Raw genomic sequence first — 104,489 nt, 5'->3', positions numbered from 1 at the left:
TATACTTTTAACAATGGCCACAAGCCAGCTTTAGAGAAATACAGTGAAGAAAATAAGTATTTGAACACCCTGCTATTTTGCAAGTTCTTCCACTTAGAAATCATGGAGGGGTCTGAAATTGTCATCGTAGGTGCATGTCCACTGTGAGAGACATAATCTAAAAAAAAAATCCAGAAATCACAATATATGATTTTTAAACTATTTATTTGTATGATACAGCTGCAAATAAGTATTTGAACACCTGTCTATCAGCTAGAATTTTGACCCTCAAAGACCTGTTAGTCTGCCTTTAAAATGTCCACCTCCACTACATTTATTATCCTAAATCAGATGCACCTGTTTGAGGTCGTTAGCTGCATAAAGACACCTGTCCACCCCATACAATCAGTAAGAATCCAACTACTAACATGGCCAAGACCAAAGAGCTGTCGAAAGACACTAGAGACAAAATTGTACACTTCCACAAGGCTGGAAAGGGCTACAGGGAAATTGCCAAGCAGCTTGGTGAAAAAAGGTCCACTGTTGGAGCAATCATTAGAAAATAGAAAAAGCTAAACATGACTGTCAATCTCCCTCGGACTGGGGCTCCATGCAAGATCTCACCTCGTGGGGTCTCAATGATCCTAAGGAAGGTGAGAAATCAGCCCAGAACTACCCGGAAGGAGCTGGTCAATGACCTGAAAAGGGCTGGGACCACTGTTTCCAAGGTTACTGTTGGTAATACACTAAGACGTCATGGTTTGAAATCATGCATGGCACGGAAGGTTCCCCTGCTTAAACCAGCACATGTCCAGGCACGTCTTAAGTTTGCCAATGACCATTTGGATGATCCAGAGGAGTCATGGGAGAAAGTCATATGGTCAGATGAGACCAAAATAGAACTTTTGGGTCATAATTCCACTAAACGTGTTTGGAGGAAGAAGAATGATGAGTACCATCCCAAGAACACCATCCCTACTGTGAAGCATGGGGGTGGTAGCATCATTCTGTGGGGGTATTTTTCTGCACATGGGACAGGGCGACTGCACTGTATTAAGGAGAGGATGACCGGGGCCATGTATTGCGAGATTTTGGGGAACAACCTCCTTCCCTCAGTTAGACCATTGAAGATGGGTCGAGGCTGGGTCTTCCAACATGACAATGACCCAAAGCACACAGCCAGGATAACCAAGGAGTGGCTCTGTAAGAAGCATATCAAGGTTCTGGTGTGGCCTAGCCAGTCTCCAGACCTAAACCCAATAGAGAATCTTTGGAGGGAGCTCAAACTCCGTGTTTCTCAGCGACAGGCCAGAAACCTGACTGATCTAGAGAAGATCTGTGTGGAGGAGTGGGCCAAAATCCCTCCTGCAGTGTGTGCAAACCTGGTGAAAAACTACTGGAAATGTTTGACCTCTGTAATTGCAAACAAAGGCTACTGTACCAAATATTAACATTGACTTTCTCAGGTGTTCAAATACTTATTTGCAGCTGTATCATACAAATAAATAGTTTCAAAAATCATACAGTGTGATTTCTGGATTTTTTTTTTAGATTATGTCTCTCACAGTGGACATGCACCTACGATGACAATTTCAGACCCCTCCATGATTTCTAAGTGGGAGAACTTGCAAAATAGCAGGGTGTTCAAATACTTATTTTCCTCACTGTATATACATCCAGGATATGAATTTATATGAAATCATATAAACATGTATTCAAATGTGCTTGCGAACATTTAAATGTATAACTTTTCAGATTGTATTTTGTATTTAATCCAGATTAAGTACCTTTCAATTCAATTTAATACATTGTCTCAAAGCAGCTTTACACAGATAATGCGGTAAGAAAGAATGAATGACATTGTTCTTTTGTAAGTTATCTCTTAAGTTTGTCCCTAATGAGCAAGCGGGTGGCGACTGTGGCAAGGAAAAAGTCCCTGATATGGCATAAGGAAGAAACCTTGAGAGGAACCAGACTCAAGAGGGAGCCCATTCTCATCTGGGTGACACCGAATGTCCATTTACTGTATTACAGCTAAACGATGTTGAAGTGTGTAGTGATGGTGATCAAATGCAAACTGTAGTCCTGAGTCAGTGTAGCAGACGGCTTTCATTAAGTACAGTCCAAATCCATCCCTAAAGCTCCTGTGCTACTCCGTAATTTCATGGATCCCTAGGCTGTTAATGTGAAACCATCCCCAGCTGCACAGAGTAACCTACAATCGAAGAGAACCCCATCCAGAGGCAGACTGGGATGAAGCAGGCAGATTTTAGGAGAGGAAAGGGAAAGGAACACTGGTCACTGGTACCTCAGGAGCATGTTTAACTCAACCAAGATAGAGAAGAGGAGTGACAGGGAGAGAAAGATATAGAGTATTAATTACCATAATTTCCGGACTATAAAGTGCACCCATATATAAGCCGCACCCACTGAATTTTACAAATATTTTTATTTTTAACATAAATAAGCCGTACCTGTCTATAAGCCGCAAGTGTCTACACTAATGTATTTTACACAGGCTTTAACGAAAGACACGTTACACACGGTGTAACGGGTTAAATATGTTGCGCTTCCTTTAGGAGCATAGCGGTACTCTGTTAACAAGAAAGTACTTTACTTATCTATGTTTACACACTATCACCTTCAAAACAGTCCGATGCCACAGCACTCCCAGTGTTCTGGAATGTGACCGGCACAGCATTTTTCCGGTATTACTGTATGTGTGCAAGACCGAGGAATATGTCCTTATTATTTTCTGATGCTCATTTCTAAGTTTCTTTGACTAACCCATAACGCTGTTGCCAAGAAAATTAAAAAAGCACGAGTTTTGGAAACCTGTCTGTGCTTATATGATTTCTGTTGCAACTGGAGTTACAACTCGAGCTATCCCTTAACCCAGACTAAACGCGCTACAACGGCTTGTATCTAAACAGTAGCCTACCAAGAAAGTCATTGTTCACTGTCTTCCTCCTTCCTTTCACAACTATTTCTCTCGAGAGTTTATCTTTTGGCATCGTGGTGCATTAAAAAAAATAAATCTCCCGATGCCGTGCAGCTCAGAACACAGGTGAGGTGCGTTTTTTTGTTTCCGTTCGGAAATTTCATTGGTCTAATGTTATGGGGTTCAGTTTTTTGGCTTGAAGTTTGGGAGTCCGAAAAATACGGTATCTTTATTGTTTTATAAAAGTTAAGGACACTGTGCAGTTGGGGACTCCGGCAAGATTCGCTATGGCAGCATAACTAAAAAGGAGAGCCAGAAGGTAACACCGACATGAGGGAACTCTGGGAAAAGAGACGCCACACGATAATCCACAATCCTGAGTAAACACGTGAGTGTGAGGGGACAACAGCATACAAATATCCCAGTTTGCCAAACACTCTATATCCATGATCCCTCCAGATCTGCTTCTTTGCCTAAAAAACCTACCAATAAAAGGGATTGGCTAAATAAATATGTTTTCAGCCTTAACTTGGAGCTTTGTAAGAGAAAGATCTGCCCCCTTTGCTGTAGTCTTTATTATTTGAGGTACCAACAAATAGCCTGCACCTTTTGATCTAGGCAGACATGGAGGATTATACTGGTACAGAATTTCACTCAGATACTTCAGCGTGAGACTGTTAAGTGCTTTATACGTCAGTAGTAGTATTTTATAATCAGTGCTAGATTTGATTGGGAGCAGTGTAGACTGATTAAAACAGGGGTGATGTGGTCATATTTTATAGATCTAGTAAGGATTCTTACTGCTGCATTCTGGACTTACTAAAGCATATATATGCACTTACTCAAACATTTAGATAGTAAAGCATTACAGTAGTCTAATCTAGATGTAACAAAAGCATTAACTACTTTTTTGCATCCTGTAACGACATCATATTTCTTATTTTAGCAGTATTTCTAAGGTGAAACAAGGCTACCCTGTTATAATGTTATTCACACAAGCCTCACAGTACAGACTAAGACAGATCCTTGCGGAGCACCAAACTTTACCTCCAAAAGTGTGGAGAACTCACCATTTAAATCAACAAACTGATAGCGATCAGTCAAATAAGACCTAAGCCAGGAGACAGACGTTTTCTTTATAACAACAACATTTTCTAGTCTAGAAAGGAGGATATTATGATCAATGGTGTCAAAAGCTGCACTAAAGTCAAACAAAACAGGTAAGGGGACACAACCCTGATCAGAGGCCAATAGCAGGCTATTTACCACTTTAACCAGCACTGTCTCTGTGCTATGATGAGGCCTAAATCTTGACTGATACATTTAAAACATGCTAATCCTAAGTAGGTGTGAGCATAACTGCTGAGCTACAACCTTTTCTAGAACCTTGGAGATAAAGGAGAGGTTTGATATTGACCCATAGTTGGACAGCTGATAAAAGTGATTTCTTAATTAGAGGGTTGATAATAAAATAGAATAGAATAGCTTTTATTTTTTCACATATACATTACAGCACAGTGAAATTCGTTCTTCGCATATCCCAAATTGCTCAGAAGCTGGGGTCAGCCATAATACTTTGTGGCCTTGCCTGCTGCGATTTCTACCCCAGCCCAGTTCAGAGGAAAAGAAATCACAAGGTCAGCAAGAGATTTGAACAAACATGTTCCAGAACTCTGTATGCTCAACAGTCCGTTAGCATAACTACATAAAAAAAAACAAAAACAAAAAAAAACAGTTGGTGTGGAATCTTTTTGAAGATAAAAATCTATCAAGGGTGTGCAAATAGATTTCAGGCATTCTCTCCAGCATTCATATTTTTCTTAATCACGTACAGTGAGTTACAGTTTAAGGTTTATAAACAAGGGAGTATGCTTACGGTCAACTGTTCATTCCACCTTTTTGTCATAGATTGATAACCCACAGCTGGATGAAAACAAATCCTAAAAGAGCAATTATTCATCTCCACAAGGTGCCACCTTGCCCTCATGTTTTTGACATATCGTGACTAAAGGAGACTGGTGATGATTGCTTTATGGCCGGGCTCCAAAACTCTGCCCTCATGTGAAACCCTTGTAATTTAGATCTATCTGTATCACTTCAACAAGTGTCTGTGGAACAAAGAACCAACGATGAAAGCTTGCTGTACTCAAGAAGCTCTTGATATACAGGTAGGTAAAAGGTTGAAGAACATGGTTGAGAAATCTTTTGCTTTTTTCCCTCTTGCTTTGAGGTTTGTGCTTCGTAAATTTACTTTGAAATATGAAAAGAAGTTTTAATCATGCAGTAGTCACTGGGTCATGACCTTTATGCTTAATGCATTACCATTTCTTAGTGGACTGGGTTATTTACTTACCGTTCTTGCGATGAGGCATAAGCCATGACTCCTACTATTTGTAAAGCACACCACAATAACCATAGAAAAACTTGGATTATAGTGCCACATTTTTGACTGCTTTCACAAGTTTCAAGGTCAATAACCCACAAATAAATGGTCTGCCTGACCATAAATCGGGTGAAATTGCAGAGAAGTTTACCTAAGTAGATGAATGAAGGCAGGCCAAGCATGCATTTGGCATCTGCACTATACTGAAAGGCAAGGACTGAGGATCTGGTGAAATTCTTGGGAGGTTAGGTGCAGTCTGGAGGTTGTGCAAGTGCTGGATTATATCTTATTACTGATGAAACCTGGCATGTGCCATTGCAATGCATCTAGGAAAAGCGTTCTCATTTTGTTTAGCATTTACTGACAAGTGGGTTTGGTTCAGCGTGTATGGCATACGGTTGTGATAATGTAGTAGGTTAGGAAAAAAACTGATAATACAGCAATTCAGGAATTCAGAACAGTTTGCCTTGATTTATTATTTTTTATTTTTATTTATTTTTTATTCTTCATTGCACCACACATACACCCTCAGTGTAATCATAATGCACATTCTTGTTATTACTGCAAGCTAGTTATCTACCTCAGATATGTGCTGTGGCATGAATTACAATTAACGTAAGCTTATGATTGTTAAAAGATTTGCATTGTAATATATGAGGGGGAGATACAATATAACATAGGTTAGAGAAAGAACATATGTGAGTGGAGAGAGAGAGAGAGAGAGAGAGAGAGAGAGAGAGAGAGAGAGAGGACTACTAATAATCCCCCTTTCATGCAGTCAGATAAAAAGTTTCCTTTCCCAAATCTATATAAAGAAAAAACCTCTATGCATTGTTTAACATTTAACTTGAAATGAATAAAAAAAAACCCAGACGTTTGCATGTGTTGTGGTCTGTAAAAAGAACAACCCTCTGACTGACACTCGTGCATGCCGCAAATCCTTTCCTTTATGTTCCGAAAAGGACACTAATGCGGTATCTGTGTCCACTTTTGAAGCACTGATTGCATTACTTAGAGCTTCTGTTTGAGCACCTATTGAATTACAGCACAGCTCCTATGTGATGTGCCTTTTTTCCTGAAGACCAGATCTGTTTCCATGCAAGCCAGAAGAGGTAGAGTCTTCACATTTGTTAGGAGTGATTGCATGCATGCTTTTGTCTTTGCTTTCTTTCCTCTGAGAAACTGATGAGCCAGGAGTCCTATATTTTAACAGCACACATGTGGCTTGCATTGCTAAAGCATAGCATCACAAGTAATTTGATTTCCCAGAACGTTGATGGGAACAGAGTGCTTTCCATCAGTACCAAGCAGAGAAATGTTAAAAAAGTAGGAATAAGTGGAAACCATGGACCAGGACATTCTGGTCATTATGCTTTTATGACTGCAGAGGTGGAAAATGCAGTAATGAATATGACAATCATTTGAGTCATATTTAGCATCCTTTATGCATGCTACATGTGTATCATAAGGTTTAAAGGAACAGGTATTCCATGAAAAACACTCTTGACAATAGCATGCATAATCTACATTTTAATGAAAGCCTACATATTATTTATTTATCCGCTGTAACAAATCACATCTACCTACCTACCTAGCTAGCTAGCAATATATCTGACATTAAATAGTATTAAATAAAACATATAAAATCATGATTTAAAAAGAATGTCTCGGTTTAAATACGTGTTTTTAAATAGTACAACATCTAAATAAAATAAAATGGGCTAGTTACTTAATTAAATTTAATCCAGTTTTGATTGTTTAGCACTTTTAACAATGAACATTGATCCCAACCAGCTTTACAGATATAAATAGATTATAAAAAATTTATATGTTAGGGCATATACTGTAAGTTGAGTGGCTATACATTTATCCCTTATAAGTTTATCCATAACGAGCAAACCAGTGGTGACAGTGACAAGGAAAAACTGGTAAGAGAGAGAAACCCTCAGAGGAACCAGACTCAAAATGGATCCCATTCTCATTTGGGTGGTGCTCATCCTCATCTTTTGCTGTTCCATTAGACTATATAAGTATCAGTATTATTTTATTCAATGCGGTGATACAGAACTATTCTGTTTTCAGTTGATAACAATATTACTATTCATTCTTTAAAACTTCTGTTTAGAGCAATTACTGATTGTACACACGAGTTTGTTTGGGTAAGATGATAGTATAGTATAGTATGAGGTTTTTTTTTTTAGGAAGAGTTGCATATTTTTAACATCATCTCACCTATTTAATGTATAATGCACATTCTGCATATTACTGCAAGCTACAGAATTGTGATTTACTTCAGATCTGTGTCATGGCGTGAATTACAATTAATGTGAGCTCATGTTTGTGAGATGCAAACTTTAAAAGTGCAACTTAAATGATAACTTTTCTAGAAGCATTCAGACACCTGTTGTTGAAGGAAAGCAAAAGTATAGAATATAGATATAATTTTTAAGTTTTTATTTGGTTCACCCTAGAGAGAGAGAGAGAGATAGAGAGAGAGAGAGAGAGAGAGAGAGAGAGAGAGAGAGAGAGAGAGAGAGAGAGAGAGAGAGAGAACACACTACTAAAACGTAATCTCTTACAAAAAGCTATCTTTTACAAGAGGATATGAAGGTGGAGATTGTAGAAAGAACATTACTTATAATCTTACACTCCAGTGCTCATGTTAGTTCTCACTCTCCAGTGTTCTGTGTTGTTATAAAGACTATAATCACACTCTTGATGTCACCCAAATGAGGATGGATTCCCCTTTTGAGGCTGGTTCCTCTTAAGGTTTCTTCCTCATAACATCTAAGGGAGTTTTTCCTTGCCACAGTCGCCATGGCTGCTCATCAGGGATAAATGCACACCATTCACCTTAACTCTTAAACTTTGTCAAGTTGCTTTGAGACAATGTCTGTTGTGAAAAGCGGTATAGAAATAAACTTCACTCGACTTGACTTGACTTGGAGATTCCTATATATAACTCTTACAACCACAATATTTCCATTAGTTCCTAAAGGCTTTTGTTCTCTGATTCTACTAACAGTTCATATGAGTTTTGGAATCCTTGTTTTTTTGTGAAGCGTTAACTTTTTGTTGTAGTTTCTGTTTTTTATTTGCGAATGTCTTTGCGCAAATGTGAGAGTGTGTGCGCTGCTCCTACACGTGTTACGGTAGCGCATATTTGCACACTGCCCCCCCTTCTAGCAAAGTTTCAGGCAATTAGTTGAGGGAGAAGCAGTTTACGGTCAAGCGGTGCGACTCGTTTCAATGCGCGAGTCCGCAGCCAAGCGCTGATCCCGTGGCGCTTTTTTCATAACTTTTTTTTTTTTTTTTTTTTTTTTCTTTTTTCTCCTTGCATTTAAAACCAAATCATGGGCTTCGAGTTGGAGCGGTTCAGCGGCGCCGTGGACCCGGATCTGAAGTGCAACCTCTGCCACAAAGTGCTGGAGGAGCCGCTGACAACGCCGTGCGGCCACGTCTTCTGCGCGGCGTGCGTGCTGCCTTGGGTGGCGCAGCAGCGCAGCTGTCCGGCGCAGTGCCGGCGGCGCGTGTCCGCCCAGGAGCTGCACCACGTGCCGCCGCTCAAGAGCCTCGTGCTCAAGCTGGACATCCGCTGCGAGCATCACGCGCGCGGCTGCCGCCAGGTCGTCAAGCTCCAGCATCTCGCCGAGCACGTTGAGACGTGCGAGTTCGCACCGGCGCGCTGCCGCAACGACGGCTGCATCCAGGTGCTCAACTTCAAGGACGTGCACTTGCACATGCGCGACGCCTGCGAGTACCGGCCGGCGGGCGTGTGCGAGCAGGGCTGCGGGCTCGGCATCACGCACCGCGAGCGTTTTCTGGACGGCCACTGCTGCGTGCGCGCGCTCAAGGCGCACAACGGCGCGCTGCAAGCCAAACTCGCCAACCTGGAGAAGGAGTGTCGGAAGCAAGCGATGCGCGCGAGCAAGCGCGAGAAGTCACTGTTCGCGCAGCTCTCCTCCGTGCACAGCGAGCTGCAATTGACGGCGATCCGCTACCAAAAGAAATTCACCGAGTACAGCGCGCGCATCGACGCGCTCAAGAGCTTTGCGCCCACAGCAAAGGTTGATTTTGTTTTTTTACATGCAATTTTAAAATATGTTTTGGTAAACTTCGTCAGCATTGGCTTTTACTTTTTTTTGGTTTTTATCTTTGTTGCCCGAACAGGCATACATTCCAAAGCGTCAACTCAGTGGCCATGGATGGGATAAATAAATTGTAAATCCATGCAAAACAGTTTAATGATGAATGAGAATATTTACATAGTTTTCTAAAATGTTTTTTTGCTCAATAAATAAACAGTATATAATACATTTGTGCTTAGGCTGATAGTCCAGTAAGCAGTTTTGGATAGACCGTTTAACCCAATTGGTTGATCAGTGATCATGTTATTCCTTTCTAAACCACTAGGGGTATGTACATTGTGAAGCTGATTTGCTGCTTGAACTGAACCTGTTTATTCGGGACTACGTGTGTATCTGCTTACATTTGGGTGTGTTCAATCACAGCTTGAGCAGTGCTTATGCAAAACACCTAGCGGTGGAAAACAACGTCATAGTGTAGTCTAGCTCTCTGAGGAGCGTATGAAGGGTGGTGTTAAATCATAGGGATAGACTGCTTCTTTACTGAATTTGCTCTGAAAGTTGTTTCTGTTAAATATAATAATAGAAGTTTGGGGGTATGGTCAGATCCCATCGAATGCTGACTGAGCCATGGTTTAAAAAAAAAAAAAAAAAACAATTGTAATATTTATGTGGCAAATGTTGGTATGTAAGTCATAGAGGGGGAAACTTGGTGCACTGATGCAACCTGTGCATGGCATTTAAGCCATGTACATTCTGGCTATAGGCACATTTTCAGTGAGTAGGATTGTGCGCCCATTTGTTTTTATAAAAACAAAATTTCCCTGGCAACTTTTTTTCCAGTACATCATTAATGCCTGACATGAATAGCCTGACTGCTTCATGTTTGCAAATGGAAAATTATTAAAAAGTGAAATATCACACAAATCCTTTCAGTTCCGTGAATGTCCAAATGAGTGGCAAAGCGTTTGGGATAATGCCATTACTTACTTAAAATGACAAAATACCAAAAAAACAAAAAAAATGAAATTGTCCTATACCCTGTTTTTGGTTAATTGTGGGCTAATATTTTAAACCTCTCAAATATAATCAAGAGTCTGTACCAGGAATGCGCACCCACATGTGTGCATGGAGCTCTGAGATGAACTGTGCACTATTGAGGGGGTATTCTCACCTCTCTCACAGCGTTCTCAGGATCCACTATGACCCTGACAGGAATAAAGATGTTAGGTTCAATTAAAACATGCAGTACGTTCAGAAAATATTAAGGCACCTTTGGTTAGTTAGAGTGCACTACATTGTATTGCGGATCTAATTTAAAATGGACTTCATTGACTTAGGTGTTTTTTTTTTTTTTTATTTATCAAGTTTTACACGGTGTAAGTTTTTTAGGAACTTATAACTTGATGGAGTCCAACTGTGACAAATTCCCAGACAAATTCAGTGGAATGGACATGATTTAGAAAGACACAAGATTGTGTATATAGCATGAGTCACTATGCAAGGTAGACCAAAAACCATGACCAAGTTCTGTTCTTCTGTGTATACCTCTGTGACTTTCTAAACGTTCTAAAGCTGTGAATGTTTTTAGAACCACAGTGAAGTTTGTGAAAAGGAAAAAATATGTAACAAACTGGGACTTTTCCCCACAGCTGGCTGTACAGCAAAACTCTGTAAACAGTGTAAAAGGGCTGAGGTCATTGAGGTGACCAAAAACCCAATAGCCATTATAACAGAGCCCCAGAGTATCTTCACAGAGGAGAAGGCGAACAATCTTAGAAGAAAAAACTCCACTGTTGATTTTGTGGTGTGTGAGTAAACTGATGATACTTTTGGAATAAATTAATTTGGCACTTAAAGGACTTCGAGTACTTCTTGAGAATCAAACACTGCTCATCCCTATGATGAAGCATAGTAGTGGTAGCATTATGCCTTTGTGGTACTTCTCCGAGTTTCATATACATTCAGAACCCAGCATTAACAGCTATGTAAATGTATTATCAAGGCTAATTAACAAGGAAGGGATATGTGAGTTTTTTTCATTAATAACATTGGAAAAATGGCCAAGCTCAAGCCATGATCTTGGATTTGGTTGAAAGATTTAGAACGAACAGATCGTAAAATAAATATTTAATTGCAGGTTTACTTTCACGTAAGCAAATAAACTAAATTTACAGGATGTACTTGACAAAAAAGATGTAAGCTTAGTATGATGCTCCCTTGAGCTTGAGCCTGAACCTGTCCCACTGCAGGACTAGGGTCAGGGTTGAAATGCTTTGGAACATTCCTAAGACCGAGCTCCAGTGTCTGTGTGGGGCTCAGGCTCACCCTAAATACCTATAAATGAACATTTTTCGGTGTCTAAAACCATTTTTTCGGTCGCAGATAAAAACAAAATACTCATCATGTCTTTTGTTTTATAATCTTTAGTTCATCCACAAATCCAGAATGATTTTTTGAATAGTCATCCAACATGTATCTAGTGGTCAGATATTTCCATTGCTAGATTGTAGTTGTGTAAATGTGCTAAATCTTAAATAACTGTCTCAGATGAATGATTAGCCAGGATGTGCAGTGTTGAACATGAGTTGGAAAACTTTGTGTGCAGTTGGCTTGTACTTATTTAACAATTGTTTTAATGATAGAGCATTGAAACATACAATATACAAGTTTAATTATATTGTGTTTATCAATTAGTTCACTGTCCTTCTTTTGGTTTGCTTAGAAGTCAACCACATTAGCCACCGGCTTGCTCATCAGGGACAAACTTACTCATAAAGAACATATTCATTTTTAATCACCGCATTATCTGTGTAAAGCTGCTTTGAGACAATGTTCATTGTTAAAAGCGCTATACAAATAAAAATGAATTGAATTGAATTATCAGAGTTAAATCAGTTGTTCCAAGCAACTAAGCTGACCTTGAACAGGGAACTTGTGTCTCTCACGTGTTTGACATTTAACCACTGAGCTGACCGTGATCAATTGATTACTTATTTAACTAGGCCAATTTAGGACATCTGTAGTATTATTTACATTTCTCAATACAGTTTCCTAACATTGTCCTATCTTCCTGATATTGTATGGAAATGCATCATTGTCAATGTGGACCGTTTCATTCTGCTGCCCATAATCTAGTCATAATAATGAGAGTATCTGCTCTAGGAAGAATGGCGGTTAGATTTGATCTAAATCTGTGTTCCGCTGTTTTATAACCCCTCTGGGGGTCTCATCTATCTGTTGTGTGTGACCGTTGTGTGTGTAATTCAGGCCATATATTATTGGCAAACTACTAAACAACCAGCACATTTCTACTTTTTGTGAATGCATTGAAATATCAAAAGTGAAAGGACTGATCTTTATTTAATAAATTCAGTGTTCCATTCTGCACTTCATAGGCGAGAGTAAGCTTAGTCCATGCAACCTCCCACGAGAACCGCGGGGTTACAGTTGTGGTCTTACGACAGGTTATCATTTAGCCCATTTTACGTGTTCACCTCAAAGTAGCAAGGAACGGCATGTTCTTTTCTGAAATGTTGTGAAGAGAAAAAGTTAGACTTTAAAAGGTATTCCAAAATGAAGATACTAATATACTTTCTGAAGTACAGAAAGTAAGAAATATATATACACGAGTACAGTAACAATGTAAAAATGAAAAACTGGTTATAAATGCAATACATTAATTTAGTTAATACATTCTAGTAACAACACCAACAATAATGGTGATGATTTCATTTAGTTTTACTCAACTGTTTAAGATTTTGCCTTTGGTGCGCTCATTTACCTGTCCTGCTTCTTTCACCACATACTTCTTTGGTTACAGATTTTAGGCAGTATTTCAAAACTCTTTCAACTCTGACAAAGTAGTGTCATTGGGCTGAGGAGGGGTCTCTTCCCCTTGTCTAGGTGTGAGTCATGCTCGCCAGCTACATTTCTTAGCCTGCTGAAAGAGAGAAGGGGAATGTTTATGAATCTGCCGTTTTTACAAGCAGCCACGTTAGCTCCTTTGCTTAGCTTCGGGTGTATGGATTGTCTCTAAAGAAGCATGATAAATAGAGAGCAAGCAAGGGACTACGGGATAAGAGACTACATGGGGGGTCTATTTTTAAATACAGTAGCGTTTTTATGAGGCAAAATGTTTTCAGACATGGTAAATTAGCTGTGTTTTTTACATTTTATAGAAAATATCTATAGAATGCAGGATTGCTGAATATGGGGAAACCTGTATTCAGGCTAGGCTGTGTAGACGAATACAGAATTCCTATCCTTATCATTAGCAAAATTGCCTCAGTATTAAGCCTCGGTCAAAGTAGCATCAATTAAGCATTGTTATTTGAGTTTGATTAATGCAGCTCTGTACACAATGAAGTTCTCTTGAGCTACTTCTGTTCTTTTCATGATTTTACTGATGAAACAAACACTGCATCAGCACACAATATGTTTTAGGACAAATTTGCCCACTTTCCCTGGATATTAAGAAGTATGATTTGAAGGCAAAGAAACAATTGGGCAGTTGTTGTTGAGTACTGTGTTGTTTTTATTTTCACTGAATTCTCTCTCAGTCAAGAGAATGTCAGTCATGACAACATCCAGCTGGAAAAAGTAATTTGATGATTGGCTTTCATCACTGTGATTAAATCCACCTATTTAAAGTTTTCGAGTGCTACACATTGTTGGTATATGACTATTCTTGACCTTGTTTATTAGATAGCCATTGATTTGTATGTATTCCATTTGAAGTCAGTGAGTCTGAACCCACCAAAAATATTTTATTATAATAGTGACATTACTATGCACCCTCTACTCATTTTAGCACACTCATTGTTTCCCATGGAATTCCGGGATTTCGGCATCTGTTTTGGCTTGTTGCATTCCAACTCCAGACCCTTGCACTGCCTGCAGACAGCTATAAACGGCTGACACTGAACATACCATTAAAATATGTGTTGTATTTAGACACACTATTTTATGGTGTATAGTACGGACAGCTGACTTCCCACTACCGCCACCTTAACAGACAGGAGGATTAGACACACGTCTGGTTTCCAAATCCCTCTTGTCATCCCCATTTTGGAAGCAGCTATAGGTTTATTAATAAGCTTAACATATCAGGAAATACCAAAAGCTTTTAACCCTAAAAGCTAATGGTCACTTGACAGCTTTTTGTCCAAAAATTAATCTCTAAATAACTACGTTTACGTTCCATTGTTTGAGGCTGAGTACATGTATTGAAAGTATATGTGTGGGGTTTTTTCCTCATTTGTATGATTTGCTTCTTTTTCAGGGTGGCGAGAGCAAAAGTGTCTCACTTGTGCTCCACAGAGAATCTGGATCTTTGGGCTTTAATATTGTTGGAGGCCGACCATGTGTGGTAAGTCTCAATCAGGTTAACATATGAGTGTCATTTAATACCTGTAAATACTTAATTGAACTAGTGACCATACAAAATATCCAGCTGACCAATCCAATTCCATTAATGCTGATCTTAGGGATTTTTTTCCAGGCTCCTAGCAAGCACTGGCAAAGTATTTTTTATTTATTTATTTGTCAGGGTGGGTGAAAGCTTGCAACTAACCCTGTCCAGAGCTCTGCAGTGGCATTGCGGTTCTTTACGAACTAGTACTTGTGGTATCCGTATCAACAAGAATAGGTGCCGAAGCTTTAATGAGTTGGTGTGAGGCATGTCCAGAATAGAAGTCTGACGTAGTGTTCTTAACTGAACCGTTATATCGAGATTTTTTTTTTTCTACAGGAAACTGTAAAACATTCAGAACTTAAACAAAATTTATTTGAACTTGGTTCTGCTGGGTTGGTCTGCAGAGTTAGAATAGGTACCTGGATTAGTTTTTATAAAAACTAATTTTAAAGATTTAGAAGAAAAGACTTTTAAAGGCTCATTTCGCAGAGATCCTCTCTCTGGACTTGTAGCCTTTTCATCATTCCAGTTATTGGTTGTCAGATTCCAAACCATTTATGTTGAATCAGGAATGAAAAAGAATGATCATATCTGCTGGTGCTCCAGGGTTGCCCTTGTTTTTGATGAGGCGCAGAAGTGTTGAGAACTTAATTTTCTGTAGGAGTACAGTACTGTAGCTCTGGCTGCAGTAATTATACTGTTGCATTTTTTGGGTTCTTTAGTGTCAGTCAGTATTAGTTAATGTGAGCATGACTATAAATTGGTAAAAAAAAAAACACAATACATGCCATTACTGGAAAACATCATCAAACCACTCTTTTATTGATGATTTTCTATACACAATACACCCACTTGTGGTTATATATGCTGATCACTAAAGCAGAAAATCATAAACTTATTAGAAAAAAAAAACATTTTGTCTTTAGTCAGCTTGTTGTATGAGCATTCTTATGTAAAAACGTTTTTTTTTTTTTTTGTTGTTCCGAAGAGAAGGGGGAAAAAAGAGAGGAAGTAATCTTAACAGTAATTAGCTACAGCATTCACAGCTTGATTTCCTGTGGTTTTCTAAGTATTCTATTAAAAATTACTCAACAGTGTTGTCCGACTTGGCATGAAGCAGGCAAAGGTTTGATGTGGTTGTATGGGGGGGGAAAAACTAAAAATGTTTAAAGCCCCAAGCTCATACTTTCAGTTTATGGCTCTGTGCTAGATATTTATTCTTTTTCATCCATACTGCCTAACATAGCATGATCTCTGAAGATCATGATACTACTTGAGGTTTGGGAAGTATTTCAAGTGCTATTTTTTTTTTTTCTTCAGTTTGATAGGTTAGCAAACTACAACTTTGCAGTTGGCTTTGAGCACCTACAATTAATTGCATGTCATTCTGTGCTTAGATCCTGGCTACATCTTGCCTGTATACAAACGAGTTTGTTATCATACATTCAAATATTGAAGCAATTTTTACAAAATTGCATTTGATAAGTGTTAAAATCCCTGCTGTATTTGAAGGAAAACGGCATCTTATCCAAATACTTGCGACAATATATTTAGCAGATACAGTCGCTTTATGTAGTTCAAATCTTTGAAGACTTGAGTCAGTTTTTCCAGTGTGAAGAGCCTCTGGCTGGATAACTTTCTCTTTAAAATCTCTCAATCCAACACTTTCTGGAGTCAGTCAAATAGGTTAGGGCTGGGTGATTGGACAACTTGTTCTGTGTTCCATAATGTGCCTGCTTCCTCTGTAAATTATCTCTAATGCATCTATGAGGTGTGTTTGGTCTTAAAGTCAGAATAGACTCAATAAAGGCAAGGTATCTCCAAATTTTTTATTTTTGATAAGCAGTATATTTATTGTTCAATGACTTATTTTACTATTCTTACATTTATATTTGTTGCATTTGGGAGACGTCTTTATTCACAGCAACCCACAATTTTCCCATTTATACAAACGAACAGCAGCTTCATTGTGCTGGGATTTGAACTCACGAACTTCCGTTCAAAAAGCCAACGTTTTAACCACTAGTCTCAATAACGTCCAACACTTTTGAGTTGAGAAATGTTCCACAGATTTAATGGTCTGAATAAAAGTCAGCAAAGCCAAGTTGCATTCAATTACAAAATGATTGGCTTCCTTTCTATATACGGTTTCTCCAAGCAGAACTTGGAGATGTTTCAGTTGTTCCAAAGAAAAACTTCTGTTTGTTCCTCCCACAAATGCTTGTTTTGCAATAGCGTTGAAGCTTGGCAACTTTACTTCTCATCATTCTGCTCACTTCGCAGACGACAACATGTTCATGTGCCTTTCTTCTGGCAAATTTTCAACTGTGCCAGAAAAGTTATTAATTATAGTCATTAGTGTAATTAATGAAATCTGTAACTTTTTATTTATCTTTTATTTAATAATTTATTTACTAACTTGTTCAAGTTAACATCCATCTGTCTGTATTTGCTCCCAGGAAATAGTCAAAAGGGTGTACTCTGTACTGAGAGCCATTAAAATATTTCATATTTCAGCAGTTTCAGTATGTTGTTACTAGTGTGTGAATAAGACATTCTGTTGTATTACCAGTTTTAATCAAGAACTTCACATCACATTATATTTTCAGGATAATGAAGATGGGACTTCAAATGAAGGTATCTTTGTATCAAAGATTGTGGAACATGGACCAGTGGATAAAGAAGGAGGGCTTCAGATTTATGACAGAATAATGGAGGTATGTGTGGTTGCATTACTGAACCATTATGTTAAATCTTGATATGACAGAATGTCAAACTTTATTGTTTCACATCGACAGTGAATTTGTAAATGTGCACAGATTGGAATTAAAAATTATGCTTAAAAGAAGCATAGTGAATGTTGTGTTTGTCCAGAAACCTCCCTCTTACTTTTGAAACAAGAGGTTCTTTGAACTAGAGGTCTCTTTGTAAGGCCTATAGAAATTCAAGTGTACAAATTTTGTTTTGATAGTGGCATGTAGTGCAACTCTGGATCCTCTGAATTCAGTCATCTAAATGTGTTATTCAGGGTGCAGATTGATGACTAGACATCTATGATTGTAACTAGGCCAATGTAAATATTTTTACTATATGCAGACATTCCATTGGCCCAACTGTTTAAATATCTGTAACGTAAACATTTTAGCTGCAACATTTTTTGGCATATTTAGCTGCTTTTTTTGTTGTTAATTTGTGAACCTTGGGTTTATGAGCTAGCTAAACAAATTAGGTGGAGCTGTAAAAACAAAAAATAGGGGGTGGGGGTGGGGTGTAAAACAATTTAACTAACTGTTGTTACCTCCAAAATCACACTAGAACTTGCATGTTATTGATTTGTGTACATGACAGTATCATGTGACTGTTTTGTTTACATGCTACATTTAGCTGGAGGTCAGAGGAAGACATTGAATTGTGCTTTTTTCCCCCAATGAGTTTTTGGACATGTGCTCTTTTTTCTTTTCTTTTTTTTTCTGTTTTTTTTTTTTTTTTTTTTTTTTCAAGCAGCCATATTAACCTGGTTAAATCCAATCAAATAAATACAAACATTTTAGTCACTTTAACCAATGTTTGTATAACAGGACTTATTCTGTCAGCATTGAGTTAACCACATCCAGTGACACATGATGGAAGTTTTTTCTTTTTTCAATAGTGAAACAATGATGGCATAAAGGTTAAGGCTGTGGGTTACTGATCAGCAGGTTAAGGATTCAAGCCTCAGCACCACCAATTGACCACTATTGGGCATTTGAGCAAGTCTCTTAACCCTCTCTACTCCATGAGTGACTTATAATAGCTGACCCTGCACTCTGACCCCAAATTTCCAACTAGTGATTTATGAGGAAAAGGATTTCATTGTGTTGTAATTTATCTATATGTGATAAATTACGGCGTTTAATACAGAGGGATGAGTTCTGATTTTAACCAAAGAGAGCAATTTAATTATGAATACCAGATAGCTGCTATTAGGAAAAAGTTGGTGTAAGTAAGTGTAAATGTTTTGTGTGAAGTAAGTGTAAGATTACCCTGTAACAAAGTTGGTCACTTTGGAGGTTAATAATTGAATTGCAGATTCATAGCAGTTTCATTGGTATCATCATGTAGTGCTTGTCAGAATTTTGGAAACACCTAGCCTTTTAATATTTTTGAGACAAAAACGCATTCCTTTTTTTTAAATATGCGACAAACTAGCTAAAAGGCAAAAGCACACAAGAATCGGTCAGCAAATATTTTTGGTTCTAACAGAGGAACTTATGTAAGACAGAGAACAGGAGAGATTGTTAGCAGACCCCCTCACACCCCCTGTCAAACATGGTTTGGTTTGGAGCAGGGAATGTTGAAGACTTGCCCAGTCACTGGACCTCAATCCTATTGAACTGCACTGAAATAAACTAGATCGCAAGGTCAGAAAGAGATATCCAACCAGTGAATAACAACTGTGGCAAATTTTAAAAGAGGCATGGCAAAATATTAATTGCCTGGATTCCAAGTGTGTGTAAAGCTGTAAATCCTGAAAAGGGAGGATTTTTCTATAAAAAAAATTAAAAAAAAGTTAAACACGTACATTTTATACATTTGTTTGGTCAAAGTAAGTCTTCATAAATCTTCATAATTAGTTTGTTGCATGTAAACAAAGGAAACATGCATGTATCTTCTAAAACAATAAAAGACTAAATGTTTCCAAACTTCTGACGAAGAAGAGCTTCACCTATTAAGAGATTAGAAGTTCTCAGGAGGCATTAATGATATATGATGGTCATGTTTTTTTCTCCTTTAAAATGACAGTAGATGAAAGAACATACATTTATTTCTTTATTGCGTTAATATGCTGAAGTCACAAGGTTTAAAAAGTGAAGAGATAGTATCAGGTCATCTTTCTTAAATGTTAAATGGGGGTCGAGCATAGTGCTGTAATGTGGTTTGATTATAAAAAAAAATACATTTAGATTATGAGCTTCAGGAAATCGACAGGCCATTTAGAAAAGAGAATATAAAACTCGTAGCTTTGAGCTTTAGTAATAGCTCCCCTCTCTCTCTCTCTCTCTCTCTTTCTCTCTCTCTCTCTCTCTCTCTTTTTTTGTAAAGGCACAGTTATACCCTTTGTCAGCTAAGGTGTGTCTATGCACTGAATTAGTGAATTATATGGCTTGTGGTCTTCTGTTCGCAGGTACTATAAGCAATCTCGCATTACCGTGCTTTGAGTAATGAATCTTGCTGGAAATGTAATCAAGAGAGAACCGAAAACTTTATACGAATTAGCTGTAACCTGTAGCACCAGAATCTTCCAGGCCATGCCACTTTTTCTTCTCACTCCATCTATCAATGGCTAACAAGTTCTCCAACAGGGTCAGGAGGCTCATTAATTCGGATTGAAATGTTTTATAGTATGACATACATTGAGTCAAATCTGAATGCTCAAGTTGAGTATAAAGAAGTTTCAGGTGTGTTATTTAGCTTTCAGTATTTTCAAAACTGGTTTCAGTCATTCATTTCTCCACTGTATAAAAGGGGGATTTGGTATCAAATGAACAGCTAATGAGGTGATTTATACAATCCCCCTATCATAAATACATCTTCCAGCTATATTGTTTCTGACGTTGGTTGCAGATGTAAATTGCTTATTTGTTTTTCTGACCGTCTTAGGTGACCACAAGCATCTAAATTCTGCTTAGTTCTTGGATGTAGGGCTGTGAATTACCTTTAGAGCAGTTCCTTGTTGTTCTGGGAAAATGCATTTCATGCCTGGATTCAATTTGATTGCTATCACACGTTGATAGACTTCTGATGGTCACGCTGATGAATTTGGCGTAATGCCAGTCGTTGATGGAGTATCATTGCAGGTGTGCCGCATTTCCCTAGGACAACATATAGTAACCTTACAAATGCCCTTTATACATTTCATGTATTTCCATTGCTTATGTTCTTGACAAGAAAAAAAAAGTACCCCTAAAGTTCCTTCATAAACAAAAGCAGACCACAACAAAATGCCATCAATGCATCATCACTAAACAACTTGCTGGAGGGATCACCTGGTCCTTACAACCGAGCTCAAATTAACCCCAGCTGTCTTTGTTCATACCACACAAAAACAGCCTCCTAATTGCTAACATGTATCTATGAGAAATCAAAACTATCTCCAAGAGAGCCCTAGAATCCCACATTTGTAGTGGCGTTGTGGAGCTAAAGCAAAGCAGACTCGAATTATTTTGTCAGATGAATGGAGCCTTGTTTGGTTCTCATCATTTAAATTTTCTCATAAAAATTGCTTACTCTTGAGAATGAAAATCTTCTTTGTGTAGCCTTATTTGCCTTGTGATTTTTTTTATTGCCGCTATATTTAATCTAAGCATTCACACTTAAAAAAACAACTGCATCTGACCTTATAATAAAAGCCAAGTCTTTTATTTCTGCCGAACAAGGCAGAATCGTTGAAACCATGAATTATTTTTGGAATTTTTGTAGATTTAGCTTGACATGAAAACCAACACTATGTAAAAATCTGGTTTATTTAGTTTAGCAGTCTGGGGACCATTTAAGACATAAGTTCTGCTTATTGTGTAGCTTCATAATTATTATTTTAAAATAAATTTTTAAAAAATAATATTTGAAATGTAACCAGCTATGTTTTTTGGTATACATTACAGTAGGCCATTGTAGCACCACCTAAGCTTTTAACACAAGTGTAAAAAATTTTTGTCTTGTAGTAGGGACATCAGTGCTGTTATATGTCAACTTGTTAAAGCCTGCAAACACCCATTGGGTCAAAGGTTAAACGGCAACCATCTTTTAAAAGAACCTCCACTGAGGCCAGTTTCAGCTATTTGCATGAGAAACCAGGCGAGGCACTTTACTTCTATTAAAATATTTTCATGTAGGCAGCAAATAAACATCTGCCTGTTTTTTTTATTTATTTATTTTTTTTTTTATCATTATTATTTTTTACATTCAGTGAACAAAGTCATTTCTGTTGTAAGCCTTGATTCGAGCAGGATGAGTATTTATCTCTCTTTGGGGTCTGCAAGTGAGAGTGAGATTAACCGTAGAGTGGCACTTAACGCCCCACACATACTCGAGGTTTTTTGTTTTTTTTTTAGGCTGAGTGGGTGCTAAATAGCGTTAGAAAATCCTTTTACTGAATAGGTTGTATCAGAATTGGGAAGTGAGTGTTGAGAGGAAGGGACCTATTGCTGGCATGTCAATGAGCCTTTTTTTGATAAGAGGGTGTTGGAATTCTTTTTATTTGGTTACTGGATTAATGTGCGCTTGTGGTGTGGGTAGAGATGAAGACAGTCTCTACTGCGGTGAAATCCAGATCTATTGACAACCTTCCTGGAAATATATTTTCAATAAGTAACATGCAGCGCGTAGTATTTAAGCAGAAACATATGGGTTAATCATATGCCTCGTGGTATAGTGAAAATCCAGCAAGGAATCAGTTTTCACAAAAGCTTTTGAATCACTTGGTGGCCAAACAGGAACATTTCGGGCTTTAAACGTGTGCGCCGCTTGTATAGCAGTATAGATTTACAGTCCCCTTAAAAATAACTCAACATGCAGCCATTATTGTTAAAATAGCTAGCAACAAATGTGAGTACACCCTAAGTGATAACAGCTGTTTTTGGCTTAACCACGCCCTGCCACATTTCCTATTTATCATGTTTTTGTCTGCTTGACAGGACCATACAAAATTTGTGTATCTTGTATTAGAGCAGTTCAAATTTGGTGCTTTGAGTACAATTCTCTCATACTGACCACTAGATCTTCAACATGATGCCTAATGGCAAAGAACTCCCTGAAGATTTGACAAATAGTATTTTTGCTTTCCACAAAGATGGCAGAGGCTATAAGAAGATCAGTAACACTCTGAAACTGAGTTACAGTACAGTAGCTAGGGTCATGCAGAGGTTTTCTAAGACGGGTTCCACTAGGAACAGGCCTCGCAAGGGTCAATCAAAGTATTTGAGTCCTCCTGCTGTGCAGGTTCTGTGGTCTGATGAGACTAAGATGAATTTGTTTAGCACAGATCGCATGGTGTCGCATGGTGACGCGCTGGTGAGGAGAACCAAGAAAATTGTCTTGCTTATGGTCAAGCATGGTGGTGGTAGCATCATGGTCTGGGGCTGTGGTTCATCAAGGGAAACATGGATTCCAACATGTACTGTGACGTTCTGAAACAAAACACGATGCCCTCCCTACAGAAACTGGGCCGAACGTCAGTTTTTCAATATAAAAAGACCCCAAACATACAACTGCCTTGCTGAGGAAGCTGATTGAGTGGCCAAATATGTCTCCAGACCTAAACCTTAAGCACCTGTTGGGAATCCTCAAGCGGAAGGTGGGAAAACGCCATGAGTATAACATCCAGCAGTGTGGTGATGTCATTATGGAGGAGTGGAAGAGGACCCCAGCAACAATCTGTGCAGCTCTGGTAAATTCCATGCCCAGAAGGATTAGGGCAGTGCTTTATACCAATGGTGCTCACACAAAATACTGACACTTTGGGCACAGTTTTGGCATGTTCACTTATTGCCAGCTATTTTAACCATAATGTCTGTATGTTGAGTTATTTTTAGAGGACATTGACTCTATACTGCTCTAAATTTTTATAGTATTGTCCCTTGAGAACATTTAATCAAATGGTTGCTGAAATGTGAGGGGTGTACTCACTTTTGTGAGATACTGTATATGTATATTGTTTTCATTTGTCTTACTTTACATGTATAACGATCAAGAGCAGCGCACATTTCTGGAGACAGATACATTTTATTAACAAATTCCAGAATGATTGTTATAGGGGCTAACCTTTTTTTTTTTTCCCCAGTGTGGCATTTATTTTAATATAAGGAATCCCATTTTCTTTAGGTTGCCTCTCATTCTGGAGTTGGCTTGTATAAATATGCTTATGTTCTGAGGCCCCTAAGTTGAATGCATGCTCTAATGTGTTTTTTCTTTTTTAGTTCATATTTAGAAATCTGGTATGTTCTGGATCTAACCCAAGTTAACCATTTATTAAAGGGGCCTCCTGAAATGTTTTTGAAGTTGCAAAGCTGTTTTGTCCTTTCTGGGAAAAGTATTAAAGTCTATTCGATTTTGTATAACTCCTTTAGCTACAGGTCAGTGGGGGTAAATGACAAAACTTCAATTCACCTTTTTTTTTTACCTGTTATAATTAACCCTAATCTATTCGTACAAACATTTATGGCCAGCATTAGCATAATTGACATATTTAGATGTGGGGTGCCATTTTTAGTTTCCACAGGGACCATAAGTCAGGTCAAACCAGCAAGAGGTTGAGGCCCTTAACCTTGTCCTATTCTCTTAGCAGTGCCACTAATAAATTGTTAGAGCATGAGATGTTTTTAGCTAGACATGTGTCACAAAGTCCTGTGTTCATTTCTATCCGGAGATGAGGGTTAAATCACGAGGGGAAGATCACGTTATCTGTTGGTGTCTCATAACAAGAAGTGAGCCTTTGTGAATATCTTTATTGGATTTGGCACGAGCAGAATGTGTCCTACCAAGGCAAGGCATGCAGGGCAGTTTAATCTCGATGGAAGTAGCATGTCTCAGTCCCAGCTGAGAGGGGCATTCTAGTCATGTCTGGCTCACCTAACTCCAGATATTAGATCCAGTAGAAATGAAGGGGCCTTACTTTGTGATGGCTGCTGATTAGAAAGAAGTGGCATGCTGAGGCTGAAAAGGATAGCAGAATGTAGCTGTAGCTAGGAAGAGTAAAGGCTTATAAGAAAAATGTGAACAATGAGGACAAGGCAGCAAAAAGCCACACTGATAGCATGATTTATGTTTTTAACTTTGAGTGATCGGAAAAATGCATGCATTTGTTTTGTATAAATAATCTTTAATCAGTTCCAGAGAAAATGCATGGTCCATCTTTTTTTAAAGATAAAATTATTAATTTAATGATTCAAGATTTTAATACATATCACTACACTTCTCTCTAAACCCTACCCTCTCCCCTAATCAACTAACATCAGTTAATTTCTAATATACTGCTTAGCAGGGCTTTAGTCAGGGTCATAATAGCTTGATTTCTCTCAGTAATGCTTTATATGTCTATGGCCTGGTAGTATAATATATAAGTAATGCAAAAACGAATCTAACAGGAAAATATTGCTGCCAAATATTTGGTAAGGTGTGTGTGTGTGTGTGTGTGTGTGTGTATATATATATGTATATATATATAAGCCCAGTTCTGCTCATTGTTCTAGATGGTGTGTTGGGAAGAGTGACTGTTAGAAGGGGTATTTTTTTTTTTTTTTTTGTGGTCCTGGTTGTGCTATAATATTTGCCTAAAAGAAATATTTGAAAAGATCGTTCCTTGAGTGTAGTGGGTTGATGATTATTTTTACAGCTCACTTCATTTTGTCATGTAGCTCTTGAACTTAAAACTGCTACTGGTCATTCATCCTTTCTGCTGTATACACATACCAATTTTTTTTTTTACAGTTCCAATCAGTTCTCATGTTTTTTTAACAGTCATACACATTCTATATCTATTAAAATATATATCTATATCCGGGTCATCTAGTACTGTACTATTACTTTTATTTGTGATTTGGGCATAATTTTCAAATATGGCATGGCGTAAAAGACCCATTTACAACCCTGTTCATTTTATCCTCAGACCTGAAGATACCATTCCTATTTTAAAACTTGGATCCCAGTTTTACGTACCCCCCCCCTCCCTTCTCTAAGTCGTGCCTGAGTTACTGCTGGACTTGTAAATGTTCGTCTTGAAATGACCATACTGTAATTTAAGTAGCGTTTGTGCTGTATTTAAACGGTTCTTTCACGATCCAATATTAAAGTCGCTCTGCATGCAAGCAGCAGTATTGCAGCATCATTTCCTCTCATAAATCACTTGCATACGAATCTAAGCATTTATTTTTCTTTTCCCTAACATGGAAAACTGTACTGTATAAGGCTCTGCATCTACAGTCACAGGCCTGCTCTGATGAAAGCACTTGGATTCTTTTTCACTTTTTTACATTCATATCTTAGGTTACAGTAGGTTTAAGAGGTCTTCAGGAGGGGGGGGGTTACGACAACTCTTGGAAGATTAGGTACCTTGAGTTTGAACACTTGAGCCTTTCTGGATTTATTTCTCAATAATAGTTTTTTTTATTGCTCCCCCCATTTTTCTCCTTTTACAGTGGTCAGATGTTCACACTAAAATGCTTAAAATGCTCAAATCCAGCTAAAACTTCAGTTTATACACAGCAGCTGCTATGTGCCATTCTCATCCAGATTTGAGAAAATAGAAAACGATGTTCTTAAACAAGCTGACTCCCTCCATGTTTTGTCCCTAAACTCCAAAGAGAGAAATAGTACTTGTCATTCACCTTCTCTATTTGATTGAGGGCTTCCTGTTTAAACAGGAAAATATGGTCTGATGCAGGCGATAAGATGAATGAGCCTGGTTGCATCTTGGATTTGGCACATTCTTGCGAGTATACCATTAATAGAACAGAATCTCAGCAGGAGGCATTACCGAAACATTAATCATCAGCAACAACAACAACAAAAAAATTCTACAATCTAGTCTCTCCATTTTTTTCTGTCTCAAAGAAAGCACAGTAGAAGAACCCAGCATCTCCCAGGCCTTCTAGAAAGCAACCACTAAAGGCACAATGCCACAGTCAGTGCCATGGTGTCAAACAAATAAAGATGTTTGCTTGCAGTTATTATTATTATTTTTTAGCATTCATTGGCTGCATTTTTTTTTCCAGGGAAAAGATTCCCCCTGGGCTATTTGGATGGTTTTTCTAAGGGGATTTTACTTCTACACAGAACCTTGAACGTTATAGGGTTTTAATAAATCCTTTTATTTGTTGTTTCATAGGAAAATACCCACTACAAGCTGCTTTGTCCTTGTTATGTGGTATATCTTATAAATGATTAGAGCTAGCCAGACAATAATCTTAGACAAAAATTTATAAACCCTTTCTTGGGTGCCACTCTGAAGAATTCCTGGTTGAGTCTGGTTCTGGGTTTTTTTGTAAAGCTGCTTTGTGACGGCGTCTAGTCTCATACATATTTTATTTTGTAGATTTGTAAAAGAACGTTGAAATGAGATGTTGTTTAAATCACATCTAAGTTAACTCAGTGCGGTACATAGTGTTAACTGGTTTGTTTGACCATTTGTTCGCTAACTTGGCATCACTTGTGAAAGATTCCAGATGTAACCACTAACATACATAACAGGAAACTGGCAGCTGAGTGTTGTACCCGTGCTTAAGGAGGAGATGTTTTAAGTGTTCATTGCTCAGGCATACCTGCCTTGATTCACACTGGGACCCGAAGACAACCGCCCATTGTGGAGCTTGCCTTCATGTGGCGCTTCATTCAAAGACACTCAGCTTAATCCGTGGAGAGGTGCCGGAAATACAAGCCTGGAGATGAAGCAGATCAGACCAGTGGAGATGGACATTTATCTCGGTGGGGTGTGTGTGTGTTAAAGGGGTCGGGTACAGCAGGGGTGGCTTTAGTGCAAGTTCTGTCAGACAAGGTAGGTGATGTTAAATAAACCACAGCACATCTGCAGCCTGGCATCAAGTTTCGGACTGTACTGGCAGACTGACAAGTGTTTCTTTGTGTGCTACAGGAGACACTGCTTTCTCTCTTTCTCTCTCTCTCTCTCTCTCTCTCTCTCTCTCTCTCTCTCTCTCTCTCTCTCTCTCTCTCTCTCTCTCGGCAGGTATCCTCCTCTTCTTGATTTGCAACGGGTTACATTCAATGCATGATTTAGATTTATAGGGGATCACTGTTTCTTTTTTTTTGTGATGTGTCTTCATCTAGCCTTGTTCTGTCCAGGCAAGTTATCTTGGGAGAAGTGAAAGTAATTTGTGAGTGAAGGAATTTTACATAGCAGATGCCTAAGAAATGTTTTAAGAAAAAATAATCACAAGAAACTAAGGATTAGCATGTCCCATTGTCCTCTGTTCATTTCAAGAAGAGATTATATTGCTCCACAGAGTTTAGATACACTTCAACATCAAGTGTATCTAAACTCTGTGAAGCAATAAAATCTCTTCTTGAAATGAACAGAGGACAATGGGACATGCTAATCCTTAGTTTCTTGTAATTTTATTTTTTTTTCCCAGTGAGACTTGCATAATAGTTTGTTGTGCTAATATTAAACAGGTTGTCGAGTAATAAACAGCGGGCTTTTTCTCTTTGGGTTGGTTTGCGTGAGAAGGGAGCTAGAGAGCGAGAGAGCACATAAAATTGCTGAACACAACTGTCCACTCAACTCCACTGCTATATCAGGGTCACAGCTGCTGTTTTCTGTGGTGAGGCATGCTAGCTGCCTAAATGTTTTCCAGACAGAGCTGCTCTTGTGTATTTGAGAATTTTTTTTTTTAGTAGGTTTGCAGTCCTTTTACAATATTACCACAACCTTTAGTTTCATCTACTTAGTTAATCACGATTGATACGAGAGTGGTCTGGATTACCTTCAGCTTGATTGTGTTTGTTTAGTTTAGCACATTAGGGAGATTGAAGGATATACACAGTTGGATTTCTTAAATAGTTGTAGGAGTGAGTAGAAGCATGCATGGTGTGTAATGTAGAGCGTGTTTACATCGTCCATACATGCTTAATAAATTCTTGAACACTAGTAATAAATTTGGTTAAGGATACTGTAAATACCTCAGTACCACATACTAAGTGATTCTCTAATTCTGAGAGCAGTAATTTAGCATGCGGCAAGATAAGTGTTGAGACAATCCAGACTCACTACGACTTTGTCAAGTGTATTGAAGCAAGAGCATATTTACACCTTTAAATAAAGATCTTTAAATAGTATATCATACATTCCATATATAAAATGGGCTATAATAATTGTGAAACTCTCAAAAGTCAGTCTTTGCAAATTTATAGATTCTTATTTGTGGGACCGTGCTGTTACTGAAAGCAAACTTTCGTTAAAGCATGTAAAAAGATGTTATTTAGACCCAGGTGATTGATAAGGTCACATGCTTGCTGTAGTTCAGTACAACGAGCCTGTTTGATGTAGATATGCAGAAGTAGATATGTGTGGCCTCATTCTGTCCATCTTTATTCTTGTTTATGTCAGTTTATATTATATTGATAATATTTTTAAGTATTATCACTTGTGTTTTGCTCTGAAGAAGGTAAAAAGCAGGAGATGAAGAAATACTGGTTGAAGCTTTTTATATCTCCAGGTGGCAGATGGTCTAGAAAAACCAAGGCAGTGTGTTTAGCCTTTCAGTAAGGCATTATTAGGGGGAAACTATTTAATTTTGTGTTATTTACAAGCTTTCAGCTGCATTCGATAGCACAGTCGAAACAAATTCTAAATTGTTTTGTCGACACAAAAAACATCTTTTTTACTGCGATCTTGCTAAGCAAACAAAAATCGTGTTTTGCTGAAGTGCACGAAAATGGAACTCCATGCTTCTTGATGTCATGCTAACACTGCCAAACAAGGTCATGTTTCAGATTTAGTTTTCCATAACTACTGTGTTATTGTAGGCGTGTAATTTTTGGAGACAACTTCCTTGTCATATTTTTTAATAAGTGTAAATCAAACCTCTTATTTCTTTTCATTTTAGTGTAGTATGTATTGTTCAGATTAAATTGTTCTGTTCTAATTCACACCTTGGAGAAATGGTTTTTTTTCTTACAACTTTGCGTATCTTAAGTCATTTTTGTTTAATACAGGGAGGTCAGATATGCAGCATTTGTTCTAGCCCCTTATCTTTCATGTCCACCTTCTACATTTTCTCCAGACAGTGCACAGGGATAAGATGACTTTTCACCATAAATTCAGATATTCTCCTGCAAAGGCCATACACAAACATGTCGATAGTATATGAGGAGTTACTGCTAGGTGCTTGAAGAATATTTATGGCCATGTCTTTTAAAGAACAGCACTGCATTTTCCAACTGTCACGATTTTTTTTTCCATGTGTGTGTGAATGGCCGGGAGCTTAATATGGATCAGTCAAAAGCGCTTATTAGCATTGTCATGACTCATCTTTTCAGAAGACCATAACACTATCATGTTAAGTTGACTGAGCCTGAGTGTTATAAATGCTCTCAGGCTATCATTTTATGTATTGTGTATGAGCCACTTGGAAATCCTGATAAACTAATGACGTTTTTATCATTTATAATAATAATGAAAAAGTATACATTTTAGTTCAGCTTTTTTTTTTCACCTATTTAACAGTGAAGCTATAAAAATGACAACAGTTTGTATTTATATGGATTTATTTTCATCAGACATTTGTAATATATTTCACATCCATTTGTGTCTCACTAATACACACATGCTCAAATGAACCCTCAAGGCAGAGGCATATGGCTAATAAGGCACAATAATCCCTATCTCTATCAATCTGTCCAAGATAAAGGCTGTGGATTTGGGTGCTCATCTTTGGTCTTGATTGAGTCTTTTATTTGGGCTAAGTGAAGTCAGAAACTATTCTGAAGTCTGTCATCTTCTATAGAGGAGTAAACTGAAATGCTTCTAGTTGGCCCTCAAATTAACGTCAGGATTAAGCTTGGAACTTGTTTTTTTTCCCCCTAAAGATCCCACAAATCCATAACTTTGACTCAATTTTCTGTTGAACATATAATCCACATGCTCATATATTTTCACAGAATTAAACCACTAAATCTCTGAGATACCAATGTGACTTCAAGTAAATCCAAACTGTACTTCAATTACTGGAAACTTTTCTTCTTTTTGGCCAAGCGAGCTCATTCATCAGAGAACAAATTGGATAGAAAGCCACAGGCTGGCATTGGGAGTAGCTCTGCTTGTACGGGATCGAGGGTGGCGAGGCTTCATTTATGGCTCAAAACGTGCACTCTGTGATTTAGATGACATGATTTATGACCTTCAGCGATCCAGACTTTTTTGAGTCCAGCTTTGACCCAGACTTGGGCCCAACCAGCTAGGGGCTGAGCATCTTCATTATAGCTTCTTATTTGAAAAAGACATGTCTGTTTTTCCCTTATGTTTCACCAAGTTCTTCAGTTTTTGTCCATTCTCTCTTAGGTCCATCTCTCTCCCTCACTAACGCTAAGATTAATGAGCTATGACTTCCAAAGGAAAAAATGTATTCTGGTCTGGTGTATACCTCATCTTAGCCTCAAGTCTTAAGGAAAGTTGCCTGCACTAAATATTATGTCTGAAGAGATCATTTAAAATGAGCAATATATCTCATTTTTAGGGAATTGTGTTTGTTTGAAGCACATGTCTGTCCAACATAACCATTTGTTTAATTTAAAATGGAATTTACAACCTCAATTACAAGGGAATTAGGGGAAAATGAACATTAAAACAGAATGCGGTGATTTGCAAATCTATATATGTATAAAGGAATCTATAAATCTATATAAGTGAAAAAGAAAATATGACCTGTACCACTGTCTACAAATCGTGGAACAATTTCAAAATAGTGTTCCTCAACATCAAACTGCAAAGACATTGAATGGCTCCTCGATCACATCTAATATCATGAAAAGATTAAGAGAAATTCAACATTCCTCTCCCAAAACTCCAGCAACTGGTCTCCTCAGTTCCCAGACTTTACAGACTGTTGTTAAAAGAAGAGGAGCTGTTACACTCTGGTCAACTTGGCCCTTTCCCAACATTTTTGGGTGTGTTGCAGCCATCAAATCCCAAATTACTTTTAATTTCTTTTTCCTTAAAATGCTAAATTTTTTAAATATGTTTATGAGGTTTTCAGATCATTACATTCTGTTTTTATTTACATTTTTTCCCCCAACTGTTTCAGACTTGGGTAATTGCAGCAAGTGAAAATATCTGGGATGTATAGTCACATTTATATATTTTTTATTATAAAATTACAACTGAATATTTTGTACATTTCTGACCAAATTGGTGTATATCTGGTTTATTTAGAACTTTAGAATAGTAATACAATTGTTGTCACACGCCTTATAAAATTTGCCGTAGATGTTCATTAGTTTTTTTTCCAAACATTGAACTGAAATACTTTGCTATGTCTCATGTAAAACTTGACAAGTGTTTTTCACTAGTTGGATGTTTCTCTCTGACCTTGTTATCCAATTCGTCCTAGAGCAGTTCAATAGGTCTGGAGACTGGGCCAGCCATTCATTGATAGATAACCCTCCAGCCAACTGTTCGCTCTCTAAATAACACTTACAGTGCTAGGACATGTGCTTCGGGTAATTGTCTTGTTGTATGGTGAAGTTGGTTCCAATTAGCCGCAGTCCAGGTGGAATTGCATAGCGTTGAAGTATTAAATGGTAGCCATGTTGATTCAATATACTTTTCACATGGAATTAGTCTGCAACCTTCCCTGCTCCAAAACACCCCCAAACTGTTAGAGTTCCATTTCCATGTTTGACTGTTTATGTGGTACAGTCTCATAATAACATCTCTTCTGTTCTTCATTTTTTCTCTTTTTTGCCTTTTACCTAGTTTGTTGCATATAAACAAAATGAAAATGTATTTCAAACCAGTTAAGACTAGGTGTTTCCACAGTTTTGTCAGGCACTGCACCTTATATACTGTATATTTTTACTTCAGTTGGTTATCATGAGAAGGTGTACCAGGGCTTCCCCCAAACAACATAACATTTTTGTTGTATATAACAAGTTCAATTTGTTTCAAGGTAGTTTTAGAATAATGTAGATTCTGCAGCAGTTGCATGCAGCTAAACACAATAACTATATTTGTTATAACCACTGACCATAGGGAACATACACACTTTGAAGTGTGGATGGTGTGAAGAGACAACATTGGACAGCTGAGTCAATTTAAAAATTGCCTGCAGTGTGGTAAAAGGGAATATGTTGTCCCAAACAGGCTTTCAGTATTTTTTATATATTGCAAACTTCCAGTTATACTTAACATTTTGTCCTTGTGTAGCCTATGAGTGGCTCTAGTGTCCATTTAATGTAACCTGTGAAATATTGATGGTTTTCTTTAAACTCTGGGTGGGCACAATGCAAAATTATCCACTTAATCGTATTTCTTTTTTACCTTAAATGTCATCTATTTTATAGGAATTTCACAATGCAAATTGATAAACAATACATTTACTTAAAAATAGTTTGGGTACTGTGCTCTTGGGCATTACTGTAACAATTGAATAAATACATTATTTTATACAATATTGGTGAAAGAATCTTTAGTAAGAATTAACATGAAAAGTAATCTTTCAAGAATTGTTCAGACCTCAGTCCTGGCCTAACAGTTTAGCTGCAACAATAGACACGTGTTCAGTCGCGAGCTTTGTTAGCTTATATTTTATCTATGAGCTCTACATAAGCCGAATGCCCATATGAGTTTGAGTTTAAGTAGTTGACATTAATGTCTCTCAGACTTTAGGTGACATTGGCCCTATTTCTTTCCTTCTCTTTCCCCAACCACACACACTGTGATCTACTGTTCCTGTGAAAATAAAGTTCCATTTGACATTCAAGGCTGACTGGTTATCCTCTGACCAAGCTGCACAGACCTATACAAACATACACATGGAGGTCACCTTGTCAATGTATTCTGCTTGTAATGAACTAAATGTACTGTCATATACTGTATGTATTTCTCATTATTAAGTCATGTGCACACTAACTTTTAATCAGCTTGTTGCTATGTTCTTTTCCAACTGTGCTTCACTGTTGCTTTTTATAGTCTTCTTAAATTTACTTCTCCCTCTTGGCTCCATTCATTCTACAGACTTATCACTAATTGATTACCAAGACTGTCTGAAAGAGGCAACTCTGCCAGAGAGAAACAGGGAGGACGACAGGCGAAAGGGGAAAACGAGGGAAAATGAGAACGAGTTAGCGGCACCCTGGCATGCTTTTGTCACAAAGGCTGCAATGAAGCAGCTAAGAAATTATAACAGCAGGCGTCATTGGGGAGTTTATTAATGAAAGATGGTTGCAACAGATTGCAAATAGACACACACACATTTACTCATATGGTTATCAGTGGGTCTTTCTGAGGCATAGACTCGTGACTAATGAGAAAAAAATATTGCAGTCTCTGACTGTAAATGAACCAAGCTGCTTAAAATCTGTAAAATATAGCTTATGCTTTGCAAAGTATATTAAACATGATTAGGTTTATGCCTCTGAACGAAGTCTTTTCTCTTAAACCTTGGGTTGTACAATTGTGTTGGGATATCTGGTATATTGGGATAGCTGATTAGGTGTTAAAATATGGTTTAAGCAAACAATCAAGCAAAAAGAAAACATTTTGTAGATTTTTTTTATTTTTGGTCAAAGGAATAAAACAGTTTATTTAGCAACATATATCATAATATGTACTAAAGGAGCAAATATTATCATGATATTGTCATTTTTATCATGGCCATTGCAGTATGGTTTGTAAAAACTTAACTAAACAAATTAGAAAAATATTATATTTAAAATTCATTTGTCACATTAACTAGGCAATGATGTAAAAAAAAAAAATGCAATTTACCATAGAATAAAATAGAACATACAGAATTGTAATTACTAATATTTAATGATCAGTTGATAGTTCACACTACAAGAGTAACTTGATCTCAAGAGTTTAAAATGAGCAGCTTTTAGGCATAATCAGGTTCCACTGTTTTATCCTGTATGGTAAAAACTTGTCTACACTTTAGATGGGTGTTCAAATAAACAAATGCCTGGAGGTCATGTAAAGTGGAAGAGTTGTTGGAAATGAAGAAAGACAGAGTAGATCACATGGATTTTTTTTCTTCTTCAAACATCAATCTCAGAGAGGAAAAATGCAAGCAAGAGGCAAGCTGTTAAATATTAAAGGTGTGTTCATGTCAGAGTTTTTTGTTCATTTTTAAGTCAATGCTTTATCATGGTTAGAGACACACTGTTTACAAAGTCTATACCACAAACATTGGATTTTTCACAAGACACTTATTGAGGCCGTTTGCTTTATGTAAGCCCCCTACTGACAGGATTTTGTTTAATCCGCACTGACATTGGGGACCCTGGATCCACAAGGCAGCACAAGCAGTTTGCAAATGACCGCTGCTGACGTTTTAATCACATCCTGTAAATGTACTGCCAGAACCTGAAAATCCATGACAAGTTAGTAAATGTTTGCCAGAATGCAACCATAATAAGGGTTTTACTTTGCCGGACATATATATGTCAATGAAGATGTCCCTATATAATGTGTGAATTGTATTCTATTCTCTAGACTCGGTTACTTTCTTTAGTTAAGTTTTTTTTCCCCCAAGTGGTTATGGGTTTTCCTGTTACTGGCCAGCCTCCGTCTGCTGAGCTAATCTAAGTGTATCAGGTTCAGGTCTGAACCGCCTGCTCAACGCCAAGCTCTGCTGCATTCAGCAGGTTGTGTGGTCTGGTGTTACCTCAATGACAGACGCTAGTCAGCAGCACAATGGACCACCTACCGCCAAGAGAGATGACTGATCTGTGCCAACTAACGTCAGCCAACTAGCTTATGGTGGAGTGCAAGCCACGATTTTGCAGAGTCTCATTTCAGGGTTATAAGTCTAAAGAGACCGTTTAACTATTTTTATTTGCCCAAATAAATTCAAATTTATTTTTAGACATACCCAGGCTTAAACTTTCTTTTAAACTTATGTTCCTTGAATCCAATTTAAAAAGGCACGTTATGTGGATAATAAGCTTTTCATTTATTTTTTTTAATCCTTGAAAAAACCAAAATGGAGACGGTGCTGCCTTTGTGGCTGCCTTTTACCATCTTGGCACTTGAGCAAAATTAACAGCTCACTAACAGTGATGGAGTATAATTTAAAAGTTTTTGCTCTAAAGCTAATTGACTTGCGGAACTAATTGACGTAACTACCCTACTTTTGCTTATTTTTGCTAGTAAAAGCTGCGTGCGATGTTGGATTGCAGGGACATACGTTCACCATGATGCAAGACCACTTGGCCAACTTAATGGTGGTGTCTGCTTTGGATTTTAATGCATTCCACTCTAATTTCCCACATTTTTTTATTTTTTTTTTTCTGCTCGTATTAATGACCAGGACAAAGTGCTAATGTTGAGGCACACATTCCCTAAATAACTATGGTATTATACCCAAAGAATTTAAGAACTGATGTTCATGATTTCTTCTTTAGAGGGTGTGCTAAATTACATGTTTGACCTGTCACTACAGATAAGACCAACTTGTTTTAATTCACAGATAGCCTCTCTGTCCAAAGCTTAGGTTAGGGTCATTCTGTGCATTCTTCTATGGAGACGCTGTTCTTCAAGTTTGACCCTCTTGCTATCTGTCTATCAGTGAAGATTTCAGAAGCATAGAAAGAACAGGGCTTGTTCAGAGAGAAAGATGCCATTGACAACTTGCTCTATCTCGTACAAGGTTGGAACTAGATCTAAAAAAAAAATAAGTTAATAATAAACTTAATACATAAAGTTAAATAATATTATGAATTAATACTAATATAACTTAATATAAATTAAGCTAAGTATTAAATTAATGATATAAAATTTAGTTTTATTTTGTTTCCATTAAAATTCAGATGTTCTTATGCCATATAAAATGCGTGGAAATGGACTTAACAGGTTACCATTTTCGGAGCATTTCACGGTATGTAACTTTGTTTAGTCTGATCCCAATGGACTGGGATGGTGTTCTCCAACTGTTATCCAAAGAGGAAATGATTTAAAAGGAAGAGCAGGTCAACTGGGACTGGGCCTACTTTAGAGCTAAGTGGATGCCCAGTGGGAGGCAGCTGTGCTGTTTGATGTGCAACATAAAAGATGGTTCACATGATCTTAGCTACCAGTGCACAAGCTCACAGCCGGCTATAGTGCTCTATAATCCATTGATTTTGTCAAAAGTCAGGGTTCAGTCTAAATGTAACATGAAGATTGTTAAATCATTAGAAGTGCATTTAACAAAATTTAACAAAAGAATGTCATCCAGGGGAAAAGAAACAAGGCGAGTTTGAGGAAAATGGAGTTGTAATTGACTTCATTTGACCTTATCACAATGGGAGTTGTGAACACACTTTATTATGATTGCTTATCTCCCATGAAGTATGAATTATGCAAAAGAACTCAAATCCCAGTCCATTTTTTTCAGTGGGGGTTTATAATCAAAGCTGGAGAACAGGGTGGGACAGTATCCTCTGAGTCTGTCTGTGATTTGTGACAATAAATGTTACAGTAATGTTGGGGTGGGAGATTAAGCCAATATTGCATAACACAATAAGATTTAGGGTGGTCGTAGGCACTGGAACCTTTTTTAAGGTGTGACTGTTAATTTTGTATATAAATAGTAATATAAACTGTAATGTAAAAAAAAAAAAAAAAAACAACCCAAAAGAAAACCTCTTGTTTCAAAGTCAGTATCAAAGTCCCTATAGATGATCCCAAACCAATTATTCCCTGATAAGCTCGTTTTATCACCGCAAAGTCGCAAACATTATTAGTTGTTGCAAACTTGATTTGTCTATGTTAACAACACAGTTAATTAAATGTAAGTATTACAAACCCCGCTTTGTGTTTTACGGCTAAATTTACGTAACGTAATTTCAGAGTTCTCGGATAAACTAAATGGTTATTCGTTCTTTATTTTAATATGTAACATTACAACACAATTGCAAATGTAGGGAACGCATCCACTGCTCCTTTATTTCTCTTTAGTCCTAGTGCTAGGTGTTTCTGGAGGTCTTGTAAATCCTCATCTGGTAACATGCCACAGCTAATTGGGGGGACATGTCCCCTTGTACACAGCCACAGCTGAGGTCCAGAGATGTCATGCCCACACTAATCAACATCATCTGCCTGCAAATTGGCAACACATGCTGCCTGCTTACTGCAGAAGGTGGGACTTGGTGTGAATTGGCTGTAAATCTCAGTGTGTTGTTCCTTTTGCACTGTCCTGGTAATGGAAAACGTTTCATTGCCATAAGTTGTTGGCCAGAAACAGTTTTAATCTGTCTAATCGGTCTCTTTTAAGACTGACTGTTGTCTATATGAAGCACATACCTGTAGATTTATTATACTTTTGATCACTCTGTTAATTTCTCTTTATTTCTTCCAATCCCCCAGTGACCTTGTGTGGTGAACTTCCACACAGACTGCATTAATACAAAAGTGAGATTAGTTTTGGGTAAGCTCACGAATCACAGCTCATGTCTAAGCTTGTGACTGCTTAATTACCAAAATGGATGGGGCAGTAAGCAAATACTCGTGCTCACAGATGATCCTTCCTAATTTCATTACCAGATTATATAATATTATTAATTATTAAAATTATATTATAACCCATGCTTCCTTTCGTGTTCATATTCCATAGCTTATAAAGCAAACATGAGTGCATTTCTTAAAGGAAAGACACTTACTGCACTGCACTTTCTTGATTTATGTAAGCTGAATTTTCCTGCACTGCACTTTCAAGTTTTTTTTTTTTTTACCTTAATAGAGGAAGCAGATGTTGTCTTTGACATAACTGTTTGTACATCAGAAACTACTTATTTCACATTGGTTTCTTTTTAGCGATTCACCATCCTGATTAAAGCAGACACAGAGGAGATTCATGAGGTTTCTCACTCATGCTGGGGATTGGAAGTAGTAACCAAGTCATTTTTAAAAAATGTTAGTAAAATGTTTTCCATGCAAATAGAAAAAGAAAATTATCCAAGGATGCTGTTTTATCATACCTAAGCACAAAGACTGTGTACAGGTAGATGTTACATTTTCTCCACCACATGATTTAGATTCATGTATATTCTCAACCTACAGTATCTCACAAAAGTAAGTACACCCATCACATTTCAGCAAACGTTCTACTATAAACTTCTCAAGGGACAATAATATATATCCAAGTTTCATTTCTATAGTTAGTGTAGTCAACGTATAGCTTGTATAGCAGTATGGACTTTTCTGTCCTCTGAAACTAACTCAACATACAGACATTATTGTCAAAATAGCTTGCAACAAAAGTGACTACACCCTAAGTGATAACAGCTGTATGTCATGTAACTATGCAAAGCCACACGTCCTAGTTATCATGTTCATGTTTTTGTTATTTTGACAGGACCATACAAATTTGTGTATCTTGTATTAAAGCAGTTAATATTTAGTGCTTTGAGTACAATTCTCTCATACTGACCACTGGATGTTCAACATGGCACCTCAAGGCATGGCAAGAACTCTCTGAGGATTTAAGAATTATAATTGTTGCTCTACACAAAGATCTTCTTTTAGCTGCTTTCATTAGGGGTCGCCACAGCGGATCATACTTCTCCCCATACTACCATGTCCTGTACATCTGCCTTTTTTAAATTAACCACTTGCATGTCTTTCCTCACCACATGCATAAAGCTCTTCCTTGGCCTTCCTCTTTTCCTCCTTCCTGGCAGCTCCATCCTCAGCATTCTTTTACCGATATAGTCCATGTCCCTCCTCTGCACATGTCCAAACCATCTCAATCGTGCCTCCCTCACCTTGTCTCCAAAACGTCGCACATGCGCTGTCCCTCTAATAAACTAGTTTCTAATCTTGTCCATCGTCGTCACTCCTAATGAAAATCTCAGTATCCTCAACTCTGCTACCTCCACTCCACCTACTGTCTTTTAGTCAATGCCACTGTCTCTAAACCTTACAACATAGCATTTCTCAACACAGTCCTATAAACTTTTTTTTCACTCTTGCAGATACTCTTCTATCACAAATCACTCCTGCCACTCTTCTCCACCCACTCCACCCTGCCTGCACTCTTTTCATCACTTCTCTAACACACTCTCCATTACTTTGCACTTTTGGCACCATGTGCCTGAACTCCTCCACCTTCTCCACCTCTTTTCCCTACAACCACACCACTCCACTGCCCTCCCTCTCATTCACACACATGTACTCTGTCTTACTCCTATGCTCTTTCATTCCCCTTCTGTCCAGCGCATACCTCCACCTCTCCAGGCTCTTCTTAACCTGCTTCCTACTCTCACAACAAATCACAATATCATACCGAAAACATTATAGTCATGAAGACTCCTGTGTAACCTTGTCCGTCACCACTGGAAACAGGAAAGGGCTCAGAGCCGATCCTTGATGCAGTCCCACCTCCACCTTGAACCAGTCTGTCATTTCTACTGCACGCTGCTGTCACATTTTCCTCATACATGTCCTGCACCACCCTTACTTGTTTGGCTCTCCACAAAAATGGCCCAGGCTATAAGATGATCGGTAACACCCTGAAACTGAGTTACAGTATACTGGTCAGGGTCATACAGAGGTTTTCCAAGACAGGTTTCACTTGGAACAGGTTGAGTTCTTGTGCTGTGCATCAGGTGCAGGATCTGGCTTCAAATAATGCACGAGTGCTGCCAGAATTGCTTTAGAGGTTGCAGACGCAAAAGGTCCACTTGTCAGTGCATAGACCATACACCGCACACTGCAACAATTAGGTTTTCATGGCCATCTTCCCAGAAGGAAGACTCTTCTGAAACTGGCTCACAAGAAAGCCAGCAAACAGATTGCTAAAGAACCTGTACAAAAGCATGAGTTACTGGAACCATGTACTGTGGTCTGATGAAACTAAGATAAACTTGTTTGGCTCAGATGGTGTCCAGCATGTGTGGAAAATTGTGTCTTGTCTTCAGTCAAGCATGGTGGTGGTAGCATCATGGTCTGGGGCTGCATAAGTGCTGCTGGTACTGGGGAGCTGCAATTCATTGAGGGGAAACATGCTGTGTCATGGCAGATTTTGGTGCTTTATTTGAGACATGGCGCATCAGTAAAACAAATGTTCAGTGATTTAAAAATTATATTTATTGTATATGTATTGTAAATTTGTATCTTGTGTTTTGCAATTAAAACATTTATAACTTTAATGAATTGCCAAAATATCACTGTATGTGTTTAAATTCCTATTTAAAAATGTAAATAGTTGGATTATCTTTTATATTAACTTCTCTTTTAAAGTTAAGAAGGTCCTTAACTTCGTAAAACGTGTGTATCTAAATGTTAAAAAGCATTAGGGCAACCTCAATGTGCTGCACTCTTGTAATGTTTACTATCATCATGTTCTTGGGATGTTAAAATAGTTAGAAGTTCTACAGGGTCTTCTGGTAACACTTGAACTAGGATTACACGGTTGAATCATATGCCACTGCTTTTACTAGTGAGGGATATTTTTCTGTGGTTGTCCTGTTCAAACTGTTATGGTGTATGCTGTAATGAATAAGACTGAGCATGACTGTTGATAAACTGCACAAACTCTTATTTGTCAAAACACCACATGGCTCCATTTTGTCAAAGCAATCTTAGTCAAGTCATTGGATTTTCAAACATCTAAATGAAAGGTGTTAGCAAGTAGACCTTTGCTTTTATATCTGTGCTTACTATGTTTGAGATTTGCACCCTCATTATCATATCAAGGTTTTGAGGTGTGTAATATTGTATGTCACGACCGAATTCTGAATGAAAACAAGTCTGCCAAGTCGGCTGAGCTTGAAGTCCAGGCTGCAGTCATGAACACACTGAAACCAACTGTGGCATGTTGGCATGCAATGTAATTTTATCCATATGCATGTCTTTCTCAGAAGATTTATGCTGATAAGCACCAATGATACGCTGATGTCTTGGCAAACACTAAGCTCACGTACATACGAGGAGCGTGATTACTGATCATTGACAAATTGTATTATTAATCTGTCGCTGTTATTGGCGTGCCATGTGTATTTTTGCACTAATAAGATTCTTTCCCCAACTTTTACGGCGCTATTTGGGTAACAGCCCAATCAGAGACTGAATAGCAGTCTTGTTTAGCCTTTTCAAGGCCCCTTCCTGTCCTAAATCCATTAATACTGTATCAGAATGTGGCTTAAGAGGCGCACACTCAAACACGCACTCAAACACGCACTCAAACACGCACTCAGCACCAGCCATTTTCTATGAGTTTAGGAAAGTGGTATCATCAATTCTAATGGGAAGAGCAGAAACTAAATTTGTGATTTGTGATATCCCAACATTATGCGCTTAGAATACTGCTAGCTTAAAAACTGAATACTTGTATAGTATTTTTGACTTGGATTTGTTTGTTTATAGCATGTGATCCTCACCAGTGGCAATGCTGCGGCAACCCCCCCGTGTGCTGAAACATGGGGTTTTAATTAAGACCCAGTCCATACACAGGAGGATTTTTAAAATGCCCACATTCATGCTTGCCTGGAGCCTAGCGAAGCCTAACTTCTCTCAGAGACCCCAAACAGAGACGCTCTTGTGAGGCCCGGGGTGGAACGGCGTCAGCTCTCACGGGAAAAAAAAAAAAAGAAGAAGTGAGAAATGCATAACACAACCTGTTAAGTATGTTGAGTGTGTGAATGCTTTCTAGCATCAGGAGAGTCTTTCTGACAACGTAAAATTACAAATCACCTTCAGTCTGTAACTAAACTTGGATCGCAGCTTTAAAAAATGTGGATGAGAGCAGTGAGGTGGGTCGTTGTTCTGCCTGGGTTTAATCGGATGCCTTTTCACCTCATCACCATCGTCCAGAGACTCTACGTAGACATCCTGCTTTTAAATCACACCATGTATCATCGCCAAGGAGTAGGAGTTAATCCTCCCCCTCTCTAGTTCCCTAATGCTATTTCCATTGGCTCTGGCAACGCTATCTGCAACTTAACACTAAATCCTCACGCCGATCGAATGCATAAGTCACTCTAATGGCTGTATTTTGCTTTTTTTAAATCTTAAATTTTCACCAGCGAGAGCATACAAGCAGACTTGCGGTGGCTGAAAGAAAAGGACTCTAGGTAAAAGGAAGAAAGAGGCATGGTCCAGCTGTATTCGCAGCTGCAACTTGGGCTCACAGCAGACCTGGCCCTTTTATAGACTTGATTGGTCACATCTGGCATCATTAATCCCATATGTAGGCCACAAAATAGAGGGCCAGGACCTCTTTTTTACTACAAAACGCTCCACCATCCGGCAACCTCCAGCCAGGATACAAGCTGTAACGTGTGAGAATCTACCACTGGTAGAGCAGATATTGATCAGCGTATCTTAACCCTTGGGCTCCTGTTCAAAAGCAGTAGTTATATGATTTAGATAGAGATAGTGGCCTCTTTATTTATTTTTTTTTTGCTATTGCCATTACGCTGAACCAGTGTGACCTTCTGATGACACAAAGGTCCTACCTCTGATTGGCCTTCATTCACTGGCAGGGCGACACCAACCCAAGTGCGAAATGTGATATGTCACGGACAAAGCTTTTGGCCATAATCCTGGTTCCACAGAAGAGCAGAGAATGGAATGAGGCATGCTAGTGGACCGTACTGCTGACCCAGGTTTTTTGTAACTGAGAAGGAGAGAGGGAAAAAAAAAGAAAGGTGGGCTTTAAAAATGTTTTTTAAGAGAGCTTTTGGAGAACGGACGTTTGGGTGAATTCCATGGCTATGAATCCCCCCCTCCCCCTCTCCCCCCTCTCCTAGAGGACCAGTGTTTCCTGCTTTGCTTCTCTGCTGAAATCAGATTCCAGACCTTGCTTGAGCCTTGCTTTTTTGGCATCAGCTATGCGCAGACACTTACAGAGCATTTTAGCTCCCACATGCTTCTTTCCCTTTTGCTCTTTTCTGTCTTTTTGATCACCTACTCATTTTTCTTATCGCTTTAAGAGGAAAATTATGTTCACAGCTTGATCCTCTGCCTGGTGCGAAAAACCCATAGTGTGAAATGATAAGAAGTGTTGAGGTGTGAGCTCTTAAATTGAGTTTAAGGAACACAAAGCATGGAGTCTCCAGGATGTGTTTGGCATTAAATTGATCTCCATTCACATAAATCATAAAAAAGCTATTTAACCAAAAGCAGTGGTGAACTAAAAAAAAAAAAAAAAATACATTTAGTTATAATCACCATCTAACTTTTTTCAGTCTGAACAAAGAAATGGAAGAAAAGAAAAAAAACTAAAATATATAAAATAACTTGGGATACTGGTGTTTTAATTTGTTTTAATTGTTTAGTTTAGCACATTTTGTATGAACCTACTTGAATACCTTCAAATTGATGCCTCTATTGATTCAGATAGCTTTTAGTTATATAGTGTATTAGGCAGATTTTATGTGTTTACCTTTTTTTTTGTGTGTGTGCTATCATCCTGTTTTTCTTTTTTACATTCTGCATTAGATATGTAAGGAAAAAACAACAACAACAACAACATGTTGGTGGGATGTGACCCAAGGTGAAAATGGCAATTTACCAAAAATTTCTATTTCCAATTGAAATATAAATAATAACATTGTACTAGTAATATGTTATAGTTAATTATATTAAATGCTGTGCAATGCCAAGGTTTTTTCTGGTGCCATTTAAAAATAAGCAACCTTAAACAGTCTCACCAGCATCTTTTTTTTCCCTTTTCTTTCTTTGTTTCTTTCTTCTTAAATAATTTATCGAATCGATTTATTATTACGTTTATGTGACCAAGTTAACCATCCGATTTTGTCAATTTTTTTACAAAGGTGTTTTACAAATTGCCACAGATCTTGTCAAGAGTCGTGGTTTAGCTTAAACCTCCTTTGTAATAAGTCTTTTTAGGCAAAATGTGGGACCTCCAGTGTTCCACTTCTCCAATCTCACTTTTCCAATCTCTCCGTTTTTTTCTGCCTGCATTATTCTATTAACGAGAAAAAAGAAAAGAAAAGAAAAGAAAAAAGCTAGCCTGGTTATTAGTGACTGAAATGCTGTAAGCTTTTAAAATGTACTTTATTACCTGATGAAAGAAAAATACAAATATTATGTTTTTGCTTGAATATATAAATGACACATATTACACCTGAAATCTAACTGTGAAAGTAGTCAGGGCTATAACTTAGAACAAGCGGCAGCTATGTTTATGTCCTGCTTGGTCTGTTTGTAGTTAGTATTGAAATACCTTTTTCTCCCGCCGCTTGGCTGAGTGGCGAAATGGCCGTGTTTACATTTGAAGAGTTGTAAAAGGTGCACTGTCCCATTTGGCCAGTTAGTGAATTGGACACTGAGTGTGTCTTATTTACACTGACTGAAATGATATGTGTGGTTTTCAAGGGGAGCGGAGATTGAACCTGACAGACTTGGCTCATCAGAAAAGACAAACAATAGCATTTTTTTTAAAGGAGGGTGGTGGTGGGGGGGGGGGGTGGTGTGTGTATGTGTATGTCTGTTTGGTTGTCAATTCAGTGTTTAAACATTTATAGAGCCCAGCACAACAGAAAACATTCAATCAAAAAAAAAAAATTAATAAATTGTAATCTGTGGATCTTTGCATTCCTTCTCCATCTCCTCGTATTACTCACGTACCTACAGCAGCGCTTAAATGAACTCCATATGACTATCTGTCACGGGTGCACGTTAGTGACTCGAAAAAAAAAAAAGAAACGCACCCTGGAGTTTGGCTTGTTCTTTCATACTACTCATGCAATGTTTTCCATTGTTTTGTTTCTCTCTCTTTCTCTCTCTGTCTCTCTCTCTCGTCCTTGCTTTAAGCCAAGGGAGGTCCTGGAGTGAGGGAGGGGATAAGCGGGTGGTCTGGGGGTCGAGCGTTTGCATCACATTATCTGTTTAGCCCTGCAGTTGAATTATCACACAATTGCAACTGTTTATAAATAGACAGGGCATGCAAAGCAGCTCGATTAGTGCACCACTTTCCCATACACAGAGCTGTCAGACAGCCCACTGCCTCAAGGGGAAAAGAGAGACGGAGACATCTTCAGACAAGTGGAAAAACAGGAATAAATCTTATCGTGGAGAACGCCCCGTTTCACAGCCTCTAATGTCTGGGGATGCGATCATTAATAACAGTGGTTGTTAGCGCTCATGCTTCATTCTATGCAACTCTGTCCTGACTGCTTATTTGGGGGCGAGGTCGATTGGTACAGGACGAATGTACAAACATGCAAACACTTAGGAAGAGCAGCGCTCGTCTCCGCAGCACTGACCAAATTGAAAGCCTTCGTCCTGACATTCACTAGCAATTAAAATCTCCCCTTTGTGGCTGTGCAGGAACAGCTGCATTGACTCCACGGAGTCTGTTACGGCCAGACTAGAGCCAAGGCTTCCTTTACGCTCCAAAACACACACGTAGAGACCCACAAAGACACTCACACTTGCTACATCACTCATACTGCATTTTTATCTGGCCTGTATAATAAAGGACAATTATAGCAGAGACTACAGTACACTGACAACAGATCAGGAAATGGATAATGGCTACTAACGAAACACTTTGATCTTTGATGTAAAAAGAGAGAGAGAGAGAGAGAGAGAGAGAGAGAGAGAGAGCGACAATTCCACAGCATGAGTGCAGGTTTTTTTTCTCTTTGTGTATTTTTCTCCAGACTTATCTAAAACTAGTTTGCATGTAACAGAGCATTTTTTTTTATCAAACTGCGGAAAAGATTATGTTTCCAGACAGAAGTTTGCCTGCAAATATGGCGAAAAAAGTATTCATTAAGGTCACGAGAGTACTTTTTCAGTTTTCCTTGGCTTCTGTAACTCAAAAGCTTCTTTGGAGTCCAGGCCACTTTGTTTTAACGTCTGGTTCAGCGTATGATGTTTTCCGGGTTGCTGGTTTGACTCTGCCGTGCTTTTGGCTCACTAGTATCTCTTGCGGCCTACCGGCTAAGGGATGATAATGTTTCTCTTGATGGTTGTGCACATCGCTTGCACTGATCAAGGCTAAATTTAAACCTGTGGACAGACGAGGCGTGCCAGAGAGCCATGTCCTCAGTCCACTTACCGTTCCCTCATGCAATGCATCGCAGCAGTATAAACTGAACTCTCGCCTGAACTCTGGCATTTTTCAGTATCCAGAACAAGTATACGAACAGGACTAACTTTTATTCACAAAAGAATGAAAGGGAGTAGCTATTGTGTCTGAAGGTGTTGGGTCTACATTGTGGATCCATGTGGATAAGATCTGGAGTTAGAAGAGAAAAGAAAGTGAACAAGGGACTAATGATATGAAACAATTAGCACGACCAAGGTTACAGGATACCAAACAGTGGGTACAAGCTTTGATTTATTGGTAAGCGAAGACCTTACTTTGAGAGATACTGAGAGGAAATGGAAGAATTTAAAGGCATTTAATATATATAATTACCCTCCTTTAAGTGCACTTTAAGACAGACTGAGTAACTTTTCAGCTTTCTAGGTACTGGAAGCTGGGTTAAATCAGTGGAAACAAGATTTCATTAAACCCGCAGAAAGTGGTAAAAGCTTCAAACAACGCTGCTGTGTTGAAGTGTACAGAATGCCTGATGGGATAAAAGCTGCAGTCCATAATATTCAGGAACAAGCAAGCAATCCTATATGCACACACACACACACATGCGTCTCTGTAGAGTGGCGAAACCAGCCTCTGTGAAAGCCTCATTCATTAAACACAACCAACCAGCTCACCAAATAAGGCCAGCGCTGCACCCTTACCACTCAATACAGGCTGGTGGACTGTAAAGTAGCAGCATGTCTGCAGCAATAGCCTGAGAAACCTGTCCTCAACATTGTAAAAAAACGCTTTACACCCAGTTAATAGGGTCCCAAAAAATGTCTGACAATCCATCCGATTGGAAAGCATTACACTAAACATTCACAGGTCATTACATTTAAAATGATTTAATTTGTTATATGATTTTGGTTTGTGTCCATGTATTTAATTTCTACCATATCCTTTTTTTTCCTGTGCTATTTTTGAGATATTATAGGAATGGGTGGATCTATGGATAGATATAGACATATATAGATATACACTATATTTCCGAAGGTTTTGGGTCACCTGGTTATATGACATTTTTGAACATTACATTCCACATTTAGTCTCAATTTACTCTTATAATTCTCTCCACTCTTCTGGGAAGCTGTTTCACTAGATTTTGGAGTGATCTTATGGATATTTGTGTTTATCAGCCACAAGGGTATTACGAAAGGCAGGTACTGATGTAGGTGAGGAGGTCTGGGGTGCAGTCAGCATTCCAATTCATCCCACATATAACAGGAAAGGTCCGGTAACCCAATACTTTTGGAAAAAATAGTGTATAGTAACAAAAATGGTAACAAAATAGTAAGAAATTATGTATAGTAAAAAATAATGTATGTAAAATAGTTTATAGTAACAAAAATGGTGAGGTTTTGACTCTCTCCTTTTGATGGTTCCTTTTCAAGGGGAATTTTACACGTACTGTACACTCCACAAAAATAGTAAATTACTTGTCATAAATGTATTATTAACTACTTTAAATGAACAATACAATAATAAAATATTTGTTATACATTTTTACGCAATTTCTTAGTATAAACTACCCGCAAGTAACTTTTAGTCCGGGTTCCAAATGAGAAGTCGCAAACTATCGAGGTCGCGAGTATCGAGGTTTCACTGTGTGTGTGTGTGTGTGTGTGTGTGTGTGTGTGTGTGTGTGTGTGTGTGTGTGTGTGTGTGTGTGTGTGTGTGTGTGTGTGTGTGTGTGTGTGTTGAGCTTTACTGTACAATCATGACGTTATTCTTTCTCTTTTCTTTTTACAGGTAAGATTTGAAACTCCTCATCCGTAGAGTACTTGATCTTCTGTGTAAGTAGCTTTAAGGTTTGTGTTGATAGCAACAATAATATTGTTTTGACATTGGCTTGTGCAATCTTCATCCAAAAAAATGTGTGTTTGTGTGTGCGGTTAACACAGAACACACACTCTCCACTCTACTGTAATCCTGCTGTCAGTCAAACAAAGCTGGTGATTGCAAGCATGAGTCGAATTTATCTCCTCTTTCTCGATCCACCTAACTGTCACAAAGATCTGTGATCAGCCCCCACCATCCCCTTCAGCTGCTGTGGATACTTAACCTTTATTGACTGTGCTGTTTGCATAGCTAAACCGTGACTATACTAGAGTGCCGGGAATTACTTCCTCAGTGAGAGCATCAAGGTGAGAACATCTGACAAACACTTAAATCTCATGATTATATAGTGTAGAGCATTTTTTATATATTTTTTTAGATTTAGATTAAACTCTGGTTACTGCTGCAGAGCTTACACTACCTATAGATGTGGATTTATAGAAGTGGCATGGTGGTTTTGTGGGTAGTATTGCTGCTTCACAGCTTCAGGGTCCTCGGTTTGATTCTGAACTCAGGTTACTTTGTGTAGTTTCACATGTTCTTCACATGCCCCCTCGCCTGTCACCAACATGCTAGTATGCTATGTATGTACTCCAGATTGCCCTTAGGTGTCGATGTTAGCACAGAGTGTCCTGATGAACTTCCCATGGGGTCCCATCAGGGACGAGGCTAAAGCCTGGATAGTATCCGGATCAAAAGTGACCCAGACTAAGCAGAGACTTAAAAACCTTTTGCATCTCCTTCGCTTTTGATTTTTCATTTCTTATTACATTCCCACATCAACGCACTCAACTTCAAGAGGATCCCCAAGCATTTAAGGCTATTGTGTGTCTTCATAAAAAAGAGTCTACAGTCTGACAATGTAGACAGGAGAAGATGCACACACCATCTATCACCCACTTAGCAGTGAATAGAACGAGTGTTAGGGTGTCGAGGCCTAGTGAAGGCAACATGTCAAGCTTGGCACGATAAAGCAGTAAGATGGCGTCATTGTATTTTGTGCTGCGTAGGCTGAAGGATCAAGGTAGTGGAAATAAAGTGTTGGCGGTGTCTGTTTGGTCACTCAGTGTGTTTTTGTTAAAAGGAGAGGCCATCCTCTGCCCTCCATTTGCTCAATCACACACACATGCTCACAATGCCAGGTTTGCATAATCTTTCCCAGACAGAACCTGGGAGGACATGCTTGGCTAGAAATGAGAGACAGAGAAAAGGGTCAGAGCAGGAGTAGGGAAAACAAAAACTCAAAACCCACACCCTGGAGAATAGGAGGGAGTAGGTGGAGCATATTAACTATTTCCAAATGCTTATCGGAATGCTATTCTGCAGTGCGCAAATCTTCCCTGCATGAGGAGGTGTCTTTCGTATCGTGGGTGTTCTACAAGCAGCCTATTGCTATCGTTTTGAGTTGGTTGTACAGTACATCACTGAGCAATAGCAATATTCACATCATTTGCTGAGAAACGACACCAGCCTTTAACTGCTCCGACGAGACCATAGCCTATTATATTCAGACTCTGGATTTAGAAGTGCCATTGGCATGTTTATTGGAGCTATAACACCACAGCCCATGTGTCCAGAAACACTGCGTAAAACCTCCCATTCCACTGTTTCATTTCCAAACCTCGGTGCACCTCGCCCAGACCACACAAATGGTCCTGGGACTGCTACTGCTGATTCTTTCTTTCCACTCTCCAATTCACTTCATATAGCAAGTTGTTTCTTACATCAGCGAAGCCAATTAGAACTATCAACCCAGATCTTTTTCAAAATGACATTTTGCACTATTTATAAAACGTTAGCAATTAGGAGCGCTCAACTAAACATTCGGAGATTAGCCCGCATTCTGCAGGTCAGCACTGTGACGCACACTAAGCGCAAGAAAAAACGGCATTCACCACGTTTCGCCCGATCTAATTGTGTTTATGGGAGTTGGGCCGACCTGTGGTGAAATGAATTCTGGGGAAAATGGAGGGAATAAAGAGCAAAGTGCTAGCAAACCAAAGAAGCTCTGGAGGCAATTTTACTAATGCAGGAACATCTGGGCTTGCTTGTTTTTAGGCCAGTGGATGATGGGCAATGCCATGGTTAGTGCTTACTTCAGGATCTAGCTCATTCTCCATGCCTGTTCAGTTGTCTTTATATGGTATTTGAATTTGGATGAGCAAAAGGTCTGCCAAGCTCTATTTGCCAATAAAGTGAGTATAGAAGGAAGGACTTATGCAGCACTGTGGAAAATAAGATGACAAATCAGAAAACAGTTGCTTGGAACTTAATGGCCTTAATACATGACAACCCAGAAAGGGCAATGTATATGTAAGCAAGCTGGAAGAGTTGTTTAATAATAGCAATCCAATAGGGGATAAATAATAAATAACTCCCTCTGGCATTTTCTGTCCAGGTGATTTAGCCTGAACTCACTCACTCTTTCACTCTGTCTCCCCTTTTCAAATCTCCCCTTTTTGCTTTCCTTCGCTGAGATTTTTTTTTATTTTTATTTTTTTACTTTTTCACTTATTTTCTCCTCCCTTTTTTTCTTTTTCAAACCAATTTGATGTTGGAAAGTTTCTAAAGATCAGTGTGGTCAAACGGTCAAGCCAAGCGTATTTCTTTCAGCCCGGCTATATTTTTAACCGCTTTTACACATATCTGGTCTTTTGCTTGCATCCTCATTTGGTTTCAGCCCTGACTGACAGTATGCAGAGGTTTCCTGGTTTTGTTGCTTTTATTTATTTATTTTTATTATTTTATTGGCTCTCTAGACAGACTAGCACTTTTGATTTCCACGAATCAGACGTCCAAAACCTCCATGAAGCTCTATTTTTGGGTTAAAGACAGTAATTTAGCGTGGAGTGATGAAGTATATGAACTGGTAGCTGACAGACTACATGGAAAATGCAGTAACCTCAAAGAAAGGGCAGCGAAATGGAACAAGACGACTGCTTTTGTTGCGGTTGTATTCTCTATTTCTGTGTGTGTGTGCGTGCATGCGCTTGGTGGGAGATTAGGGAGAAGTCATGGGTGAGAGACTGTGATATTGAGATACCATCAGGGGTTTGGTGTAATCACAGCAGTAGTGACTTTTGCATTTATATTGGGTTTTTTTTTTTTAATAATAATAAAATCTAAAATGCATAAGGAGTATAAAAAAAACACAGCTCGGTTTTGGATGATGATCTATACCCTTAATAAAGACCAGCAATGTCAGCAGCAGCCTCAATGGCCTGTTGTTAGTTCAGTGTTGGACGAATTGGTCAAAATCTTTCCCTACTATAGCCAAAACAAGCAGCAGAGAGCTAAAATTGCTGCGCACACCATGAGTCTGTTCAGTCTGTTGAGCAGGCCTGGTAGGGTGCTTGAGGCCATTTAGCTTAGCTGGGCAGTACAGCATTTACATTTCTAATCAAGTGGGCTCTGGTTATGGACTCGGGCTGCTTTGTTGAAAGGGGACTCAATGAGCCTCTGAGGCTTTCACGGCGTCTTTGATGTTGCAACCTTTAGCCTGTGCCAAGTCTGAGAAGTAAAGTCTTGGTCTCCCTTGCTGCCCATGGTAATGTGTATACATGCAATTTCACTGCACTACTGTCTTTTATTCAATGTCTTCATTCAATGTTTCTTTTTTCACTAAAACACACACATTCTGTGAAACGAGAATCTTGCACAAGTAAGAGGCAAGGACGACCCGTCTCTCTACACCACAATTTGCTGAAACTCAGCCAGTAAACAAATATGACATTTCATATTTGCCTTCATGAGTGCGCGAGACAGCAAAATTAAGCGTAAGGACTTGCTAAAGCCAGGCTTGACCCCTGATGCTAAGGCTGTAGCTCGGCCCCTGCGGACCTTGTGCTCTGGGGGATTTCTTTTTATTCCACCCTGCTGAGCCGTCTTCAAAGGCAATACAGGCTCCATTGCACACATCCCTTGTTTTCATTAGCCTAGAGATTAGCGTTAATCTGTACCAGCGCACCTCATGTTCAACTGCCCCCTCGTCTCTGAACCAAGTCTCTCCAGCCTCTTGAGCAGCTGTAGGCTGCAGTCCAGCAGTAAACCTGATCTGTTAATTTGTTAATTGGGCACAGACAGGCAGGGTAGGTGAAGTTGTGTTTTGCGCACTTATAACGCGTTAATCGGGACAGTTCTTCGACATAACATTAGCCTGTGGAGATTTGCTTGAACATAAAAATATGGGAACTCGGTGGCAAGTGCATATACGCTTTATAAGCATGTTTGCTCTTTTCCTGTAATGTTTGCTTAGACATCTTCACGCCTGTATTTACCAAAAGTAAATCTTTACACAGAGAACATCGGCGTAGGCATGTGCACTGTCAATTGCCTACTGGTGATTACAGATTGCTATTCTTTCCTCAAGCATTTTCTTATACAAGATGACTGTCAAATTATAGTAGTAACCTTTCATTCTGTTGCTGGAGCGGTCGCTTTTAAGCATGTGGAAGTTGAGTGTGAAGCATGCCATTTTAACCCTGCAGCCTGTTTCACAAGTGTCGTATATCATTAACTGCCACGGCTGTGTGAAATGGTTAACATCAGAGGCTTCACTGCTGCGCATAACTGTTATATAGTGTTAAATAATAACCTCAAGTCCAAAGCCAAGTTGAATAGTAGACTGCATTAGACAGAGTGTCTTAAACGACGTTGGTTTTGGATGTATAGTAGGCGCTCTACAGATTGTTTTCAGATCACATTGAACTGTCTGGGAAGAGCATGGTGGAACTAATGAAGTATGAGGGACTTTTATTGTATTGATTGTATTGTGTTGTCATTTAGTTTGGCTTAATCCAAACATATAGCATCTGAGGACACTTTTTGGCTAAACTTGTGTTTGAAATGCATGTTTATGAAAGTTGGTTTCGGATAAGCCGAATCAAGAGACCTTCAGTGAGAACACACACTTGCGTTGACACAAACATGCACATAACACAGAGCTCTGGGGTGGAAATCTTCATAGAGGCTGTCATTTGTGGCAGAAGGCCTCTTTGTGCAAGTGAATAAGAAGCTTGTTTACTTTTGGGTCACTAGCCTCTGTCTGCTGAGCCACAAACGCATCCTAGCATGGGCTCAGCCTTATGCCACACACACACATTATTGTGCCAGCACTGCTATGACAAACATTAAGAAACCTCAACAACAGCTCAAAAAGCGCTGAATCTTCTAGTGACACATGCCAAGTCTGCATTGTTAATTTTTTACAGGCCCACAGACACACTTGGTGGTCACTTTGGTAGGTACACATACACTGGAAGGGCTATCTGCCATGGTCTACCACAAAACCCCCATCACCACTGGAGTGATTTGGCGCATCATTTACCTCAATAGATTTCGTGTACCATCGTGTATCAATCTAGACAAGTGTCATGTCAGGGACTACTATTCAAACATTAGGGCAGTGGTTGTCTCTTTCTATTGATGGGTTGGGTTAAGGCAAAAAAACCACTGTATGTAGCCACAGATGGACTACAGTCAGCATAACATGCACCTACACAGGATAGGTTTACCTGATGAAATGGTTAATCGTTGTAGCTAGGAGGTAGGTGTGTTGAAAATGGTGGCCACCAAATGCATAAACACACTCAGATTCTCAGAGCTCCAGACAAAGCCGAGTGGTTGTTGTACTGCTGGAAGGGCAGAGTGTTTATGTAAACTGGGTGGCCGGGTGTTGAGCTGTATGTTGTGCTCAGCAGAGCCCAAGAGTTTCCGTTCTGTTTAGTAGACACAAGTGAACTTTTTTTAACCTTTACACGTTAATCCCGTCTCTTCCCATGTCTCTTCTCTCACAAACCCAAATTTTCTGTCCCTCTGTTACATTTCAACAGTGAACTCCTTGGCAACATATAGGTTAGAGTGTGGGTTTGAACGCTAAGCATTATTTGTTTATGGTTTGTCAGCAGTGGACCATATAATCTGTGACTGCGCAGTGCCTAAACTCAAGCTCAGTGTCATTCGACTCCCTGAACTTTTAATGGTACAATCCATTCATGCCTTTCCAATGCTTACTATATATATATATATATATATATATATATATATATATATATATATATATATATATATATATATATGTATGTTGTTTACATAAGTATTGCAGTGCTTTATATGGTAATGAATTACACACTCCTATGTAGTGTCCTCCTAAAATGTTAGAAGCTTATTGAATGTTCTTTTCCTTATTAAAGGTTGTTTTTTTTTTATGCCAAAAGAGAAGTGTTTCAGCATGGCCTCAGTTAGCTCTCGATTGGATCCTGTTTTAAGAGGCCCAGAAACGTTCAACCCCTTCCTTAAATTTTGCCAAGAGGCCAGCTGAGCTCAACTGATGAAGGATGGAAAAAGCGCACGAACAGAGGAGAGCAGTGTCCTCTAGTGGACCTGACGTAAACAAATCATTTTGATCAGATGTGTGTGTGAAACGAGACCTTTCTTCCCCGAGCTGTTTTAAATGCTTCGGTATTTCCCCTCCCAAGATAGCGTATGCTCTGTCCCCGGCTTCAGGAGATGTTTTGAGAAAGTAAAGTCTGTCGTCACGTCTGTCTCGAGCTGAATGCAGCAAGTCGCAACATGTTGGATAAACACCAGGTGTAGCGTCTGACAAAAAAAAAAAAAAACGGCTGTTGTGTTCTGTTTAGAAAACCTTAGCTTGTTTCGTCGCAAATGGCTTACTGTAGTATATCCCAGGCCGGTGTTATAATGGTGTCGTGAAAAACAATAGAGCACAATCATATCACTTCAGCTGCTGTGTGTGTTTAGCAAGACTACATTATATCTATATGGATCACAATGTTGCTAAATGTTAGACACCTGCTGCATTTGAGATTTCAGTCGAATGCAAATCTTTGCACATACATATCTAAAACGAGTGGGTATTTGACTAGTAAAACTGAAAAGCATTTTTTTTTTTCAACACTGCATTTCATAATTTAGCCTTGTATCCCTATTTTATCTTAAATACTTATCTCCTCTTTCCATCCTAGAGATGCTTACACTCTCAGTGCTTTTAGTCTTATACAGTTTGTTTTTATGATCTGCAGTTTATCTGACTTTGGTAAAGAATCAAGACTTGAGGCATCCACATTTGTATATTCATGAATTGATTGTAAATAAAGAGTTTGTTTTTCTCAGTTTGTTAACGATCACTACTACTATCACTATTGGCGTATTAGTGGCAGCAAAAAGAAAGAAAGAAGGAAATGATGAAAGTAGAATAATATTTTTCTCCTGACACTAACCGTTAGTGGAATGTGTGATAAACCTTTTGTTTTAGCACAATACATCCTGATATGGTAAAATATTTTTTGTTGGCTTTTTAGTATGAGAGCTGACTAAAGGAAAAACAGCAGCGACTGGTTTATCATGATATGAGAAGGAGGAAGGGATGGTGGAGTGTTTTGAGAGCCTGTTTCCCCTCGTAGACCTGCTGAGTCACAACGGTGGAGGCGTGTTAAGTCTGAATACACACATGCAAGCAGGATAAATCAATGGTTATAGATTGAAAAAATTCTCTGCAGCTATAACTGCTGCAAACACTTTGTTCGCATACATTTTTTTTCTTGGTGTTACTTCAAGCAGCATTGTAGTGAATCTTGCCAGACTCGACAGAGCTGATTGAATGCCTCCTACTATTGAACCTTTCAATCTAGCTTTTCCCAGAGCAGTTTGATTGGTTTAAGGTCAGGTGCCTAGACAGGCTGTTTTACTAAAGGCAGCACAATATGTCTAGCACAGCTCGAGGCATCATGGAAAAATTAAACATTACATATTCCCACACATTTGACACACAGTATATAGACAGTATGTCATGAGAAGTCAATATAGGGTTATAGAGCTGAAGATATGTGTGTAAAGTGTCTTTGGGTTGGTGATGGTTAGTTGCACAGACTCAAACGGTGATGTAGAATGTAATAAGTAAACAGTAGACCTCATCGGTTCTATGTTTCTCTTTTGCTTGATTACTCTGTCTCTTAAATGTACACTCTCTCTGATTTTCAGTAAGCCTGAAAACTGTCATCCTTCTTTTTTTACCTGTGTGTGTGTGTGTGTGTGTGTGTGTGTGTGTGTGTGTGTGTGTGTGTGTGTGTGTGTGTGTGTGTGTGTGTGTTGGGCGTGGGGGTTAAGAATTGATTATTCTGCTCCATGTAGGATACCTGTTTACAAGCTTATTTACTGTGGTTTGGACGTAGTACCGGTTTCTGCCTGTGGGGGGAAATCTAACCTCACCAATAACATGCTCATAATGGCTGCTCTCCAAATGAGCACGTGTGCTCTTTGTTTTTCAATTTGCGCGCGCGCGCGCACACACACACACACACACACACACACACACTGGACTTCACTCTATCATGCACTGCCAGAGCTTCAGTGCAGCTTGTAGTATTCAATAAATTCTCAATTTATCTCAATTGAGATCTTACTCTAACTGAGAGATCAATGGCTGTGTAAAGTAAAAGACTGATCTGGTGCACCTCTGCTAGTATTGTGTCTGTGATTGAATTGCCATCACTGATTATTTTTTACTCATTTTGAATGATTAGACTTAAGACCATTTTTAGATCGTGCATCTGAAATGATCACTGTTGATCAGTATTCTAAAAGGTTTGCTATTAGTCAAGTCAAGAAGCTTTTATTGTCATTTCAGCCACATATGGCTAATGCATTACACATAGACATTTTTCCAGAACCCTGACGCTACATAAAACAACGCTACATCACACAACATAGAGCTACCTAACATAACACAAAGCTATTCTATATAAATACAGTATACAGTATGCTATGATTACAATATAATATGGGTGCTGCTGAACACATGGATGTAGACGAAGTAAAATGAGTATTGAGTGTTTAAGTTCGGTACAGTTTAGTTCTGTGAGTTGAGGAACATGATGGCTTGAGGGGGGAAAACTATTGCACACTCTGGATGTGATGGCTCGAATGCTTTGGAATTTTTTCCTGATGGTAAGAGAGTGAAAAGTGTGTGTGAGGGGAGTGTGGGGTTGTCCACAATGCTGTTGGCTTTGCGGATGCAGCGTGTGGTGTGATAAAGGGGGGAGAGACTCCACTGATCTTTTCGGCCGTCCGCACTATCCTCTGTAGGGTATTCCGATCGGAGATGGTGCAGTTACCAAACCCGGCAGTGAAGGTGCTGCTCAGGATGCTCTCGATTGTCCCTCTGTAGAACGTGGTCAAGATGGGGGGAGGGAGATGTGCTTTTCTTAGCCTTTCCAGGAAGTAAAGGCACTGCATGGCTTTTTTTGCTGATGGAACTGGTGTTGAGTGACCAGATTTCCACCAGATGATCACCAAGGAATTTGTTGCTCTTGAAGATCTCCATGGAGGATCCATCGATGTTCAGTGGAGAATGGCTGCTCTATAGTCAATAACCATCCCTTTAGTTTTGTCAACGTTTAGAGACAGGTTGCTGGCTCTACACCAGGCTGTTAGCACCTCCTCTCTGTATCCTGACTCGTCGTTCTTGTTGATAAGAGCTACCATGCGAACTTGATGATGTGAGCACCATTTTGGATCCGGAGAGGCTGCTGCGTGCTACTGCCACACCGCCATCTTCTATTTCGGATTGAGGGGTTTGAGACGCAAGTTTTCTCAACAGAAAAGGAGACTTTACTGAGTTATAAGTTTGCCGCTGCATTTTGTGTAAACTTGAATGATCTTTTTTTGTGTAATGTGATTTACTATACTGTTAAAAGAAATATTCATCAAGGGATGTTTGGATGTTTTTTTTTTTTTTATGTTTATTCCAGAGAAACCATTTGTAACAGGAAACGTGCATAGAAACATTAAGGTTCATAGAAACATTAAGATAGCTTGACCTTCAATAGTTGTATATGACTTGTATTTAAATAATAATAAATAGTAAGAATTTTTTTTTTAACAGTACTACTTTTTAGATTTTTTTTTACCTACAGTCTCCTATGTTAAAAGACAAAGGGGCGTAAATAAGTATAAATTGAAAAGGAATGAGTTTTTTCTCATTTTGAAATCGTTTTCTTAAAACACCAGTGCTGCCTGTATCGTGTTTTGATCATGATCAAATTTGGCTGGTTTTGAACAAGGTTGTGGGTGGAGATGAGGAGAGAGAAAAAAAACCACACACAAAACAAACAAGTCTACAGATGGTGTTTTTCGGTTTAAAACTAATTCTCGTCTGCCAAGATCTTGTGTTAAAGCAAATATTTGGAATTAAATTAATGAATTTCCCACAAACAAAGGGTGCTGGTAACAAAGGAAACTTGTATGTGTATTTGGCATAGCAGCATTTCTGTTGTAAGATATATTGTTAAGATTAAGTGATATTATGGAGTGGACGATGTCTATCAGCATTCATGATATCAAAGCATATTGCGGATGTTACGAATAATAAATAGAAAACAGATTCACCACAGTGGACCTGTCTCCTGTGCAAAGAGTGGAAGGAAAATGAAAGAAAAAAGCCTCTCCCTTTTCATATACACAAACATTCTGGGTTAGTTTCAGGCCTTTTGTGTGGTTTTTAAGATTAAGATTTCGCTGAGACCTTGCAACCCTGCCAACCACCGTCTCTCTTCATATCTGGCGTTGAGGCGGTGATGTCTTCATGTTTTACTAACCCTTTCGTTTTTTTTGTTTGAACTTGCATTCTTCATAGCTGAGGGGTTTGATGTGGGGTGTGTTTTCAGGCCAACAAAGAGAGAACGCGTTAGCAGCACACAATAAAAACCAACTGCCCTGGCTGTTCCTTAAAGACAATGTAAACTCTGGCTGTTTTCATTTCATATTTTTTCTGTGTTTTGGACAGTAGAGTTGTGTGTGTGTGTGTGTGTGTGTGTGTGTGTGTGTGTGTGTGTGTGTGTGTGTGTGTGTGTGTGTGTGTGTGTTATGAAGTCTCTGCAGGGAGGATGTGAGCTTTTTTTTTTCCCCCCTCATGCAGTATTTTCAAAGCCCTTTTATCTGGTTCAGATGTTACGGTTCTCATGTTCACTCTTTCTTGTATCTGTGTGTGTGTGTGTGTGTGTGTGTGTGTGTGTGTGTGTGTGTGTGTTTGGGTGTTGTAATCCTTCTCACCTGTTCGCCTCATTATCGGCTGGTGTGTGGCGAAGCGTGGCGGAGCATGAAAGCGAAGGGAGTTTGGAGTAATGAGCATCCATCAGTCCCTGTCCCACAACCACTGAGCACTACAAATCCCCACTGAGAGACAGACAGACTGAAAGCGAGAGCGAACGCAAAAAAAAAAAAACCCATGCACACAGCTGCCGTTACATCGCAATGCTAATAAACATAACCGATGTTCTAACAGCCAATTAGAATTGCGGCGTATGACAAATTACCAGCTGAGCTGCAGAAAATCTTAATTGATACAAATTAAGCATGTTGAAATAAAAAAAAAAGCAGCAAAAGTAGCTCAAGACATTAAAAACAAAGGATGAGCCTGGGATGAATCTGTTGCTTTTGAAGTGGTGGACTGCTCCAGTTCTCAGTGATACACAGAAGAAGATAAAAAGAGGCTAGAAAATATGGAGAAACGGGAAGCAGATATTGCACCTAAATAATGAGTACGGTTTGCAGACATGCTGTGTGCTGTGTAATTATTCGATAGTGACAACCCTTGGATTCAAAATACAAACGCAGAATGCTGGCTTTCTCTATCCTGTCAGGTTAACGATTAAGGAACAGCCATTTGTACGTACATCATCTTCTATCTGACCAAAAATGCCATCCAGGATGCAAGCTCAATGTTTTAAAAGACTTTCAGGGAGCTGAGTGAGAGTTTAGTCTGCAATGTGGAAAATGTAAAAAGTCCACAGCGTTCTGGGACGAAATCTCATGGACTGATTTACTGAAGGATTGAATTAGTTATGGATTTAGATGAATGAGCTGTAAGTGTTGCAGATGAGCCCTGAACCAGCTTAACCTTCAAGCCATGAGCATGTATTTTTATATATTTTTTGTACTGGAGGGCACAAAGGAAATTAAACGCATTATAAAAAAGCTTACTCCTCGTGACCATTACAACTTTATGGCCTCAGTTCAGCGTTTCATAACTTTATTAGGTTGTGCGCCTGAGCTACTGTCAGAGCAGGATATAAAATAAATGTATAAAATACAGCCTAATGGGGGGTTGATGGATTAAGTGCTATTTTGTAAACTGCCCAATGATGAGCGGAAGCCATGTCGCTTAATCCAACCTAGGACCGTCTATAATGCAATTGAAGTGGTGATTTTTATATAGGGCCATGGCTTCTCCTTAATTATGTAGGTGTACAGGCTGTTGAAAAATCCTTTCTTTAAAGTGTCCCCTCAAGAAAAACAAGAAGACAATTTGCATAATCGAAATGGTCTGCCAAGAAAATCAACTCTCGTGTGCGTAACCCAACTCCAAATATGAGCAACTGTGAGGAAATATCACATCAACTTTGAATATGCCCCTGAGAGAGAGGACAATGTGGACACAAGTATGCGCCGATTAAAGTGTGGCCAGAGAATCACTGACTGTTCATACTGTTGTGCACGCATACAATAAAATAAGGATTGCGAATATTGCAAAATGGCTTCCTGAAAATAATAATAATAAATCAGCTACACAATTTATCTCACTGTTATGAGCATTGTAGTTGACGGTAAATTCTGATCGACCCAGGTGGCATGTTCTCATTGTTCAACATTGTGCAGTCTCTGTGGGCTTTGCTGTATTGATTGTGGAATATGGAGAAGATTCACAACATTTGCTCATATTACCAGCAGTTATGGTCTGTTAATTCCCTGCAGCCTGTAATTATTTTTTATACCAAGGTCTGTATTGCAGTGTCATTGTAGATGAACTCACTCAAGCTGTGCTTGTTGATGCAAACTGATCTTCAGTACATTATAAGTCTTGTACTACATTTAGGAGAGGATTAAACAAACATACTTAGGGTTGAGTATGTGTTTTGAGGAAATTTGCTATAAATCCAGTGCCAGTTTATTACTGTGTTATCGATCATTCTATGCATGTTTCTTTTGGTACTAGTATATCTAAAGTGGGGTCCTGGTTAAGGAGTATTTGTTGAAGGAATAAAAGCGAACACCATCTGGCAAATGTCTTTTCTAAGGGTCTGTTTAAAGGGTGTTTCCTGCTGAGCAGGGGCCATGGTCAACAGCCCTTTCACCCTACCTCATCTCTCATATACACACACATCCACACTTGCGCACACACCGAGACGACTGTGCAAGGTCCTGGTGTCAACATTTGAGTGGCAGTTTCAAAGTAAGCATTTGCCACTCAGGGAGCCAAGAGGGAGCAGCCAAACAAGCACTGTCAGTCAACCGTTACCATGACAATGAGAAGGCTTGCCCCATCCCTTGGTTCTTTTGTGTCTTTATTGAATTAGCACACAGGTTGCCTTTGTGGCTCCGCACAAGGGTAATTGAAAACACATCACGAGGAGAGGGCTCGGAAAAAAAGGAAGGATGCGCGTCAGCGTACTCCATTAGATATGCCGATGCTGAAGAGAAATAATTAATATATCAGAATGACAGAAAAATTACAATGAGACACCAAAAAAAAAAAGGATTATTGCATGTAGGGATTTTAAGAGCAGTTTCCGGTAATGTTAACAATCCTAAACCAATCCATAAAGCCAAATAAACAAAATGATCTTGTGCTTACTAATAATAACATGCTTTTTTTTTGTAGTAATTAGAATGTTTTCTTACAATAGAGAGGCATAGAAAAGACGGCATTTCTATGCGGATGCTTTTACGCTTCCAGACAGTCAGTTCGTCCCGCCTCTCCTCGTCAGCAAACTCATATCCGTACACGGCTACTTTAAATGCACAGACTCACTGGCAGGAGCTTATTCCATTTAAACATTTAGAAATAGCAGTAAAAGCCAAGTCCTTTTATGGACAGCAGGGAAACGGAACCAGTCGAAGAGTTTGATTTCTCATTTCCACATTAAGGACACCTACATCAATTCTACAGATGCAGCCCAGGTCCTGAGTACTAGTGGCCTACAAAAGCAGCTCATAGGAGGTGTAGTCATTGGAAATGTGTTCTGCAGGCAGGGAAGCATCATGATCGGTTTAGTTAGAAGACCAGTCAATTTCTGTTTTTGGATTGTATTTTAAGGATTGAACTCCTAAAAGGGTTGACCTATCAAACTACTTTTATAAACACTGAAACTCTCTCTCTCTTTAGTTTTGTTGTGCTTTTTTGTGTGTAAGAGTTTTTAAAAATTATTTCAACTGGTAGGCTGGTTAATTTCTGCTCATAATTCTGTTTTCTGTTCATAGTTTTTATTTTATTTTGGTTTTTTTTTTTATATTGCTGTGTTATGTACCTTGCTCTTTTCCACTGATCTGCCTTGCCTGTTCAGAAATAGTAATGATGCAGGCTTTCTTGGCCAAAGTTTAATGGATTCATGATGTCTCTCCTAATTGAGCTGAGCTATTGTACTCCCAGAAAAAAAAAGAAGAAAAAAAATGATAGGAGTGTTGTGGTGCAAATGCAGTTTGAATTGGAGTAAAATTACAGGGCCTGTGGTCTTTTTATAGAAAAGAAAAAGGAAAGCCCTGTTGTCCATTTTCCTCCCATTCACCATCTTGTAACAGGGGTGGATAGGATGTAGGAGAGTGGAATTATCTACAAACAAACAGAAGGCCTTCGATAGCTGTGTTGAGGGAAACAGCTACCAGGGAATAATGGTCAGCCTAATAACCCAGGCTGTAAAAGAATTGGTGACACTGGCTAAGTGCACCTTGTGTCTGTTTTCTCTTTTTAAAAGAGTTCTGAGTGCTTCTTTGAGGCTCCTAAATGTGGTATCGACAAGCTTCTGTTGTGGGTTGAGGAGCCTCTTGAAATGGCCCTTGGAGGAAATTTACCAGTCTTTCGTTGCTATTTAAAGAGTTAACATATGACCAAAAAAAATCTATTAAATAGCTTTAATTCCATGTGGATTATTCAGTATAGCATTTGCACATCCAGGTTTCATGCTCAGAATTATCATAGAAATTCATTAGTCCATCGATTAAGTGCAGGAAATTGAGAAGTTCAATAGTTAACTGATACAAATCAATTTTCTTATCTTCCACTAATAAGATTAGGGACTGACACTTAAATACCAGTTTTTTTGTGTATACGCAGGCATTGTGACACAAGGGAACTGGAGATGTGAAAAACTGGACTTTGTCATGCTAGTTGACTGGATAATCAAATTGATTTTGTATGCTGATGAGATTTGTATTGATAAGGATTAAGCATTGTAGATAATCATCAGTGAAATGGTGTCAAGTGGGTTATACAACCTCTGTCTGACTGGCGCGCACACACACACACACACACACACACACACACACACACACACACACACCTCTTCTCAATGGACAATACTAGAGAAATGTAACGTGGATATATTTTAGCGTAGTCAATGTGCAGCTTGTAAAGCAGTATAGATTTACTGTGCTAAAAATAACTCCAGCCATTATTGTCAGTGATAACAGCTGTACGTCGCTTCTCCTATTCATCATGCTCATGTTTTTGTCTGCTTGATTTTTGTATCATATACCAAATTTGTGTATCATGTAATAGAGCAGTCAATATTTGGTGCTTTAAGAAAAAATTCTCATATACTGACCACTGGATGTTCAACATGGCACCTCATGGGTAAAAAAAAAAGGTTTTGAGAATTAGGATTGTTGTTCTCCACAAACATAAGAAAATCAGCAACACCCAGAAACTGAGTTACAGTACAGTGGCCAGGGTCATACAGAGGTTTTCCCAGACAAGTTCCACTCTGCTCACAGGAAAGCCAGCAAACAGTTTGCTGAAGACATCCTGTCCAAGAGCATTAATTACTGGAACCATCTTCTGTGGTTTGATGAGACTAAACCTTTTTCGGCTCAGATGGTGTCCAGCATGTGTGGTGACCCCATGGTGAGGAGAACCAAGTAAATTGTGTCTTGCCTACAGTCAAGCATGTTGGTGGCGACATCATGGTCTGGGGCAGCATGAGTGCTCCTGGTACTGAAAAGCTTTGGTTTATTGAGAGAACTATGGATTCCAACATGAACTGTTACATTCTCAAGCAGAACATGATACCCTCCTGCAGAAACTGGGCCGAACGGCAGTGTTTCAGCATAATAACGACCCAAAACAAACAAACAAACACCAAGATGACAACTGCTTTGCTGAGGAAGCTGAAGGTGATTGAGTGGCCAAGTATATCTATAGACCTGAACCCTACTGAGCACCTGTGGGGCCTCCTCAAGCAGAAGGTGGAGAAGCACCATCTGTCTAACATCCAGCAGCTCTGTGATGTCATTATGGAAGAGTGGAAGAGGATCCCAGCAACATCCTGTGCAGCTCTGGTGAATTCCATGCCCAGGAGAATTAAGGCAGTGCTAGATAACAGTGGTGCTCACACAGAATATTGACACTTTGGACACAGTTTTGACATGTTAATTTAGGGTGTACTCACGTTTGTTGTCAGCTATTTTGACAATAATGTCTTTATGTTGATTTATTTTTAGAGAAAAGTAAATCTGTACTGCTATACAAGCTGCACATTGAATATATATATATAATTTTTTAATAATTTAAAATTTAATTTGATAATTGTATTAGATTTTTTTATTTATTGTTTATTATATTTGTATTTTGCATTTTTTTGTAAAATGCCACTTAAATGCACTGAATGGGTTTAGTTTTTTTACAGATTGCAATTTCAGCAATAATGTTTATGGATGTGTTGAGGGAAGACATCCAGGTAGGTTGAAAGAGGCAGATGTAGAGGACGGGGGTATGGAGACGAATGATCCACTGTGGCGACCCCAAATGGGAGCAGCCCAGAAGAATTTTAGCAATAATGTAAATTTTTCTAAAAAGGAAACAAATTACTTATTCATTTTAAGAGACCCATCCTATTTTATCTTGTATTAATTAAGAAAAAGGACTTGACATCCAATTAATTGAAAATATAGACTAAAATGGTTGCTGAAATGTAAAGGGTGTACTTACATTTGTTTAGCTGAATTCTGTCTTACAACCATACCATCATATAAGTAGACAAAAACCATGCTGTAGCCACCAGAAGCCTGGCTTCTTCCCAGGCCTGACAGAAAGAAAAGGTGTCCAGCACTTTTCTCCTCACAATATGAGACCCAGTTTCCAGCTCATTAAGGCTGACGGATGAAATATGAACACGTTTAATATCCAGCCTAATAGCCTTCGTTGACAAGCCACATAAGTTAGCTGGCTAGAGGACTGTCATGACATTTGGATAATGAACTGTAAATAGGATTTTATTAGGCCTCACTATAGTCGTCTAAAGTGGGGTGAAAAGAGGGCTTATTGTGGCAAAGGTTACGACTTGATTTTAATGCCCTTATTATAGACATTTGTGCTGTTTTAACCAGCAGGGGCAATTTGGTGTTTGTTGGAAACGTGCCAAATCCGAAGGCATATTAGTCAGTCAGATAGAGAATACACTTTCCTGGGCCAAATCCCTCCTCTCTCATCACCTCATCATCACCAATTTATTTACGTTTAAATACATTCATATCGTCCTCACTAAGACCCTTGTGCCTGACAGCTTTTCATTGGCGCTTCTTCATTTTCTGTGAATTATTTTGTTCTTCTTTTGGCGGGGGCTTTTGGGGGGGGCTTGAAATCATATCTTTTCAGAGCTGTCAGGATTAGTGGTGAATATGGTGGGAAATATTTCGATTATAGCTCAGACCTACTTGGGCTACATCACCTGATAATAAGCAGTATGATTCTGAACCAGGTCTATAGTAGCCAGGGTTTGAACACATACTGGTTATACATTTTCCACTGGATCAACAATGTTTTCTACTTGTTGCCATTTACCAGACTACTCCGAAATGTCTAAAGTTAAGGATTCCTTTAGTTATATGAAAATCAGTTGCTTCCTCAGTACAGATTTTTATTTTACGACCTATTTAAATGTAAGGGTAATTTACCTTTATGGTATTTAGCAGATGCCCTTATTTAGAGTGACTTACCTTTATTTCGTACACATGAGCAGTTGAGGGCCTCAGTGCAGTGACAGTTCTGTGGCATTGGACATTTGAACTCAGGATCCTCCGATCAGAAGTCTAATGTATTAAACTCTGAGCTACCACCACCACGTTTATTATTCAAATCTATATCCTGGACTAGTTGCTGTTACTCAAACTTTCACTTTTTTGCATCATGGCTTTATCCAGTTGATGAGCATGTGTAGCCGGCAGTTTCTCTGTTTTGTAGTACTGTTTAGTCAATATCATTTTTAAGAAAAAGCACTGGCACAAGCCAGTGAAACGTCCACATAGTACTTATAATATTCTAGTTTTAGCTAGACACACACACACACACACACACACACACACACACACACACACACACACACACGCACACACACAAACCTCCCACATGCTAGGTTTGTCTAATTTGTATCCACCATAATGTTACCAGGACCAGTGTCTGGTAATTATCTGTTGGTCTCCTCTTTTTGTCTCTTAATTTTGCTGTAGCTCAGAGAGATGGATAGCATGGCATTTCTTCCACTGTTTGGCTGAAATGTTGAGGGCATGGCTCTATTAACTGAAGTCTGAACTTCATCGAGTGTATTAAATGGAGGAGGATAAATTTCTGCGCACAGCTGGAGCCGTGTTATGGAGCACTTTTATACTCACGCACTTAGAGTTTTTAGAGGTAGCCAAGGTTATGATGACAAAAATAGTAGAATTTCTAAGACCATTAATGCACATTCAAGTGTTGATATTTAAGAAACGAAGTATATTGCTTTATTAATATCGGACAGACTGATGCTAGCCCTCTGCCATAAAGATAATGAAGTGGTACAGTTTTAGCGTTATTACATTTTCAGAATTGGCCCAGTCAATACAACCTGAGAATGAGATTTGGAAGGACCTGATCCCTCTGTAGTAGCAGTTAAAATAACAGCATAACCGATTGCTCCTGTGGTGCGACAGTGTGTGGTTTAAGCAAGACCGGGCCATGAATATGGATGGCGTATCAGAACAAATGTCCAGACAGGAGGGGTCACTGCCTGTGCTGCTTTAATTAAAGTGGGGGAAAAAGCAGCCGCTGTCATCCCATAGATAAACCCTCCCACTACCAGCAGCTAGGATTCCCATGTTTTCTTTTGTCCCAGTCTAATCCTGTTATTTCTATTGGGAAGTCAATTTTCTGTTTCTGTATATCCATTTTGCAGAGATCATACTGCTAGATAATGGCTGGTTATTCCTGACTGATACATCTACTGTGGTCATGAAGGTTATGGGGAGTTACACATCTTTCTTTTTTTGTTCATTGGCTCCATCTTAGCTACATATCTAAGAAGAGTAAAAGATTAGACTGCTTTTAAGTGGTGCAACAGAAGGGCATTTGCCTGGCAGTCAGAAATCCAATAGGAGTCCAGTTTTGAAGGCTAAAAAGAGTTAAATGGCAGTGCTCTCTGAGTGGGTGAGATGTTACTCTCTGCCCCGTCTTTTACGAAAAAACACTAGGCAATCGTGGCCATCAGTAAGCTTGTGTATGTAAAAGAGGACATTCACTAAGGGTATCCAGCTGTCTTGAAGGTTGAAAAAGATATCGTGACTGGAAATTATTGTTAAAGGCACATGTTACATTAAGATGTTGCCCTGTCTGTGTTTGAAGAAGTTAAAGCTGTGATAACATCATGTGATCTCATTGGTGAAAAGAACACTCAGTGCTGACGGAAAAATTATAAAGGGAAGCATCTCAGAACAGCAGGATCTCTCGGGATTGACTCGATTTTAGAACTTTTGCGAACATAGGAAACACTGGAGACCCAGGACCCTAACCTCGGTCTAGATCATATGGAAACAGCTGGCCTCAGACTCAGGAAATCCCACCTTTGGCACTAAAATCTGCACATTGGTCATCATATCCCATCTTTCATAATATAGACAGGTATGAGAACTGTACAACGCAAGCCAGCTTTCTGCCAACTAAGGTCTTAGCCCATCCAGGGTGGAGGCCTTATTAGCCTCCCTGTCTGTCTGAAATAATATTTCCTCAATTGATAACCTCATACACCCAGCAGAGGAAAGAATTCACATCCCACTGATATCTTTGGCATTCGCTGTACAACGTGTCAAAATAAAATGGCATGTATGGAATGTCAAGTTGGACACAGCCTTTGTGGTAGGATATTTAGCTGTCTATCTACAGCAATTACATTTGCCTCAGTGTTGTCCATTACCATTAACCAGCCCATCCACATGGCTGACATTCAGTGTAAGTGGATACATTCTTGCCTGTGTTCCAAGCTAGTGTCCTGCCTTTTTTTTTTTTAGGAACCTTTCATTTACACTTCAACTGTATAAGCCATTTTCCCTTTAACTCATGCAAGGCCTGAAGGGATATGGAAACTTCAAAATGAGGTAGACCTCCAGATATGAGTATTTCTTCTGCTTTTAAAAAACTCAAATGCAATCAACTCTGTGAGCTTCATTTAAGATATTTTTCCTTTTGATCATTTCAGCTCCCTAATCATTATCTGGAGTTTTCCGTGTTCTCCGTGTGCATGCTTGGGTTTCTTCTGGGTTCTACGCTGTGCTAAACAACCCCTGTGTGTAAATGAATGCGTGAATGTGTATCAGCTGTAGTCTGGCAGCCTGTCCTTGGTGATTTCTTCCACTGTGCTCAATGTTCTGTTTGAACCTGCACTAAATTGCCAAAAGTATTGGGTCACCTGGTCATACATATAGTTTATGATTTTTGGAGCATTGCATTCCACAATTAGTCCAAATTTGCTCTTATAATTCCCTCCACTCTTCTGGGAAGCTGTTCCACTAGATTTTTGGAGTGTGCTTATGGATATTTGTGTTCATCAGCCACAAGGGTGTTATGAAAGGCAGGTACTGATGTAGGTGAGGAGGTCTGGGGTGCAGTCAGCATTCCAATTCATCCCAAAGGTGTTAAATAGGGATGAGATCAGAGCTCTATAGCAGGCAATGCTGGAACAGGTTTGGGTTTCCAAGTTTAAGCGAATGCAAAATATTATAGCGTATTTATAGACATCCTATACAAATGAGTGCCTCCACCTTTGTCAGGTGACCCAATACTTTTGGCAATATAGTGTTTATACAGATTGAGTTTTAGTTAAAAAAAAAAAAAAAAAGTTAAAAAGTTGGCAAATGACAAGCGGTGTCCTCAAGTATGTGTGACCTTTTCTTTTTGCCGATTAAATGGTACATCACGTATGCTCACATTTTCTCTGATGGTATAGTTAGTCAAGCGACTGATTACTTTGTTAATGCATACACTATCGCCATTAACAGTAGCTATTAGTTATGCTCTGATGTATCAGTTGAGTATGGAACAAAATGTTCCATATGTACCGAATATTAAATTCAAGCTGTTTAAGTAGGCTAGGAGGTTAATACAACTTTGAAATCAATACAGTATGTATGATCAATAACAACAGCAGTGTTTTGCATTATGCACAGTAGACTTTCTTACATTATAAGTAGACACCAGTTTCTGTTATTTTGGATAATTTTAACAAAACAATTAACCAGAATTTGTACGGATTGTTTCGTCCCCATAATCGATATGTGGGAGCATTTAATTAATTGTGTAATAATGTGTAAGTTAATTTAAAATTATTAACCAAGATGGCTTGTATGCCATACATAATAATTACAGCACAGTACATTGACATTGAAAAAAGGATTTTACACAAACCGTAATTGTCGGTTGCGACATGGGAGGTGCTGATGGTGAGTGTGTTACATTGAAGTAAACAACCTGTAGTTCGAGTGTGGGTGTACAAGTAAAGCTGTCCAGCTCAATGTCACTGATCTCTAATTAGCATTTACGTATGGTTGGATGAGTGGCACCAGAGTGAAGTGGCAGAAGGGCGCCAGGTCTACACTGCCCCTTTTGTTAAACACAAAAAGAGCAGGCACCAAATGAACGAATGCGACTCAGAAGGCTATGCAGTTTTACATCAATCAGCCTTGTTTGGCAGTGTACTACATGCCATGTTGATGAGGCAGTGAGTAGTTCAGTCTGTTTGCTTGTTTGGTTATGGGCCAAGCTTTTAGCATGAGCAAGTGATGGGGCAGGCGGCTTCTGAATCGTCTTTGTTTCTGGTTTGTGTGAAAATACATTAAAGGTCACGGAAATCATGACTAATTCATTGGCTCACTTCGTGTTGTCCATTTTTGCCTCGTTTGCTTCGCTTGTAGGACATTAAGCCTATTTTTGCCTTTGTGATGTTGCCATGTTTCAGGGATAACTGTAAATGTGTCCAGCTGAATGCAAGTGGCCTGGAAATTAAAATAAATCCTTCACACGGTCTAAATCCTTTTTACATTTTCTGCTAGATATGCTTTTAAAAGCATTCTAAACTGTAACATTTCTCAAACAGTACAGTGTTAGGAAGCAGATAAAATGTAAAACATGTATTTGGTGGTCTTTATTTCTTACACTACAGTTCAAAGTATATATATTGTTTAATAGAATCGGTTTTAGGCATATTCAGCAGGTTTTCCCAATTGCCCTCACATATGGGTTCATGTAATTAGATTAGATTCAACTTTGTCATTGTGCAAGGTACAAGTAAAGGGCCAATGAAATGGCGTAGATAGTAAGGTAAATGGTCTGTTTGATTAATTTTTCTGGTTGTATTGAAAAGAGAGATTACTTATTATCCTTTTTTTGTTCATTATAATAGTATTCAGATTTCCCTATTTCCTCCCCCAGTCATTATGGCTCATCCCTCTTATGAATATTCAATGAACTCTGTGCTTAATATGCATGAGTAGGTGTGTAAAAGCAGAATTGTGTTAGTGGTATAAAAGCATAAAAGGCAGAGAAAACGGGAGAGCGGGAGAGGGCAGGAAATGACTGCACTTGCACACTTCAGTCTGTTTCACACAGAGAATACTGCAGCGTGGAGTGTGTGTAAATCTTCACTAGTGAGGGAGAGCGTGAGAGAGCAGCTCACAGGAAGGAGGGAGAGAGCATACAGAGTAACTGCTCTCTTCCGGAGAGAAGGCTGGATGGTGTGAACTCTTCATCATGGGATGCAGCCTCTGTACTTTACAGAAGCCAGCAGAGCGATACAAACTACTGTATGAAGTGTGCCGGGTAACTGACTTTCCTTCACTTGTGCATTTCTTATGAATATTTTGGATCTGTGCTAGATGATTGGGATTATTTGGAACTGTGGAAATCTTTTGCATAGAGTCATGTTTGTTGTTTCTTGTATGGACCTCGTGGAGATGATGTCAAATAGTTTTTATTTTATTATTCATGGTTGTGTAATGTCATCTGATGACTCTTGATATTACATATCATTTTAAGATTCTGCTATTCCCTTGGTGTGGATGTGGGTGCTAAATGCAGAATTTTGTGAACTCCGATTTAGCTGCAACCGGTACTCTTGTAATATATATAGATTCATGAGAATAATGGAGCCATTTACAATATATTGTCTTATTCACGAATATAGAAATCATTAAAACACATACATTAGGGCTTTTTTTTTTTTTTTTTACTATTCTCCCTCCACCAAATAAGTTTTCTTCTTCTTTGTTTTTTTCATTGCTATTTTTTTATTTACTTTTTTCAGGGCTCGTGTCTCATTCATTTTCAATCTCAAATTGTTCTTAGTTTACCGTCCTCATTTTTATATATTTTATATATAGACTCTTAGAATTTGTGTATTTTTAAATGAAAGTTGAACACAAAACAAATATAACGAAGGAAATATAGTGTTCATGAAGGTTTTCAGTCAGCACATTTGCACATGAAGTATGGAAATGTTACTGTGTGCTCTTTATTATATTGTCGTATGATCTATGATGTTCGTTTTCAATTTTGTTGTCTTGGGATGCTGAGATCTACTGTTGCAGATGGTAGCTGGGGATGTGATTGAGCCAGCAGGGGGCTGTGTTGAGCCTATTTGTTCAATTACTGACGAGCACACACACACACACAAACACACACACACAAACACACACACACACAAATTGTGGCTTACTCTTACCGTAATCAGTAATGTAGCCAATTTATGTTATGCCTTTAACCTTAACCCAATAACAAAATAACTAAAATATTAAGCTAATAAATTGTAAATAAAAGCACCAGTTGTTGATCCCATATGGAAACAGATGCTTGAAAATGTTCCCAAGAAATTGAGAAATAAGAAACTCCAGAAAGTGCATTGTATTAGCTACTTTATGTATTTTCTGTGCACAAAACACTGTGTGTTTCTCATTTGTAATAGTTTCTGTAGGTATTTCTCTGCTGATATCAATGTTCTGTCTTTGTTCTGTCTGTAAGCTTTGCTTTGATCAAACCTAAGAGAGAGTGGTACTAAGAGCCTTGTTTTAAATTGAGGTAAAAAAAAGTGTGTGTGTGTGTGTGTGTTCAGTGAATTTAGCTTTCAATCCAGAATTTTCAGTTACAGACAAAAAGTGAAATATAGGGCCACCAGATTAGATCACATCCCTTTGTCCTACTCTTTCCATTCTCTATAGAGACCTGTCAATTAGGTTTGATTGGCAGACTGTTAGCTAAGGGCGGCATGCTGTTAGTCTTATTGCCCCCTCGCCTTGCCAATTATTCCGAGCAGGTCTACCATCTGAGTGGACAGAGCTTCAGCACACAAAGGCAGGCGCCCATGTTTATTATCAAACTATTTATCAACCCTCCGATAAAGCATCCGGTGTGCCTTGAAATCTGCCCTTCAGCCTTCTCGTCAAATGATAAGTCAGGAGGAAGACGTTTTTACCTCTATAAGTGTAGGGATAAGCATTATCTCTGTGTGACATTGTCAAAGCCAAGTGACAAGCGGCGTGATTAAATTTCACCAATAAATGTTACCCATCGATGCATCAGATATTTCCGAAAAATCCGCTTGCAGTTTTGTGCATCAGTCTGCTTCCATGACGGGTGATTTATGGTTCTTGTCCATGTGATATGAAACGCTTAATCAGATCATTTTGTAAATATTTAATTCTTAGACATGCAAAGAGCTGTTTGAGAAAGATATGGTTACTGAGAGATTTGTTTTTTGCCAACGTGTTATTCAGTAAGAGCGAGTAAACTCAAGTAAACACTGTTGGATTTTTTTTATTTTGCACGTTTTCCCAATTCACACCACTTTTCTATCATCCAAGTAGGTGACGCTAGAATGTGCTTCCTTCAAGACACTTGAAGAAAGCCACCTCGTAGTCTTTGAGAAAAGCACTTACTGCCTTTCTCAGCATACATCAGCTCAGGCACACACAACAGAATAGTGTTACTCATGATTGACAGCAATGAGCAACACCATCCACCATCCTTTTCACCCAGAAGCACAACTCTTCATACCTGTAGCAGGTTCATGATCTATTAGTAGAGCATTTTTTTTTTTTTTTTTTTTTTTTTTTTTTTTTTGCAATCTCTGGAAAGCAGGCAATTTCTGAATATAGCTCAAAGTTTGATTGAATATGAAACTCCTTCAATCTCTTGTCAGCCATATTTCCCACAATATGCTCCATGGGTGGTTATGGTACTCGTAGTCCTGTGTGGAAATGTAGGACCTGGATTTTCTTTTGTTGAATAGTTCAATGGCAGCAGATAGAGATCGCCTGAGCTTGAACGTGTCTGGTGAAGTCTGGGTGTGCTTGTGGGAGAATGGAGGGGTTACATGGAGGTCCAGACTCCAGTCTGGCCTCATCCTCAGATAATGCATTCACGATCCTATTCATTAGGGTGTTTGGCATCTTGCCAACCCCCAGGATTTTCTCCATCATTTTCTTCCTTCATGCACTTTCGTTTCTGTTTAGTCAGTGTTTCTGAGTCAATCACAGACAGGAGAGAAAATATACTTCCACATGCCAGTTTCTCTTCAAGGTGCACACATGACACGCAGGTCTACTTTTACTAAGTATTTATTCCAGAAGCCTAAAGAATGCAAGTTGTCATGATACCATGGCATCACTGAGCTTAGAAGGGCATTTTTCCAACCTCCTGTCTACTTCTTAAAGCACAAACATTGATCATTAAAAGAGAGCTTAGGCAAAGCTTAAACAATACTAGCTATATTGTTTGGGGGAGGAAAAAAAAAATAAATTCTACCCACTGACTCCAGAAAATGTATCCTATATGGAAAAAAGTATATTAGTACTGGATTTCCTGAAAGCATTCAATGGAAGAAGGGGGGGGGGGGGAGCCCAGACTAGGCACAGTGTGACTTTCTCTAGCTGTCATTGCAAAGAGTTGACCTCACTAAGTGCATCACAACCCCGTGCTGACAGCTTCAAAGCTGGAAGGCTATGCACCATGTGGAGATGCAAGTTTCTCCATTGGTGTTTGCCCTTAATCTGGACGGCTGAACCTGTGTTTGACTGTATATAGACCCAAAAGCAGCCGGTAATCGCCATGGCGCCTGTATTTATTTTGTCTCGTAGCATTCACGCTGACTAGCTTTTTAGATTCTGTAATGATCTTGGCTTTATGGTGTATTCTCTGTCCCAGAGAGCTTCTGATGTGATTAAAACAAATTATCTTAAGGGAGGATAGAAAAGGGTAATTTTGTACGGAAATGAACGTAAATCCAATTACATCGCATGTAGAGATAAGGGTATATCTTGTGCGAGATAGAGGAGAGTGGGAAATAGATTTAGGATGTTACTCGTGCAGATAATCTCATTAACTGTTAAGAATAGTATAAACATTTCTATGGAAACAGTGGTTTGTTTATCGCTAATTAGGAACAGCAAGCTTAAGATTTTGTCAATGACTCTAATAGGACCACGATCTTACAGTTAGGAACGTCCTCAGTGTTCCTGAGGGTTGACGGAGACATGATGGTCAGATTGCGTTGAATGATTTGAGGAGAATCGGGAAATAGGCAGACACTAAGCCTAATCGGAAACAGATTGAGGCCACAGCGCCTCCACAGCTGTTTCGCACTGGAGCAGGTGGTCAGCAGTCACTATTCAATTCAATTCAATTCATTTTTATTTGTATAGCGCTTTTAACAATGAACATTGTCTCAAAGCAGCTTTACACAGATAATGCAGTGATTAAAAATGAATATGTTCTTTATGAGTAAGTTTGTCCCTGATGAGCAAGCCGGTGGCGACTGGCGACTGTGGCAAGAAAAAACTCCCCGAGATGGCATAAGGAAGAAACCTTGAGAGGAACCAGACTCAAGAGGGAACCCATCCTCATCTGGGTTACACCGAATGTCCATTTGTGGCGGGTATACAATGTTGCGGGGTGCAGTGATGATGATCAAAAGCGAAGTGTATTTCTGAGTCAGTGTAGGAGACTGTTGACATCAACTACAGTCCAATCCAGGCAGGCCTGGATGAAGTGGGAAGATCCACGGGGGGGAGAGGGGCAGGAACAGTGGTCACTGGAGCCTCAGGAGCATGTTTAACTCGACCGAGAGAGAGAGAGAGAGAGAGAGAGAGAGAGAGAGAGAGAGAGAGAGAGAGAAAGAGAGAGAGAGAGAGAGAGAGAGAGAGAGAGAGAAAGAGAGAAGAGGGTGACAGGAAGAGAAGGATATGGATTATTAAGTGTACCTATTGTTGCATGAGAGTTAAAGTCACTGTGCAGTTTGGACTCCGGCAAGACTCGCTATAGCAGCATAACTAAAAGGGAGAACCAGAAGGCAACACAGACATGAGGGATCTCTGGGATAAGAGACGGCCCACCACTCCACCATCAACAAACCTGAGTGAACACGTGAATGTGAGGGGACGACAGCGTACAAATATCCCAGTTCACCAAACACTCTATATCAATGTTCCCTCCAGATCTGAGCCTTTACCTGAGAAAAAATCTACTGATTAAAGGCTTGACTGAATAAATATGTTTTTAACCTCGACTTGAACACTGAGACTGTGTCTGAGTCCCGAACACTGGTTGGAAGGCTGTTCCATAACTGCGGGGCTTTATAAGAGAAAGATCTGCCCCCTGCTGTAATCTTCATTATTGGAGGAACCAACAGATAGCCTGCACCTTTTGATCTAAGTAGGCGTGAAAGATCATACTGGTACAGAAGTTCACTCAGATACGGTGGTGCGAGACCATTAAGTGCTTTATATGTCAGTAGTAGAATTTTATAATCAATGCGAGATTTGATTGGGAGCCAGTGTAGACTGATTAATACAGGGGTGATGTGGTCATATTTCCTAGATCTAGTGAGGACTCTTGCTGCTGCATTCTGAACTAACTGAAGCTTATTTATGCACCTACTCGCACACCCAGACAGTAAAGCGTTACAGTAGTCTAATCTAGAAGTAACAAAAGCATGAACTACTTTTTCTGCATCCTGTAACGACATCATATTTCTAATTTTAGCAATATTTCTAAGGTGAAAGAAGGCAATCCTGGTAATATTATTCACGTGAGCCTCAAAGGAAAGACTCGAGTCAATAATCACACCAAGGTCTTTGACAGCCGTACACGCTGAAACAGAAACACCATCCAGAGATGTTAGGTAATCGGAAAGTTTGCTTCTAGCTGCATGTGGTCCTAGTAAAAGTACTTCCGTCTTATCTGAGTTTAGCAGAAGAAAGTTATCGAGCATCCACTGTCTAATGTCCGTACACATTTTTCAACATTGTTAAGCTGATCTCTCTCATCTGGCTTTGCTGAAATATATAGCTGTGTATCATCAGCATAGCAATGGAATCTAATACCATGTTTATGAATAATTTCTTCAAGAGGCAGCATATATAAAGAGAAAAGCAGAGGGCCTAAGACAGATCCTTGAGGAACACCAAACTTTACCTCAGAGAGTGTGGAGAACTCACCATTAACATCAACAAACTGATAGCGATCAGTCAAATAAGACCCTGATCAGAGGCCAATAACAGGTCATTTACCACCTTAACTAGCGCCGTCTCTGTGCTATGATGAGGCCGAAATCCTGACTGATACATTTCAAAAATATTATTCATAAGTAGGTGTGAGCATAACTGCTGTGCTACAACCTTTTCCAAAATTTTGGCTATGAAGGGGAGATTTGATATTGGTCTGTAGTTGGACAGCTGACATGGGTCAAGGTCAGGTTTCTTAATTAGGGGGTGGATAACTGCCAGTTTGAAGGATTTTGGTACAAAACCAGTGCTAATGGAAGAGTTTATTATTTTTAAAACAGGTTCAATTACCTCTGGAATGATCTGTTTAAAGAAACTTGTAGGCAAGGGATCGAGAATGCAGGTTGATGATTTTGATGAGGAAATTAATGAAATTGTCATTCTCGTGAATAGGAGTAAAACTTTGTAATTGATTGTCTGTTATAATTACACTGCTGTCTACAGGGTTACTTGTAAAATAATTTGCCTTTATATTAACCGTCTGGATTTTTTGCCTGATGTTTTCAATTTTATTATTAAAAAAGTTCATGAAATCATTAGTACCTAATGATGGTGTGCATGTGAGTGCAGTGCTTTTATTCCCTGTTAATTTTGCTACCGTGCTGAATAAAAATCTAGGATTATGCTTGTTATTTTCTATGAGGGTGGAGAAATATGCTGATCTAGCAGCACTAAGAGATTTTCTATAAATTAGGAGGCTCCCCTTCCATGCTATTTGAAATACTGTTAATTTTGTTTGACGCCATTTACGTTCTAATTTTCGAGTGGTCTGTTTTAAGGTGCGTGTATGATCATTATACCACTGTGCTAATTTTTTCTCCCTGATCATTTTGGTCTTAAGGGGAGCTACATCATCTAGGGTATAACGTAATGTTGATTCTAGGTGTTTAGTGGCCCAGTCGAGCTCTGCAGGGTCAGACGGAGATCTATCTAATATCGTAATTTCTGGAAGATTGTTAATAAAACGCGCTGCTGTAGCTGACGTGAAAGTACGCTTAACACGATAACGTGGTGAAGTAGTAATGCAATGACTGAGGCAAATTTTAAAAGAGATGAGATAATGGTCTGAAATAGCTTCAGACTGTGGAATTATGACTACGTTTTTTATTTTTAATCCAAATGTTAACAACAAATCGAGAGTGTGTCCACCACTATGAGTGGGTCCTATAACATTCTGATTAATTCCAACTGAATCTAGAATGGACACAACAGCTGCTCTTAAGGAGTCTTCCTGATGATCAAAATAAATGTTAAAATCACCAACAATTAATGCTTTGTCTAGAGAAGTAACTAAATTTGTGATGAAATCTGCAAATTCTATGAGAAAATCAGAGTAGGGCCCTGGGGGTCTATAAATAATAATGAGTGGAATTGTCTGACTGGACCTGCTTTCAGACACTGAATATTTTATGCTGGTGTAAAGAACTTCAAATGTTTTACATTTGTGTTTAGTCTTTTGTGTGACGCTTAGATTATTATTATAAATAGCTGCGACTCCGCCTCCTCTGCCATTTAGACGGGGTTGGTGTATGTAACTATACCCAGGAGGACTCGCTTCATTTAATGCTAAATATTCATTTGGTTTAATCCATGTTTCTGTCAAACACATTATTTTAAACTCCTGGTCGGTAATAATTTCGTTTACATTAAGCGCTTTAGACGTGAGAGATCTAATATTCAGCAATCCTATCTTTAGATCAGAGGTGCTGGCTGTGCGTTCAGTCCTATTTAATTTTATGTTAATCAGGTTACTAAAACAGACTTTCTGAGAATTCCTATATTTTGGTTTCGCTCGGGGGACAGACACAGTCTCAATTTGGTGGATCCTGAGTAACGACTCTGTGCAGCTAGCAGACGGTCGGTTTAGCCTGTCTGTCTGCTCCCTGGCCTTGGCTCTAGACAGTCACTTGTTAACTAGTGCTGTTCTGAGACTATGACCTATACTACAAGAAATGAGAGCAGCACCTTCCCGAGTGGGATGGACACCGTCCCGCCCTAACAGGCCAGCCTTGCCCTCAAAAATGCTCCAATTATTAATGAAGCCCACATTATTTTTGGAGCACCACTCGGACATCCAGCAGTTCAGCGACCATAACCTGCTGTAGGCTACATCGCCACGTCGTATTGGGATGGGGCCAGAGCATATTACAGCATCGGACATTGCCTTCGCTAATTTACACACCTCTATAATATTACTCTTAGTAACCGCTGACTGTCGAAGGCGTATATCATTAGCTCCTGTGTGAAAAACTATCTTAGAGAACCTATGCTTTCCTAAGAATCTAAGCTGACCTGCTATGTCCGGCGCCCTGGCTCCCGGTATACACATGACCTGTGCTGCTGGTGCCCCTAAAGGTCTAGCTAATTTCACGTGCCTCAGAATGGAGTCTCCTAAAACCAGAGCTCTTTCAGGTTTCTCAGCGGGTGCTTCACTGAGGAGAGCAAACCTGTTGGACACGTGAAGCGGAGAGGAATGGTGCTCCCGTGGGCGAGCCTTAGCGTTAGCTTTGGCTTTGCGAATATGCCGCCGAGTCGTCACCCATTCGCCCCGCTGCAAGGGCTCTAATGCCGGAGTCGGGGGAATATTAACTTCACCTAGGGCATCCAGACTTTCCCCTGCAGAACCTGGACTGCTCTCGCACTCACTACTTCTCTCTAGACTCTGGATGCGCTCCTCTAATGCTAAGATCTTCTCCGTCAAAGAGCAAACTAGCTTACACTTCTTACAGATAAATTTATCGCTAACAACGGAGAGAGACTGACTAAACATGTCACACTTCACACACTGAATGAACTGGATGTTCGCCATAGCAGAGAAATTACGTACCCTTAATGTGGTTAATGTACTGTGTGTTCGTAGTTCTGGTGGGAATATCCTCCACGCACTGCTTTCAAATTCTCAAACAGGGATAAAAGCGCTCTTCCGAAAGCAAAAATACACGAGACGGAGCTGCTTGCAGCTTGGTGCGTCCGTGTTCCGTGTTGCACTAGGGACATATCAGTACACTCTGGACAAGCCGAGACAAAACAATCTCTCTCACATGACGAGATACACAAGTGACACGAACAAGGAACAGATACAATGCGATAGCTACAGACACGACATGTAGACAAAACAAGGGTTCAGCATAACAAACAGGCACCAAAACAATGAATTTGAGAGAAGATTAACCATAACGGGGCTAATCAAGATGTAACATCATTCAAAGTTATCACACATGTAAGGTGACAGAAGTTGGGGTCAAATTAATGAAACCAATACAAAAGCAGTGTAACCCAATGAGTACTATCATATATAATAGAACATAAAGGGCAGATTGAAGAAAAAGTCGAGGTTATGCTTAAACCAGGTATTACAAGCCAATACTGCTGTAATCTATATAAGATCAGATAAGAAACGTATTAACAGGTAATGTATTAATGCTAAAAAAAAAATAATAATAAATGTAATTTAATATTGTGTTCATTTGATAAGTATATTCAGTAGACTCGTGGTATGTGTATACTGTATATGTATGAATATGCTGAAATGCAAAATGTGCAAGGACTGCTGTATATAAAGGGAATGATTATAATATTTACAACGGTATTATACTATAACCCGTTAGTTATAACTAGTACTTTAGACTGAAATACAGTACAGATGTGGCGTTTTCTATGGACACACAGGAGCAGGTGTGATTGGGTCTTTTTTTATAGCGGAAATGTTTGAACAGATGCTCACAAGCGCTTTGTTTTGATCCTCAAAAGTAACAAAGACATCAGGACAGATTAAATGTGCCGTCTGCTTTTCCTGGTGTATGCTGTAAAGTCTTTTGTTAGCATGTCTTTGTTCTTCCAGTTGTGATCAAAATACCATGATTGCAGTATGTCATCCTTTTGGATTTTTTTTCTCTCTTTTTTTATTTTTTATTTTTTATTTTTTTTATTTTTTATGAACGGTTCACATTCAGTGTACAATGGATAAATGAGTTCATTTGCGAACGCCTTTGTTGTAACACCTCCAATGTGTTCCTCTGGAGGCTTGTTATTACTGGTAAATGATGGGACATGATTAACGATATAAATTGCATGTGTGAACACATGTTCCGGAGGTGAAAAGCAGGCCATATCCCTAGTGTCCATGCAGAGTGATGAATAAAACATCTTGATAGAGAGGTCTAATCTCTTGTTAGAGCTGTGGGCCTCTTTTTTAAATGCAGATGATGGAGAGCCATTACTTCTCATTATTCCTCGTCAGCCCAAGTCCTCCCTCAGAGCCTAATCATTGCTATCCCACAGTGCCGGACAGCTGATATTTAGGACGTGCAATGGAGGCAGTGAAGCACCCAACTAAGATCATATTTCTTTTGCTTTTTCAGTAGGATCTTAAAAGTGTCATCTTTTAATGATGGTCTTTTGAGAAGATGGAATCTAATGCAGTTCATGTCAACTCCTTATTTCTGACCGATATACATATAGCACTATGCATTTTAAAGTCTGAAATTATGGATTGTGAATGAGCTCCATGTATATTTGGTGCTTCACAAAAAAAAAAAAAAAAAAAAAAAGGCAGTTAAACCATAGTAGCCAATAACTAATTAAAATGTAGACTATTCTATCATTTTGTTTGAAATGTGATTTAATACAGTAATATGGGTTGTCTTGAAAAATAAATAGTAGAATTGATTTAGTTATTTCTTTTATTTTCTTTTTTATGTAACCTTTATTAAAACACAGTGTGCCCAGTGGCATAACTGCCTTTTCTTTATAAACACACATCATCTCCTCCATTCATAAATAATTTATGTTAATACACCTGGTGTTATGTATAAACTATTTAATAACTGTTTAATTATTTTTTTCCCTTTTGGTAAAATCTTAATTTCCCCTTTGTATACACATTTGCACATTCTATGTAACCTAGGAAATTGTGTTACTGTTGACTTGTTGAATACTTTTCTTTTTTTGGAAACTCGAGGATATGACTGGTTACCAGAACTTGCTCAGAACAAGTATATGCATCCTTCATTTAAGTAGAAGTACAGATATTCATGTTGTAGAAAGTCTCTGGTAAAAGTTAAATTACTGCCTACACTTTTTCACTCATGTTAAAGTAAAGAAGTTTGAGCTCGGACTTGTATTTAAGTAAAAAGAAGCCTTTAATATGAACTGTTTGTGTCATTCTGGTAACTGGACCTCACCTCACATTAATTTATTGATTCGAAAGAATTTCACACCCACCATATAGAACACAAGCAGAGAAAATATGATGGTGATCAAGAATGTCTCTTTTTTAGTCATGTTTACATCGCTGACTTCCTCTGTCTCATCCACGTTAGCTATATTAATTGTTAGCCTTGTAGGCTAGCCTACGTCGGTGATGAGTGATAGCCAGGAAATAATACACCAGCGGTAGGCTGAAAAAAGGCACGCAATTACAAGAAACAGGTTGATGGGCTGAAAACGGCGCGCAATGAGACGAAAAAATATTGGTCATATCAACAAATAGATTAAAACTAAAGTAACAAGCTCGGTTTTAAAATGTAGAAATATTTGTGTCCAAAAAAAAAAAGAAAAGAAAAAAGTCAAATATACCACAAATTAATAGTGAAGTACAAATACCAGAAAAGTTTACTTAAGTACAGTAACAAAGTATTCATACTTTATTACTTCCCATCTCTGGATATATCACAGTGCTGTTGATTCAAATCACAGGACTTGTACTGTTTCTTTTTTTTTTTTTTTTTTTTTTTTTTTTTTAAAGAGAAAAAAAAAGCATCATATAAAAGAGCAAACTTCACACGGACTGGTATGGTGGTCATGTTGCATGTTAATTTAAGACATTTCATAAAACTAAGTAAAATGTGCTGTTATTTAGCAAAAAAAAAAAAAAGAAGTGTCTACTTTTGTATATTTAACATTAATGGACTGGTCTTATTTGATTTCTTCCATTAATGTTATGATGCAAGTTATAATGGTAACTCGCATCATGTTTTATTTTTAATATACTGTATGGCCAAATGTTTTGGACACAAACATTCCACCTATCTGTGCTTTTCGAATCCTGATCTATATTTAGTCCTTAATTTTTTGCAGTTATAATAACCTCTACTCTTCTGTGAAGCCTTACACTCGTTTTTGCAGGGTGGCTATGGAGATGTGCTCATTCAGCCACAAGAGTATTAGTGAGTAGGCATTGAGGTCGGGTAAGAGGTCCTAGGGAGCAGTCTGCATTCCAGTTCAGCCAACACTAAGGTGTTTTGTGAGGTAAAGGGCAGGCCGCTGATGGCACTCAAGGGCGCTCATGCCAACTTTGTGGCCCCGGTAATAAAGGTGTGTAAGGTGTCGACAAGTTTTTCGCCATTATAGTGTATAACAAGTTGTGATTGTGATTCTGTTACAAAAATTCATTGCAAATTATAGTCTAAACTGTAGTTAAAGCTAAAGGTATAGGGTTATTTATGTCTGTACATTTGATATTCACCAACAGCTGGGTAGCAAATTCCTTGTGTGTGTCAACACACTTGGCCAATAAACCTGATTCTGATGAATGCCCCCGCTTGTTCTTTGTGAATAGTGTATTCCGTTCATCAATCTAGCAAAATGAGAAACCATTGTTAATTAACGATGATGTAAGTGCAAGCTTCTGCCCTTTTCTAAAGATGAATCAATCCTTCCTTTTCCCTGCCTTTACCTTTAAGACATCACTCAGGCAGCGTTTAAATGCAGCAATGCTTCAGTTTAACTAAATAAAATACAATATAACTCAGTGCAACACTTTATTATCTCTCATTACCTTCTAGCAGCTTGAATAACTTATCCACTCACAGAAAACCTCAGGGCTCAATGACACCTCATACACCGTGAAAGGGAGATGAAATAAATGATGGGAATTTAAGCTTTCAGCCGATCGGGATAAGCAGGCATTTTTAGTTTCGCGTCTCTCGTGTCGTCAGCCCGTCTTTTCGACTTCAGTGATGTTTTATATTCTATAATGATTGACCCACTTATCAACATTTCATCACAAGTAACACTTTTCCATAAAAGTATTCGAAATACAAATCAGAGATCATTGAGAGCCATCTATGCTTCTAGGTAAATTTGCATTAATAGATATTGGCATGTGTAGGCTGGTATCATGATGCATCCGTTCCACTTAGTATTTGACATCATGTGCTAATTTTGGTTCATCTGAGCGTGGGAAAAAATTTGTTTTCCACCTGAAGCAGTTCTTATTAAGCTGTGCAGAATGCTAAAGAGAGCTTGGAGGAAGTGACCGTTTTCCTTTTATCGTTCTCCTCTGGAAAATGCAATGTCCCATGTTTAAACAAGATTAGGTGGAAATAAATAATGCCGTATTTTTCCAAGCAGCTTATGCCCATCACAAGCGTCCTGTCTTCGCTTCCTAATCCACATCAAGAATGCATGCCATCGGAGAAGAAAAGTTGCTTGGTCTCACGCCATCCAAAAGAAGCTCCCATTGCCACCATTAGGCATAAAAGAAGTAAAACACCAACACCAGTTCTGCTGGGTTTGTTCTTGTGACCAGACTACTAAACATGTACGAAAAGGAGGATTAACACACATGTGGTCAGATCTCCTAGTGATTGGGATTTTTGGCAATCCATTTCACTCTTCGCCTTCTTCTCTTCTCTTATGGTTGAAGAATGTGATTGTTACTATCTTACAAAGATTGGTATATTAAAGCTTTGTTTTGGAAGAGTTGACATACTGCCACATTTTCCCAAGGACTAGCTGGGATCACAGCGTGTGCAAAATGAATCAGTGCACTGATCAATACTAACAGGCTATTGCTAACAGACTATTTACTCAAAACACCTCATGGAATGTAAAATCACACTGCTGATTCTGTTCATACAAAGTCTGCCTCATGCTAAGCACTCAAAATGCAAAGCAGTGGTTTATTGCTCATTATTATTGCTCATCATTATTGCTCATTATTATTCCAGGCAAAGAGTGCGCGCTGAGGCCTCCTGCCATTACCAAGGACTCGGCTGAATATTAACATTTACCCAGCTGTCTGATTTAACATAAAATCCTTGAAGGCATTCATTGCCTTAGACATGTAAGATTGCACAAAATGTCAAAACTTAGAATTTCTTTTTTTTTTTTTTTTCCATAATCATTTTTAAGCAGTTTGTCTGAACATTTCTGTTTACTGGCATTGACTTAATGAAAGGCTATTGGAGCCGTGATGTCACTAGTGTCTTACAGGGGTGAACATTTCTGTAGTTCATCAGCACATTTTGAGTGCTTAGCATGAGCCAGACTTTGTATGACTTTGTATGAACAGAGTGTTGGTTCACAGAGTTGCTATCGGCTAAAGGCTACCACTCCCAGCCATTGTAGGCTGTGTCAAAGGTGAGATTGTTGAAAAGGATTTCTGGTGGAGTGTATCCCCTGGTGGGGAGATGGATAAGGGAGGTTCCTGGGTGTAGAGCTCAGGCTGCATGGCCAGTGCTTTGTCTCAGGGGTCATGGGCTCAAGAGGGGAAAGAGATTCCTGGGGAGATCCTGCAGGGAGCCGAGCACAGTGAGTGGAGCATTGTTTTGTTTTTTTTTTTACTCAGAAATTCTTGGATGAAATAAAAGCCCAAAGGAGGATGTTGAAAATGGGATAGAAGGAAAAAAGGTTCAGAGTAATTCTCATGCAATAAACGAGAGTCAGAATTCTAGTGGAATTTCTCCTGCAAATTATTGTATTATTCAAACTTAACATTCTTTTGGAAAAAGATTTGTTATGGATTTGCTTTTTTGTTTAAATAAAGAAATAATTCGGTTCGGGAATTACTCTTATGGTTGTGATTTTCTTCAAAATAGTCTTTTCTAACTTGAAAATTTTTTTACAGGGAGCTCATTTCAGATCCAGTTTGCCTTCAAGATAGGATTAGAGTAAATGCTTTTCTGGTTATAAGTGCTCGAGTAACCGTCGTTCTGCCAGCCGTATATCTTTATCAACGTCTTTTAGATATCTCCTTAATGTTTAAAGTAGGCAAGCTCAAGGATACAACAGCGATCAGATGCCTTGATGGCTTTCATGCAGAAATCTTTTTTATGACTGGTGTCAGATGCAATGTGCATTTATGCTCATCAGAATTCTAATGTTGTGCAGTCCAGAAACACTGAATATTACTATCTTATATTAGCGTCAAGGTAAATCTGAGAAAAGGTTTGTTGCATGTCTGTTTCTTAAGAATACACATCAGTCTCATCATCCCTGGAATGTGCATTTGTGCTTTGCTCAGCTGTAAAACTGTGTGAGAATGTGTAAATTCCCCAGGCGCAAGATCCTATCGAAGCTGTCTCTCATCCAGGAATCACATATGAACACATTGGGATTGCTGTGGCTGGTGAAGCGTTGAGAAGGAGGTGCTCTGTTAGTGCTGTGAGAAAAGAGCCAGCTGACCCTAGGTGTAATATCCAGTTAGTAGTAGTAGTAACTTAATTTAACTAGCTACGATACTCTTTCAGTCGAAAACCACAAACCAGAAATATTTCTGTATTTATATCTGGTATCGGGCTGATTCACAGCCTTAAATAACGTACAGTATGTTAGGGTATATTACTATTATATTAGCTCACTGTATAAGGTGGACTGTATTCTGAATATTCATGAAAAATGTAATAAATTCATTTGGTATTGCTTTTATAAAATACTAATTTTTCCTAGTGCTACTTAAAAAAAAAAATCTTTCGGCCTCTCCTGTTAGGGGTCGCCACAGCAGATCATCCGCTTGTTTGATTTGGCACATGTTTTTACGCTGGATGCCCTTCCTAAAGCAACCCTCCCCATTTATTCGGGCTTGGGACCGGCACTGAGAGTGGCTGGGGTCGGTTCCCTGACCGGGGATCGAACCCGGGCCGCAGCGGTGAGAGCGCCACATCCTAAACACTAGACCACCAGGGACCCTTCCTAGTGCTACTTACTACTTAGATAAGATAGCAGTAACATTAAGATGTGATCTATAGTAGCAGTATTACTGTTCATTATGTTTTAAAATTATGAAATTCCGGAGTAAGAACGGGAGCTTTGAGGAAGGATTTGGACTGTAGTTCATGTCAACAGTCTGCTACAATGACTCAGGACTACAGTTTGCTTCTGATCACAATTACTGTAACCCGCAACATCTTATATCTGCAATAAATGGATATTTGGTGCAACCCAGATGAGGATGGGTTCCCTCTTGAGTCTGGTTCCTCTCAAGGTTTCTTCCTTATGCCATCTTCCTTGCCACAGTCGCCATCAGCATCCTCATCAGGGACAAACTTACTTATAAAGAACATATAAATTTTTTATTACCACATTATCTGTGTAAAGCTGCTTTGAGACAATATTCATTTTTAAAAACACTATACAAATAAAAATGAATAAAAAATAATATGCAGTACTTGTACAGCCTTACTGGCATTGCCTTTCAAGCATCACTATCATATGGACACCTTGCGAAGATTGTTTATTTGTTTACAGCTATATTGTTTCTAGTGTAATTTATAGTTTTTTAATTAACTGACAAGTCTTGATGCGCCTAAAAAATGCATCAGATCCTGCTGTTTTCCGATTAGTTAATCAGTCCTTTTGGCAACCCACTGACAAGTCAAATAAAAAATAAAAAAGTATCTTCGCACATCCTACTTTTGTAATTAACTCTCTACGCCCTGCTATTGGCGTGATGCGGTTTTCATCGCTGCAGGTTAACACGCTGCCCCCACTTAATCTCCCAGGGTGGTGCCGTATTTCACTGGCCCTAAAATTGCTCCGCTAAAGGAATCTGTTTCTCGATACACCCCCACTCTATTCATTCACAATCTGGTTTCCCTAAGAGCCATGATTAATTAAGAAGGGGCTCGTACTAATTAACTTTTCCATTCTGCTGCATTTGCCTCTGACCCTGAAAAGAAGAAACGTGAGTTTATTACAATTCATCTTCAGTGATGTAGAGACGGATGAAAATGGTCAATCTGTGCAGCCATGTTATATGCAAATACTATACAAAGCCATTCTATGGATTTTCCAGCTGTTTTTCTTTCGTTCTCGTTTCTCTTGAGTTGTAACAGACCCTGTTGAGGGAGCCATTTACACTGCTAAGAAGTTTCTTCTCGCTTTGTGAATGTTAACAGAGGCTTTATAATATTCTAATAATGATCCAATAATTCAGTTTTTTTTTTTTTTTTTTTTTTCGGTTGTTTTTTTAAATAATGGTGAGCGACAGTTCGGCTCTAACAGACTTTCTCCCTGTTTCTAGGTAAATGGCAAAGACCTGTCCAATGCTACTCATGAGCAGGCAGTAGAGGCCTTCCGCACAGCCAAAGAGCCCATCATGGTGCAGGTGTTGCGCAGGGCACCGAAGCCCAAGTTGGCAGGATCTGATTTGGATGCACAGCTGACGGACATCAGCACACAGACAGACATCACCTTCCAGCACATTATGGCCCTCAGCAAGTTGCCTGCCTCGACACTTCCTGTACTTGATCAGTACATGCTACCTGAAGGGTGAGTGCCATCTTTTTTTCGCAGACTGGGCACTCGCACAGACTTACAACAGCGTTTTAGTGCCACGTAAACAAACAAAAAAATAAGATAACGAGAATAATGTGGCAGCAATATAAGAATAAAGTTAAAATTATGAGAATAACGTCATAGCAGAACAGGGTGAAGAACTGGTATCTTCCTCTTGAGAGACACCTCTGCTCTTCAAATAGCAGGCAGATGTAACGATATCCTTAGGATTGACCGCTGGTCGCAATTTCAGGCTGCCCAGAAGAGGCAGTTTCAGTCTGATATCAATGGTTACATATGCGTGCTATTCGAAGAGGATATGCTGTTTCTCCAGCGGGCGAAACACTGGGTGTTACACCAGATTCTGTGACCATCGTATTTTGTGACCTAAGAGGGCGCTATTGCTCGAATATGTAAATGAGTCTTCTCTGTACAGTTCAGTTAGATACATTTTGATTGCTGAAATTGCATACAAGAATATCTGTGAAAACCTAAACCCATGTAATGCATGTGATTGCCATATTGCATCAAAATGCAAAAACAAATTTATATACATTTAAAATTTCAAAATGACCTCAAAAATACTTTATTTGTTTGTTTTAGTTTGAAATTAAAAGTCTCATTGTTTAGTTGTTTTCTCTGGCCTGAATCTTCTCATCGCCCTCGCTGTTTTCTGTTTAAAAAAACAAAAAAAAGAATTCAAAAATGTTTTAGAATTTTCTTTCTGTGACTTTATTTCTCGCAATTCTCGTATTGCTCATTTGAGTGCCATAGTCTCTGAAATCTCTGCCTCAGATTTTCTGTTTGTTTTTTTTTTTTTTTTTTTTTTTTTTTTTTTACATGTTGGGGTTTTCTACAGTATTTTTAGTATTTAGTTTGGTCTGCTGAAATACTTTGCTGGATTCTCAGTCTCAGTGTCCTGGCCTATAAGATAAAGTGCTGTTCAAAAGTAAATAAACTTCAAAATGAATAAATCAATATTTCAAATACATAAAGCTGTGAGCTGCTCTTGCCAATAGACATAAACATACTTCTGAGCATACTTATACTTTACAAGGCTCAAGGTTTTTCAAACCCATTTTATTAGTTGTTTAGTACAAACACACATTCTTTTAAAACTCATTAAAGTGTATTATATTTAAATACACATTCCAGTTTACTCAAATATATCGAGTAGATTGGCAGGAACACAACGTCACAGTTTCAGATGGTTGATTTGTGTAGCTGTAGGGATCAGCAATGGGAGAAATGTTAGGCAAAGAAGCACCCAAGTTCCATTACTTCACTCGGGTCTTCATTAGCACCAGAAACCTGTCAGGACATCTGTGAATTTAAAGTTCATTTCAGTTTGCGTTTTTTCCCCAGAGGCCAAACGGTCTCGTCTCTAATCTCTTTATATGACCTAAAGCTCAATTTTTCTCTCTATCTCTCTGTGTATTTTACAATAAAGGCATTGTTACTTCTCCATCACTGATCAGGACCAATAGTTTGAAATGGTTTTGCAGCTCAATAAATTAAAAATCTTTTACACTTCCAGTGCCTCATTGAGGCTGATATCAAATTTTTTTGTTTTCAGTTAATTAACTGTCCGTCCTTCTTTACCCCAGAACATAAATGATATCAGTTCATGTGAGATTCTGAAGGGTAATTACGAGCACTTTTACTGAAGCATATGTTGGTTGGTTGGTTGGTTGGTTGGTTGGTTGGTTGGTTGGTAATACATTTTTTGGAAATAAATTTGTATTTAAAATTATCTAAATAGACCGCCTTTAGCTTTGATTACGGCACGCATTCAATGTAAAATCATTTCGATAAGTTTATGCAATGTCACAACATTTATTCCCGTCCAGAGTTGCAGTAATGTTTCACCAAGATCTTGTATTGATGATGGGAGAGTCGGACCACTGCACAAAGTTTTCTCCAGCACATCCCAAAGATTCTCAATTGGGTTAAGGTCTGGACTCTGTGGTGGCCAATCCATGTGTGAAAATGATGTCTAATGTTTCCTGAACCACTCTTTCACAATTTGAGCCCGAACAATCCTGGCATTTTCATCTTGAAATATGTCCGTGCCATCAGGGAAGAAAAAATCCTTTGATGGAGTTACCTAGATATCCAGGTAGTCAGCTGACCTCATTCTTTGGGCACATAACATTGCTGAACCTAGACCTGACCAACTGCAGCAACCCCAGATCATAGCACTGCCCCCACAGGCTTGTACGGTAGGCACTAGGCATGATGGGTGCATCAGTTCATCTGATGCTCTTCTTACCTTGATACGCCCATCACTTTGGACCTTCTTGCATTGCTCCGGAGTCCAATCTTTTGCTCCCTAGCAAATTGAAGCCTTTTTTCCCCCGATTAACCTCACTGATAAGTGGTTTTCTTAAGGCTACACAGCTTTTTAGTCCCAATCCCTTGAGTTCCCTTCACATTGTGTGTGAGGAAATGCTCTTGCTTTCACTATTAAACATAGCCATGAGTTCTACTGTTGTTGTTTTTACGATTTTATTGCCCCAAACATTTAAGTGATCGCCGATCACGATCATTCAAGATTATTTTCCGATCGCATTTCTTCCTCGAGGATGATGGGTTCCCACTACCCTTCCAGTTCTTAACCCAATTTTAGTAGTTTCAGTAATCTCCCTAGATGTTTTCTTTGCTTGATGCATGTTAGTAATTTGACCCTTCTGAAACACGACCACGATCACAGGATGCGTCTTCCAACATGGTTATTTAAGAAATGAGATGCTATTTACTGCATGATTTAGGGTTAAATAACTTGTTGCCAGCTGAAACATAATCATCCATTCAGTAAATATCCAATGGGAAGCTCTTACCTATTTGCGTAGTTAAATCCAGGTGGTGAATTTTATTTAATTTTTTTTGGATGGGCAGTGTATTTTTAGCATAACAAGGGCCTTTTTAAAAAATTTATTTTATAAGCTGTTTAATGATAGCGGTATTATTTTTATAGGCACTCTCCCAGGCATGAGTATTTCGACCCGAATGATTACCTAGAGACCATGCAGCAGGATATGGAAAGAGAAGAACTTGAGTATGAGGTAACACACACACACACACCTGACATAGTCTTTTATTTTTTCGATTTGTTACTTTTATTTCTTCTCCAATCTCTCTTTCTCTATCTCGCTCTCTCGTTTTCCCGCTCTAGCTCTTCCCCTAAATATAAATGAAAATACATTTCTAATGCGCTGTCACTGTAGCCTATAACAGCACAGCGCAAAGCCTGACTGTCTCCAGCGCAATAGCATTAAGGTTTACTCTGTGTACTCTCCTGCAGTTGATCCATTTTGTTGACAAACCCAGTTCATTCGAACACTGATCTGGTCAGCCCCATTGACTACGTCACATCGTGCGAGTTCATTTTCAAATATCACTGAATTCTAGGACTCTGAACTGAAGTAAGTCAGTGGAAAGGTTATAATTACGAGGAGGAGACAGAATCTGTGATGAAGTGAGTTGGGTCATCGGCGTATTACTAATGAGGTCAAGTTCAGTTTTTTTTCGAACAGATGTTCAGCACAAAGTTCTGCTTTGACCTTTCACTGGCTTTGAAGACTGTTCATATGTCATCATGGGGCCACAGAAACGCATGACTGATTAATTGAATGCCAAAGCAACGTTGGCCCTTTTTCTCACAAACAATAAATAGTCCTTTCCCTAATGATCCGTCCTTCAGCTGCAATGTAGGGATAAAAGAGGGGCATAGTCAGTGTCAGTGCATAGTGGAGAAAACCATATTCCGTCATGGTTTCTTTATGTATATTTCCACACATCATACACAATTTATTAAACTGGATAAGAAGAAATGTGTTAATTGGCAATAACATTTACACAAAATGATGTACTCATGAAAATTCGTAGTTTGTAAAACCTTAAAGCTTATAAGGCGGCTTATGAATGTGTCCCCCATATAAGAACGGCTTCAACTAAAATAACTGACAATAAGTTACTACAGTGTTACTTATAGATTATGTTGTTAAGTTTAAATTGCTTATTCATTTGAATACAAATTTTATGAGAGTTTGGGTTCAGCTGAAAGAAATGCCACAAAATAAGAGGAGAATTAATTTCTTCAGTGGCTGAGCTGCATTGAATTCAGCTCATACCACATTTCTTTAGTTTGTTATGATATATTTAATTTGTAGTTTACATGTAAATGTCAATGTATCAACCTAGACACTGAAGTGTGTCGAAAGTCAGTGTTGTAGTAAATCTGGGGTGAATTTTTAGTTCGGTTTTGGCCTGCGAAATCATTCACACTCAATTTGACACACACAGATTGATAAATGGGGCCAATTGCTGGCAGGATTTACATGCTTTAACCATGCTGTACTAATAGATCATGCTGAAAAAGTATAATCAAACACTGCCAGTGTAAAATACGGCTAAGAAAGATCCATTAAAAAGCAAGGCATCTAATCAGCTCAAGTGTTTTCAGTGGAAATTGAGGCTGAACTGGTGAGGCCGAGGAGATTGAAGGAGATTTGGGTAGTCAGCCGTTCGATCCGTCTCCTCTCTTGGAAATAGCAATCTGTATTTTACAGATTACAGGTGTTGACAAGTGATAAACGAGGCTCGACTCCAGCGCCTGCCTGAGCTCTTCGTTCATCCTGTCAGCCCTGACTCTGAAAAATAAATGGCTGCAATCCACTTAAAAGCCTGTGAGACAGATAAGAGGGGCCTTGTCTGTGTTGTTCTGCTGATGTATATCTGCCTGGTATTGCTGGTAATGTACTATATATGTTAATGTGTTATATATATAGACTCATTCAAGAACAACGTATGTTCTTTGCAGGAAGTGGATTTGTACAGGACAAATATCCAGGACAAGCTGGGCTTAACCGTGTGCTACAGGACTGACGATGAGGACGAAACCGGTATATACGTCAGTGAGGTGCGCACCAAATCTCTCCTTTTTTTCCCGATTGTTTTCATTTTCTATTCCTAGACATACGATTTAAATTACATTGGATGTTTTTATATGATCGTATTATTATTATTGTGATTATTATTATCATTATTCATCTATAACAGTGGAAGGTTAAGTATTGATTAAGTTGATTATCAACTTTTCAAATATCATTATTCCTGGAATTACATTCTGAATATCTGCAAAGTTGTACATTTTCCAGTTGAAATCAGTTGATCCATTATATGATGATATAAACCTCAAACACCAATAATTGCAGTTTGGGTTAGAAAGCTGGCTAATGCTGAAGAGTGGCCTATTTTTATTCGCTTTGACAGATTGATCCAAACAGCATTGCTGCAAGAGATGGCCGAATTAGGGAAGGAGACAGAATCATCCAGGTGTGTATTGGGCTGAAACTCTGTTTAACACATCTACAGTTATCTTAAGATTTCCACTACAAGATAAGTTGTACTTTCGTCCATTACTCAGATCAATGGCATCGAGGTGCAGAATCGGGAAGAGGCGGTGGCCCTGCTCACCAGTGAAGAGAACCGGAATGTATGTCTGCTGGTGGCTCGACCAGAGATACAGGTACATAAGCACTTTTAAAGCACTTTCAAACACTGCTCCCACCATCAATAAGAAAGTATGTGAAGGATTAAGCATAGACATCGTCTCATCTGTAGGTCTGAGTAGGACGATTATATCTGTATAATATAGTGATATTGTAATAGATGATTTTGCAATACACTTTTCATGAGATGTCGTTTGTGTACTGATGTATTCCTATTTAGTTTTTAATCATTATAAATTATTTATATTAAAATATACTGATTGTAGTAGTCGCCTATTTTACTAATGTTTAGCAGAAAGGTTGTTAGCTAAATTATATATCACTATATGTATTGTGTATATGTATTTCCCCGATTTGAGAAATTAATTACTTAATTAGTTACTTATTTATTAATTTCCAGGGCATTTATACTGGGTTAAGGCTTATGTTAATTAGTTAATAAATTTGTTATGCACAACACAACAGGACATTAGGACCTATATTCTTGGGGGGGGGGGACCAAACTGTCACTTTAATGGCTCATGGTTTTTCATGACTAAAAAATATTTTACAATAGAATGTTGGAATGGAACTGTTACAGCATGTGTTAAAGAGAGAATAAAGAGGAAATGTGTTACAGTGCAGTAAATCAGGGATGAACAAATGTTTTGTGACTGGCAATTAAACATTCCGGGTGTGAGTTCTGAAATTCCTTCTCCCATTAACTCCCCCATATGAATGTCTTTCTCTAAAGGCATTGAAAACTCTAATCCACAACTACCTTTAAATTCTCTGAGGACAAATGCAACAACAATTTGGCTTAGATTGACAGCTCTTCTCATTTTTTTCTTCTGGTACAGCTGGACGACGGATGGATGGAAGACGACAGAAATGATTTCCTAGACGATCTGCACATGGACATGCTCGAGCAGCAGCATAATCAGGCCATGCAGTTTACTGCCAGCATGCTCCAACAGGTAAAGCATTCCATCAGAAAGACAGCAGTCCGATATCACAAGTCCATGTCAGTCCAGTATGTTGTCTTAGGCTCGCATACGCAAGTTGTTTTGTATGTATTTTGGGGGACTTATATGATTTATATAATATATTATCTATAATTAATTTTATATATATGTGTGTATATATATATATATATATGTGTGTGTATATATATATATATATATATATATATATATATATATATATATATATATATTTATGTGTGTGTGTGTGTGTGTGTGTGTGTGTGTGTGTGTGTGTGTGTATGTATATATATATATATATATATATATATATATATATATATATATATATATATATATATATATATATATATATATATACACACACACATATATATATATATATATATATATATATATATATATATATATATATAAATATAAATACAGTGAGGAAAATAAGTATTTGAACACGCTGCTATTTTGCAAGTTCTCCCACTTAGAAATCATGGAGGGGTCTGAAATTGTCATCGTAGGTGCATGTCCACTGTGAGAGACATAATCTAAAAAAAAAAATCCAGAAATCACAATATATGATTTTTAAACTATTTATTTGTATGATACAGCTGCAAATAAGTATTTGAACACCTGTCTATCAGCTAGAATTCTGACCCTCAAAGACCTGTTAGTCTGCCTTTAAAATGTCCACCTCCACTACATTTATTATCCTAAATTAGATGCACCTGTTTGAGGTCGTTAGCTGCATAAAGACACCTGTCCACCCCATACAATCAGTAAGAATCCAACTACTAACATGGCCAAGACCAAAGAGCTGTCCAAAGACACTAGAGACAAAATTGTACACCTCCACAAGGCTGGAAAGGGCTACGGGGAAATTTCCAAGCAGCTTGGTGAAAAAAGGTCCACTGTTGGAGCAATCATTAGAAAATGGAAGAAGCTAAACATGACTGTCAATCTCTCTCGGACTGGGGCTCCATGCAAGATCTCACCTCGTGGGGTCTCAATGATCCTAAGGAGGGTGAGAAATCAGCCCAGAACTACACGGGAGGAGCTGGTCAATGACCTGAAAAGAGCTGGGACCACCGTTTCCAAGTTAACTGTTGGTAATACACTAAGACGTCATGGTTTGAAATCATGCATTTCACGGAAAGTTCCCCTGCTTAAACCAGCACATGTCCAGGCACGTCTTAAGTTTGCCAATGACCATTTGGATGATCCAGAGGAGTCATGGGAGAAAGTCATGTGGTCATATGAGACCAAAATAGAACTTTTGGGTCATAATTCCACTTAATGTGTTTGGAGGAAGAAGGATGATGAGTACCATCCCAAGAACACCATCCCTACTGTGAAGCATGGGGGTGGTAGCATCATGCTTTGGGGGTGTTTTTCTGCACATGGGACAGGGCGACTGCACTGTATTAAGGAGAGGATGACCGGGGCCATGTATTGCGAGTTTCTGGGGAACAACCTCCTTCCCTCAGTTAGATCATTGAAGATGGGTCGAGGCTGGGTCTTCCAACATGACAATGACCTGAAGCACACAGCCAGTATAACCAAGGAGTGGCTCTGTAAGAAGCATATCAAGGTTCTGGCGGTGCCTAGCCAGTCTCCAGACCTAAACCCAATAGAGAATCTTTGGAGGGAGCTCAAACTCCGTGTTTCTCAGCGACAGGCCAGAAACCTGACTGATCTAGAGAAGATCTGTGTGGAGGAGTGGGCCAAAATCCCTCCTGCAGTGTGTGCAAACCTGGTGAAAAACTACAGGAAACGTTTGACCTCTGTAATTGCAAACAAAGGCTACTGTACCAAATATTAACATTGACTTTCTCAGGTGTTCAAATACTTATTTGCAGCTGTATCATACAAATAAATAGTTTAAAAATAATACATTGTGTTTTCTGGATTTTTTTTTTTAGATTATGTCTCTCACAGTGGACATGCACCTACGATGACAATTTCAGACCCCTCCATGATTTCTAAGTGGGAGAACTTGCAAAATAGCAGGGTGTTCAAATACTTATTTTCCTCACTGTATATCTTGCTGTTTATTTTTGTCTGTTCATTTTTAATTGCCTGCACTTTAAACTTTTAGAGGAATGAGGAGTGGCACAATTACGAGTATGAGAGAAAGACCACAACTTAAACTCAAACTTTTTCCTATAAATTTCCATCCATCTCTCTCTCCACTATAGACATAGTTTCTGCAGTTATCTCCTCGTCTCCTTCACTATTCAAAAGCTCATTCCTAAGAGTCTTTATTAGGGAGTATTGTCTAGTGAAGCTGCTCAGAACTCTCCAGCCCAAGTTTTTTTTTTTTTTAAACAGTTCCCCAGTCTCTCTTAATGTCATTTACAGTAGTAATGGGCATGTTCTGTACTGTCAAACAGACAATTCTGTGATTTTTGGGCAAAGGCAGATGTTTTGTCTTGTCAGCATTTATTTGGTGTGAACCTCCAAACAGTATATTTATAACAAATCTCTCAAATATCCCAAAAATTCCATTGTTCTTATTTTTTATTTATTTTTTCTTCCCAGAAGAAACCAGTGAAGGGTGGAGGCATGATGGACACAGGAACACTGCTGTCACATCAGCACGAGAAGGACAGTGGCCTGGGACGCACCGATGAAAGCACCCGCAATGATGAGAGCTCAGAGCAAGAGAACATCTGCGATGACCAGACCAGTGCCTCTACCACGCTGGGCAGCCACAGACGCCTGGCATACAGTCAGGACACACTGGGGAGCAGTGACCTTCCTTTTAGCAACGAATCCTTTATCTCAGCTGACTACACCGATGCAGACTTTCTGGGTGACTTTCCAGCTGATGAGTGCGAGCGCTTCCGAGAGCTGTTGGAGCTCAAATGCCAGGTGAAGAGTGGTGGTGGCTTGAGCATAAGTTGGCCCAGCTTCGGAGTAGACGGCGGACAAGGATTCTGTGGTGCCGGAGATGATGGCGTGGACAAGGAGCTGGAGCTCCTTAACGCAGAGCTGCGAAACATCGAACTAGAATGCCTGAGCATTGTGCGGGCTCATCGTACACAGCAGTTACGCGAGCAGCCATGGATGTTGCACAACAGTGGCTTTCGCAACTACAATACGAGCGTAGACGCACGGCGCCATGAGCTGGCTGATATCAGCGAGCTACCTGAGAAGTCAGACAAGGACAGCTCAAGTGCCTACAATACAGGAGAGAGCTGCCGCAGCACACCACTTACACTCGAGCTGTCACCGGACAACTCATTACGCAGAGCTAATGAAGGGTTTGCAGAAGCCAGTGCAGGAGGTACTGGAACAGGCCCCAGCACCAGAGTCTTAAGGCCCTTGCTATCACCTGTCCAGGAGGCTACTGGCTCAAGCAGGAGCCTCACTGCTCCAGCCAAAGAGACTGATGCTGGCAACCATTCCGAGGCCAAAGATCGCAAGCCGAGTCGCCTCAGCCATCCGCACTCCCCCTACAAACATGCCCACATCCCAGCGCATGCTCAGCATTATCAAAGCTACATGCATTTGATTCAGCAAAAATCCGCCGTAGAGTACGCACAGAGCCAGGTGAGTCTTGCCAGCATTTGCCGGGATCCGGTTTCTGCCGAGCCCAAAGGAGAGTGGAAGGTAAAGATCCGCAGCGATGGTACTCGGTACATCACCAAGAGGCCAGCACGTGACCGCCTGTTGAAGGAGCGTGCCCTGCGTATCCGAGAGGAACGCAGCGGAGGCATGACCACAGATGACGACGCCGCCAGCGAGCTGAAGATGGGTCGCTACTGGAGCAAGGAGGAGCGCAAGCAGCACGCCGTGCGCGCCAAGGAACAGCGTCAGCGGCGTGAGTTCATGAAGCAGAGTCGCACAGACTGGCTGAAAGAGCAGAGTGGGAGTGGCGCAGATGACAAAAAGGAGGTCAACATTATCGAACTAAGTCACAAAAAAATGATGAAGAAGCGCAACAAGAAGATCTTTGATAACTGGATGACCATCCAGGAACTGCTCACGCACGGTGCACGGTCTCCAGACGGGACCCGGGTGTACAACTCGCTGTTGTCGGTGACCACGGTGTGAACTCTTGGCTCTGGCTGCTGTACATAGGACACTACTGATTGGGGTAGAGTATCCTGCCTCGTTCAATGTGGCAATGTTTGTAAATAAGGAAGCAGTATCATTGTTTTAAGGGGTTTCATGATCAGCGAGTAAGAGAAGGTACGATCAGCGTCTTAAAGAATGGACTAGGAGGAGAGAAACATGACAAACAGTTTTGCATAATACTTATAACTTTGTGCTTGCTTTCTGAGTAATTATAAACAAACTGTTTTTTTTTTTTATATTGTGGGCCTTTCTGTAAGATTCCTGAAAACGGTTAAAAGACCACCTTAACAACTAAAAACAACCAGCAGCAGCAACATTTTTTTGTTTTTTTACGGCAATTTATTTTTTTTTATCAGTATTTTATTTACAATGCATACATTTTGCTTATTTAAATAATACAGTGTATTTAGCCTCAATGCCAACACAATACCTTTGGAGGACATTGTTACATATTTACCAGCATCTCTGTTAAACGTTTTAAAGGTGCTTTTGCATTATCAACATTGAAACATACATCAAGGTGCATACCTCTGGAAGTTCTCTTTTTTTGTTGATAAATTGTAAATCAGTTTGCATTGTAAAGGTACATTCTATGTTTTGTTTTTTCTTGATCAGCTTAAAGAAAGACCTAGTCATTAATCTGCTGAAATAATCAGTTTTTAAGTGCAGTTCTCAAACTCTTTGAGAAATCTTGAGATACAGGAGGCAGTATTGCAAATAGACTATTTTTCAAATTTTTAATCGCTTTGTGTTCATTATTATTTTGCAAAAGACATTTAATATGATTTCTATTGTATGTATATAGCATATCATAATGGGTATAAACAGATTGGTCTTAAATTCAGTGTCAGGCCTTGCCCTTTAAAGAATTCGTTCTTTTTTGTATTGGTCTTTGTGTATTAAATCAAAATAATACAACCTAACAAATGCTTAATTACCAACACAATTTGATGCGTGTAAAATGGGAGAAATAATAAATTATTGTTTTGTATTTGAAAAGCGTTTGTTCATTGCGTTCTTTGTGCCAGATGTTTTATGAGTGCCTCCCGGATTCTCTTCATACTGCAACATTTTTTTACCACGGAATGAAACCGAATCTTTACATATATCGGTCAAAGAAAGTTTGGTTTATTAAGTACACCTGCACACTTATGCAGTTATTTAATCAGCCAATCATGTGACAGCATCTCATTGTGAAAACCTATGCAGATACCCGTTAAGTGCCAGTTGGACCGGATTGATTTTTACAAAAACTGCTGTCCTCCTGGGAATTTCTCCCGACAGTCTCTATAGTGGGCATAGAATTGTTAAAAAAAAAAAAAAAAAAAAAAGCATCTTGTGTTCAGGGTGTCTGCAGACAGAAACACTGTGTTGATAAAAGAGATCATAGGAGCAACATCAGACTGATTTAAGGTGACAAAGTCTATAGTAACTCATACAATCATTCATCTGGGATGTTTATTGTTTCTGACTGACCGTGCGAGTAACATGATGTGGTTAACTGATGTAATGCATCCACCTCAAGTTTTGATGTTTTGTGAGTGCTGAGATCCTTGTCTGCTTACCACGGTTGTAAGATACATTTTTTTCAGTTTGTGTTACCTTTATGTCAGCTTAAACCAAATCTACACATTTTTCCCTCTCTTATGAACGATGTATTTACACCCACAGAATTGTCACTGACAATTTTTTCCACCAAACTACCATGGTTACCATTACAGAGATCACATGTTTTTCGTTCTGATGTTTGATGTGATCACGAACAAGACCTGTATGATTGATTTAAATTTTTTGCATTGTTCTGCTGCCACATGATTGGCTGATTAGAGAGCTGCGTGAATGTGCAAGGGTTACAGATGTTCCTATAAGACATATAAGACATGCATACAGACAGTTAAAAATCCTTTCCAGAGATACTAATAGTAACCAATGAATCATTATATTGATAATTAATAAAACTAGCATGGACATGGAAAGAAGTCTGCAAGCCTCTCAACTGTATTATGAGTACTGTTTTGTAGAACTCAAACTACACAATATGGACAAAAGTATCGACACCTGAATTTTCCAGCCATATGTGACTCATCCTCAAACTGTTACCACAATGTCTGAGGCACACAATGGTATAATATGTCTTTGGATGCAGTAGCATTCCTATTTCAGCATGGCAATACCTATGTGCACAAGGCGAGCTTCATGAAGATATGGTTGATATAGTTTGCAGTGAAAAATCTTAAATAGCCTATTACAGAGCTCTGATATTAACCATATTGCACATCTTTGGGATGAATTGGAACGCTGACTGCACCCCAGGCCTCCTAACCTACATCAGTACCTGCCTTTACTAAACCTTAATGGTTGAAAGAGCAGAAATCTCCACAACCACACTCCAGCATTTAGTGTAATATCTTCCCTGAGGTCATTACAACAGCAAATTGTGACTAAATGTTGTATTGGATTTTGAAAGGCCACAAATAAAATCTCATGATCTGGTGCCCAACAATCAATCTTTCAGTGTGGGTGTTAACTTCAACCCCCAGTAAGAAGAATACAACAATTTGTAGCAGTAAAACAGCACCCTATTGCCCTAATGGAGCGGCATTGTTTAAATGCTAATACCCAGCTATTAGCAAAAACATCCTCAGTAAATTAGCCTAATCCTCAATGCCTGTTTTAAACCTTTCTCTTCGCATGGCAATTTAAACCGGCATATCCCTGCAACTATGCAAGTCCTCAAACATGTAATCCATGGTTGTTAGTAGTATATCACAAATATAAAGTTCAGTGAAATGGCATGTGCATTTGATCAGTTCAGAGAAATCATTATGCTAATAGTAGCCACTGAGGTAGATTCAGGCTCAGCCTCTTCTGTGTCTCTTGGAATGTAATTGATGGTTCTTCCTCAGAGTTGCTGCAGACCACTGTGTGTGATTTATTTCCCCAGAGAATGATTTGTACACACACACACACACACACACACACACACACACACATGCACGCACACAAAACGGTGCACTCATTGTTTAATAGGAGATAACAACATGGCATGCGAGCCAAACAAAGAGCCGCTTGCATTCAATTCCAAAATGGCTCATTTTCTTGATGCAGACTGAGATTACTTTGATCGCTCTTTTCGGTTTGTCGCCCCTGGCGTGTTTTCATATCTTCATTGAATTAAAGCAGGCAGTCCGGGAAGGCCATCCTCGTCTCGTTTGTTTAAATGCCACACCAGAAGAATGCATGAGCAAAGCAGCTGTTGACTGATAAGCCCAGTGCTTGGGTTTCTTGGCTCCCTCTCAACCTTTTCTAAGGAGATGAGGTTAAGGGTCTGTTTTTCACTGAGAAAATGCAGGAGGACAAAGTATTGAATAGAGCGTGTATTTCATTTGTAAAGATTACATGCGTTCTTTGTAGTATACACACCTTATGTTTTACCGAGGTAATGTTACGAGTTAAAAATATATATTTTGTTGTAGTATATGGTAATTGTTTCATCAGAAACAGACATTTATTCGATTGCACTGGTTTATTTATTTATTTGAAATTATTAAGCCTGGGGTTCCCAATTTTCCCAATCCTTAATTCACATGGAGTTGCTTGATTTATAAATGTAAAAAAGCATGCAACCCTAACTCTAGAGCTTGCAATCTCACAGTTGTGAGATTATCACAATTTTTTGTGTGCTGAATTAGAAAAGGTTACTTTCTAGAGTCACATTCAGAGAAGCTATTTAAATTGGTACATTCGACTGTATTTTGCTACCCGACTAATATATGGAAAAAATTTCCCTATACAGTTACCTTATCTAAAAGAAAATTCACACGGTTATATAAAGACTTTTCTTTCTAATTAAAATAACAATTTTCCCAAGACATCTGTTTGAATTTAAAAAAAAAAACCCGGCACCTCGAACCTCCGAAGGTTTTAATACAGCACATGACAACAATCACAAAAGTGGAACGTATTAAGAAAAACATTTCTTTATAAAAAACTTTTCAGTTTGACAGAGATGGACATGGAATTTTGAGGCCTTGACATGCCAACTAGTGAATTAATTACATCTTCTGGAACACAAGATACACAGCAAGTATGTGATTTTTTTATTTTTCATTATATTTACAGTATATTTTTCAATATATTTACAGTATATTTTATTTATCTAAAATAGAGAGTCAAATGGTCATATTGGAAAATCTGCAAAGCATTTCAGCATGTCCGACATTCCGAACCTTCAGCTGGATGGCCTTTAACAGAAGAAGACCACATCAGATGTCTGGGGAAAATTTTTGTCATCAATATCCTCAGATTCTTGTTCCTGACTGACAGGAGTGTAACCTGATGTGATCTGCTCTTCTAAACCACAGGGAGGATGGATTTGTTGAGCACACTGAAACGCTTTTCAGCTTTTCAAATATGACCATCTTCTTCTGACGTCTGTTCATTTCCACCTACAGAAAACAATGTTTTTTGTTGTTTTTCTCGCCCATTCTTTTAAAAAAAAAAAAAAGAAAAGAAAAAAAATCTAGACCGTTATGTGTGAAAATCCAAGTAGATCAGCAGTTTCTGAAATACTCAAAAGCCCATCTGGTACCAACAATCATGCCACAGGAATCTTTTTTCATTCTGATGTTTGATGTGGACATTAACTGAATCTCTTGACCTGTAACTGCATGGTTTTATGCATTTTATGCACTGCTCAGATGTTACTGTCTGATTAGATAACTGCATGAAAGTAAATGTGTTCATAATAAAGTGATTGGTAAATCATTCACCCTTTGAGGTTGGATTCATGGAACGCCCTGGACATTGTTTATTTTTTAAGGTTTTTAATCACAAGCAGTTTTTAACTTAAATTTTTTTCCAACAATTTTCAATTTCAATACCGTCCATATGGAATTAATTACTGTGGACATATTAATATCCAGCTCATGGTGACCACAGCAAATAGACAATCCTGTGGGGCATATCGAAACTGATGTAATTGGAAAAATGAACTGTAAATGTAATTAATGGTTTCCGATGAAGAAACACTGCAGCTGTTCACTCATTTACTTGAATACTCTTGACTCTTGGATTTAGAGGAAATGCTTCTGCTTTTTCTGCTTCATAAAAAAGCAGAGTTTGAGTAAATTACATCGCAGTTATGTCAAACAGGAATGAAATAAATATGTTGCTCCTTGATAATAT

The 104,489-nt window shown here is 38.9% G+C and overlaps 1 protein-coding gene across 3 annotated transcripts; it reads left to right on the top strand.

Annotated features, from left to right (window-relative positions):
* Nucleotides 1-8,491: 8,491 nt before the first annotated feature.
* Nucleotides 8,492-100,301, top strand: pdzrn3b (PDZ domain containing RING finger 3b). Of its 3 annotated transcripts, none has more exons than XM_083531942.1 (10): nucleotides 8,492-9,370; nucleotides 14,673-14,759; nucleotides 17,414-17,521; nucleotides 88,497-88,744; nucleotides 91,728-91,815; nucleotides 93,573-93,671; nucleotides 94,025-94,087; nucleotides 94,179-94,280; nucleotides 95,103-95,219; nucleotides 97,764-100,301. In XM_083531942.1, the coding sequence occupies exons 1-10, from the start codon at nucleotides 8,657-8,659 to the stop codon at nucleotides 99,276-99,278; spliced, it is 3,141 nt and encodes a 1,046-aa protein (XP_083388068.1). In that variant the 5' UTR covers nucleotides 8,492-8,656; the 3' UTR covers nucleotides 99,279-100,301. The 3 variants fall into 3 exon arrangements, with proteins under 3 accessions (XP_083388068.1, XP_083388067.1, XP_083388069.1); XM_083531941.1 differs by having other exon boundaries at nucleotides 8,495-9,370; nucleotides 97,761-100,301; XM_083531943.1 differs by lacking the exons at nucleotides 8,492-9,370; nucleotides 14,673-14,759; nucleotides 17,414-17,521 and adding an exon at nucleotides 71,248-71,516 and having other exon boundaries at nucleotides 97,761-100,301.
* The last annotated feature ends 4,188 nt before the right edge of the window (nucleotides 100,302-104,489 follow it).

The sequence above is a fragment of the Silurus aristotelis genome (genome assembly GCF_946808225.1).
Source record: "Silurus aristotelis genome assembly, chromosome: 2".
Classification (NCBI taxonomy): Eukaryota; Metazoa; Chordata; class Actinopteri; order Siluriformes; family Siluridae; genus Silurus; species Silurus aristotelis.
This window is presented reverse-complemented; position numbering and strand designations above follow the sequence as displayed.

Bases quoted from the DNA above. Each gene is read 5' to 3' on its own strand.
- pdzrn3b (XM_083531941.1), top strand. From the start codon at position 8,657: ATGGGCTTCGAGTTGGAGCGGTTCAGCGGCGCCGTGGACCCGGATCTG. The intron at 94,088-94,178 runs GTGTGTATTGGG...TCCATTACTCAG, and splicing joins AAGGAGACAGAATCATCCAG to ATCAATGGCATCGAGGTGCA. The intron at 94,281-95,102 runs GTACATAAGCAC...CTTCTGGTACAG, and splicing joins TGGCTCGACCAGAGATACAG to CTGGACGACGGATGGATGGA.